Source organism: Diabrotica undecimpunctata, chromosome 4 (assembly GCF_040954645.1).
Source record: "Diabrotica undecimpunctata isolate CICGRU chromosome 4, icDiaUnde3, whole genome shotgun sequence".
Lineage (NCBI taxonomy): Eukaryota > Metazoa > Arthropoda > Insecta > Coleoptera > Chrysomelidae > Diabrotica > Diabrotica undecimpunctata.
In genome coordinates, this window is record NC_092806.1 from 37,753,996 (window position 1) to 37,898,174 (window position 144,179).

Genomic DNA, 144,179 nt, shown 5'->3' on the forward strand with positions numbered 1-144,179 from the left:
TTCCCCAACACTGTGATAAGCACGGTTTGGGCAATATGTGACACTGTATTAAGTATTGTTTGTCTAGATAATCTTTGTGTCGAAATTATATCAATCATTAAATGCATGGGGATCAAGCATCCTAATACCTACCTCAAAAAGGTAGACAAATCGGACCCGGAAAATAATTTAGGAGGAATTTATTCATTAAACATAACACTACAATTAATTACCAAAGTATTATCAAATGAACTGAATGAAATTATAACACTGGCGCTATATTTATACTAAGGTAAATGGCAGAGAAATTATGAGAATACAACAAATTGGCATATCAATGTTTCGTGCACCTTAAGAAAGCATTTAACCAGGTCGTCGTTAAAGGACGTTATCCACTTATTGTACACGAGAGAGATACCTTTAGGAATAATCAAAGCTATCAAACATATCTACCAAATCAACAATAAAAGTAAAGGTAGAAGAAGAATTAACTGACCCTATTAAAGCTGGCAATGGGATAAGACATGGAGATTCCCTGAGTGCTCTATTGTTTAACCTGATTATGGATTAAATATTAAAAAATGTAAGAATTAAAAAAGGATAATAAATGGGAGAAAAACAACTTAAAATAATCTGCTATGCAGACGAAGCAATATTATTCTCTCAAAGTAAAGATAATTTACAACGTATGCTGCACCATAATTTAGATATTGCTGCATTTACAAGAGTTATAAGGTTAGATAATAGAACAAGTAAAGGAGTTTAAAAATCTAGGCATCACATTATCTAGCTAGGGAAAGCTTGAAACAAACGTAAAAGATCAAGTGAATAGAGCAAACAGAACCGCAGATTGCACAAACAAAACTTTATAAAGAAATAAAAATACCGGGAAAGAAACAAAATTCAGAATTTACAAAACAGTCATCAGATCAATACTGACATACGCGGCAGAAACACGACCTGATACAGAGATGACAAAATGGATGTTAGAAACAGAAGAGATAAAACAGTTTAATGGTACAGTTGATGGTAAATCACTATGGGACAGAGCTATAAGTACAGATAACGACGTAGATGTAAGGTGGAGAATATCAAGGACTGGGTAAGTAATAGAAGAATTCAATGGAATGATCATATAAGCCAAATTACATTAAATATAGTAGAAAAGACGGCAAGAGACGGTTCCCCAATATGAAGACGATCAGTAGAAAGACTACGAAAACGATGGAACGACAACTTACTGGAGGCACATTGAAAAATAGACAGAGACATGTAAGGAACAAATATGATCATTTTCCAGAAAAGAAATAAATCCATCCGTCAAAGCTTTACTCAACAGTATGGATTGATATTGAATATCAATTAATGTGGCTTGATATAGATTGTCGCAACTTATTTTTAAAAAGAAATATCTAAAAAATTAAAACAAAGAATATCTTGGCTTTCTTTAAAACCTGAGAAATTGGTTCAATACATCTACAACCAAACTATTCGGAATAGTTGCAAGCAAAGATAGTAGTTGCTTATCAACAACATCTGGAGCAGAAAATCGTACTGTAAGAAGAAAAATAATGCATACGTTGAGAAATATGAATTTAAATTAAACACGTCTCAGTAACATAAATTGACTGGGAGAAAAATGCGCGGTAAACTGTTCTCTATCATCACACGCAATAGTATAACAACTACATACGGGGTACTTCAATATACCCGTTATATAAACGATAAATGCAAAAATTATTCTTAGAAGTAAAATAAAAGCTACAAACCATTTATTATGTAGCAGCCCTAATGAAAAACTATCCAGCCTACGAAAAATGTTAATGAGTTAAGACTATGCGTTAAAAGAAATTAAGAGTTAAATTAGATGTAATAAGCCCTCCGGAAATAAAACTGAAAGGAAAAGAATAGATGAGTTTTATTTGTTCATTTCTATAGTGAAGTAGAAAAAGACAGATGAGCAGCAGCAGGTGTAAGTATGGTGACAAAGAAAAGGTTGACTAGAAATACTAACAATATTGGTAACAAATAAATGAAAAAATATTAAACTTGCACTCGTGGTGCCCTGTACCGGAACGCCAGTAGTGGTACCAAGTCTGGCACATCTTAAATTCAATAATTTAAAATTAAAAAATAAAAACAATACTGGTATATTATCTAGGTTTACTTCTTTATAAACATCATTTAAACCACTGGTTCTCAACCTTTTTGAGTCAGGTATTTCTTTTTATTATTTTTGGTGCCACCTAACTGAAATACCTATCTAGCTATGAATCTAATTATCTAGATTATGTATGCTCTTACAGGACTGTATCTCGGCGGTCTTGAGGACTATCACGGGTTGTGTTCCTTTGCATGTGTTAGCAGTAGACAGGAGACATCTATATGAGAGTAGAGGATATTTGACAGCAGTTATAAAAATAGAAGAAAGAGAAAGATCAATAGAAAGATGGCAAGAGGAGTGAAATACCACCGAAGATGTTGCTCAATGGATCAATATGCTGATCCCGAGGTTAAGGGACTGGGTGGACTGTGGTCACAGGCGACTGGATTACTTCTTGACGCAAGTGCTCACAGGACATAAGTATTTTAGGACATATCTTCGTAGATTTGGAAAGACAGAGACAGATAAATACCTCTTCTTCTTCTTGATGTGCCTATCCGTTACGAATGTTGGTGATCATCATGGCAATCTTTTTCTTATCTGAAGCAGCGCGGGAAAGCCGCACAGATATTGTATTGAACCAGATTCTGAGGTTCTTTAACCAAGATGTTCTTCTTCTTCCTTGACCTCGGTTTCCAAATATTTTTCCTTGCAGGATGGCTTGAAGGAGAGCATATCTGGATTTATTTCGCATAATATGTCCGAAGAACTGTAACTTTCGAGATTTGATGGTGGTCAGTACCTCTCGGTTCTTATTAATTTTTCTGAAGTCAGTACCTCCTGATTTGTGACTCGGTCAGTCCACGGGATTTTAATCATTCTCCGAAATAGCCATATCTCAAATGATTCCAGTCTTCTGCACATATCTTCGTTAAAGGTCCACGATTCAACACCATAAAAATGGGCAGAGAAGACGTAGCATCGCAGCATTCTTATTTTTGTATCAAGAGAGAGGTTTTGATTCTTAAATAAGGCCCCCATCCGATTGAAGGTGGATCTAGCTTTTGCGATGCATGCTCTAATCTCCTGTTTGTTGGTCCATTCTTCATTTATTATGGTGCCGAGGTAGTTGTAGTGCGTCACTCTTTCTACAAGGGATTGGTTGACGTAGAGTTGACCTTCTATTATCCTTGAAGTAGACACAATATAAATGCCTGTTATCACACAATGCTAGAGTGTAATATATGGACAGTGGAGAGAAATAGAATGTGTAGACAAACAGGTATGAACCTTGTAACTGTGAGAGAGATGATTGTGAAGATGACGGGAAGTAAGGAGGGATGGAATATTGCACATAATTACATTCGAACAGTAATCAAGAAGAAAGAAGAAGAAGAAAAACACCAGCCGGACCAACGACAGAGATTAGATATAGATAAGAGAAGGTAGTGCTCCGAAAGTGTCGTCAGCCTTACAGCGGCCATCCCACTTTCGAAGTACGGTACGTGCAACAGTAAAATAAGCACCTGAAGGAGAGGGTGATTTTAGTTTAGAGTATCTGTTTGCAGGACCTCCTTCTTCTAAGGGGAAATGAGCTCGGATGTACTCTACCCGGAATTTAACACACGCTAGCCATTTCTAGAGATGAGTTAACCTGGTATGATGTTTGGAAATTTCAACCCTCAGAGAAAACAGAAGGTAATCAAATTATATGCGAGAATTTTAAGCAATCGATAAAATAAAATTTAACAATAGTAATATTAAAGACTATCAAATGTAAACACATGCCAAAAATAGATCACTTGAGAAAGGCACTCTGACGAAACAGCTGTAGTGATAAGATTTTATAATAAATTTTGTGGAAGGTTTGAAAAACAAAGTTTTTAGTGTTTTTTTTTGTTATATAAATAGTATAACCTTACAAAATAATTAACCGATTAAATAATAATCGGGGTACATCAGGAACCGCAGGAATAAATTTTCTCCTATACACATTTCTTCTTTAATATATTATATTCTTAAATATATTATATTCTTTAATATGTATTTAATTTTCATAAGTTCTCAATATCGCGTCTAATAATAAAACAAAGCCTTTTCACTTATTTTTCGTTTATGCTGAGACCTGTCGCGTGTTGGTTTTTTCTTACGACGAAAAAAGTGCGCTGGGGTTTCGCTGATACCCTACTGCGGTACAAAGGCATCGGCGTTTTAAATTTATAATAAGTATTTAATTAATGAGCTTTTTATCCATTTTGTGTTAGAAACATGAGCAAATTTGACAAGAAAAAACCATTAACGCAAAAGGAGTTAGAAAGTATTGTTCAAAATTGCAATGATGAAACAGATGATTTGGAAATGGATTATGATGAAGTTGCATAAAACGAAGATAATGAGGATCTTAGAAACGTAAATTCAGAAACATAAGACAATGTAGAAATTTAAAGTGAACTCAGACTCAGGCCAAGAACCAGAAGGTTCTTTCATTTATACTAACGCAAATAAAAGACCCGCTCTAAAAGAAAATGCTGCAATATGAGAATCCAATCGAGGACGAGGGATTATACACGATACACTTTGCTAACGACCAAGCCACTCTAGCTGAAGACAAGAGCGATATAGACTATATTGTTAAAAAACTAAAGGGGGAGTACATTAAGTGGGGCCTTACAATTAATATACAAAAAACCAAGTATTTAGTTACTTACAGTAAAAATATAAGAAAGCCCACAAATTAAAATGGGAACTATAAAATCAACTAAAACCTTCAAATACTTGGGAGTCCAAATAATATAAAAAGTAGTAAGTAACAAAGAAAAACATTCTAAGATTGGCCAAGCAAGATCAGCCATTAGACAGCTACAATGAACTATTGTCGAACTTTGGGAAATCAATCAAAAAAACAAATAAAAAATTAAGGCAATGGTAATGGACCAATGGAGACGATAATGCCGATAAACTAGACCTAATAGGGTGAGCAACGTAGACATTAGGAGAGAAATGAAAATTTACCTAGACATAATAGATACTATCGAAGCCAAAAGACTAAACTGGTATGGACAACTGCAGACAATGTCTGAAAATAGATGACCAAAAATAGAAAAATGGATTCCGCTCACTAAAAGAAAACGAGGTAGATCAAGACGGTCATGAGGAGAATATGTCTAAGATGCAATGACCGCCAAAGATTTAAAAACTGAAGATTGCTTCGACAGAAATGGAAATTGAAGAAATGGACTGTTTCATTGGTGTCCTTATGAAAAGAGGTGCCCTCAGTTTTAAAAAGAATCTACAAGAGAGATATGGTCTATTGACACATCTATACATCGATCATTTTTCACTGTGGCCATTTCCAGGAACACAATTAAACAAATTTGGGTGTTTTTAAGATTTGATACCAAGAGTACACAAAACAGGAAACAGGAAACATAAACAGGAAAGAAAACAGGTAAACTTTCTATATTTATTGATATTTTTTGGAATATATTTTTCAGCAACTGTCAAAAGGAATTGCTTAAGTCTACTTATAACCTAAGATTTATTAATTTCGTTAAAGGACATCAAGATCAATTAATTTGAAAATAAAAACATATTCAAAGATATATTTTTGCAAGTGTTTACTATTTATTTAGTAATATTTTATTTTTATTTATGTTTATGTGTGAAAAATTACATTATTCTGTATCTTCTTGTCTACATAGCCAAAACAAAACCGTTGTGACAAACTAATTATTGACCCCTATTTACTTCTGATATAAAGTCACTCTATTGACCCGTGAAACACATTTTATCAAAATCTTTTGTACTTTGTTTAATATACCTATTAATACAAAGATGGTAAGGACCTATCAGTCCACTAATTACTTTTTGGCTACCAGTAGCTTTAATAATTCCGTACAGTTGTAATGATTCCGAGAAAAAGTTTTTTAGTGTTAGTTGTAATAATTGTTATAAGTGATGTGGAATCATATAGAATCTTGGGAGTTTTTCCTCATACGAGCAACAGCCACTCTACCATATTTTTGTCGGTAATGAAAGGATTGGTCGAGAAAGGACATAACGTAACGGTGGTCAGTACTCGAACATTTGACACGGATCGTACCAACTACAGGCATATTGACTTAAGCAAGGATATTACAGTGACAATAGGTACAGTAAACATAAGTACTGTTAATAACGATCATGCTCTTACTAGATACCTTACAGCATATCATTTATTTAATAGAAATATAGATAAGTGTCATCAAGGTCTGTCTTCGCCCACTTTTCAAAAATTTCTTAAAATGAGAAAACAAAGATATGACGTAGTTATATTTGAATATTTTGCTGTAGATTGTTTTCTAGGAGTTGTATCAAAGATAAATGCACCCATTATAGGATTAAGCTCAAGCACATTAATGCCCTGGATTTCGGAACGTGTGGGTAATCCCAGTAATACAGCTTATGTTCCAAACAACCTACTAGCGTTTTCAGATAAAATGACATTCTGGGAAAGAGTGGAAAATACTTTGATATCTATTGTTCATAAATTATTGTTTCAATTCTATAAGCTACCTAAAGATAAGAAATTAGCAAGAAAATATATAGGAAAAAAAGGATCGAAGTTGGAGAAATTTTTATATAACTCTAGCTTAATACTTTCTAATACACATTTTAGTTTGAATCTTCCTCGTCCACTTGTACCTAATGTTATAGAAATTGGAGGTATTCATATTGATAAACCACATCCACTACCAGAAGTAAGTACCTAATTGAACTTTATTACTATTAATTATATACATACATAATAAACTTTTTTTGCTTTATTGGGAAATTGTCTGGCTATAAATATATCGCGTATTGTTTCTCTATTTGGTCGTAAGCCTTATTGCTTTTCACTATTTATGTATTTTTCATATATTGTTTTCGCGAATATACATCTTCTTCATGTGCCTTGTCCGTTCCGAACGTTGGCAATTAACATGGCTATTCTGACTTTGTTTACGGCAGCTCTGAATAGTTCAGCAGATGATAATGTCTTCTCCTCCCTGGACCCCTTCTGCTGTCTATTTTCCCTTGAACGATCAGTTGTAGTACTCTATATTTATTATGTCTCATAACGTGATCCAAGTATTCCAACTTTCTTTTCTTTATACTTATTCCTACCTCTCTCTCTTTACCTATCCGGCGTAGTACCTCTTCGTTGGTCACGTGCTCAGTCCAGGATATACGTAATATACGTCGGTAAGCCCACATTTCGAAGGCCTCTACTTTTTTCATCAATGTTGCGGTCATTGTCCACGCCTCCATTCCATATAACAAAACCGGGAATACATAACATTTCAGAAGTCGAATTTTGAGAGGTAGGGTGAGGCTTTTAGAGGTGAAAATTTGCTTCATGCTAGTGAACGATGCTTTTGCCTTTTCTACTCTTATACGTATTTCCTTCGCTTGATCCCAATTTGAGTTAACTGTTGTTCCCAAGTAGATGTACGAATCCACGTGTTCAATTCTTTCATTGTCTAATATCAGTTGCTGTGGTGGTTGTTGGGTTTTGCTTACTAACATCCATTTGGTTTTTGTGATATTTAGTCTGAGTCCGTATTGTGCACTTGTTTTTTGTATCTTACTCATTAGGCAACTCAGTTCCTCCATGCTACTTGCTAGAATCACAGTGTTATCAGCATACCTTATGTTATTAATTATTTCTCCATTTATCTTTATGCCTTCTGTGCTTTCCTCCAGCGCTGTCTTAAATACTTCTTCTGAGTATATATTAAAGAGAATAGGAGACAAGATACAGCCCTGTCGTACCCCTTTCTTGATCTCAATTTTATTGGTCAATGTAGATCCTACTTTCACTTTAGCTGTTTGACACCGAATATACATACCCTTGTTAATTTGAAAGTTAGATTAAGCAAGATGCCTATATTAGCTCGTAGGATTTTGACTAACTTTTCTATGCGTCAGTATTTATGAGTGGATTTGGATTCAGCAGAAGAGTCTATAAACCTCAGCTATATAAAAAACAAAATTTTCAAAAAAAAATTTATTGACCTGTGTCATCTAAAAAATATTTTAGTCTCTAAAAAGATGGATAGAAACCTCACGAAGTGGTGTGATCTACTTTAGTCTGGGCAGCCTGATTAATGGCCAGTCGTTAGGAGAAGAGAGAAAAAACATATTTTTAAAAACGTTTGAGAGATTTCCACAAAAGGTTATATGGAAATGGGAAAATGAATCAGTTCCACATAACCACGACAAAGTATTATTAGGAAAATGGATGCCCCAATTAGATATATTGTGTGAGTATTACTGCCTTTACTGTAAGTAACTGTAAGTTACTGTAAGTTATTTACAATAAAGGTTATTCAAATATTTCTATATTTATATTTATAATATTAAAAAGTATATATCGTTGCACAAACACAGTGTTAATTTTAACGTTAAAGAAAGTTATTTAAATTCCAAAAAACAATATTCTTCTTTTTCTTTCTCAGCTTGCTCCTTTTTCAGGGGTTGCTGTTCATTACTCTTCGTCCCCACTCATTTTTTTCCATCAGGTCTCCTTTACCCAAACTTTTTTCTCTCAAGTCCTCTGCCACACAGTACATCCATCTTCTCCTCGGATTTGTTCTAAGTTTTCTTTCATCAACTTCTAACAGCTCTATCCTTGGTCTCACATAGTTTTCATCTCTACGTCTAACAAATGACCAAACCATTGCAGTCTTTGTTCTTGAATTTTTTTTTAAACTGAAGTCACCCCGGCTCCTTCTCTAATCAAGTTGGTTCTGATCCTGTCCCTTCAGGTCTTACCCAACATCCACCGTAAAATTTTTATTTTAGCTACCTTCATCTTTTTTTTTTGTGGATTTTTTATACAGGTCACACTTCACCGCCGTAGCGCCTTCAACGCAAGTCTCACCATACTCTTCAATATCTTCCCTTTCAGCCCTTCCCCGATTTTTTTATCACGAAGTACATTGTTCATTCGCTTCCAGTTAAACCAACTAGCTTGTATCCTATGGGCCATTTCTCGATCCTGTGTACCATTATCCATTAGGTTAGAGCCAAGGTACTTAAATTCTCCTAGTCGTTCTGGCATTTCTCCAAACAATTCTACGTCCCCAAACATTTTTCTCTTTCCAGCCATATATACCCCGTTTTTGACCTTATAACCTTAAGTCCTCCCTCCTCAATAACCCTTTTTCATCATTTTAAATTCTCTTTCAACATTTCTTTTTTCTCCTCTACTGACACATCTTTAGCAAAGAGCATTTACCAAGAAGCGCCATACCTTACTTTTTTTATCAGTAGATCCATAACAAGAATAAACAGGTGAGGACTTAGTGCAGAGCTTTGATGCAAACCAACTGTCACCTGTCACTGGAAAACTTTTGGTCAATCCGACAGTAGTCCTTACATTGATGTACGCTCCCCCATACCTTTCCTTCACGAGCCTTACGTACTTCTTAGAAATCTACTTCTCTCTCACACGTCTCCGAAGTTCTTGTCTAAGAACTGTGTCGTACGCCTTCTTAAGATCTATAAATATCAAATACAGCTCTCTTTTTCTCGCCATCTTTCTCTATCAGCTTTCTCAACGCAAACAAGTCATCAGTTGTCCTCCTTCCTGGTATAAACCCAAACTGTTCTTCTCCTATCGATCTCTCTATCCTTAACATTTGCTCTACAGTTCTCTCCTAAATTTTCATTGTGTGCGACATTAACTTTATTCCTTTATAGTTCTTACAGTCCTAAATGTTTACTTTATTCGTATACAATAATACCATCACACTCTCTTTCTCTTCGTGCACTGGACATCCTTTCTTCTTCCTATATCCTACTTATTATTTGCAACAAAATATCAACCTCTTGCTCTCCTTTCCAAACCTCCACAGGGATTCCATTCTGTCCTACTACCTTAACGTTCTTAGCCTATTTAACGCCTTGACAACTTTTTCTCTCGCTATCCCCGGTATTACATTTTTATTTGGGATCCCGCGTCCTCTGTTTTTCCTGTGGTGTTCTTCATTTAGTAACTTACTAAAGTACTCATACCATCTGTACTTTATTTCAACATCGGTTCTTAACACTCTTCCATCCTCACTCTTAATCTGCCGTACGTAGGTCAAGTTCTTTGATGACTTGTCTCTTGTTTTAGCAATCCTGTATAACATTTTCATTCCCTCGTGTGTCTCTAACTCTTCATACAGCTGTGCAAGTGATCTTTCCTTAGCAGTACGTACAGTGTGCTTTGCTTTCTTATTTGCTTACTTGTATATATCCTCGTCTTTCTCTCTTTGGGACGTGTCGTACCTCTTTCTATCCTCTTTCTTCTCTTTAACCTTCTGTTACACCTGATTGTTTCACCACTAAGTTTCTTTGTCTCTAGGAGACCCTTTACCAGATGTTGTTCCTAGCGTTTTCTTTTCCACTCGCACCACAACTTTACTGTTAGCTTCCCACCAGCCATTTACCGGATCTTTTTCCTTAAGTTGTTTCAGCAGTCCATTTTTAAAGACTATTGCCAAGTATTTACTTTTTTTTAACTTCCACCACATTTCTTATTCCCATCTCCAAATCTCCATGAACTCTTTCTATTCCCACTCTTTCTGTACCAAGATGTATATTTAGATCACCTCCAATAAAATACTTTTCGTCTATAGGAATCTCGCAATCAGGGGCCCTCCAAAATTCTTCTTTTTCTTGTTCTTACATACACCCTACCTGTGGGTAGTAGCACCTGGGGCGTAGGCACATATGATGTTCACGTTGGTATTGCCAGTATTTAGTTGGACACTTATTGCTATATCACTTCTTCTGGTTACCCTTATAAGATGTTCCTTTCATTCTTTGTTCAAAATAATACTTACTCCATTTTTGCCACGACTGTTCGAACTACTATATATTAACTTGCACCCATCTCCAAGGTCTCTCGACGTATTACCTTTCCAACTAGTTTCCTGCATACAAAGTACACCAATCCTTCTACTCTGTATGATATCAGCTAGCTCTTATTCTTTACCTGTTATGCTTCTAACGTTAAGAGTTGCAACTCCCAGAAATATTTAACTCCTTTGATCCCTTCCGTCCTGTATGGGGTAGCCCTAGCTCACTTTTCGCAGTGGTCTGACGAAGTCCCAACTGCGTGTCACTTACGGGGCTAGCCTCTAAACTATTTTCCATATATCTTCTTTAGATGGTTTTAGCAAAGTTTTTACTGCCGGATGCCTTTCCTGACGCAAGCCCTCCTTCTTCATCCGAGCTTGGGACCGGCTCTGATAGTTACAGAGCTACTCAATTCACCCAGCAACTACCAGATGCCAAGTTATCAAAGAACAATATAGTACTTTATTTAAGTTTTTAGCATTTACATTTATCGTCTTCTTATGCTAACTTTTCACCAACTCGTTTACCAATATTTTTTATTTTATCATTTTTTTATTATTTTTACGATAATTTTTATTTATATCTTTTAATATTAATAATCAAATAAATGTTCTTTTTTCGTTAATTTTGTCCAGTAATGCAGCAACTATTATAATTTTAAAATGATTGTCTAAAATTCAGGTCATCCAAATACAAGACTATTCATTTCACATGGCGGTCTGCTAAGTGTTATGGAAGCTGTTCATTGTGGAGTGCCCATGGTTATAATTCCACAAATAGGAGAACAGTATACTAACGCAAAGGCATTGGAAGCTCAAGGGGCTGGCATTATTTTACTTTTAAGCGAGATATCAGAAGCAACGACATTTAACGCTGTACAAGAAGGATTAAGTTCAAAGTAGGTATTCGAAACATAAGAATTCTTGATATTATCTCTTAAAATTATAATCTCACCTAGTTTGCATATACTGAATGCTAAAACAACCTTATATTATGTAATGTAGAATAAAAATATAGATACTGCACCGAACAAATATAAAAAATAGTATTTAAGGGTAACTACGACAGCTGGGAAAAAATCTGACCTACCAACATCTGACGTTTCAATCATATTCTCTTCTTGAAACGATACGGTTGATGTATTTTTAATTCATTCTACAAATTGATCATTCAAATATCCTTACTCGGAAAATTTACTACTTCATCAGTGATTAATTTTTTCGCAAAATTGCTAAAATTATAGGTTACTGTAAGTGTGAGATAAGATTTATATACATTTAGATATACACTTATAATAAAAATGGAAAATGACGCTTAACAAATGTAAACGTTTAACCAAAATTAAATTTAAATAAAATTATATCATAGGTATTAAATTAAAAGTAAATCAAATTAAATCAAATTAAATCAAATTAAATCAAATTAAAGCAAATTAAATCAAATTAAATCAAATTATCTAATTAAATCAAATTAAATCAAATTAAATCAAATTAAATCAAATTAAATCAAATTAAATCAAATTAAATCAAATTAAATCAAATTAAATCAAATTAATTCAAATTCAATCAAACTAAATCAACTTAAATCAAATTATATAACATTAAATAGAATTAAATAAAAATAAATACAATTAAGTAAATAAAGTTACATAGAATTAAATAAAACTAAATAAAATTAATAAAACTAAATAAAATAAATAAATATAAATAAATTATATTATCTTAGTTAAAGATAAGTAAATAAAATTAAATAAAATTAAATAAAATTAAATAAAATAAATAAATTAAATAAAATTAAAAAAATTAAATAAACTTAAATAAAATAAATAAAATTTAATTAAATTTATTGAAATTTAATGAATTTAAATAAAATTAAATAAAACAAAATTAAATACAATTAACTAAATTAAACAAAATTAATTAAAATTAAACAAATAATAAAATTTAATAAAATTAAGTGAAATTAACTAAAATTACATAAAATTAAAAAAAAAAACTAAAATTAAATAAAATGAATAATATAAAAATTTAAAAAATTAAATAAAATTAGATTAAATGATAATTAAAATAAAATGATTAAACATAAATACAAGTTAATAATGAAAATTTAAATAATGAATAAATTATATATAATATATATTTAACAAATTTTAAAAATTACTAAAATCATTAAACAAAATTTTAGAAACAAAAAGAAAAATTAATTTTTTTTCAATTTTAAAGAACTTAAATGTGTGGTGTTACTATAAAAAAATATTACCAATTTAGTAATAAGCAGACGTAAAATTTCACTAACCCATACAGTCATAACGCGCTTAAAGAAGTATTTACTTCCGTCGGCACTCCCCAAGTACCACACGCCATTTTTTTTTTTTTTTTTAATTAATGAGTGACTGTAGATGGCATGTGACGGGAAAAATCACTGGTTTTAAACCTTTTAACCTTAATTGGGCTACTGGAGTACCCCAATCAAAGTTTTTTCTATTATGATTTCTGTAATTTTAACGATTCAGCGCCGGCCCTCCATCTACCTTCCTAACGAAGGACGGGTGGGCCCAGCCGTTCGTAATGGCGTCGGCTCTACTAGTCACGTTAGGTGGGGGTATGACATAGCAAAATACTTATGACGTTGATGTAAGTGCTGTTGCCATGGTTTCACTAGTTTTGAATATTTACCCAAATAATGATTATACTATACATGTTTTCCAAAAAAAAAAAATGTAGCAAATTCTACTAAAATTACCACTTAGTTAGTCAGTGGAATATTGTAATTCACGCATTTTCTGAAAGTTGCAAATGGCGCTATAAATACATAGTATCCCAAATTTTTATATATCTAATAACCACTGCTAAAAGAGAAGAAGGTACATTACCAAAATGGTATAGTATTTCCAATCAAAAGAATATTTTTTGTTGATGGGTGAAAGTTAAAGTTGAACAAATGGCTATTAAGCATTCTGAGGAGGATATTTTTACAAGCATCAGGTAAGAACAGCACCTAATGATACCAAACTTTTGTTAGTAAATACAAACTTGATACTAGTTTGTACATTTTGTTTTTGTACTTATATTACCTTTAAATCTTAACCAACAATCTTAATTTTGGACAGAGAGAATATATTTTTTGGCATAGAATAAGTTTTCATTTCTTATTTTATGACAATATTTACTTTCCATTAAAAGCATACTTTTTGAATTTTGGCGGCTAAAATTCAGAGCATAATTTTGAATTTGCTGCCTAAAATTCAGAACCTACGTTTTAAATTTGCCGCCAAATGAAGTTAGTTTCGGCCCGTCCGCATTTGGCGCTAGAAACTGCCTCCCAAAACTTTCTATGGGAGTTACCTTACTAGGGGGGTATATACTCTGGTTAAGTTGCTCCCGACATTCTACGCTACATAGACGTGTTGGGATACAGTAGTACTTCTGGGTACGGAAAGTGTAAGAAAGCCTGATCAATATTTAGACATTTAAATAAGTGTTTCCGGTAACTTCGATTATTCATAATCTTAGTTATATGTTGATAAAAATTATAATTTTAAACAAATTACTTAGACGTATTTTGTATTTTTATAGAATAAAGTTATGGGCGCTTTAGAAATTTGTCTAAGAAAGTAACCAAAAGCCTGAAGATAATTCAAAAAGTGAATAATATGAAGTGATAGAATCTTTTGATATAGATGAAAACAAAGATATTCAGAGCGAAAATAGTACAGAAACGAAAGATATCGATAAAGCGAGAAATGATGGTCAAAATAAAATTCGATTGAGAGATTCTGGCGACGATTTTTTACCGATGACATCATAAAACAGATGACGGATTGCACAAGCAAAGAAATAGGTAGACGTCCTCAGTATAAAAGTGACCGTGAGAGGGTAGAAGACCAAGCAGAGTTTGCGAATGCATCCTAAGACTCACTTTTACCAAACATACTACCATAATTGAATTGAAGGCACTATATGGCCTCTACATATTGCAAGCAATTCTGAACATGAATCATTTTACAGAAAAATGATTATTTGATAGGTATTCAGATAAAAGCTAATTTCGTTGTACCATACCTCAAGTCCGACTTGATTAGGTGACTAACTGCTTAAGTTATGACGATCGTAATATCAGCAAAGAAAGAAATAAATAAAATCACTTAGCCCCTATTAAAGCTTTGTTTGAACATATAGTACAAAGAAGACAGGATTTATACGTCTTATCTGAATATTGCACTGTAGATGAGCAGCTACTTGCAGTCTGAGGAAAATGTTTAATTAAGATGTACATTCCATTAAAGCCTGATAAACACGGCATTCAAATGTAATAATAAGTAACGCAAAAACGTTTTATATGAAAAATGCCAAGTTTTACACTGGAAAAGGTTCAACTCCTGGAGGCATACCCGTTGCAGAATATTATTCAGTTGAAATGACCAAGCACATCCACGGCACAAACAGAAACTATACATTTAATAACTGGTTTACTTCTATTCCGATGGCGGCCCAATAGTTGTTAACAGAACATCAGATAAAAATTGTAGGTACTATAAAAATGAATAAAGCTAAAATGTCCCCGAGCTTTATAAATAATAAAATATAAATAGAAATACCGCTATGTTTGCATTTAGCAAAGATCTAGTTCTCCTTTCTTATTGTCCTACAAAATCTGAAACTAAAAAGTTGTTACATTGCTATCCAACATGCATAATGAATCAGATAAAGATAACAGTGTTCAACTGTCCGAGATAATACAGTTCTACAATAGCACAAAAGGAGTTCATAGTATAGACAAGCTTTGTCACCAATACTCCGTATCAAGAAGAAGCCGTCGTTGGTCCCTGTGCATGTTTTATGGACTTCTTAATATTGTAGGAATTAATACGTTTGTTAAACTAAAGGGCTCAGAAGCAAGAGTAAAGAAGAGTGTATCGCACAGGCGGCTCTACTTAAAAACTTAGGCTTTGTTAAAGATAGTTCAATCACTCCTGACCATGAAGCTGCGCGAAGGCGGAGTCAAATTGACGTAAAGGCAGAAAGGTTATATTCTAAGTGGAATTATACAGTGCATCTGTATATTAAACAGAGATATTAAAATTCGTAAGTTAAATTTGTGTTAAAAAGTTGTTTTCAATAAATTTATTTAAACTTTTTATTAAAACTATTTATTTAAATTATTACTTCTTAACTTCTTTAATGGAGTTCTAGTGTACCCCAGTGTAGTGAAAGTGCAAGTTTAAATATTTTTTGTAGGGTTCCAAGGTTAATAATTAATAACTGCATGAATTGCTTTCGGGGGAATAACTGTTTTATCATCTTGATAACAAAAGATAAACTAGAAATTATGAAAACCGTAATCTCTTCTTCAAAAATAAAAAATGCCAAGGGAACAGGTCAATTACAGCGCCAAAATCATAATACTCCCAAGAAAATCCGAATGAAACTAACATGAAACATTCCTCGCTGCAATTCTAATTCTCCTAAACTTGAACCTTAAGCGGGATTGGCATGCAATATATATTTCGATTCTCACGGATTGTTCTGATTAAAAACACGTATTTTCACGCATTGTTTTTGTATTATATTAAAATTATGTAAGAGAAAGAGACAATTCAAAGAAATTGCGATTGATTTTACTTAGAAGCATTTGTCAGTGAAAATAAACAATCGGATTTTGTAAGAGAAATTTAAGATGCAATACAAAATGTAAAATAAAACTAAGGGAATTTTTCTGATATACAAAGTGAACAAAAGTATGATACACCATACAAATAAATGTAAACAATCATGCAAAAAATATAATACCGTAAACTAGTGTGCCATAGACAATTATTGTAAGACAATTATATTGGTGCTAACGACCGGATTAATCGTGAAATACAAACACAAATAAAGATTCAAAATTGGGTGCAACTTCCACTAGTTATCTATGTTAATAGAACAGGCTCATGATGCATATTATATACTGAACGTATAACTAACTAATGATGACCATTAGGAAAAATTTGTGACAATTAATTTAGCTTTAGATTTGGTAATTTAACATAATATACTCATAATAACAAAAACAAATAGTTAATTTTTTTTTTTTCAGGATAAAGGAAAATATGGAGCAACTTTCTAGTCGGTTTCGAGATCGACCATTGTCCCCCCTAGATACAGCAATCTATTGGGTGGAATATGTTATAAGACACAAAGGAGCTCCCCATATGAAGACGGCAGCTGTCGATATGCCATTTTATCAGTATTATTTACTGGACGTCTTTTTTATGTTGTTTTTAATATTCTTTGGTTTTTTGTATCTATTAGCATTTTCTACTAAATGTATTTGTAAATTTATTTTCTCATTAGGAAGAAATAAAAAAGAAGATAAGACTGAATAAAATGCGTTTATATTTATATTGTATTGCTGGTATTTTATTGTTTATGAATTAAATATGTCTTTAAACCATTTTTTTTATTTCTAAATATATATCGCATACCTACTTAAGAGAGGTTTAGTCTCATTGCCTCTATACAGTAGAACCTCGATTATCCGTCTCTATATTAACCGCCAGGGTCCATATAAGTTTTATTTGGGTTATTCAATCAACGGTTATATTGACTACATAAGTAAAAACTTAGTCATTTTGTTTGAGCATTGCGATAAGCCAAACGAAATTCGTTGAAATGTACACGTGCAGTTATGCCACCACCTCATTTTTCTATGTAAAGAATTTTTGTTCTTATGCAGGGTTCTGGATTAAATTTCAATTTAAATAGATAATGAGCTTTTGGAGTTCTATTTTTAGAATCTCAAGCCGAAAATAAAAACGCCCAGCACAACAATTATTAGTAGAGTCAATATCTGTGTGTCACCATAATCCAGTTTGATTTAAATTCGAACATTGATTGTTCGTCGTTTGATCAAAATTTTGAAAAATGGAGCCTTTCACATCTTGAGCATAAAAAAAAACGTGTTATTTTGTCAATTGAAAAAAAAAATAGAAATTATTGCAGAACTAAAGAAAGGTGTTTCTGTTGTTGCATTGAGCAAAAAGTATGATGTTCCGAGAACAACAATCAATGATTTTAAAAAAATGCTGAAGGAGTTGAAAAGTATGCTTCGCAAATAAAATCGTTAGATGGTCGGGTGAAACATCGTAATAAAATGAAAAAAGCCACAAATGAATCACTCGTCACGGCTCTGTATTTGTGGTTCGTTCAGAAAAGAAGCGAAGGTGTCCCTTTGTCTGAACCAATTGTTGCCGAAAAAGCGTTGTTTCTCAACATGAAATTGAATGGCGATCCTTCATTCAAAGGAAGCAGCGGTTGGTTGGAAAAGTTCAAAAATCGCCACGGTATACGGAAACTGAAAAACGAAGGCGTAAAATTGAGCGCCGCAAGTATTGAAGTCGTTGACGAATATAAAAGAAAGTTTCAAGCTATGATTGATGAATATGGTTTGACACGCGATCAAGTGTTCAATGCGGATGAAACTAGTTTAAACTACAAAGCATTGCCAACGAAAACACTCGCTGCACTGTCTGAAAAACATGCACCCGGATTTCAAAAAAAATCACAGGTTTGTGGAAAAACACTATTGATACAGCAAAAAAAACACGTTGTTTCAAGGGTATAAATATTAACGCGCTTTCCGTTAACTACTATGCACACAATGATGCATAGATATCCCAGGAAATATTCGCTGACTGGTTCAAAAAGGTATGTACTACAAACCAAAATTTGTTTATCTATTTTTCTTCTTTTTTTTAGATTTTTATATCGGGTGTTCGACAATACTTGCAAGCAAAAAATTTGCCACCAAAGGCTATTCTCATTTTGGACAATGCGCCTGCCCATCCTGAAGCCGGTATGCTACGAAGTGACGATGAAAATATCACGTGTTTTTCTGCCTGCGAATACAACATCATTGATACAGCCAATGGATCAATAGGTCATTGAAACATCTAAAAATAGGTACAGAAAAAAATTGATTCAAAACCTAGTTATGGAAGAGGAATATTCTGCGCCAGAATACTGCAAAGCATACAATTTAAAACACGTAGTCGACAATCTTGTGGATGCTTGGGCTGATGTTTCAGAAGTAACGCTGAAAAGAGCGTAGAATGAATTATGGCCTGACTCAACTCAAGATGAAAATGCCCCCGAGACAGCCGAGCCTGATGCGGTAACAAATGAAGTTATGGCTGAATCAATTGTAAAAACTGTAACAAATAATGTCTAACAAGCCCTTGACGGTATTTATTCTTCCAGTACAAGCGCGAGGATAGAGACAGTCCGCGTTTGATTAATTCTCGCTTACCTGCTACTATTTTCTGTAGCCGCTTTGTAAGTCTTCAGTCACTCGGCTACTGTATGTTAGTCTAGCTAGACTGAGAAGTTAGTATGTTCACTTGTTTCCAAATTATAAGCAAATGTGCATTGAGAGTCCGCGCGCATGTACTGGTATAACTGACATAGGTTTATATTTATCGGTGTATTAATTTAATTAACAAAAGGTAAGATCATATTTTTTTAACTTATGTTATTCTAGTTAATAGGGGAGCACATATTCCCATAATATTCATGAGTAAAGTTTTTTTTTCTGCATAATCTTACAATTAAAATCAATTCTTTTTATACACAAATAATCTTTGCAATGAATTAGAATGTAACGCTATATTTGACTAAGTTTATTTTTCCCAGTTGGCGTCTTACGAATCAGAACAGAACCGCCTTCAAAAGTTGATTAAGGAAGCATTATTAGATGATGAGGAAGAAGAATCTTTTTATGATGATGATGACCAAGAAGAAGACTATATAGAAGAAAAAAGTGATAATTCAGAGAGCAAACACGATATTTCTGATGTTGAAGTGGAAGCATCTCCGGTCACAGAAGCATTTTTTTTGGAAAAAACAAATCTACTAAGCAGAAAAAAGACGCACTATCAAATATTGTTAAAACCAGATCTGTAAATTTATTTAAATTCTCATCTGGTCCGAACACTTCAACTAAAATTGGATTTCAATTCACTTGCACTTCAATTCAGTGGATTTCAACTGAAATATTAAAAGATCGACTTGAAATATCAAAATACTTATAAGTATAACAATATATGTTAAAAATTACTGTCGAATATGCAAATCAGCATATTGCTTCAACTGCAGCAAATTATTCTCGTGAAAGAGATACATCACCTACGGACATGTGCGAGCTTTAAGCACTTTTTGGATTGTTGTACTTCTTAGTACTACAGGCATCCTATCTTAATATGTTTTACGATATCTGGTTCCTGGTATATTCTATAAAGTTCGAAGTTATATTAGATTCTCCACACTCTATTGACATTCACTGCTCCATATATAAGCCTTACTATTTATTTCTGGAAACTTCCCAACATGTTTTCATTATGTTTGTTGGGATGTTGGGTATGTTTGTTCTCGGGAAGGCACTTTCGGCACCCATTTTGGAACCTAAAAAAAAACATACTACAAAAAATATACACGTTGTACCTATTGTTGTAGTCACAAGTGTTTAATATTAAATTATGATTTTTACAGTGTTTGGAAAAGTAATTTGTAATTTAATTTTTAAAAAAATATTTTAAAAAATTTTTAATATCATTTACATAACCAAACGGAACAAAATTTGTTTATCAAAGGACTTTTTACATAGAGAAATTTCACCATTATGGCTATAATATCACTTTCGTAGGTTTTACTATTTGATTACAGTTCAACATGTAACTCATCCAATAACATTTTAGCTATCTCTGACGATGGTAATGGGTGTTTTTTTTTAGAGATATAAAACTTTAAATTGGAATAAAACAAAGACGATTTTTTAAATTTACGTGAAATTAACTTTACTTAAAAGATGATCTTTTGGCATGATAATTTAAATATGACATCTGGCGTATGACCCACGGCTGGCTCTGATGTAGTCTAATCTAGAGGTCCAATTTTTCAATGACTAACATCTGTGGATGTATATGGGCAATAACGCGGCGAATGTTATCCTTTAGGCGGTCAAACGTTTCAGGCTTATTGGCGTAGACTAGCGACTTCACATATCCCGACAGAAAATAGTCTGGCCCGAAACGTAAAACTATGTGGTTACCAAACGTTTCTTTCAATAAAACAATTGTGGCACGAGCTGTGTGACATATTGCGCTGTCTTGTTAAAGCCACAGCTCCTGCACATCATCCTGTTTAAACAAGGAATAAAAAAGTCAGTAATCATGGCTCTATAGCAGTCACCATTGACTGTAACCTTCTGATCAACATTGTTTTTAAAGAAGTACGGACCAATGATTCCACTAGCCCATAAAGCCCACCAAACAGTCAGTTTTTCTGGATGTATTGATGTCTCAATATAAACTTAGCCATTCAACTGAAAGTGAGTTTCATCGCTAAACAAAATTCGCTTACGAAAATCAGGATCAACAGCAATTTCGTTTTGGACCCATCCACAGAATCTACGTCTTGCTAGGTGATCGTGTAGCTTTAATTCTTTCACGAGTTGGATTTTAAAAGCAAGAAAACTAAGATCTTTTCGCAAAATCTTCCATAAAGTGGATGGACACATATTCAACTGCTGTTCACGATGACTCGGGTCTTCCCCTATACTACGCTCTACATCAGCAACAACTTCTTCTGTACGCAGTGTGCGACGTCTCTGCTGATGCGTATTATCATTTAGAGTACACGTGGTGTGAAAATGTTCCATGGTTAATCGAATTAATTGCTCTGATGGACGATTATGCTGACAACAAAATGGACGTTGATTTTGAACCATGATTTTTAAAATAAATTTGCACAATTTGAAAGCGTTGTTCAGTCGTTAGTCTATTTAAGCTGAAATGCCAAACCAAACTAACTAAACGTAAATCACTCGACAGCTGTCAGCCGCCAGTTAAAAAAGTGTTGTTAACTTACATTTCTATACCTCTAAAAAAACACCCTCATTTCTATACCTCTATATATATGTTTAACTGTTTTGGATGGGTTGGAGTCAATAAAAGGGCTATTGGTTAACTATTTTTTATCTCAAGCTTTCAATTGTGTTTACAATTATTATCAAGAGCTGCAAATAAAATTAGTTTAGTAAATAAAAATTGCTGCTAATACATCTTAAAAGTAATTAATATAAAAATGTCCTAATCTAATAAATGCTTCTCTGAAATTTTTAGTATAATTTTGAAAACATTTTTTTAATACGTATAAAATATTATATATTATATATATATATATATATATATATATATATATATATATATATATATATATATATATATATATATATATATACGTATATATAATATATAAATATATATTATATATACATTTAAAAATATATATTATATATATTAAAAAAAAAACGTTTTCAAAATTATACTAAAAATTATTTACGTCGATTCCGTAAAAGTTTTCCACTAAAAGCGTCCATACTAAAATCAATTCCATACATCTTTAGGTCAAGGTCAAATAATCATGTTTAAGTATTATACAGCGATTAATTTCATTCAAACGAGTTTTAAATCTTAGGTGTGATAATATTTAATGTTTTAAAATTTATTGGTTACACATTGTTAACCATAATCTGGTATACTATGATATTATGACCTATTTTTGGAACAGTGAAGTTAAATAAATTTTAAATTATTTGTTAATAAACATAAAAATAATCTCATATCTAAAAACAATATTTGTATTTTTCTGTGCTACGAGACTAAATACTAACAAACAATTTTATCTCAGTTTTACATTTTTTGTTTCTATATTGTTATATTTTTATTAAATAGTATGGTAGCAGACTCCAAATATAACAACCAAACCCATAATTTAAATACAGGCGCCTCACCTTTTCGAATGACATCCAACGAAGTAGAGGAGATATTTAAATCGTTAAAAAATAAAAAGGAACCTGGTATAGGAAACATACCTGCCAAACTAATAAAATGCGGCACAGCAAAAATTATATGAAAGCCTAGCCCAAATCCCAGAAGAATAGAAGACATCATTCATATCTACCATCATTTGCCAAGAAAGGCAAAAGAAACGACGGTGACAACTATAGCGGCATCGCTGTGACAAATTCAGTTTGTAGAATTTACAGAAAAGTGATTAAAGGTAGAAGAGAAAATTAATACGACGATATAGAAGCCGAAGAACAAGCGGGATTCAGGCGAGGTAGATCAACTATTAACCATTTATTCTGCCTTGCACAGATTATTAAAAAAAAACAATTACCATTAACCGGGACGTACATTTACTGTATGAAGACTTGAGAAAGGCATATGACAATATCCCACAAAATAAACTATGGGAAGCATTAGATAAAACAAATATAAACATAAGTTTAATACTAACAACGAAACAAATGTATGCCAATTCTAAGGCAAGGGTAAAAATTGAAAACAGCCAATAAAATCATTCCAAATCAGCAAGGGTCTTAAACAAGGCTGTTTTCTCTCAAAAAAAAACTCAACTGTAAGTGTTATTATTTGAGAAATTTGGGTAAAATACTTAGTATGCAACATCTTCTTCTTGTTTATTTTCTAGTATAAAGGACTTTTTCAAGGCCCAAAAGCGTATTGTGACATGTATTGCAGGTGTTCCGTACGGTTGGTGTTGTAAAAGCCTATTTAGGGATTTACATATATTAGCAGTGTATGGAATTTACATTTTGGAATTATTGATACTAATTCATAAGAATCAAAGAACTTTTTTATGTAACAGTGATATTCGGTCACACAAGACAAGAAATAAAAGACAGTGTAGTCGGTTTTTCGATTCCTGCACTTCTGGTTATGTGTTCCAGAGCATTGTTAAAGAGCTGTGGTAACCGTACGCCTCCCTCTGTTACTCCTTTGTCTATTTCAGATGGCTTCGAGTCTTTTGCACAACTATCACCTTACATTATAACTCTTTCAGACACATCCATATCAAATTGACTATTTTTTTTTTTTGAAAGCCAAGTTCTTGCGTCTCTCTCCACAGTCTAACCCTGCATACTCTATCATATGCCTACTTAAAATTTATGAACATCTGATAAAGCTCACGACTAAACCTCCAAAATTTTTTCATGATCTGTTTTATTGTGAATATCTATTCGCATTGATAATCCCAAACGATTTCTTCTGTGTATGTTTTGTTTTTTTCTAGCAAGATGTTTGCAAGGATTTTACGGTAATATTTAGGAGCGTTATTCTCCGGTTGTTATTACATTTTTTTTGTTTCCTAATGGCCACAGAAAGAAAAATACTGAGATTTTGCATGAGGAAGAGCAGAGATTATCCGTCAGCACTCATCCAACAAGCAGCTAACATAACATCAATTAAGAATAGAATCCTTACCCTTAGCAGGAGATATGTAGTCCAGTTCTATAACTGGCTCAAACAATCGTGCCAAACAAATACTTAAAACACCTTGCCATTGCCAAAAGATGTTCCATTCCCTCCTTCCTTCTTTATAATACTGCAAACGAACTTCCTGATAAGTATTTTAATATAGTAGAATCAATCCCCCTAAAATATCGCAGCTAACAGCTGCAAGCCAAAAACGCCAATTAAGAGCCGTTCCTAATATAGCTGGCAACACCTTGAAGTACCTCCCCTTGGTTTGTCTGGATTACAAAAAATTCTTCTTGTGTGCTCATCATCACAATACGCCACCTTCTGAACCCCAACTTTCTAGCACTCTATCACTAAAGTCACCATACGCATATTAAATAATAATAACCGCATAAAAAAAATGGAGCACCTTTCATTGAAGAGGCAAAAGCCCAGACAAGGTAAAAACATGGTCTATCTAAATCATCGCTCATTACTTCTTTGTATATCGGGTATTGGTCTTCTATTTTCGCTGTATGCAATTATGTTTGATAAATTTCTTCTAGATTTGTCGTTTAATAGGTAATAGAAGTATTCCTTCCAGGTTTTTAGAATATCTTTGTCATTATGAAATTAACTGTCCGCTGTCGTTTTTTCGTACAATTTTTTTCTGTTCACTATTTGTATCACAGTATTTTATTCGATACGCTTGTCAAGTTAATTTTATATTTTTCCAAGCAGAGTTTATGTTGTTATAATCTTCTGTCTGTATTAGCACTATTTTTATATCCCATAAAAACACATATCTCAATTAACAAAGAATTTTTAAAAGAATAAAAGACCCAAAAGACACTAAATTCAGATACCATAAATTACTATCGGATATGGCCAAACTGCCAAACATAAAAAAACAGAATAAGTCCCTGATAAACTTCTGAAAAATACAACACCAACGCTTGTTAATAATCTGACAAAACTTTTTAGTAGATCCTTAAACGGAAATAATATATCGATCCTTAAAAAAGAGACCACAGATAATACAGACTACAAGAACTACCGCGGCATCTCAGTTACCAGCACGCTCAGTAAATTACATGGAAAAGTTGTGAAAACCCTAGACCTCAATCGAAAACGAATATGGATCACTTGAGCTCGAATAGCAAGCATGATTTCAAGTTAAACTATCTTGACCACATTTACAGCTTAACCCAACTAAATAAAAAAAATAATGGCTAGGGATAGACCAACTTATTTATTATTTGTAGACTTGTTGAAACCTAATGATACAAGAACCCTATGTAGACTATGGCAAGTGATGGAAAGTTTATCTATTAATATTACACTTGTGAACGCAATACAACAATTCTACAATGATCTTCGATCATAAATAAAGATTAACAACCAGCTCGTCGAGAAGTTTAGGGGAAATAAGTGACTACGGTAGGGCTTCAGTCTTTCTCTAACACTCTTTAAAATCTACCTGAATAAAACATTGAAAAAATCAAAGAGAGCTTGCTCTGGAATTGGTAAACCAATAATCGACAAAAAAACATTTGCTTCATTTCGTGGACGATCAAGTAATCATCGCATAAGACTGGAAAGATCTGCAGTTTATCTTCTTTTTCTTCTTAGCGACATCCATCTCCGCCCATCTCATCTGTTGTCTTTCTCTTAGTCGTCTATCTTTGTAAGGTTTACAGGTGTGCAGTTTATCACAAAGTCAATAATACAGAAATAAAAGGAGGTGTTGGAAAAGATAAATTTTACCTTAGAAGATAGATAGGTAATTTCATCGTGTTCCAAATAGATAGAGAGATAGATATTTGGAGGTTAAGATGAAATAACATTTCAAAACAAAACAAAAACTTTTTTTAAACAGAAAAGATACAGCTATATTACAGTATTTTTAAAAGTGTTGAACTTTATGAATATAAAACCTTCAACTCACTAAAAGAACGAAACAAAAACTCCTTGTTCTGAAAATGGATTTTTGGCGCAGCTCAGCAGGTAGGTTAGGTTAGGTTAAATGATGCACGTAACAAATAATCACCACAAAAAAAAAATAGTGTGATCTTGATCACCCAAGTGATGCTTGCCAATGAAGATGCTTTAGGAAGCGAAAGTACTTTGGCAATATTTAATTAATAAACTGTGCTCGATATGTGCCTTTCATTTGATTCAAGTTAAAATATTAATTGACTTAAATATATTTTCACCTTCATATAGGTTACTGTAATTTAATCCACCATACTATCTATTCACGGTCAATAACAACAAGCGTTCACAAAAATCTTCAATCAGTTGTTTTGTATTCAGCTATTAACACGAAAGAAAATACTGGACCGATAATTTTAACTTCCTGACATAAATGTATTACATAAAGTTCATAGTTTTTATCTTAAGTTCATTTCTAATTATAACGAAATGTGGCGGTTTAAATGTGTTGTTTATGATCACATTTTTTGCACCAAGCCACTTTTTAGTATTTAAACCTTTGGCAGAAGAACTTTCTAGACGAGGTCATAATGTGACAGTGATAGTGAATAGTAAAATTTCCGAATCTGGTTATTATAGAACTATAAGTATAGCTCCAGATTCTCTTAAATCAGGAGACGTTATAACTATGACTTCATTTTCCGGAACGAGACTTGATCATTATAAAAGACCAATAGCTCAGGCTGGGTTTGCAAAAATGAATTGTTTAAGAATGGGTTCAAACAAATTTCAGACCTTTTTAAAAGAGAACAATACATTTGATGTTATTGTAGCTGAAGTGTTCAACACTAACTGTTTCTTTGGATTAATGAAAATATATGACGCTCCCATTGTTGGTAAGTACCAAACGGATGTTTATTGATTAGCTTTAGAGTAGGAGAATTTTAGTTGATATAGTCTGATACATGTTATTGTTTGTTTTTGCCAGCATCAAATCTGCTGTTAGTGTAAACATATTTTCGTAAACACCGCATAATTTTAATTTATTTGGGTGGTTCCCTACAGTTTTTCTGTTTTTATATTAACATTCTGACCTTATAATATCATCATATTATGCCAGCGAGAAGTCACTAAACTAACATTTTATTGTTATGGAGATATTTGAAGTTAAAGATAAAATCTGCACTATAAATCAGGTTTTTAAAATTTTATATCACAAACGGGTTTAAGGTGTATTTACTGCTTTTAGATTTTTTATTAATCTAAAGTTACTAATACTTTGAAGATACAATACTTTTGTACTATACACAATTTTGCATATACAATAATAATAGCTTTTGGTTATAATTATTTATTACAAATAATATACTTATTTCATATTATTATATTTAATACATAATATATCCTAATAAGTTATAATAAAAAAGAATATTAAAAAAGTTCCTCTTCTTCGTGATATTCAACGGCTGACTCGGTTATTGTCTCTAGTATATTCTGGGTTATTGGTAGAGAGAGAGGAACTGCATACCATCCATGCAGTTCCTCTGGTATAATTTCTTTTTTACATAACTTTATTACGTTCATCTTTTTCTGGTCACTAATAGGCAGTTGATTGTAAGATTTTTATAATTTCATTCACACAATTTTCCGACTTCCCCCGCGTACGTTCAGTACAATGTAGGGCTCTGTGTAACTGTACCGAAATTTTATTATGTCTGGATTGACTTTTCTTTATCGCAAAGACTTGATTTGTCAGAGTTAGATGGTGACACAGCCATCTGACTGTGTTACCATTCTCATCTTTCAGACGATTTTTAATTGTACCTTTTTAGAGATCTTTCAGATCCAACATATCAGAAAAATGCAGCTATTTGACATGGTTAAACACTCACTTCATAAAAGAATTAACAGAAACATGCCATTTTTCCCATTCAATGGTACTGTGCATGCTATTAACTTCCATGAAAGACTGTCCGGATTGTAGGTATTTCTGCTCTATGATTTCAGTATGAGTAGTTTGGGTCAAATACAGCAGAAGCGCAGAGATGTGCTGCTTGCGGTCTTGATCCCTACAAGTGTCTGAAAATAATTTAAACTCTTTAATATTCTTTGGAATTGCGCAGCATTAAAGTTGTACCAATGTTATTGCTGCCTCTTCTACCATTCACCTCAGACCACAGCATGTAATATGCTTTATTTGGAAACTGTTACTCATAAACAGTGAAATTATAAAGGCAGAGTTTACGACAGTAATATAAAGGGACTCTTTACCAGACAATATTTGAAGAACACTCTGTCAAGTGTTGCAGACATAAATGTGGGGTCATTTTCAAATCTGATCTTTTCTTTAGCAATTGTGGCCTGTCTTTTTCTTTCTAAGTGGGGTATATTTTTGTTCTAATCCAGTTGTTACAGAATCTTTTTGTTTTGCGACCCTAAGTTTATTACAGAGGATACACTGATCCTTGTTTGGAACGAAAAATGAAAAATTGTAACATTGGCAAAAATTTTTTCTGTACTTTAAATGACTCACAGGAATTTGATTAATATTATTACAGTGGAGAAAGATCTCATTAGAAATCTATATAAGAAAGTATGCTCTGCTCAACTTTCTTTTTTTATTAATTGAAACATTTGCCAAAGGTCTCGCCGGTTATTTTGTTTGTACCATTTTTAAAATCTTTCGGTCTCTTGTAATTAGGAGACCAGTACTTTTTAAAAATTCGGATCCTATCTATTTTAGTAAAATTTTGACCACATTTAAATTTACAAGATTTTTTGATCATTTAGAATAATTTAGAGGGATCAGCTTTTTTACATCCAGAGGAAACTTTCTTTAGAGGTGTATTCTCATCATTACTACCAACACACTTATAGATGTCGCCTGTTTCTTTTATATTAGGTAATTCTTCATACTGCATAGACTCATTACTACTTTCTTGAGATATCACTTTGAACTCGGTCCTTACCTTTAACGGATTCGTCTTCCAAACTCATCGGAACTCATCCAAACAATATTTTTTTATCGAAATAATACGTGTTCACTCACTAACTGCATATGAATAACTGAGAAATGTGAACTGTAAAATCAAACTCAGCAGTGGTTTATTATTCTGGAAAAGGTCACGTTTTTTTTTAGCCCTTTTTCTATCCGAATTGTCGAATAAAGGCCTCTCCCATTTCTCGCCATTCATCCCTGTTGTGTGCTAGGCGTTTCCACATTGGTCCTGCGACTCTTTTGATATCGTCGCTCCAGCGCATTTGAGGTCTTCCTCTTGGTCTCTTCGCATCGTACGGTCGCCAGTTTCCGACTTCTTTGTTCCATCTACCATCCTCGAGACGTTCGTTGTGTCCAGCCCATTTCCATTTTAATTTAGCTGCTTGTTTCGCGGCGTCCTTTATTTTTGTTTTGTTCCGGATTGCTTCGTTCGTTTGCCGATCTATTAGTGAGATACCAAGCATCTGTCGTTCCATGGCTCGCTGAGTTTTTCGAATCTTGTCCATGTTCTTTTTTGTGAATGTCCAGGTTTGAGCTCCGTAAGTGAGAACGGGAAGGATACAAGAATCGAACACTTTGGTTCGAAGGTTTTGGGGTATCTTTTTGTCTTTCAGTATGTGTGAGAGTTTTCCAAATGCGGCCCATCCCATTCTTACTCGTCTACTTATTTCGGTAGTTTGGTTTTCTTTGTTTACCTTGATATTCTGACCCAGATATATGTATTCTTCTACATGTTCCACTTTTGTTCCTTGGATGGTTATCGTCGGTTGATCATCTTTATTCGACATTAGCTTAGTTTTACTCAGATTTATTTTCAGTCCTTTTTTTATGGATTCCGTATGAAGCTCATCGATCATCGTCTTCAGTTCTTTCCAGCTGTCGGCTATTAGTACTACGTCATCTGCATATCTTAGATAGTTTAAATACTTTCCGTTTATCGACAGTCCCTTCGTTTCCCAATTTAGTGATTTAAAGATGTCTTTAAGTGCGGCAGTAAATAGTTTTGGAGATATGGTGTCTCCCTGTCTTACTCCTCGGTTGATTTTTATTGGCCTCGTTTTCATTTCGTTATCCATCGTGACTACCATTTCAGCGTGTTGGTATATATTATGTATTAATATCCTATATCTAGAATCTATTCTGCTGTTGACCAGTGCTTCCTCAATAGCCCATAATTCTATGCTGTCAAAAGCTTTCTCGTAGTCTATAACTGCTAAACAGATTGGTAAATTGTATTCGTTAACTTTTTCTATTAGGACCTTTAGTGTGTAAAGATGGTCACATGTACTGAACCCTTTTCTAAATCCGGTTTGCTCTACTGGTTGATATACATCGAACTTTGTTGTCAATCTATTTGTAAATATTTTTTTGAATGTTTTATATAGTTGTGATAGTAGTGATATTGGACGATAATTTTTCAGATCTGTATTGTCCCCTTTTTTGTGTAATAATATTGTGTTAGCAGTATTCCATTCCCTTGGTATGTTTCCTTCAAATAGGCATTTATTAAAAAGTATTTTTAGGTACCTGATGACTTCTTCTCCTTCTTTCAACATTTCTGCCAGAATTCCATCACTACCCGGTGCTTTATTTTTTTTCAATTCTTTAATTGCATTTTCTATTTCTACTTCGCTTATTTCGGGCATTACTTCAGAATTTACGTTTGTTATTTGTCTTTTCAGATTTTGCTTTGAAGAGTCGGGGGGATCGTTTCTTGAGCGGTATAATTCAGTATAGAAGTTTTCAACTATGTTTGATATCTGAGCTTTGCTTGTTTCTAGTTGGCCTTGTTGATTTTTCATAGTTATAATATTTTTCTTTCCTAATTTCGGTTTGGTATATTTCAGACTTTGATTTTTCTCTATCACTCTTTCTACATGTTCTTGTTGATGTTTTTTAATATCGTCTTTTATCTGTTTTCGTATGGCTCGATTAAGTTCTTTGTATTCTGTGGTATTTCTTTTGTTTAGTGACAGGAGCTCTTTTCGTTGTTTCAGCATATTCTTCGATTCTCCACTTATTTTGGATTTTTTGTTGTTATGAGGGGTTGCTACTTCTGAGCTAGCATTCAATAGTTCTTTTGTTATACCTGAGTTAATTTTATTAACGCTGAGTTGTTCTAGATTCAGTGCTTGGGCGGTTTTTAATTTGCTAGCATATTTTTCTTTATCTACTTTTAGCTTTTCTGTGTCTATTTGTATCGTGTTATTAAAGTTAATTCTACGTTTGCTATACTTAATCCTTAGTTTAGCTCTAACCATTCTGTGATCACTACCCAGAGAGACATTATTTATTACTGTTACATCTTCTACGATACCTTTCTTGTTACACATGATGTAATCGATTTCGTCCCTTGTTTTTCCGTCTGGTGATAACCACGTCCACTTTCTTTGCGGTTTTTTCTTATAAAATGTGTTCATTACGAAATATTTGTTGCTATGTAGGAAGTTAACCAGGGTTTCTCCTCTCTCATTTAGTCGTTGTCCAATCTTAGCGTTGAAATCTCCTATTATAAGTGTGTAAGTGCTGTGATAGTTCGTGTTGGTTTCTATTATTTTCTCGTAGAATTCATCTATCTCTTCATCGGGGTGTGTTGAAGTTGGGGCGTACACTTGAATGATTTTTAGGGTGATTTTCTCGTTTATATTCATCACAATCATTGCAATTCTTTCTGAGATTCCCACATATTGTTCTATTTTATTAGCATGTTTCTTAGAAACCAGAAATCTTACGCCGTTTATACTTTCTTCTTTGTGCCCTTTGTAATACAAGATGTTACCTGATTGCAATGTTATGCGCTCCTCACCTTTCCTTTTTACCTCTGCGAGACCAATTATGTCCCACTTTAGGTCCTTTATTTCTTTTTCTAGCTCATAGATTTTTTCATCTCTGTTTAAGGACCTTACATTGAGTGTTGCTATATTCAAGTTTGTTGTTTTTAGCGATTTCTTGCTTCCCCCAGATTCCATGAAGTTGTCCTTTTTTATAAAGGATTGGGACTTGCCAATACTGTATGATCTACCCACCTGGGGACTTATTCCTATCGTTTTAGAATTCGCCATCATTTTGGGGAGGTTATTAGCCTTAAAACACCGCGCTGGCCAGACGTGTTGGTGAGTGTGTATTCAGCCGTCCATTCTGGATCAGACGCTGTTCGTAGCCGTCCACTCTGGATCAGACGCTACAGTTTGTGATCTTATACTATCCCTAAAATCAAGGGTTGCCAGCTCCGCCATCTTCGCCGTATCGAAAGTATTCTTCGTCGCCTTGGATGCCGTTCTGGACTTCATCCGTGACCCTGGACAAGGGACCCTTAGCAGGTGCTAGCTTCCCGGGTCAAGAAGCTCCTGGAATCTGCGGAGGGCAGGGATTGATTCACTTTCCCTGATAGGACTATCCAATAGAATCCAAGGGACTCCAAAGGAGTTCCTACCCGCTACCCCCTAGCGGGGGTATTTAGCTGCTTAATATTTTCTATATTAACGGGTTAGTGATTTTTTAACACACAAAAATAGCCATTTAGTAAAACATTCAGCAAGTAGTGACTTTTAGAATAGAAATATATAGAATTTCATTCGATCAGCGAAGTTATTGGGTTTTTTCACAAAATCACAAAGTCAGTTAGTGACTTTTCGCTGGGATATGACGATATATACGTCTCGGGTTATTTTTTTTATATTTTATTGTTGTGACTACTTATATATTTTTACCAAGTAGGTATTTGTATAAAAAAGCTTAAAAGAAAGTACGAACACATTTTGTGTAATTGGTATACCTATTTATTATATAATCAAGATGTCCAAAATAAAAATTTTAAAATGTTTTATTAGTGATTCCAGTTTAATTTAAAACATATGAGTAAAATTTTGCCTGTTAAAATAGAAAAAACATGTGGTATAACTTTCTTAAACATTTGCAAAAGCTACGCACAATTTGGTTAAAAAACCTTTGTTTTACATGCAAAATATTAATTAAACTTAAAATCTAATGATATATTATCCATGATTAGGTATTTAAGTGAAAGGCAGCATAAAGAGCCATTAAATTTTTCCGTATGTTTAAATATAAATAATATGGGATTAGAGATTTAATATAAAAGTAAATTGTTTGAAAGATCTATAAAGGTAATAAATGAAGAGCTAGGGTAAAGTGTGCAAATCGCGGTCACCTAAGAAGAAAATTTAATATAAAAAAAGTAAAACTTTGTGAATCAAATTTAAGGCGTCAACCAGTCATTTGGTGTTTTGACTTATTGCAAGACACATTTAATTTAAACAATCAAAAATTTTTGTCTTTGACAGAGACAAAACATAAAAAAGTATCTTTGACCGGTATTGTCAGCATATATGAACAATACCGGTCATAAGTGTAGGTAATGCCAGTCAATTTGTTTGTGTTACTATTAAAATAAAAATTAATACCTATTTAACAATTTTTTTTATTATAAAACGATTAACGAATGTGCCTTAATGGGTAATAATTCAAGTAAATCAGTAAGAAAGGTGAAAAAATATTTTTTATTACAAAACAAAAAAAAAATAACAAAAATATGTGTTTTGTAAAAATGGTTGACAGTCATCGCAGGTATAACCCTGCACAATCCCATCCACTGCACTCTGAATGGGCCCATCTTAAGCAATGGGTACATCTAAACCACATTTCATTGTTTTTGCCAAACTCGCTGCAAACCAGGCATCTATCTTCGTCTGGATTGTCACTTGTTTTCCAGTCTCATTTCTATTTTATCCTTTCTGAGATTTTTGGGTTTTTAATTTAGTTTTTTTTTTTTCTGGAATTTTCTTTACCTCTACCTGTTTTTTTGTGTTCCTTTTCTTCTAACTCTTGTTTAAAAGGAGCAGGAGCAGGATTTTGGCATGCTGTTTTTTTCTGATGTGAAACTAGTAAAAGGTTCCGGAATAGGATCCATTGCTGTTGTTTCAACCTCATTTTTATTTATAGGTGGCAAAGTTTGAGAGAGGTTTGTATTGTAAATTTCGACTGGTATGGCTTTATTGTTATCTTGGACTTCAACAAGCGATTGGTTTTGTAATGTTGTAGCAACTAAGAAATCTTGATCTGTAAATTCTTTTGGGTTGAGTGGAAAAATGCCAGCGCATTTAAAGCCAGATTATCCCTTATTTATGGTCGCTACTGTAGAATATGCTTTATTAAACAGACCAGCAACATTATATCGCGTGATATTTGGCATAAAATGTGTTTTAATAAACAAATTACATTCATTTCAATATTCAGCTTTAAGAAGCCCATAAAAAACATTATCCAAAGATTGGATCTTGTGAGATGAATGCGGTGGAATTGAAAGCATTCTTCTTCTTTAAGTTCCATCTTCTATCGAAGGTTGGAAATCATCATGGCTATGCGAAATATGTTGACTGTCGCTCTAAAAAGTTCTACACTACTGCATTCAAACCATTTCCTTAAGTTTTTAAGCCAGGATATTCTTCGTCTTTCCACATTTCGCTTTCCCCGGATTTTGCCTTGCTTAATAAGTTGTAATAATGAGTATTTTTGCCGTCTCATCACATGTCCTAAGTACTCAAGTTTTCGTCTTTTGATAGTTAATTGATAGTTAATTGAAAGCATAGAAATATGTTTTGCTTTGCAATATTCATAAACTTTTATTAATATGTGGCTGGAATGGTTATCTGTAATTGGAAAAACTGGTGAGGTTTCACTGGGTTTTGAGTATTTGTGGAAGTGTTGCAACCATTCGTAAAATAAACCTACATCAATCCAACCCTTATTTGAACATTTATATAATGCCTCCGGAGGTCCATCTTTTCCTAAAAGAGGTATCAGTCGCTTTCGCTGAAAAATAAACATGGGTTAAATATATCCCCCAGCGGCATTCATGGCACACATAACTGTGATGTTTCTACCCCTCTCTCCACTGGTTGCAAAGCCCATCCTTTTCTGGCCTTTGGATACTAAAATTTTTCCAGGATCCTGAACTGTACTAATTCCCGTCTCATCAGCATTGTATATTTGTGTTGGACGAAATTGATATATTGTCATAAAACTTTCTAATAGCTTAAAAAACAGGTCCACTTCTTCTTTATTAAAAGCTGTTAATCTATTTAGACTCGTGCCTTCTGCTTTGCTTTTGGATACTGTTGGATTCTGCGAAGAAAAATTCGTAACCATTCGACACCAGCTAATCCTAAGCAGACGTTAAAATTATGTTTAATATTATTTCTTTCGGCAAACTCAAATGCTAATTTTCTCAGTTCTTTTGCTGTTACGCCATAAAAAATAGAAGCTAAATATTTTATTTGTGTGGCTATTTCAGCTTCTTGTTCGGCAGAAAATACTAATTTTCTATCTAATGACGCACCTTGAAGATTCTTTCTTGCAATGTCGAAAAAGGGATAGCATATACTTTTGCTGTTTTTCGCACGGTCATTTCACCATTTCGATAAGCTAAAATAGCTTTTTTTCTAAATCCTTTTGACTCCATTTTGCTTTACAAGTCGTTCTTTTTCGATTCCTTTTCATCTGAAATATAAAAACTCCCTAATTAATAGTCAGCATAAGGGTAATTACGGTCAAATGACCGGCATTGCCTCCTGTTGACATTTTTTTTCTTAGAAATTTTTTCTTAGGCGGCTAACATCATTATAATCAATTGTAACCAATTTTAGGATCTACAAGTGAATCAAAATGAATTAAGACCTTATATTACTCATCATAAAAATAAGATCGAAAACAGGTTAATAATATTTCTATAACAATGGTATGCGCCAACTCAACGCTCGTCGGCAATCTGAATACAGAGTAGTGTAGCGATACGTTGACAGATATAGTTGACATTTTATTTAGTTCAACCTACAGTTGCTACTAGTTGTATTTACAGTGCAGCTTAAGTACCGCATATGAAGAAACATAGAAATAATCTTATCTCTATTGTGTGCCTTACACCCTATAACCTACAACCCTTATAGTTGCACTTTTTATTGATTTCTGAGTCAAAATCAATGTGAACTATGTTCTTCTTTTTATTTTAGTGCCTATTCATTTCGAATATTGGCGTTCATTCTGGCTATAATTATTTTATTAACTGATGCTTTAAATAGATTAGTTGTTGTTGTGGAGAACTCAGCTTTTTTAACCATGATATTCTTCTTCTCCCAATTCCCCGCTTTTCGAATACTTTGCCTTAAAGGATTATATTCAGTAATCTGTATTTAGTGTCGTTTCTCATTAGATGTCCTAGATATTCTAACTTTCTTCTTTTAATGGTATACATCACCTTTCTTTCTTTTCCCATTCTTCGTAGTACAGTCTCGTTGGTTATCTTGACCGTCCATGATACCCTTAGGATTCTTCTGTATAGCCACATCCCGAAGGCTTTAAGTTTTTCCTCCATCACTTCAGTGAGTGTCCAGGGTTTAACTGCGTAGTATAATATCGAGAAGATATAACATCGTAAGAGCCTTACTTTTATCTCCAGATTAAGGTTGTGACTTTTGGCCATGTTGTTGAATACATTCCTAGCCTTGTCCATTCTACATTTTACTGCTTGTGAGTGATCCCATTGTTCGTTTACTATTGTTCCAACATAGGTAAACTGTTTTACTTGGTCCACTGATGTATTCTTGATAAGCAGTTGGGCGTCTCTAATTTTATTTTTGTTGATGACCATACATTTAGTTTTTCATATGTTTACTTGTAGTCCAAATCTTTGACTTACTTCATTAACTTTGTTTATGAGTTGCTGTAAACCGTTTAAACTGTCTGTAAAAATAACGATATCGTCTGCATAGCGGATGTTGTTTAGACGTTCTTCATTTAAAAGGATTTCATGTTCGCAATTTTCCAAGGCTTCACTAAATATTTCCTCTGAATATAGGTTGAATAATATAGGTAGTAAACAAAATAAGAGCAACAGAGATGAAATTCCTAAGGAGAAGCTGCAGAGTAACAAGAAGAGACAGAATAAATAACATGGAGATTAAGAGGAGTATGGGAATGAACTCCGACATAATAGACTACATCGAACAAAAGAGATTAACATGGTACGGACATGTCAGAAGAGCAGACCAAAATCACTGGATAAATAGAATAACAGAGTGGAGCCCGATAGGAAGAAGAAAGAGAGGCAGACCCCGAAGATCTTTCAGAGATGAGGTGGACGAAGCAATGAGTAGAAGAAACCTACAGGAAGGGGACTGGCTAAACAGGAAAAATTGAAGAAAACGGTTGAGTGAAGGAATACAGTGAAAACTGTGGAAATCCTTGTATATATATACTATAGGTGAAAGTATACATCCTTGTTTAACGCCTTGCAAAATCTGGATCGCTTCCGTCGCTTTATCTCCTAGATTTGTTCTTATTGTGGCTGATTGGTTCCAGTCAATTTTGTATTATACGCCGGTCTTTATTATCTATTTGGCCTTTTTTTAGAACATCCATCATTTTTCGGTATTGAACTGTGGCAAATGCTTTTTGGTAGTCCACAAAGCAGGTGTAGATATTGCAAGTCATATGTCTGCATCTTTGGAATAATACCTGTAGTCTAAACAGTGCATATCTCGTACCTACGCCTTTCATGCATCCGTGTGTCTTGTATTCTCTCTTCGCATATCTTGTATATTCTGTGAACTATGTATTGCAGCTATAAGGTCTAATTTAGATAGAAAAAAACTTTTATGTAATGATTATTATAAATTAAATTCCACATATTATTGCTACATATTAACTAGTTTTATAAAACGTTTCTGTAAAACAATAATAGTATTACAATAACATATAAATATAATTTGTATATTTACAACAGTACATCTGCATTTACAATTGCACAAAAAGTGAAGTTAGAATATTAGAATGTCAAAAAATTATTGTTGAAATAATTACTTAAACTAGTTTTTAGTACAGATAAACTCTGTGAATATATAAATTGGTGTAAGAAATATAAAATGTATAAATTGGGATTATATTATTGCTCAAAAAGTACATAATGAGCTAGTGAAATGTTTGTACTGTTCAACTTATGTGTTTGTAAAAATATTTAAAATTTGAACTGTTGAAAAATCTATTTGTATAATATATAAACCCTACGATAACGTTATTTATATAAATAATTAATATACAGACAGTATTTACGATTAATTCCAAGATTTTGATTTTATTACTGCAGTTTTATAACTGTTTTCAATGGTCTAAATCTTATGGTGATGATATAATAATCTATAGAGGGCAATACCTGTTCAATTGCACGAAACGAATAAGTTTTAAATCACACTACTTTTGTAAACCTATTTTACAATATTTAATATAAAATGGTTAATCATTAAATTATTTAATTGTACAACAAAATATATTTTTGTTGGAGCAGGAATTTGGGTTCTTATCATATAGTGATTTGATGATTCCCTTTTCAATATTTATATTTTGGTTTGAGTGACAATTTAAACATCTGTTAGTACGACTTGATTTTCTGTAAACTTTGGTTACATGTCCTATATCCTAATTTGTGATTAACCCTAATAACCCTGACGTTCTATATGTAGGACGCTAATTTCAATAATTTTTGAACACGGCCCTGTTTAAATTTGATAACGCCGTCTATCACAAAATGTTACTCAAGGACAAATCGTCCCATTGTTGTTTAGTTTGTTCCTATCGCTTGAAACGTCTACTTGTGGTGCGGTTGTAAAAAACGTAAAATATAGCTGAGCATGGAATCAGATTTGCAAGGTAAGAAATGAATATTAAACTTTTGATAAAATATACTTTTTTATGATGTTATTTGTATATAAGTGTTCATTTTTCCAAATCGTGAAATAATTTTATCCAAAATATTTGCCAGGTGGTGATAAATTTGACCGTCCTACATGTAGGATGTCAGGATTATGTACTATTATGGCATGAAAATTATAATTTTGAGTAATTATTGTAATCATTGGATTTCTTTGTTTATTTTACTTAGTATTTAGCCCAAAACAATTTGTTGATAGTGTTATGAACATACTGCTTTTATTGTTTCAGGGGTTTTTCTTTACATGAGGCCTTGGAGATGTTAGAAGAAGATGAATTTCCTCATTCTCAAGCTAATATAGTTCTCTTACCTCCGGAAGATGCCGCTGAAACAGATGAGGATTCTGGTGATGAAGAAAACGTGTCTCCGGATAATTTGCCTTCAAATATGTTGAGAACAGTAGCTGAAATCCATGTACCTCGTTCGGTTGACTCAGACTCGGATGATGATATTCCATTATCAAATTCTGTTAAATCTGAGAAAGTTTTGAAAATTCCACGGCAATACCACTGGTCTGAAGTAGCAACCACCTCAGAGGAAGCAGAAATACTTGATTGGTCAAAGGATAATGATCTCAATATTGATACAAAAGATACTCCCATAGACTGGTTCATGAAGTTGTTCGATGAAGAAATTTTTGATTTACTGGTTGTCGAATCCAATAGATATGCAAGTATGAAAAATAAGAAAAATAAGCCTATATGTATCGAAGAAATCAAAGCATTCGTAGGAATTCTTATTCTTAGTGGTTATGCTCAATACCCAAGGAAGAAGATGTATTGGGAAAAGGATAGAGACGTCTGTAATTCCTTAGTTTCTGGGGCACTTGCTAGGGATAGGTTTGATTTTATAATGAGCGTTCTGCATATAGCCGATAATAATAATTTGGATCATTATGATAAATTCAGTAAAGTTAGACCTCTCTTTAGGTTACTAAATCAAAATTTTTTAAAACATGCAGTTTTAGAAGAGAACCACAGTGTTGATGAAGCCATGGTTCCTTATTTCGGGCGTCACGGCTGTAAACAGTTTATAAAGGGTAAACCGATAAGATGGGGATATAAACTTTGGGTTGGATGTAACAAAAATGGGTACGTAACGTGGTTTGAGCCATACTAGGGAGCATCAACACACGTATCGCCTAAATACAAGGATTTTGGTGTCGGTGTAGGTGTGGTACTCAGTTATGTTGACATTCTTAGATCAAAGTGGGAGCTGAAAAAATTTCATTTATTTTTTGATAATTTTTTTAGTACAATGCCTTTATTTGAAATGCTGACAGAAAAAAATATTAGAGGAACAGGAACCATAAGAAGTAACAGAATACCAAAAAATCCGCTGAAATCGGCAAAGGAGTTACAAAAAGACAAAAGAGGTTCGTACGATGCTAAGTTTGACGGTAATAAGAAATTGACAATTGTCAGCTGGCACGATAATAGTGTTGTATCGCTCTGCTCGAACGCAGTTGGTACGAATCCTATTCATCAAGTAAAGCGATATTCGCGACAAGAAAAAAAAAACGATACTTGTTCCTCAACCATTTATGGTAAAATTATATAATCGAAATATGGGCGGCGTAGATCGATGCGATTAAAACGTAAGTTTATATAGAACTGGTATTAGAGGAAAAAAGTGGTACTTCTGTTTGTTTACTCACTGTATCGATTTGGCTATACAGAATGCTTGGCAACTACATCGAAGCAATCAGGGCACTTTGGATCAATTAGCTTTTCGACGACGCATTGCAACTTCACTTCTTCAGCTTTATACAAAAGCGACTTCATCTTCTTGTGGACGGCCAAGTCGAAGAGGAAAAACCGATTCTCGTTTCGATGGAATGCATCATTATGTGATTGATCAAGAAAAACAAACTAGATGTCGCTACTGCCATAAAAAAATAACTACAAGATGTCAAAAATGTGATGTTGGTATCCATGTACGCTACTTTGTGAGTTACCACACAAATGGTAGTGCTTGATCCTGACGTCCTAGATGTAGGACGCTAATTTCTTTTTGTGTACATTGCGATTTTTTGCAATATTATTACAGTAATGTATTCAAGTGTTCCAAATAAAACATATTAATAACAAAAAATTGCAGTTTTAATACTATTTCTTATGTCAGGATTATCTGGGTTAACACATCCGGAAAAGGTATTGAGTTGTTGATATATTTTTCCATGGTGAATTTGATTGACTCTTATTTAGAGTTGATGTCAGTCAAAAGTACATTCAGTGCTTCTGATGCATGGGACTAAATTTTGCTTGTACAGTTCCTGCTCCATTCATTAGACTCACTTAGCAAATTCTAGTTTTTTGTGTTTATAATCAATTATAAATATAACTGTGTTAGCTATAAGTAAGAAATATATCACAAATGATAGTAGAAACCTTTTTGCATATTTCTTGAACAAAAACAACGTAAATTATTACAATATTTCACTATAACAATATTTTTTTAAGCCACCCTTGGCTTTAAGCAGTGCAGCCACTTTCCTAGGCATGCTGTTTATGCATTTTCCTGCGATTTCTTTTAAATTTTCGGTATGACTCCAATGAAAAATAATTTTTTTTCCATCAACTAAAACTTGTTGGTAATTTTTTCTATGGGTAACTCGCTCTCTTTTTAGGCTTTTTCAATGTGGTTCATGTCTGATAAGCTACTGGGCCAGGGTAAGAGCAGAATTTCTTGTTCTAACAAAAATATTTTAATACTTTTAGCCATATGGCAAGGTGCTCCATTCTGCATAAATGACTATTAACAAACCCTTCGTTCGATTGGTGGAACCAATCGTGTCTGCAGAACACTTTTATATTGGTCTTGTTGTATGCTTACTTCTGCGACATACAAACGTCCCGTACCTTTGCCATTAATCACCAACCATATTATTATTGAGTTGAAATGTTTAATTGTATTAATTACATACCCCTTTTCATATTTTTCCCTGAACGTCTTCGGACAAACTGGGCCTTGTCATCCATAATTTGAAATGTGCCTTCATCGCTGAAGAAAACCTGTGAATGTGAATAATAATTATAAAGTGCGAAAATAAAATGATTTGTAATACTTTACCTTACGCCAATCATCAACAGACCAGTCTATATGGATCTTGGCCCAAGCTAAGCGTTTTTTGAGCGTTTGTGGTGTTAGTTTTGGCTTCTTAATAGGTCTGCAACATTTAAAGCCCATGCCATACAAATGTCGGTATACGGTGGCACCGATACTGAGCATCCTGCTTCTTCCAATCTATTTCTTAAATCTCTATGGGTGGCCCTTCTGTGTATTACAGCTAAATTTTTTAAAATTCGTTGCACCCTGAAGGTGACTGAAGCTTTTTTGCAACACCGGTTCTTCCGAACTGACGTCACAGGTCGCTTCTCTTTGAGTTTTTGACTCAATCTCCTCACTGACGACTGGGATATACCACATTTTCGTGCTATCACTCTCTCTGCCTGTGCGGTATTCTCTAATCGAGCATTAATGGACGAGATTTTCTCAACACAAAGATCTTTATATTTACCTATCTAAATCCAAGAATACCAACCAATCCAAGAATAATTGTCTTGTTTTATGTTTAGGAATTAACCAAAATCAAAAGTAACATTATTATATCACAATGCCAATACTTACTAATGCAAATTTTAAATAAACTGACCACAAATCTATGTTTTAAGTAAAAAAACTCAAAATGTAAAACAATTAGTTACTTCACACTTTGAACACATTCTACTGTCATCTGTAAATTTTTGACAATTCTAAGAAAAATTTATACCATTTTCTACGTAACTATGTATCCAATAGTTATGCAACCCATTTAACACCTTAGTATTCAAGTGAATATACTTTCAGTGCGATTGAAAACAAAAAAATATTTATGGTGAGTTTAATAAACTGAGCAAGGACTGTAGTTTGCTTTAACGAGAAACTTTGCCCCTGCAAATTGGTCTGTGGTAAATTTTTAAAACTCCATATAGTGTTCTGTATATTTTATTCTCCATTGAATTGGTTGGGTTCCTTTGTAGGTTGGTGTACTTAAACAAAAGAATTTAATGACCGGAAATTAACCAGGACATATTTTTAGACAAATACGTTGCCAAAATAAGTTTATTTATCATCGTTTGCGAGTTATAAATTTTTATTACTTTTCTTAAACCCAAAAGTGACTATGTCTAATCTATTGCAGTTTTTTCGACTGAAGACTAGGCAGATGGACGGACGCACAAAAAGGCAAATATGATCTATACAATTGAAATTTTATTTCTGCATTATTATTTCGATCCAATATGTTACGAAATATTTACCAGAAAGATAAAAGAAATAGGAAAAGATAATGTAGATAATGTATTGTTAATAGAGAAAGGAAACTATATAAATGGTTATGATATTTTCTAGAATTATAAAATTGAAATGCTCAATATTGGATTTATAGAAATGCAAACGAAAAAATAAATGGATGCGATAATGAAACGTCTGCAAAAATTTTGAAATAAGGTGAATCAACATTTTAGAACAGAATAGAGTATGTAATAAAACACATTATGGAGAGAAGTACTATGAATGTTCGAAGAGAATTTCACTTATAATTTTTATACACAAAAAAGCACAATCCTCTCACAATTCACAAACGAACACAATAATAGGTTCGTAATAGGCATCTCTCTCTACGTCCAAAAGGGTTTCGATCCATACACAAAAAAGCACAATTATCTCACAATCCATAAAAAAACACAATAGGTTCGCCATATGTATCTTTATATACGTTGAAAAGGCTTTCGATAAAGTCTGACATGCCGAACTGGTCAAAAGACTTCACCGCATTTGACTGCCTATGTCATTCATCGAAATCATCAATTCCTATCTCTCCAATGAGTAATCCACTAACTGGAGTCCAACAGTGCTCAATTTTAGCTCCTACATTATACACAATATTTAATAGTGACATCCCGCACCTCATGCACAGGTCAGAAACAATTTTTCTATGCCGATGACAATGCAATACTTACTGCAGGTACCCTTAGGGGGCGCAGAGATACACAAATTCAACTAAACAAAATAGTGGGATCGTGCAACAAATAGAGGGTCACTCTAAACCCCACTAAAACTCAAGTAATCCTATTTAGATCTCCATAGAGATGAACGAATGAGAGGAACAGGATAACTCTCTTAAGAGAAAATCTCGAATACAGGCCGTGGGTGTCCTACTTACGAGTTTTTTTTTTTTAGTTTGATCGCGTTGGCCGAGCCAGTTAGCCAGACAAATACTTAAGAGTTCATTTTTAATAATTTCCTCAATTGAGACACTGCTTATTACTATTTAACTGGGAATAAGCCACAATTAAAGGTTAAAATACGTTTATTGACGTTTCAATTTCCACTTCGGAAATCGTTCTCAAAATACAAACATTATATACAATATATTATATACGTTCTCAAAATACAATGTTTGTATTTTGAGAACGATTTCCGAAGTGGAAATTGAAACGTCAATAAACGTATTTTAACCTTTAATTGTGGCTTATTCCCAGTTAAATAGTAATTAATTTAAAATGCCACAAGAAAAGAGAACAATATTATGAGACACTGCTATTTAGCAGCACACTATAGCACAGAGTAAGGAAAAGAGACAATCTCTTAAGCGCATTGTCTGGTAAAAGAGCTGGCACCAGCTTCAAAACCCTCTTACATACCTACAAAACATTTGTTAGAACTATTAACAAGAACAAGGCGTGTGTCTATGTATCACTAAACAAACGACAGTCCAAAAAATCTACTGAGAGAAAGATCCTGCGGAAATGTATGAAAAAACGTGCTGACTATCCATTGGCACTAATCCATCCACTTTCCAACATGCATACTAATGAGAATAGAACCCATTCTCTCAACAAGAGATACGTACTACACACTATAAATAGCCTTAACAACCGACCTAAATTGACCCTCCAAACTCCTTGTCATCTCCTAGGTCACATACTCACCAGGAAACCCACAATAAAATTTCCATTCCCTCCAGTCAAACTTCTACACTTGACTGGTAATAAACTTCATGATGAGTATCACGACGTACTAGAAGCAACTTTCATTAAATATGACAGATACAAAATAAACCGCAAGCCAAAAATGCTGATCCCAGAGCCGTTCCCACCGTGTATCTGGTAACGGCGGAGGTGAATCCTCCTCGAGGCGTGCTTATCAAACATACAAAAAAAAACAGGGCAACCATACCAATAGGAAAGTGAATGATGGCCCAGATTTTTACATTAAAGCAAAAACAGAAGAAAAGTGAAGAATTGAGAACACAAAAAGTTATGAATAAAAATGTCCACTATCCCTCCTAAACGAGCCGCTTATAAATGCAATTCAAAAAGGCACGTCAAACGATTCAGTATATTTAAATAAAAAAATAGACAGAATTCTATTCTTAAAAGACAACTGTTTTGAGAATATTTAAAATAAACCGATGTTAGGGCGCCATCCTTAGAGAGCTCTAGCTCAATTAGAACGCATTTTTTAATAAGGTGGTTTACGTCAAACCGGCATAAAAGGAACTCCAAAATTAGTGGTCTTCTCTTGCGAAGAGCATTTGTGGACAACCTGTATACCATATATAGTGTATGTATGTATAATGGGTTATCTAACTACTGGTTGTACAAAACGCAATAAAAAAAATTTATAATTTAGTTTGTGAATTAATTTTAAGAATATATCGTTAATATTGTTGAATGTATTGTAAAAAAGCAATTACGATAATGTCACAATTAGGTTCTCTTAGTAATTTCACTAAACAAATGATAGTTATATAATCTGAAATAGTAAAATGTGATAGCAAACAGGTAAATCGAAATACAAAACCAGTATATGGGAAATGAGTCGATACTCACAGTCCTAAGTAGTTTTTATTCTTTACTGAGGGTAGCTTTTGGGCTACCGGCTCATCCTCAGGCCTCAGTACGTTGGTCTTAGATATATATATATATATATATATATATAATTATATTATGTAGTATAGTGTAGTATATTATGCACCATAATATATGAAGAATGGACCAACAACCAGGAGATTAGAGCACGCATCGGAAAAGCTAGATCCACCTTCAATCGGATGAGGGCCTTCGTCAAGAGTCACAACCTTTCTCTCTTGATACAAAAGTAAGAATGCTGCGATGCTACGTATCCTCTGTCTTTTTTTATGGTGTTGAATCGTGGTCCTTGAACGAAGATATGTGCACAAAACTGGAAGCATTTGAGATGTGGCTATATCGGAGAATGCTTAAGATCCCGTGGACTGACCGAGTCACAAATGAGGAGGTCCTCAGAAGAATGAATAAAAACGGAGAGGTACTGACCACCATCAAATCTCGAAAGTTACAGTTCTTCGGACATATTATGCGAAATGAATCCAGATATGCTCTCCTTTAAGCCATCCTTCAAGGAAAAATATTTGGAAAACGAGGTCCAGGAAGAAGAAGAACATCTTGGTTAAACAAACTCAGAATCTGGTTCAATACAACATCTGTGCAGCTGTTCCGCGCTGTTGCAGATAAGATAAAGATTGCCATGATGATCGCCAACATTCGTAACGGATAGGCACATCAAGAAGAAGAATTAGATAAAGAAAAGCTTCTGCTCAATTAAAAACTGTTTCATTTGTCTGCTTAGTCTTCCGCAGTATTCTTAGTGTTCGCCCACATAAATATATTTTAAAAGCCTGTAAGCGGTTAATAGTAAATAGTTTTAAAGTCCATGCTTCGACACCCAATAAGATAAATAACTATATGTAACATTTAATAATTCGTTTTTGAAGTATAAATTTCAATTTATTGTATAGAAGAGTTACATTTTTCAAAAAGTAGCACGAGCCATCTCAATTCTACATTTTATCGCTTTATCTTGTTTTAAGTTTTAGTAATAAACAACCTAGATATTCAAAGCTATATTCTACCAAATTAACAGTACTTAACTAACTATGGATCCAACACTACAGTTATATTTGCCCAACAGATAATCTCGCTAAGTTTTTTATCAAGTATAACTACGAGATACCTGTGCTCTTATTAAATATCTTCGAGAATTACGGTATTGCTCCATTTGTGGTAAGTGTTAAATTGTTAATTACCTTTATTATCAAGCGCACAAAGTATTTTTTTATTAGAATTTAACAAGTTCGTATATCTTTTCCTATTACAGCATTAATACTCTAATTAATTATTATCAAATTCTCCCTATATTCTACTTTTTTTAAAGTGATCGCTTTTTTAAGAGTTTTGACAAAATAGTGGAAACTATCTGTTGTGGATTTGCCTGGTTGATGGGCAAATTGTTTCTTTTCAAGAGGTTAACATAATTTTAATTCTTTTTACAAAAAATTTTAGGTTAATGGATCAATATAACTTTAATTTTGGAGGACGTGTGCCCCCGCTAGGGAAACTTAAGACAAAATTCTTTTTACAGTTTTTGCTCAGAACTCTTATTTTCGTTTTACAAATATCTACGATGCACGTACCGTTAGTATGAATAAAATTATGGTTTCTTTCAATCATTAAAGCAATTTCGTATTTAAATCTAGAACAGTCATAAAAATTGAGTTCTAATTTTTATTTTATTTATTCACATTGTAAAATATATTTGCATATTACTTAGTAAACACAAATTAAGCCGTATTTTTTATTTGTATATATACTATAAAATATAATTTGGATTGTCTTATCTCTCATTTAAAAGTCAAAATATAATGTTTATTTCCTTTAAAGGGATTGGTTTTGGTTTAGTAAATAGATATTCTCGAAAATCGTGTAAATTTGGTTAATAAGACTGGATCTATGCTTATATTCTGTTAGATTTATTGTGTACAAAAACGATCAGGGATCTCTAACTTAAAAAAAAATTAATCATGTATTTACAAAACGGGAAAAAAAACTAGTGACTTTTTTAACTTTATAAAAATATTTACTACTATCGGAAAATAAGTCACTGACTAAAAGAGAATAAGGGATCTTCTTACCGCTAAAGAAAATACGAGGACAGTTAAATTTATTAGACTATTTATAAGACTTTAATTAATATATTACACACTTCGTGAATTGCGTAATAGTGATTGATATAACTGATAGTAATCTATAGTGATATAGATATAAAAAAGAGAACTAAATCGTAGACTCAGATCTAAATCTTCCACTTAGTTTTTGAGGTTTTTAGAATTTTCCGAGTTGAGACGGGTACTATTGACTATATTAATAATACATTAATCATAATACTACTACACTCACTCAAGCGGGACGACCGAGGCAGCACATGAAATGGACTGTGTCTATGAATGAAAACATTTTGCACATATATTATAAGGTGACTAACAGCGGTCGAGAAACAATCGGCTATCAACAATATCTGTATGCCGAATTTTGCAGGGAATACCCAGAGATTCAAGTATCTGAACATCGAATATCAGATCAATACCGGGTAATTATAAGAAATAATCTTATCACAAAAACTAGACGCGATACCATCAAAAGCGAAGTCGAACGGATGATTCAAAACCAACTGATAGTCCCTTATAAAATCCCTAATGAGCAGATTCCTGCGCTCATTTACAAGAAACTCAACCTGTTAATAAACAGCAGGAGAATAACGAGTTGCACGATAGCCTGGTAAGTGAAATGGCACGTTCTGTACAAGAGTTTAATCTGGAAAACATACTTAGCAGACCACCGCTACCAAAAATAAACTCCTGTAAGAAACTAGGTGCGCTATTACAAATTGTGAAAATAGAAGTATAATATAAGAATTATATCGTGGAAGTCCATACATTGGAATATTTGCATATGCTGATTTACTATGCAGCAACATCAAATGTTAATGTCATGGGCATTAAGATCAGAATATAACTGAGTAATAATATCGGAAGGATAGAAAACAAAATTGCACCCTGGGAAAAACGACTGCTGAGGAAAATTAAATTATTGAGTAGAGATATTGGAAAAATTACGAAATACGTTCGAGGAATAGGACATCCAAAAGTATTTAAAAGAGCTGAAGAAATAATTCTAAACACTCCAGGACACTCATAACATGATTCAGAAAATAACACAGCTCAACACTGCTTGGAGACGTTAAAACAAATAATCTCCGTTTATTTACGTCGCCTAAGAGATTAGTAACAAAGTTAGTAACAACCAGAAAAACTTTTCTATGGAAAACTGAATTCTACTCTAGAGAATAAAAATAAATACTACCCAAGCCAAGAAGAAATCATGAGCTTTGGGGAAACCAATTTTCGACGGCAACTAGTCATAACAACAATATTGTATGGATTGATGACACGGCGAATAACTTTCAGCACTACAGTAATATTTCTAATTAACCCTTTAAAAGTCTCAAACAATGTCAAAGAGCTTCATACCTGGAAATCTTGTGGACCAGATGGAATTCAAAACTTCTGGCTAATAAAGTTTTGCAGTTTTTATGAGCTTTTAATAATACTAGTTAATCATGTTCTTTCTAATCCACAGGAAATACCATAATTTCTTACTCAAGAAACCACTTAATAATACCAAAAGATCAAAATAACACCCAAAATTTAGCCAAGTACTACCCAATTACTTATCCTGTGTAGCTTAGCGTATCTATTAACACTCTTCTCTAAACAATGTCATGAAGCCTCAACAGAAAGGATGCGCTAAGGGTTCAATAGGCTGCAAAGAACAACTTATAATCAACTCATCCATTTCTAACTAGGCGTACACCACAGAATGCCTTTGATTCAGTACTGCATGAATGAAGTATATAGATATATTGAAAATATATAAAGTCGATTATAATACAGTGGCCTTTTTAAAGTATATTATGATGGATTAAAAAAGCAAAATACACTTTTAAATACCGGGTAAAAACAATATCGAAATTTAAGATTTCCAAATTAGCAGGGGCATTTTTCGTCGTCCTTAGTTCTGTCTAGAGATAAACTGACTATCTCAGCTATTAAATTTTACTGTCTTGGGTTTTACCATCAAAAATAACAATACTGTTATATCGCTGTTATATATACATCAGCTGTATTTGGATTATTCAAATTTAATGGCTCCACTCAAAATTACCTGGACCAGAAGCTAAAGATTTCCGTGGTTAGTACAATTAAACCTAGAATTAAGATAAATACTATTACAAGAATGAATATTTAACTCATCAGTCTTCCTGGTTGATCTGCGTTAATACTTATTACGCTGAGCTTTCGACATCCTCTCTGATGTCTTCTTCGGGGCTTCCGAGGTCTCAGTCTCCCGAGCACCCAGACGTGGTGGTGGTGGTTAGCGCGGGGATTGGCGCGGGGATTAAAGCAGGGGTTGGTGAGAACATTTCTGACATTGATTTTGATACACGGATAAAGCGGACAATATTTTCTTTATGAGAGGTCTCTGTGTCGAAGGTAACCATATGCCGCCATCTCTTTTATTGAGGCAATTTGGCAATCTTTAATTTCTCGTTAAAAGTCTTCCAGAACACCACGAATATATGGCATACTTAAAATTCACAAACCCGATATTCCTCTACGTCCCATTGTCAATGTATACAACTGCCATACATAACCATTGGCCAAGTACTTGGCCAAAACTCTACAACCTTTCACCAAAAATGCTTTATCCATCGTCAAAAATTCTGTTCATTTTATTGAACTTCTTAAACAGTACCCTATCTCACCGTCAGATATTCTAGTAAGTTTCGATATCGTTTCACTTTTAACGAACATTCCTATAGACGAAACTAAACATTCTGAAAACGAAATACAGTATCCGGCAAGAATATTTATGTCTTAATAAACATTGTATGTCCAACACTTATTTGATCTTTAAAAATCAATTCTACAAACAAATAAATGGGGCCTCAATGGGCTCACCACCATCTCCAGTAATTGCCAATATCTTTGTGGAAGATTTTGAGACCCTAGCATTATCCACTTCAATGCTCAAACATACATGTTGGCTACGATATGTTGACGATACAGTCGTCATTTGGCTCCATGGCAGGGATGCTTTGGTGTCTTTTTAGACCCATCTGAATGGTATACATCCTAGCATTCAGTTTACGATGGAGGTGGAAACTGATTCATCCCTACCATTTCTGGACGTTATCATAAAGAAAAACCAATCCCAAGGTTTTCATCACTCTGTTTATCGAGTCACCAAAAACGATGCGTTTATGTAAAACATATCCATACCAATCGTTACTTGCATGCCAACTCTCATCATCCACCTTGAAAAATTAATTCAGTAATTAATACCCTTTTCTCCAGATCAATACGCCTTTGCGATGATGCAAGTAGACCCGCTAAGCTCTCTTGTTTAAAACAAGCCCTCATCTAAAACGGTAACCACGAAAATCACATCAATAGGAGTATCCACAGACATCAATCTCCCACTCAATCTCAATCCAAAGACTCAGGCCCTCATTATACGTGAGCTTTTCTTCCTTATATCAAAGGTGTCACTGGAAAATTGACAAAATTCTTAAATCAAGAGAAATATTTACCCCCCAACTTTCATCTCTTGTCCGATCAATCAAAAATAACATTCCAAATGAACAATACGGCGTTGATGAAATTCCTTTTGCAGGCTGCCCTCGATCCTAGATAGACCAATCAAATCGTAGAATCCAAAATAGGATTTATGAATATTTTATGTCTGTGCGCAATTCCGATTAAATTTTAGCTCTAGGTCAACACCATCTTCATACAGGTCACAAAATTGATTTTGAAAACTCCAGAACCATAGCCCCCATCTGCTTCTATAAACAAAGAAATATTTGAGAAGCAATAGAAATTGAAAAAAGGCCAATTTGTTTTAATAAAAGAGATATACTTTTTCCAATGTCAGTTTGTCAAGCGTCGGCTTTTGAGATTCTTTGATGCCAATGCCGACCATTGGCGTGGAAATTAACAAAAGGGATCAGCTCATCAAACGCATATTTCAAGAAAAATCATATAATTTTTATTAATTTTTACATAATTATATTCAGGAAATTTCTCAATTTTTGGGCAGAAATTGTTTAATTTTATGGCTTTGCGCTTCGCTGTTGCCATAATGCATGAGTTTAAAATTAGTGATTATAACTTTAATACCATATTAATATATCTGAAGTTTTTCATGTTTCCAGGTAAGGTATAAAATCAATGAAATTTGGAAAAAAAAATAATACAATTCTTGAAACCGTTTTTGAGAACTTGGATTCTTAAAAGTTGTCTGATTTCTTAAAAGTCGATCATTATATCTATAAAAGTATTACCACTAAATTCACCAACATGGCAACGTCGATATAGACGGAACGTTCAAATTCTCTCCAGACTACAATGTTGCCGATATTCGAAAATTACTTAGAGTATAAGTAATATATACAAAGTTCACGGTTGCTTTAATTCATTAGTGAAGAGTCCATGGAAATATTAGTACCTAGTTAATTAATTTATAGATATATTTTTTGAGAATATGTTCATATTATTTTTTAAGAGTGTCGTTCGTTGACTAGCAATTGAATAATAACGAATAGAGAATATTTTTTAAATATAACCTTAGGAATTTTAGGAAATATGTCTGACAACCTTGATTTGAAAGGCGGTCTCTTTGATACCACAATGAGGCATGTTTATGTTGGAAAATTATTAGTGGATATACTATACCTTCGACATGGAGACCTCCCATAAATAAATCAGTTCATATCTGTAAGAAAAAAGCTGCTCTTAAAATGAAAAATGTTTTTTAGCTTAAAAAGAAAATCTCAAATAAAAAATGACATGTCATAGTAGATTAAAAAAAAAATTAATCTAAAAAGTGACTTGCATGTGAAGTGATACTATTCCGATGGTAAACTATGCAACCCAGTTTTACAAAAAATTGAAATAAAATAAATTGATTTGACATTTCGATTTAAACTTAGAAAATCGTTCTCAAAATACAAAACAAGAATAAATTAAAAGTTTAATTTATTATTGTTTTATATTTTGAGAACAATTTCCGACGTGGCAATCGAAACGTCAAATAAACTTATTTTAAAGTAAAATTGTGGCGTATTCCCAACAAATATAGTAAATTATCGATCATAAAGCATAAAAAAATTAAATAAGATCGAAACATACACCTGTATGTAGTATGTACAAAAAAGGAGAAATTGAAATTTTTCTTTTATTTTAAAACTTCGGTGATTTCTTTTAATTTTTTTTGTTTGTATCGACGAACTCTTAAGTTATGATAAGTTATGAACTGATAAGTTATTCAGTGACTGTTAACAACTGTGACCAAAAATAAATTTATTCAAATTTATCGCAGTTTGTATTATCATTTCTGTTATCATTTTAAGTAAGTAAAACATAATAATACAGTATATTTTAAACCAGTGTACCTATCAGCAGTTTTAAAGTTAATTTCTCATTGTTAACAACTCTAAACAATGTTACCAAAATTTGGTGCTTTATTAATTTTTCTTTCTGTTTTTTGTTGTGTGGCCAGTTTAAACATTTTAGTGTTATTTCCAACTATAGCAAAAAGTCATTATTTGGTTTTTAAACCAATGTTTGAAGAACTTGCCAATAGGGGACATACAGTTAATATTATAAGTGGTACGAGTTTGAAACAAAAAACATCCAATAAAAATGTAAAATATATTCATTATATTGATACTACAGACACATCCGACAAAACATTATCTATGGACTTGTTCAGTCAAAGCAGAACACAAACATACATGGAAGCGTTTGTGGGTGCAATTTTGAGCAAGATTCAATGCGAAAAGTTTATGAACAGTACTACTATCAAGACATTTTCACAAGGATCGGATAAATATGACATAATTTTATCAGAAATATTTGTAACCAACTGCTACTTTGCTCTCGCAAAGATCTACGATGCACCTATTATTGGTAAGGAAAATTAGTAAATAATTTATTCTCTAAATGGGTGAAAACTCCGAAAATAAAAGCATCATTCGTACATATTTTGATAGACTTATAGTTGAAAATATGTGTTAATTATTTTATAATATACTGCTCTCGAAAATTATCCACCTCAAATGTATCATGATTTTGATACCTCAAATGTATCATGATTTTGAAGCTTTTTTTCTTTTGAACCGTTTGTTGGATTTTGATGATTTTTTTTAAATTGTAGGTATATTTCTAACTAATTACTGTATTAATGTTTTCTAAGAAATGTCAACTTTTTACTTCTATACTGCCCTCCTAAGCAAAAAGAGCGTATCTCAATTTTTTTGAAAATGAGATTTTGGTGGCATGGTATTCTTAAACAACTTCCTCATCTATATACCAAGCAAAAAAGCCATATCTTAAGTCAAAGTACTTCAAAATCACTTATTAAAAAAGACGTATCTAAAAAAAGTCATGAAATCCTAAGTAAATTTACCATATCTCATTTTACTTAGCATAAACGTCGTACTCTGAGATGCGGCCATTTCGCTACCTGATGCACAAACTGAATGGTCAGCTGTGATAAGGAAACTAGACATATCTAAACATATTTATACGTCCAAGCCGCTAAGTAAATCAGTTGAATAGAGTATACTTACGGAGTGAATGAATGTGCACGTTTTTAATAGTTGATTTAAAATTTGTTTATAAACCTATAATACACTCGCGATCATAAAATCCGGGTCATCTTGAACATTTCAAGTTTCTTCAATATTTTTGCCTCTGGTGCAGTAATAATCTTTTTTTTGGCTAATGTATTTTTTATTTGTCATCAATGTTTGTTTTGAAAGAAAAAAATGGTTTTTTATTGTTTTTATTGAAAAAAACAGAAAACAAATCAAATTGTTGATAAAACAGACATACGAAAAAATATGGAAAATACAGAACGTGGTAAAAAATCAGTGAAATTTCAATGACCAATATCGTGTATTGCCTCCCCTTGATCTAATAACCTCTTGCAGACGACGGGGCATACTTTAAATTTTTCTTCGGATTACATGTTGTGGTATGTTATTCCACTCACTCACTAACAGATCCTTAATCTCCTGTGCGTTGTTAGGAGGAGGTGTATGGGTTTGAATACGTTTTTTTCAAATCGTCCCAGAGATGTTCGATGGGATTCAGGTCCGGAGACCTAGCTGGCCAGGCTACCCTCGTAATTCCAACTTCGTCCAAGCATTACATACTGATCCTGGCAACGTGCAATCGCACGTTGTCCTGCATAAAAACGGCGTTTTCTCCAAGCCCTGCCATGTTGGGCATAACATGTTCTTCCAGAATCTCCGTAATGTACCTTCCTGCAGTTAGGGGCCCATTTTCGATGAAGGGTAATTCTGTGTGGAAGTCGGAAGATATACCTCCCCAAGCCATGACCGAGCCTCCACCAAATGGCATTCTTGGAGCAATTAAAGCTTGTGAAAATCATTCACCGGTTCTCCTCCAAACTCTTACACGTCCATCGGATCCAGTTAGGTAGAAACGGGATTCATCTGAGAATAACACTTTGCTACAATCGTTAATTCCCCAACGCGCGTATTGTCGAGCAAAAGCTAGTCGTGCAACTCGAGGCACCCGGCGACGTGGCGGTCCTCTAGCCATTACCTGAGAAGATAGTCAAGAAGAACGAAGTCTTCTTCTGACTGTTACAACACTAAAATTGCGATTTCGTATTTCCTCTAGACGATTTTGATGCATAACCGCTGTTGAGGTCCGGTTTCGTAAAGACTTAAACACAAGGAAACGGTCATCTAGTGCCGTGGTCGTTGTTCTTCGTCCAGAGCCAGGTCGCCTGGTTAGCAAACTTGCCTACTGAAAGCGTTGAAGCACTCGTTAAACCGTAGAAAGGCTTACGCCAACAGTTCTTGCGACTTGCCGTTGAGTGTGACCGTCTTCCACAAGTGCAACAATTTGTGCCGTTTCAACAGTCAAAGGCATTTTTGTCAAAAAATAAACACTAATAATGGCACTAATAAAAACACTAATGGTGGCAATTATAAACGTTTGTCCGTTGCATTTGAACAGAAAGTCGTAGCACAAACGAGACATTTAAAACAAGTGGAGTTACAGGTAGCGTTCATTTTGGGAAGTGTGCACTTTACCGCGAAATTGGCACTATTGGAATTCTTTGTTACAAAGGAAAGCGCAACAATTCTCAGAAACATGCATTAGTTTGTATTTGTGTTCTTATTATTTACGATAAAGCTCGTTAAAAATGAAATATCGGTGATTTTCAAGGTTACCCGGATTTTATGATCGCGAGTGTAATTAAGTGCATTGTTGAAGAATTAGTTCCTTGGCTCCGGATTTGTTTTAACTACTCTCTTATAGACACTCTTATATACACTTTTCAGGTAAATATTATTCACTTATTAAATAAACTTATTTAATGCTTTAGCCCAAAAACATGCTGTTAAAGTTGGTTGTGAAGAATCCACAGAATTGACAAATCTGAGAGACAATCCTTTATACTCCATAACGTTTCTGAGATACCCATTTAACGAAGAACTGTACAAAAACTGAAGAAACAGTTCTTCTTTATAACCACTCTTGCGTATGAAAAGAATAATGACAAGGTTTTAAGAAATGTTCTAAAAAGTGCTAAGAACTCAGTGGTCCCAGCTAAAGACAAAATGTGTCTGAAGAAACCTAGAAATAAAATAAATGATGAACCTATTAAAACTCATATTAATTCTTTTAAACCTACCATTTCACATTATAAAAGAGAACATGCCCCTAATAGGTTGTATCTAGCAAGCGATTTATCATTTGTTTCCATGTATAATGATATTATACTTAAGTGTGGTGATATATGTTCATACGAAAAGTATCGAGTCATTGCAAAGACAATGAATGTTTCTATAGTTAAGTTGGGACATGAAGAGTGCGAGTTGTGTAAAGAATTTTTATTCCATGACAGTTTACACACAAAAGAAAATATAGATGTGTTAAATGTGTAAAAAGTGTAAAACGCATAAAGATAGAGCTGACAAATCCTGTTTACTTAATCATTTGTAAATAAAAACATGAAATTAACACCAGAAAGAGTTTAATTATGGTTTACTTTAATTTAAAATGCAAAATAATAAGATTAAATAAAATAAATCAGTCAACATAATCTCAAAATGGGATGTATTTGATTTTAATTAAATATTTGATTACAATCAAATTTTGATTAGCGTTTGAACAATCGGCCCTTAGATTAAATAGTATGTTGCGCGGATATGGAAAAAATTATAAAGTTGCCACGTTTGGAAATGTTCAAAGCTGCAGTATTTACGTATAGAATTGTTGTGTGCAATGAAAGTTTTGTTCCAATTGGCAAAAAACAAAAGCAGTGTAAATCCATTGCTGCCTTGTGGTTTGGAAGAAGCAAGAATGAGCTCATCAGCACTTTTAATCAATTTTTGCTGTCAAAAAGAGGTACTAAACGTGTTACTATCTAGCTTGATAACTGCACTGCGGAGAATAAAAATTAGACTTTCTTTTCCTTTTTTTGCACATATTTACCTCAGAGGAAATTGTTACTTCCGAAATTGTTCTAAGGTATTTTGAACTAGGACATACATTCATGGCAGCAGATTCTTTTCATCATAGAGTAGAACAATCAATGCAACAAATGGGAAACAAACTCTACGATATCCAAGATTTTGTCTCTGTTGTGAATAACGTGTCATCAAAAACTGACGCATATCAAAGGGAGATGAGGAACTTGTATCAGTGGCAAGATTATTCTTCAACCTACAAGTTAAGTAACACAAAGCCTAGACCAAATCTACATGATATATTTCAATAAAAAGAGGAATAAATTCGTTATTTCATCATGCATCTAAATAAATGTGTTTGATGTATTTTAAATCTTGAGAATTGTTATTACCTTGTTGTTTTAGTCAATAAAAAGACAAGAAACAATATTTTTAATAAATTAGGAGCATTATTTTATAAAACTACAATATTAAAAAGTTTTAGATTAGTTTCTAATTGGTAGATGTATTTTTTAAGAAAACATTTAAGAAAGATAGTCTTACATTTTTAAGATAGACAAGTCTTGGCTGATCCTTAGCCAAATAGGCGTATCTCATTAAAATAAATAATTACAAATAATTTTCAAACTATTACAATATAATTATAAAATATACACATAAACTTGATTATAACGACTTTTTTTAAATGTAACATCCTGTGTTTTAGGACATTTTTAGATCGATAAAATAAGCTGATTCCAAAAAAAAGTATAATACTGGGGGTCTAATTGATATACTTTGAAAGATATGCGCTTAAAAATTAATTTTTTATTGATTTATAATATTATTAAATTATAAACAAATTATAGTAAATAATTTGAAAATAATTCCGTAATTAATAGATGACTTAATCTTAAATATTCGAATTGTAGCCCTTGTTGTATTTGACAGTAACCCAAACGTTGTACAAATTCTTATAGAACCTTGTTTATACTTTCTTGAGAAATATTGTTTATTTTTTTACGAATTCTTGTTTCTAAGTCTCCAATATTTGCAGATTTCGTTTTATAAAAAACATTCTTTAAATGGCCACACATAAAGTAATCCAAAGGATTGAGGTCTGGCGACCTGGCTGGCCATTCAATATGTTTACGTTTTCCAATCCACCTGTTCATCTACCTTCGAACATCTAAAGCATAATAAGGAGGCGCACCATCCTGTTACCATAAACTTTTATCAAAATCTCCAAGATTAATTGTACTGTGAAATAAATTAACTAAAGTAGGTACGAGATACCCACTTAAAAACTGAAGTTATGCTGGCTTGTTTAAATTACCTTAGAAATAGTAGGGTTCAACGATTTTATTTCTTACAATGCCAGCCCATACGTTTACATATTGCGGGTATTATGTATGATGTTCTCATATCCAGTAGAAGCATTATTTTGCCCACTATCTACAATTCTGACGGTTGACCTCGCCATTTAATTTAAATGTAGCCTCATTAGAAAAAATAATATTTTGAACCAAGAGAGGGTCTCGGTGGCTGTTACCCATCATTATTTCTCAAAATTGTATTCTTTTCTATACAACTGTGCATTTTACTTACTTTACTTACTTTTACGTATTTTGTGTACCGTTGTTTTGCAAACATCGAGATCACTACTAACCTTACGAACAGAAGTGTGCGCATGTTCTTCAAAAGCAAGTAGAACATCCAATGTTGTAACATAATTTACAGAGAGACGACCTGATTTACGTGCATTTTTAACCGTACCAGTTTCTCGAAATTTATTTTTTAACTTACTTACTGTTGACTGCGTGATGGGTATTTCTGGATATTTATCATTAAATAAATTACACACTGTCATCTGAGCTCGCAATTTGTCTGCATACCCAATCATCATGAGTATTTCAATTCTTTGCTTTACACTCAAATTCATTTCTACTTAATTAATTCTGAGCAATAATACAGAACATTCACTAATTAATACAATTATTGTACTACTTAATTGTTATTGAACGTTACTAAAAATAATAACAGTTTACCAAAAACTAATAGTGAGCTACTTTTTTGCAATTGATAATAAATAATTTATTTTCAAAGCGCATATCTTATTATATCCATTAGACCCGAGTATTATACTTTTTTGAAATCAGCTCATTTTTATCGATCTAAAAATGTCCTAAAATACAGGATGTTACATTTAAAAAAAGAGCCGATGACGTCATCACTGTAATGTGTATCACCTTGTATAATGAAATTTTATTGTAAAATGTAGAACATTAAATTTAATTTATTCCATACTTTAAGGACACACTGTATATAAAAATAAAGTTGTGTTTTTTATATAATTTTTCAACACCCTCTGGAATTTATTAGAAACAACACTTTTGTCAAAAAAATCATCTTGATATTTATATGAACAAAAAAGAAACGTACGTTCAAACATTACATGATTTTCTACTCTCCACAATTAACGAACCACCTTAACTGTATCATAATTTTCAATCTATTTTTTTTTCTGAATCCTTAATTAGATTTCGGTGACTTTTTTTACATTGAAAGTCTATTTCTAAGTAACTACTACAATAATACTTTATGAGAAATATTTACGTATTACCCATAGACGTGGTGTAAAAATAAAGCTGTGTTTTTTTACCTTATTTTGCAAGATCCTGTGGAATTTATTGAAAACAAATGCTCCATCTTATTAATATTGCGAGCATCATTTTTTTAAGATTTTTTAAGATCTTCATTATTAAAAAAGAAAAATACGTTCAAAGCACAATGTAATTTTATTGAATTATAGTATGTACTAATTAATGTAAAAAGTTATTTGTGTATGAAAAAACAATTTGACAGGATAGTTTTTGGACTGTCAATATTATTTTCAATTCAATAAATTGGTTTGCTGCTTTGCGTATTTTGTTTATTTAACATGAATCGTATTTAAAGACATCTGAGCCGAGATAAGTATGTGCACGTAATTACGTTAGCTGATGTAGGGTTAAGTTATTGTGAAATAAGCTTGAGGTTAAGAGTATCTTATACTACAATATAACGAGTCATTTAGGCTTCAGAATTTCTCTCTCTCTCTTCAATTCTTGCAGTTACTTAGATCTTGGTCTTCCCCTTCTCTTTTTTCCTCCTGGATTCCATTCTGGCATTGCGTATGTCACTACTTCATCTCCTGCTCGCCAAATGTGACCTAACCATCTAACTCTGCATTGCTTTATTTTAGTCATGATGTCTGCCTTAAGTTCTTTCTTAATCTCAGCATTTGTTCTACTTCTATATTTATTTTGCTATGTTCTGATTGGTCCCAGTGTGTTTCTCATTATCTTTCTCCTCGCTATTCTTAAGTCCTCTTCATCTTTTTTGACCATCGTCATTGTTGCTTCTATATATAATAATATTGGTCTAATTATGCTGTTCTTGATGTTCATCTTAGTTTTCTTAGTCAGTATTTTGCTTTAAAGTAATTTTTTGTTTGCAAAATTAGCTTTATTTGCTGCTATTATTTTTCTTTTATCTCGGACGTTCATTCTCCGGTTTTGCTTATTGTAACTCCTAGGTATTTGAAGTATTCTACTTCTTTAAACTCAGAACTTCTTATTTTGATTTTTTCTTTTATTGGCTTTTTACCTAATCTTAATATTTTTGTCTTTTCTTGATTTAATCTTAGTCCAATTACCTTCCTTTTCTCCTTTATTTATTCTAGCATTTCTTTTATTATTTCCCTGTTCTTTTTAATAATGACAATATCGTCTGTATATGCGATTATTTGACCACCTCTTGTTCTTAGATTTACTTTATTAATATTTCGTAGTACATATTCTAAGGCTAGATTAAATAGCGTTATTGATAAGGCATCTCCTTGTTTTATCCCTTTATTTATGCTGAAATCCTCTGTCTCTCCTCTTTGTATCTTTATGCTAATTTTTGTAGTTCTCATTGTCATTTCTATTATATTTCTGAGTTTATGTAAAATTTTTAATTTTTTAAGTGCTATCATTAATCTTTTCCTTTTAATTGAATCAAATGCCTGTTTGAAGTCTATATGCCAGTATTTTTCCTCTCAGGAAAATCCTGAGACCTCTTCTTTTGAAATTTCGATGTTTACTTTATCTACTTCGTCTGCTTATTCTTTGTGCATCGTTTCCTTCTAGTTATTCATTTCTTCTTCTGCTATTTCCTCCATCAAGAGGTCTATGTAGTAAACCCTATTCTGTTTGTTTTGCCTTTGTATTTTTTGTTTTGTTCTTTAATCTTTTTGTAAAATTTTTTTGTATTTCTGTTTGTTCTTTTCTGCTGTATTTCCTGCATTTTTTCGTCTACCCATTTTCTTTTATTTTGCGTTATCTTTTCTTATCATTTTTTCTCAATTATTCATATTCTTCACTATCTTCCTCTTTATCTGTTCTTAGCCATTTAATTCTGGCTTGCACTTTTTTTCTGTTGTTTCTCTATATTCTTGGTTATACCATCCTTTTTTTGTTTTATTTTGACTTTTACCTACCAGCATATTTGCACCTTCGTCTATTGATTTTTTGATCGTCTCTCATTCTGTCTTTATATTTCTCTTTTATTTGAACTGTTACTGCCTCTTCATATTTTTTTCTTAATTCTTTTGTTACGTCCCTCCACATATATTCTCAGTTTTATTAATAATTTTTATTATTTTATTTTTTATATTTAATTCTTTACTTAACGTGTGTGTATGTCTTGTCATCGTAAATTAATACGGACCTGTACAGTCCCCCTCCGAGTCTTAAGGGAGCAAGCTACGGGACGAGACGCATTTCAATCTTAGTTTAGAGATAGGCCTGTATAAATCGGCGCGTTAAACACTCCAGTATTTGTGTAACTAGTACCCTGACCACGTGACATTGTGAGAAGATTTTGTTCCCGAATCAGTGCACTGAGGAAGAAGAAGAAGTATACATCAACATCACAGCATCACAGGTACCGTAATTTGATTGCATACACACATAGTATTTATATTAAGCGATAAATTTACCTATAACTTATTTTCATATTAAAATTATACCAGCACCTAAATAAACAATTATGAGTGAGTATTTCTCTTATAGAATTTAAAGCTTCATTCATCTTTATTACTCGTTTTATTTACACTCTACTTTTTATGTTGGTTTATCTGTTTTGTTTTAATTTTCTTTTAGTCTTTTTCTGTCTTTTTTTGTCTTTTAGTGGCTGTGACCACGTAGTGGTCTGAATCTGCACACACACCTCTAAATGTTCTTACTTCTTTTATTTATAGAAATGGAGCTTAACTTAAATTACTGATGAATAAGTCTATGAAGGAAAATATGCCAATATATGTATTAAATCTATTAGGGGTTTCTGTAAATGTTACTCTATTTGATTGAACATAACTTATGTTCATTATACCGAGATATATGTATCATTATTAGGGTTAAGTTTATATGCATAACTTATTTTGACCATATGCTGACTTATACTTTTTCCCAAGCAGCCTAGCATTATAAAAATATATGATTTGTTGCTAAAAATATCGTTTTTTTATCTAGTTTATAGCCGACCGTACTCTCATGTGATTTTTATTGAAAAGTCAATGTAGTTTATTTATATAAATTTATATAATTGATATGTATCTAAATCCCCCACACTATACAATTATGAGTTAATTATAGAAATAAATGCTTTATTGCTCTCAATGTATTTTTATTTTTTAAGTAGTTGATAGCCGATCTTAGTCTGTCGCGATTTTAATTAAAAAGTTAAGATGATCGTGGACTTAAATTATTTAGTGATTTTGTTTTCGTTTGTGATACGTGCAAATAGTTTAAATATTTTAGTGCTATTTCCAACAACAGCTACCAGTCACTTTCTAGTTTTTGAACCAATGTTTCAAGAGCTTGCAAAAAGAGGACATAATCTTACAATTTTAACATCCAGGCATAGACTGTATACTCACGAGAACAAAACACTTGTATACTCGACAAAGGATGAAAAAACCTACAGGGTGAAACCAATTTTACCAATGGATTTCTTTAAAGGACGAAGAACAGAGATGTATAACGAACAGTTTTTAGTAGCTTCAATAAGTGACAGCACGTGTGAAACTTTTCTTAGTAGTGAATATTTGAAAAACTTTTTAAAAGAATCCAACAGCTATGACGTAGTCATTGCAGAAGTATTTGTGTCTAACTGTTATTTTGGTCTTGCTAAGAAACACAACGCACCTCTTATTGGTAAGATCATGTAGATTTAAACGAAACGAGATATTTTACCTGTGTACAGTCAATACATTTTCTTGTCGTGTCGTAAAGTCGTTATCTGTGTTTCTTTATAAATAATTGCTTTATTTACATTACTATATGGATAAGTAAAAGTAGAATATATGTTTGCATAACTTTTTTATTAACCCTTTAAAAGTGCATTTTTGTACAAAAATATGTACATAAAGCAGTAAAAAATTTTTTTTGTATTTTCTAGATGGTTGATTTTTCTGGAAAAATGTGGTAAACCATTGTACCAGGGAGCATTAAAGGAAAAAAAATCATGAAAGTTCTCTGGTATACATCGTATAACGAAACCATTCAATATTATTTATTATAAAAATACACTAAAAATACAAACAGTATCAAATCAAAACATTATCTTAATAAAACAAATGGTATGGCCCAAAACACTCCACACATAAAGCTACATCACAAACATCGTATTTATAATTACTACGCTTCTGGATTCCCCATTTTGAACATTCTTGACACATCCTTTTGGTTGTTTTAACTGGAACGTGCGTAATGTTCCCAAAATAATTTCTGTTTATAGTTGTAGGTCCTGGCCGTTTTCTGGCCTTATAATTTCCTAAGAGCAGATCCGCTAATTTGCTTCTAAAGTTCAGGTGGCTACAAGACTTTTCTCGTGGATTCGTTTTTTTTAGATCCTCTCTATAAAGTATATATAAATATTCACGATACATGTATCTATAAAGTATTATAGCAGCTTCACCCACTATCTACTTTTCCAAAAAATGGAATATGCTGCCATTCTTTGATCAAAGCGGTCAACAGCGCCCATATATTTGTTGTAATCAACTATAGAAGATGGACACTCAACAACTTCTCCCTCTCCTTCTTTATTCGTGCGAAGAACCTGGCAAATTTCAGCAGCATTGTGCATATTACTACACACAGTAACTGCTTTTACCTCTCTATCTTTCCATTTGGTGATAGATATCTCATCAGATACTGCAAAGGCTATTTGCCCTATCGCCATTTTTATCTTCTTTCAATTTCTCTTTTGGTACATATTTTCTAGATTGTCTGATTGCTTCACAACTAAAATGAGATCTCTCTTTTAGTTTTTCCATAAAGGGTATACTGGTATAGAAATTGTCGAAATAAATACAATATCCCTGACCAAAGAAATCTTTAACTAAATTTAAAACAAGACGTTCTTCTAAAGTACCATTTGTCGTCGTTTCTTCTTTACCTAGGTATATTATAAATAAAAATGAATAGCCAGTTTCTAAACAAGCCAAAGCCCAAATCTTTATCGGCTTCATGGGCATATATTGTTTTAGACTGGTACGCCCTTTAAAAGTAACCATGCTTTCGTCTACTGCAACATTTTGCCTTGGTTTAAACGTTCGGCAAAATGTACTAGAGTAGTGTTCAATGGGTGGATGCACTTTGTACAGTTTATCATAAGCTGTGGATCCACGAAGCGACATTTTGTGATTGTCATTGAGGTGCAAAAGCCTGAGTATTTTTCAAAATCTTTTGAGAGGAAATATTTCTGCTATTCTGTTATTGTGAAAATTAGGATAACGTGACCAATATTTGCGCAGGGTTGGTAATGTATTAATTTCCATTATAATTAAAACACCAATAAATGCTTTAAGCTCCTCCACTGTTAAATCTAATTGTTTCCAATTTTATTCAGCATATAGATTTGATTGTTAAACAAAAAAATTTATAAACTCAGGTGTTAAAAGTTTTCCAAAAAATGTATTTGGCTCCTCGGACTCAACCACAACCTATATTCCTACATTGGCAGTAAAATTAAATTCATTGAACATCTTAGGCAGGACCGCAGTCTTAGTCTAAGAAGAAAATGGTTTAGTAGTATTTTCTACCTCTTCATCCTCTTCCTCACTTTCATGGGAAATCAGTGAAAGCTGTGAAGGAGGCATGAAATTAGGATCGTCCACTAAATCATCGAATCCAAGTCACCTTCTATATTATCCTCTGATAAATTCAAGTTAATCTTTCGTTTTCGAGATAGCTGTGGTGAAGAAGTACCTGAGGATGTAGGTGTACATAAAAATGATCTATTATAAGTTCTATCAAATACTTCGTCTAAATTATCATCAGCATCGGAATCTCCATTAACATCGGAGTTCTCGGCTTGCTCATCAGTAATTCCCTCCAATTATTCTATCAGTTCCGCTGGCGTTAAAGGCTTTTTTCAAAACAATGTTGAAAAACTACGTTTTTCTTCCATATTTTTTAACAATCCTGGAAAATAAATGCAAATATAAAAAAATTATTTATATTATTTTACCTATACATATTTTTGTGAACCCTCTTTTAATCACGTTAGGACAGCACTGACAACTAATTAGTATTGAAGCTTTGTCATTTTATAGAAAAAAGTAACAGAAAGTATAAATACTTCAATTTGATTACCAATTTGACAAAATAAACGAACATATTTCATTACACGAAGTAGGTACATATTTCTTTAAAATCTTACATAAAAACTGTTTTTAAATTTTTTGAAAAGAAAAATTATATTTTGTATAATTTTTTCGTAAAAGAAAATTTCATTTGAATACCTCGTTTTTTTTTAATAATAAAATTTTTTTAAATATGGTTTCAAAAAAGGTATAGTTTAAACATATTTTAAATGAACCTACCTGTGATTAGGGAAAAACTTCAGCTAAATTTAGAAATAACATCCCGAAATAAACAACAAACACAAAAAAGTGTTAAAAACCGTTGTCTGAATGTTCACTGGTACACCAGTAATACCACTTAAAAGCACGTGGCAAGTTTTACCGCCAACTATGAAACTTCTAAGCCAACTGACGAAATCCACCGGTAGACACAATGACACAAAAACCGTCCCCACTCTAATTTAAATATCAGCAGCATTTAGGTTCATTGATCCATCTGGCAACGCTTGGTACTACAGGTATACCAGTGAGCGTTAAAGGGTTAATATAGAAATTAAAGTTACATTTACTTTTAGTCCAGTCGTTACAGATTTTATCTCTAAAATCGAGACCAACAAGGTAAATTTTACTGATAATGTCAATTTTGGAACCCTAACAAGAAGCAAAAAAAAAACTTACCACTTCTATCCCCTGGATTTCCACTAAAACCGCCTCGTAGGGAGAAAAACGGAAAAAATCTATTTACCAACAATCTGTACGCCGTAGAAAAAAATATTTCAAATAAAAAAATGTAGCTGAGATCATTTTGAACAAAAATGTTTATTTGCACTCTTTGTTTAGAATGAACTAATTTAAAATAAAATTTGTATCAACTGGACGGTAAAAAAAACCAAAATCTTTTGATTAGAGTGTCCTATCGACAAAAATCACAATGTGATTTAAAGGCGAAAAGCTTTTGTTTAAAATTTTTGTATTTTGTCGCAAATAATGTCAGTTAATATAAATCTGTTAAATAAATAAACGATTTTTTACGATTCTTCTTCAATTCTTATTACGGGCAACAAATATGAGCCATTTTAAATGTTTGTATTTTGAGAACGATTTCCGAAGTGGAAATTGAAACTTCAATAAACGTATTTTAACCTTTAATTGTGGCTTATTCCCATTTAAATATAAATGCCCAAAAAACGCTGAATTTAAACTTTCATATTAGAAAAAAATCGTACGTCACGGTAAATGCTTCCACAAAAACGTTATTAGGTGAAATTTTTAGCTGAATATATTTAGTTTCAAAAAACGTACTTGTTTATTCGAAAAGAAGTAGTTTTAAATGGTTTAGATCGTTTGTAATGTGAAAATTTACCGTTTTTATGCATAATTTAAATAATAAAACACTGAAAACATTTGTTGTTTAAACACTTCTACAAAATTTATTATAAATAATTATCACTACAGCTGTTTCGGTAGAGAGAAACATAGTAGAGGTAGAGTGCCTTACTCTACCTCTACTCTGGTAGATCTGAACGAGTATGGTATCAACATAAATGAGGAGAAGATCAGTCATTTGAGATTCGCAGATAACATAGTAATTATAGACGATCGTATGGATGATGCAATATTACTGTTGGAAAAATTATATCATACTTTCTTTGAGGTTGGACTAAAGATTAACAAGAGCGAGACATAAATAATAACTGATCTGGTGCTAAATCGTAATATTGCTAATAATGGAAAGAATATTGAGCAGATTGCGTCGTCTAAATACTTTAAGCATGAAATTCGGTTGGGCAGAGATACCAGACATATGAGCTCCCACGTCGCATAGGATTAACCTAAGCCGCTTTAGGTAAAGTAAACTCTGAATTTTTATCGAACCTACCCATATACCTCAGACGTTCGTTTGACTCAAAGGGCTATGGAGCGTCAGGTATTGGGTATCTCTCTGAGAGACCGAATCCCAAATAAAGAAATACGTGATAGAACAAAAACAACAAACGCTTTTGAAAAACGCACGTCGCTTAACTAGAATTTAATAAGACGGGTCACAAGATTATCGGACGATCGATGGACAAAATGTATTGTCGAGTGGACGCCAAAACAAGAAGCACTATAAGCAAAGGCTGCCCATCAACAAGACAGAGAGAAATAGAAACAGCTGAGGAAGAACTATAACCAGCAGTTGAAGAAGAAGAGATGAAGAAATCGCTGCTCTTTTAACATTTTCTGAAATACAAGCAAACTCTCCAAGTGACAATAGTTATAATAATTAATAGACCAATAAACGTGAAATAAAAATTTAGAATATAATAAAGTATTTACATACTTGCAATTCCTGCAATGACAATGAAAACAGCGCCCTTCAAAATATTTACACCTTATTGATGACTATTTTGCTGTCGAAGATCGTGTACAGATGCAATATTCGTTATAAAACAAATTACTGAGAAATCATTAGAGTATAGTAGAATAGCATTTCTGTGTCTGATTGACCTAAAAAAAGCGTTTGATAGAGTAAGACTCAAAGATGAAATCAAATTTCTGTATAATAAAGAAGATATAATAAAGAATAAATTATGTTTTAACCCTAGACCCACACGGTGATAATTGGGACATATCTAGTACTGTGACGTCGGATACGACATCATTCTAATTTTAATGCTATTTTATATCGAAAACTTACTTTAATGTACAAAACAGACAATTGTAAACTAAATAACCACACACACACTTTTATTACAATGGCCACAACTGTGACGCCTCTTTCTCCGATCACAGAAGGCACACAATCCTGGTCTTTTTGACCTTCCTTGTTGAGCGTCAGCAGCTATATTTGTAGCAGAAGGGACATGTTTAACCAACAATATAGCTATTTGCGTCTTTAGGGCAACTGGAATTCTCGAATTTTGAATTCTTCGCTCCATGTGAGCAGTCCATAAGGCGAGCGATAAGTTTTTTTAAAAATTGAGGTCTCGAAAGAGGTGTATCTACATTCAGTTTGTAAATTACAAAAGCATTCACAGCAGCAGCGTCAAAAACTCCAAAAAAGTACCTCATAGGCCATCGGTTGAATTTTTTTTTTTGGGGTCTTTGAGTGACAGAGCTGATCAAAGACGTCGACTCGCCCCTTCGTCATATTGTAGAATTCTATTATATCAGGCCTCCAGTAGAATGCACTGACGAGATCAGAACTACATTTTTATTTTTCTTAGGTACATAGGATACCAGCATTTTATCTGGACTGTACAAAAATCGTGATGACTCCTACTAAATAGGGTGCCTACTAAAGTTAGATTATTCTCCCTAAGTTCCTCAGACAGTTGACAAGACGAAAACCAGTTGTCGATGGTAACGTTTCTTTTTAAGTTCTTGATGGGTTCTACCAGCTTGAGAACATATTGAGTTGGTAACAGCGGGTCACTTTGTGGTCTGTTCTCTTTGCTCACGTAAGGAATTCCTCCATAGAAATAGAATGTTCTTGCATCACACAGAGAAATAATTTTGAGTCCATATTTATCTGGTTTACTTGATATATACATTTTAAACGGGCATCTTCCCCTAAAGCTTAACAAAGTCTCATCCACGGTTATATACTCACATGGAGTGTAATTTTTTCTGCAGTTAATCTCGAATAAACTCCAGAATTCTCTGGAGTTCAATCATCTCATCTGTTATAAAAGATTAAAAATATTTATTTCCTCAGTAAGACCTTTGGCTTTACCCTTTGCTCCTGGAAGGTGGGTAATAATATTTCCCGAAGAAGTTCGAGAGTGTATACTACTCAATGGAATGTCAGTCCAAATTTTTTCATTGTCTGTACCCAAAAAAAAAACATTTCTCTCATCTAGTGGTTCATTTGTTCATTGTCCTCAATTTCACTTACACTGCCATCTATGGATAAATCGCTTTCTTTATCTTCTATTTCTTCCAAAATCTCCTTTTTAGATGAATATTAAAAAATTAATATATTACATAAAATTCCATTTAAAAAAAAATATTACGTAAACCACACGGTAACGTCGTATCCGACATCAACGCGTAATAAAATCCGAACGAAAAACGTTTGAACCACCTTACTTCGTGGGCATCAAGAGAACGACTACTTAGAAGGGTACTAGACGGCAGTAGACGCTAACCCCACCCCACTACCTATACTCATAAAATGTCAGACTCAATGTCGGATCCGACGTAACCGTGTGGTTCTAGGGTTAAAATGATGAACTAGGATTGTATAAAAAATAATGTAAAAGATATTATTTTTATTTTGACATATACAAAATAACTGCCAAATGATCAAATTCGTATTTGTATATTATAACTGTAACTTTCGTAATATCATTTTTTAAATTGCAGGCCTTTCCTCCACCGATTTACTACCATGGATGTACCAGTGGTACGGTAGTCCTGAGAATCCATCTTATATACCAGTTCTTTTCATGGACTACTCTGACAAAATGAGCTTTTTCCAGCGAGTAGAAAATACATTAATGCTATTATTTACCAAACTAGTTCACCTGTATTATATAGCTCCTACAGGAAATGAATACTCGAAAAAGTATCTTGGTGTAGATCTTTTCGAAGGAGGAGATATTTTATACAACATGAGTTTATTACTAACCAATAGGCACTATACGTACCAAACTCCAAAACCTTTATCTCCAAATATAATTGAAGTGGGAGGAATTCACTTGGGAAAACCAAAGAAGTTACCAGAGGTAAGTCATAAGACAATAATTAACCTTTCCAGAACCGTGCTACAAAAGCTTACGCTTCATGCCGTGTGGGGTAACTATTTTACCCCACTAAAATACTTTAATAATTCATTTATATTATACATTATTGTCGGGGAAGTTCTACAATAAAGCACTAGTAACTAAAATAATTTGTTTTTAATATTAAAAAAATATAAGTACATTGTTTTATTTTTACCTTCAACTAAAATCAATAAATTCATTATTTTTACAGTCAGGGCATACAAATTTTTCACTTTCTTCTCGATGTATGTTGCAAATGGGTTTTCTGCATATACTACATGATATTTTAGTCTTTTTATCCCGTGATGCAGCACAAAAGCTGCATCTTCGATTTGTATAATGTTGAGTTCCTCTAGCAGGGTTTTCTGATATTGTAGCATTACTGTTAGAAAGAAATACATCTATCGCGGTTTCTACAGTTTTGTGAAAATTATTGCTATTCTGTTTAGGTTTAGAACATTTGCGAGTGCAAGTTCTTGTGCTAAGTTTTGTAAAAAAATCTTTTGCCTACTTCGGTCATTACTTTTCCAGTCGGGAAACTTTTTAGTAAATATTATATATCATTGAGTGCAGACATATCAATAAATTTCATAAAAATCCTAAATGGCCATCTCCTACTTAAACGAACACATGTATATTCTCTGGTCATTTTATCTCCGGTGTCAACGGACCCTTTGGTGTAAAATAATTTCAGGCTTACGTTTTGCTTTTTAATCAGAGGATATTTCGTTGCTGTGAAACTGTGTCGATAAAAGAATAACTGCTTTCTTTTTTGTGGGTACATACGAAACTAATGTGAGATCATTAGAAAATCCAAAAATAGAGGAATGTTCTTCGCGCGAAGAATTCGGAACAAATTCGCTAGGAACTTTTTTTGTTAGCCCTTAGAGTTCCCGTAATTGTAAGTTGATACCTTAGCAGTTCTTCGGCTAGGAGAATCGAAGTAAAAAAATTGTCTGTAGTTACTCCACGCCCCGATCCAAAATAGGGTCTAATTATATCTAAAACTACCCTAAAACCTTGATTCACTTATCGTTGTCTTTTATCGTTCCAGTGTATATCTGACTGTTCAAAATATAAGCATTATCAGAGTCCGAACAAACCCCAAATTTTTATTCCATATCGACCAGGTTTACTTTATATATAAACTCTAAATGAATATTTTTCTCTGAATGTAGTTAACCTCATATCGACTGTGATATTTTCACCAGGTGAATAATTATCAATGCTATTTTTTACAAATTGATCATATGTATTGCGAATTGCTTGTAGTTTATATTTTGTTTCTATTATTCTATTTGTTCTTGTGAAGGGGTCATCAAATCTTTTGTGTCTGTAGATTATCCTGAATCTATTTCGAGACATTACAGCAGTAAAAAATGGTTATACAAATAGTTTATTTTTGGCCCATATTTCCGCGAAGTGAAGTTTTCTTCTGTGATTCCTTCCACTGGTTATAAGTACTGCAATGAAAACGTATAATTCAGTAGTAGTAACATTTTTCCAAACCATTTGATCAGCAGGATGATATTCATTAAATTTTTTAGTATATACTTCTTCGTGTCGATTGGTGTGCGTGCATATGTCAGCTAGCATATTCTCATTTATATAGCATTAGAATGTTTCTTTTATTGAAGTAAGAGCCATGCTAAAACAAATTGCGAATTTATCAAAACGTTTGTTTATTTTTAAAATGTATACTCACCTATTATTTTGTAAACCTTTACGACAATTTACTATTTATTATGAGCCCTGCGCCTTGTAGGTGCAGGTCGTTGTGTTTTCCATTCATATCCAGATTTCGATTTTAGTATTTCGGCAACTGGCTCAAAAGTAGATTTTTCGCTTTCGTTTTCAAGGACGGTAATTTCATCTAAAACTATTTCTTGGTCTTCCACATTGTCCGTACTTTCTGATTCACTATCACTAAGCTCGCATTCATTGTCACTATTGCCATTTTCTTCTAAAATTATACGTAATTCCTCTTCAGTATAATATTTACGTCGCGCCATTTTCTCCGAAATACGTGAAGCAAAGCAAAGTAAAGACTAACAGTAATCTAAAAATAGAATATTATTGTTTATGTATTTAGCTGGTACCCCAAGTAATTAATTTCAATTTTAGTAGAAAATTGAAATTAAATTTAATAATTTGTATAACAAAAAGGATTAAGTAATGTATTTTCTAAGATTACCTGGAGGAACAAAAAAAATAAAAATATTTTAAAAAGTTATAATAACAAAACCGCATCTGGGGTACTTAAATACCCCGCACGGTCACGGGAAGGCTTAAAAGGCTAACAAATTTATCTATTATGTAAGACTAATGCTAGTGTTCACCAGTATTAAATAAATTATTATTAGAAGAGTGAACTGAATTTGTATTTAATGTTTAATAATAATATCATTAAGCTTGTCCATTAGTGGTAATATTTTAAAATATATAATGTTTGTTAAAGATGATTAATCTTTAAAACACAATTTTAGGCTTTATAATATATTCAATTATATTTAATTCTAGACTTTATATTTATTAGATTGCAATTATGAATTTGTTATTCATTATAATGCCAAATTGAGATTGAGACTTGTACATTGCTTTCGGTATATAAACTTACTTGTGTAAGATTATCTTATAAAAATTTGGAAAACAATCTTTATCAAATGAACAGCTTCTTTAAAAAGAAAAAACACAGAAGATGGACATGGGAAAGTCCTGATGGAAAAACAAGGAACGAAATCGACTATTTCTTAACAAACAAAAAAAAATTATTTAAAGACGTAAATGTGCTAAACCAGTTCAGTACAAGCAGTGATCATAGGTTAGTAAGAGCTAAAATAACGATATCAATCGAAAAAGAAAGACTCAAAATGATAAATAAGAAACAACCAAAGAAATGGACAAAACCAACTAACATTCAGGAGTTCGAAAAATATATTGGTAATTCATTGAAAGATACCACAACAGCAGAGATCAATACATTGAACAAACAAATAGTCAACACAATACAACAGGCTCAAACTAAATATTGTCCGACAAGCAAAAAAGATGAAAAACTGAGTCAACCCACGAAAACCCTTATAGAACTAAGGCGACAAATGAAAGGAGATAACACTACAAGAAAAGAAGCGATAAATCAAATAAATAAGACGATCACAAAGGCAATAAGAAAAGACATAAGAAACTACAATGTAGAAAAAACAAAACAGGCAATAGAGCAAAATAAGAACATGAAAGTTTTGAAGAGGAGCGTACAAAAGGGGAAAATAGAAATTAACAAACTGAGAAACAGCACTGGAGAAGAAACAACGAACAGAGATGAAATATTAAGAATAGATCAAGAAAAAAAGATAACAATACGGAACCTCCAATTACACTAAAAACTGGGGTATTAAACCAAGGATCAGATTTAATGCCCGATATAACAAAATCAGAAATCAAAGAAGCCCTGAAAAAAATGAAAAATAATCGAACCCCGGGTGAAGATGGAATAGTATCAGAAGCACTAAAAATTGGAGGGGATGTATTACTTGAAAAAATTAAACAACTTTTCAATATCTGCCTTCACAAAGACAATATTCCAACAGACTGGAACAACGCTACTATGATTCTATTACACAAAGCAGGAGATAAAGCAAATTTAGAGAATTACAGACCGATTAGCCTCCTCAGCCATATATATAAGTTGTTTACGCGAATACTAGTTAAGAGAATGGAAAGAAAATTGGAGAATTATCAACCAAGGGAACAGGCAGGATTCCGAAAAAGTTACGGAACAAATGACCATTTACAAAGTATAAAAACCCTAATAGAGAAAGCAGTGGAATACAATAAACCTCTAGTTCTAATATTTATCGATTTTCACAAAGCCTTTGACACAGTTGAGCTAAGCAAAATATTACAGGCGCTTAAAGAATGCAGGCTAGATTATAGATATACTAAATTATTATACAAAATATACCTGCAGGCAACAACCACTGTCAGATTACATACTAACAGTAATCGCATAAAAATAGAACGGGGGGTTAGACAAGGAGATCCAATGTCACCTAAACTTTTTAATACGGTGCTAGAACATGCTTTTAAGAATTTGGATTGGATGACAAAGGGAATAAAAATAGATGGAGAATATCTAAACAACTTACGTTTCGCCGATGATATACTTATAATAGCTGAAGATCTAGGTATGGCAAGAGAGATGGTATAGGAACTCGTTGTGGCTACAGAAAGTGTAGGTTTAAATATAAATATCTCGAAAACAAAAATCATGACCAATTTGGTACCCAACCAGAACATCAGTATTGGTGGAAAAGAAATAGAACTCGTAGATAGATATAAATACCTGGGACATGAAATTATGATTGGCAGGGATAACCAGACTCATGAACTGAAGAGAAGAATCGGCCTTGGGTGGGCAGCATTTGGAAAACTGAAACTTTTAAAAGTGAGCTGCCCACATGCCTAAAGAGAAAGGTATTTGATCAGTGCGTCCTCCCAGTTCTGACGTACGAAGCAGAAACACTTACCTTAACAAAAGCAGCAGCTAACGCAAACTGAGAGTCACGCAGAAAAGAATGGAGCGGTCCATATTAGGAATAACTCTACGAGACAGAATAACCAACGAAGACATCAGGAGAAGAACCGGAGTGACTGACATCATCGAGAAGATAGCCAGACTAAAATGGAGATGGGCAGGACACATAGCCAGAATGACAGATGGGCGATGGACAAAGAGGTTATTGGAATGGAGGCCAAGGGAAGACAAGAGAAGCGTCGGTCGACCACCTACAAGATGGACTGACGATTTAAGAAGACTCAATAAAAACTGGATGAGAGCGGCGCAAGATAGACGGGGTTGGAAACATGAGGAAGAGGCCTATGTTCAGCAGTGGACTCTTGAGGCTGGATGATGATGATGTGTAAGATTATTTTATAAAAAGATTTAAAGGTAAGAGGTGGATATAGTACGTAATGAAAAAATTCAATTATTTCTAATCCGATAATGGATGGAATAGGTGATTATGATCAAACGAGAGCCGTAATCGGAGAAGTATCCGATTTTCTTCTGCAGAGTCCAAAGCTTTAGTCTCGGTCCAACAGCCCCGTTGAATGCAGGTGTCCCATGACTGGTGAATATCTAGTAAGAAAGCGTGTTATCACTCAGAGCTGATTCTTGCTGGTTTTAGGCAATATTTCAGCCCTAGTAACGCATGTCCTTGTACAGCACCATATCTAATATAGTCGTCATTTCAAAAGAATAGCTTAAGTCTACGTTGGTAACATTATCAAAGAAAGCTAACGCTAGAGAATGCTGTAACCACCGAACGATCAGCTTAATATACCACACTCTAAAGATATTCTTAAGAATTATACGTCAAAGGATTTTCAGAAAAGTGTAGCATATAATATATATTTGTTACACTTAGTTTGGCTTAAGGAACGAAATGGGCATAAAAAGGCCTTGATTGCCCTTAACGTATTGGCATAAAGATGTATCAATGTTAACCAACCTCTTTATATCTTTTTCCTTAATTACAACAAGGCATTTAACAAAGTCCTACATAATCGACTCCTACAGCAAATTTAAGATAACAATCTGGATTTGAAAGAAATTAAAATATTATATCTTTACTTTAATCAAGTTGCATATGTAAAGGCTGGCAACGAACTATCAAAATAAATAGAAATACAACGAGAAGTTAGGCAGGATGCATACTTTCTCCGCTGCTCTTCAACATATATTCAGAAGAGATAGTCCAGAAAACACTTAAGGAAACATAAAGTGGAATTCATGTCGACTAGGAGCCTATAAATAACATCAGATATGCATCTGTTAGGGTCAGTGTTGGAGTTATTTGCTTATTGAAGAATTTTAGAAATAACTTGGGTCGATAAGGTTAAGAACAATGACGTTTAAAAATATTGCACACGAACGAGGAGATACTATATACAATTAAAATAAAAAAATTGCAATATCTGGATTATGTCATGAGAGGTGAGAGAAATACGTTCCTGCAGATCAGGAAAATGTATATATATACAGGGAAAGATACTTGGCAGACGAAGCATAGGCCCACGACGTGACGTATTACCTGGCTAAATAATTTAATACAATGGTACAATTTTAACTTTGTTGAGCTGTTTAGATCAGCATTATCAAAAGAAAAGATAGCAGTAATGATAGCCAAACTTCTAAAAGGGGACGGTACTTAAAGAAGAAGAACTCATTTCCGTCAAATATAAATTGTGTTATGTGGTCGACCGGATATGCTTTTCTAAGTTGTGTTCCGATCTAAGCTTTTTCTAGTTGCGGACGGGGCATTTTTGTACTTTTGCGTCCGGTTCTGAACCGATGTCCATCTCAGAGCTTCTAAGAGTCTTTACAGCCGCTTTACTATCTGTGCTAATATTAATCTGCTTTATCGATGAACTGATACTCTGAAAAAATATATTGTATAAGTAGTTCTCAATGCTTTGTAAGAGACCTCATCAAAAAGACTATGATTGGTAAATCCTCCTTCGTTTTTCGATTTTTCAATAATAATTTTTTTCTATCAAGTCTTAATATTTTTTTCTTAGATAGTATCTTTCTTACCCGTGGTCACCCGGACTTGAGTCCAGACATGGGTCAGGACCATTAAACACCTATGCATATTATTGCAGTAAACTACATTCAAGTCGGCTCCCTTTCTTACATCCTGTATAGCCCCCACGATATCAATAGACTGTTTTTGAGTAAACTCGTAAGCAGCGATTATCCATAAGTTCCCTTCACTAAACGTTGATTCATTGATCTGTGGTATTTTCTAACTTCTGATAAGAACCTTATCCACTGCTTGTTCTAATTTTTTGGAGATTAGTTCTACTTAAGCCTAATTTAGGTAATTATCAGGATGGTAACAGTGTTGTATGTATGACAGCGTCTTAGATTGGATTCCACTTCTGTTGTAGCCATCTTGATGTAGTTTTCTATGGATCAGTTGTTGTCAGATCAGTTGAGTGAGTGGGTACGCGAAGTCTTTTCCACGAGAAATTATTCTGTTTAAAATGTTCATTGCCTATTTAAAAAATCCTAAGAATCGTATAGCTATGTGTTCTGTTATGACATCCTGTTGAAACTTTGCCTGTGCATCTGAAGATTTCGTGTGCGTTGAAAATTTAACTAATCTCTAACAAAAGATGTAATATTGTTCTCTTTGTAACGCTCTTGGTTAAGAGTAACTGGATGCTTGTTCTCATCTGAAAAAAAATAAGGACCAATAGTTTTATAAAATCCACAAGGAAAATAATTGCTGCAGCTGGCTGTATTCCTTTTTTTTTTTCTCCTTTTTTCAATAGTTTTATGTCCAAAGTGCACAGCACATTAATGTAGAGTGATTTTTGTATAATGATATTTGGGCGTTTAAATCCAAGAAATCGAGTTGTTAATATATTGATATAACAGCTACGGTAAATGTACTTTTTACTTCTTCTTAAGGTGCCTTCTCCATTACTGAAGGTTGGCTATAACTACAGCAAATTGCTTTCTATCTTGAGCTGTTCTTAGTATCGAATGTGTGTCCATGCCTGTCCAGTCTCTTACATTCTTCAACCAGGAGCATTTTTTTCTTCCTGGACCTCTTCTTTCGTCCACTTTCCCTTCCATTATAAGTCGTAGGAAGTTGTATTTTTCTCCTCTGTAAATATGTCCTAGATAACTCGTTTTTCTGTTTTTTACAATACTTAGGAGTTCTCTCTCAGTACCCATTCTTCTTAGCACCTCGTTGTTGGTCACGTGCTCTGTCCAAGAGATCTTCAGCATCCTTCGAAAAACCCACATCTCAAAGGCTTCTATACGCCTCATACTTGTAATTCCGAGAGTACATGTTTCCAGTCCGTATAGCAATATGAAATAAATAAACGTTTTTACAAATTGGTATCGGATATCCAACGATAATGTAGAGTTTATTAGAAATTTTTTCATTCGTTGAAATGCGGACCTAGCATATTCTATACGAGCACGTATTTCGACCTCGTGGTCAAGGTCGTTTGTTATCCAGCAACCAAGATACTGGAATCTTTGTACTGGTTCTATATGTTTGTTATAGATACAAATATTAATGTCGACATTTAGTACACGTGCAACAGCCATTACTTTTGTTTTATTTGTGTTTATATTTAGTCCCAAGCTATCTTCCTCTCTGGTTATGACATTCAAAAGTCGTTGTAAACCCTCAGCACTGTCCGCAATAATGACGGTGTCGTCTGGGTATCTTAAGTTGTTTACGTATTCTCCGTTAATTTTTATTCCTTCTTCAATATTTTCGATGGCATTTTGAAAGATCTTTTCGGAATATATATTGAATAACAGTGGAGAAAGTACACAGCCTTGACGAACTCCTCTTTTTATTGGCAATTCTGCTGTCAGACGATTGTCTATTTTGATCGACGCCATTTGATCCCAATATAGTTTTTTAATAAGTGCTACAGTGTTATGGTCTATACCATGTTGTGTTAGGGTTTCTATGAGTTCTGTGTGTTTTACTCGATCAAACGCTTTTTCGTAGTCGATAAAACAGAGAAACACGTCTTTTCGCTGATCTCGGCATTTTTGTAGTAATATCTGGAGGCCAAATAATGCCTCCCTTGTACCAAGCCCGATACGAAATCCAAATTGATTGTCGCTCAGGTTTCTTTCGCATTCTCTGTATATTCGTTGATGTACAATTTTGAGTAAAATTTTCAGAAAATGGCTCATTAGGCTAACTAATCTAAACTGTGAGCATCTATTTGCTTTATTTTTCTTGGGTACAGGTATAAATGTCGATCTAAGCCAGTCTTCTGGGAAGATTCCAGTGGTATATATTTTGTTAAATAATAGTGTTAACGTCTGAAAATTTTCTTCATTGATAAGCTTTATCATCTCTACATATATTTCATCTGGACTTGAGGCTTTTCGTGGCTTTGCCGTATTGATTGTTTTTGTAACTTCCGATGTTGATATATCAAGTATTCTTTGTTATACTATATTCATTTGCGGTTCTGTTCTCTCGTCATCAAACAGATCTTTGATGTATTTTTCTCAGATATCTTCTACATTTTCTGGACTAGATACTATTTTGTTGTTATCATCTACTAAAGTTGCTGTAGTGATTTTTTTCTTCATATTTGTAACTTCCTTAATCTTTTTGTATGCATTAAAGTAGTCATGCTTTTTTAGTAAATCTCCGAGTTTCTCACAGTTGCTGCTTATTCATTCTTCTTTAGCTTTCCTGATTTTGTTTCGGATAATTTTCTGGGTTTCTTTATATTTTTCTTCATTGCGATTTTTGTAAGATCTTCTTATGACCATCAGTTCTAGGACTTCTTCTGTCATCCATGTGTTCTTTGTTTTTCTGATGTTGTCTTGAAGTTGTTCTCTTTGTATAGTTGTGATTGTTGTTTTGAAGGTGAGCCAAATACTTTCTATTGTTTCTTCTGCTTCCGCGGGTGCTTCATTGAACTTTTCTTTGAGTGTATCATTGAGTGTTTTCTCTATTTCTGCCTGTACTATTGGATTGTTAAATTTTTCGAGGCTAGGTTTTATCTTCTCTCTGTATTTGATTTTCTTTAGTTTATTTCAAATTTTACCAACAACAGGATTGTGGTCGGAACCGATGTCCGCCCCGGGATATGTTTTAACTCCCCTGATTCCAATTCTATAACATTTGTCAATTAATATATAATTAATGTGGTTTCTTATTATGTTGTCTTATTTGTTTTGTTTACAACGTTTAGTCTTTATCTAAATTTAATGCAGTACATTTCTGTTTTGTACGTGTTACATACTGTATTTTTTTTACTCTACCTACGGCTCTACTCTTTTTTAGTGACTACACAGTTAGTGCCACTTTATTTTTGGATATTTTATTTTCTCAATATGCTATAATAATATGTGGTTGTTTTATACAATAGTAAAATTTTTCATTTTTGTAATCGACCCAGCTCATCACAATGTTTGAGTATTGGACCAATATTTGTTCTTATAAATTTGTGGAATTTTACTTCTCTTTTATCTTTTTGTAAACTTTTGTATTTTTTATAAATTTTTGAGTTTCCTTAATATTTTTTCAGCAAATACAGCTATCCCAGATATCAACTGTTGTATAGTTTTTGTGGTTAAATATTTCTTTGTGTTTATATTTCTACTGACATCATTTTCGGTGTTGTATCTCATTTTTTTAATTGTTTGTTTTTAGACACTGGATAAGCTTGTGAGCGGTGCACCAAGTGGAGTCATACTAATTAGCATGGGCTCAACACTTAAGGGAAGTACATTCCCAGAAGAGCAGAGAAAAATGTTCCTCAAAGTTTTTTCGCAGTTAAAATACACTGTTATATGGAAATGGGAAAATGATACTATGGAGGGATTACCGTCCAATGTAAAAACACACAAATGGTTGCCACAGTTTGATTTATTGTGTAAGATTAAATACGCTATACGAAGCGACGATATTTTTTGTTTAATACTTATTTTTAATCAGTATTACTTTACTACTATCATATTTTGTTTGAACAATACTTTAAAATCACTTATATAACGCCAAGTGCCGTTTGGATGTTATACTACAAAACTTAAGTAATTTTTGGTTCACTGTTAGGCTCCTTTTCTTTTATCTGTTTTAATCACAACTTTTACCCTGCTTTGACTTAAAATTACATATCATCTCTTTTACTTAAAGACGTTATTCTTCGATATATCGACGTTATGGCCGCAGATCCAACACATTTCTCACAAGTTATAGTAAAATATCACTTTTAAATATTATATATTGCTGTTATTAATGTAACATCCAATAATTGTCTTCATTATAACACCCATAATGGCAACAAAGTAATAGTTCCATAGACACAAGTTTTATATTTCATCAACGATAAACTCGATTTCTCAGAGTTGCAATAAATAATTTATTGTAAAAAGTCAGTGACCAAAACGTGTCCATAAATTAAGGAAAGTGATAAGCAAAATAAAAATAAAATGAGTAAAATATTGTTGGAATGCTGATAAGGCCCAATCAAAAGCCAACAAGTTAATTGATAAAAGTGGAATGTACCTATCTGGGCGATTGAACTGCAACATTGCCGTTGTGAGCAGACTTTCGGGGCAACCATAGAGAAACAACAACAGATAGTGCGTGTACAAAACAAATACGGTAAATGCTGTTTTTCTGAACCGCGATTGAGGCGAAAAGAAATGTTTGGCTTAAAATGGAAAAATGTTTGTAAAGTGACAGATGAATCGATATTGATTCAGAGATAAGTATGCAAAGATGTGGAGAAAAATTACATATTAAGGCATAAAAAAAAATTCAACAAGCAGAAAGACGAAGTAAAAACCAGGAAAGAAAAAACTTTTTAAGCCGTAATAATTTTCTTGCAGACAACAGTTATTGTAATTCTTTATAAGCAAAAAGTTTATATGTTTTTGCAAAATGAGTTTGCAATATTTTTAATCATTTTTCTTTATGTTTTTAAGTTGGTAGAATGATCTTTTTTTTTCATAAGCTATCCGTAGAATTGCCGTAACTTTAAAATTTTTGACTTACATTGTTGCAAATAAAATTAATTTGGTATAAACAAATAAAATAACTTCTAAACAACTTAAACGATTGCTTTAAAATTTTAGTAATATTTTAAGCAGTACAATATCCAATATTCTAAGTACGATGGAGGTTCTTATAAGTTAATTTTTTAAAAAGGTATATTTATAAAAAAATGAAATCTCTGACCCATTTTGTATCTTTCTAAGCAACAGATAAGTGTTATTATATAACTGATAAGTGTATTAATCTTAAATTTGTTTCAAATGCTTCACTTCTTGCTGATAGACAAAAAAAGTGAAAATATACCGTTTTGTGACCTTAATTTGTTATCAACTAATTAACTTAAAAAAATCGCGGTCTATAATATCCAAAACAACTGTGTCGTTTACCTGGGCGGTTCAGTGTCACAAACAGAGCTTTTTGGTTATTTTCCTGCCCTATGAGGCCTGTCCTTTTTGACAGTCAGTCCATTTAGAGGTCTATATTGAATGTATATAATTTTTTTTTCAATAATATATATATATATATATATATATATATATATATATATATATATATATATATATATATATATATATATATATATATATACAGATTCTTAATCTTGACAGGTACCTAGATTATCGCAAAATTTTAGCGAATAGTTGCAGAGTTAATGCAATATCACACAATTTTAGCAAATAGTTGTAAACTTAATGCAAAAAAAAAGAGTTTTCCCTGTACTGACAGGTCTTGCCCATGAAACGGGTTGTTAATAGAGTACAAAGATATGACAAATAATAGGCATTTCAAATTATGCTATAGTTTTTACATTGTGTTTGCCTTTTATATTCTTTTATATGGCTATTAATTAATAAACTAAAGAAATAAAATAAAAAAAAAAGCCGTTGGATGGATATATCAGATGTAAAAATTCTAATCAAAGTCGTCGCCTTTCCATTCAGTATTTTTTTATACAGTGTGTCCGTAAAGTATGGAATTAATTCGATATTTCCTAAGCCTTTTTAAAAAAATCACGTCGATTTTTAAATTTAATGTTCTACATTTTACAATAAAATTTTATTATACAAGGTGATACACATTACAGTGATGACCTCATCAACTCTTTTTTTATATGTAACACCCTGTATTTTAGGACATATTTAGATCGATAAAAATTAGCTGATTCCAAAAAAGTATAATACTGGGGGTCTAACGAATATAATTTGAAAGATATGCGCTTAGAAAATTAATTTTTATTGATTTATAATATTCTAAATTATAAATAAATTATAATAAATACTTGAAAGTAATCCAGTAAGTAATACATGACTTAATCTTAAATGTTCGAATTGTATCCCTTGTTATGTTTGTAACCCAAACGTTGTACAAATTCTTGTAGAACCTTGTTTATGCTTTCTTGAGAAATTTTGTTTATTTCTTCACGAAATCTTGTTTTTAAGTCTCCATTATTTGCAGGTTTCGTTTTATAAACAACATTCTTTAAATGCTCCCACATAAAATAATCCAAAGGATTGAGGTCTGGTGACCTCGCCGACCATTCATTATGCCCACGTCTGCCAATCCACCTGTTCGGAAAAATTTCGTTTAGGTACCTTCGAACATCTAAAGCATAATGCGGAGGCGCACCATCCTGTTGAAACCATAAAATGTTATCAAAACTTCGAAGATTAATTGTACTGGGGAATAAATTAACTAAAGTAGGTACAAGATACCCACTCAAAAACTGAAGGTATTTCTTTTATTTTCTTCCTTCGATTACTTAGGAATTACCTTCGAAACAGTAGGGTCCAATGATTTTATTTCTTACAATGCCAGCCCATACGTTGAACTTTTACGGGTATTGTGTATGATGTTCCCGCATCGAGTTAGAGTTTTCTTCTGCCCAGTATCTACAATTCTGACGGTTGACCTCACCATTTAATTTGAATTTAGCCTCATCAGAAAAAATAATATTTTGAACCAAGAGAGGGTAGCTATTATCTATCATTATTTCGCAAAATTGTATTCTTTTATCTGGATCATTCTCTGGGCATTTTACTTACTTTTACGTACTTTGTGTACTGTTGTTTTGCAAACATCGAGATCATTACTAACCTTACGAATAGAAGTGTGCGCATCTTCTTCAAAAGCAAGTAGAACATTTAATGTTGTAACATAATTTACAGAGGGACGACCTGATTTGCGTGCATTTTCAACCGAAAGTTTGAAATTTCTCGAAGTTTCTCGAAATTTTTTTTCAATCTTACTTACTGTTGACTGCGTGATGGGTATTTCTGGACATTTATCATTAAATAAATTACAAACTTCAATCTTAGTTCGCGATTAGTCTCCATACCCAATCATCATGAGTATTTCAATTCTTTGTTTTACACTCAAATTCATTTCTACTTAAAATTAATTCTAAGCAATACTACAGAACATTTACCAATTAATACAATTATTGTACTACTTAATAGTTATTGAACGTTACTAAAAATAATTACAGTTTACCAAAAACTAGAAGTAGGCTACTTTTTTGCGATTGATAATAAATAATTTATTTTCTAAGCGCATATCATTCAAATTATATCCATTAGACTCAAGTGTTATACTTGTTTGAAATCAGCTCATTTTTATCTATCTAAAAATGTCCTAAAATACAGTGTGGTACATTTAAAAAAAAGAGCTGATGAGGTCATCACTGTAATGTGTGTCACTTTGTATAATGAAATTTTATTGTAAAATGTAGAACATTAAATTTAAAAATCGACGAGTTTCAAATTTTTTTAAAAAGGCTTTTCATTTGAGAAATATCGAATTTATTCCATAGTTTACGGACATACTGTATAGTCTTCTATTGATAATATTACCGTTATTTCTCCATAGTCTATTTATTTTACTAAAAATTAATGCTACATTATGTTTGTGTACATTCCTTTGGAATTGTGTTAGATCATCCTAATTAGGTCATTATTACAATTTTTAGGTCATCCTAATCTAAAACTCTTTATTACCCATGGAGGACTTTTGGGAGGACAGGAAGCAGTCTATTGCGGTGTACCAATGTTAATTCTTCCACAGTTTGCCGATCAACACTTGAACGCAGCTGCTTTAGAGAAAACCGGAGCTTCTTTACATATTAAACTAAGATCTGCAACAGAAAAATCTTTGACAGAAGCTATTAATAAAGTACTAACACCAGAGTAAGTAGTATTAGTTAATTAATCATATTTTTTGAACGCTAATTACCTTCTGTATAATTCGGTGTATAAAAGTACGTGTTAACCAACAGCTGTCAGAAGAAATTGAAATTAGATGTGGAGTAAGACAGGGATGCGTATTGTCGCCAATTCTTTTCAATGCCTACTCCGAAGAGGTCCTATAAAATGCTCTTGAGGGTGAAACAGCTGGAATTAAGGTAAATGGAGTTCCCATTAACAACATTAGATATGCGGACGACACTGTGATCTTAGCCAAAAATATTGAAGATCTTTAGAGACTGGTGACCAGAATAGCGTAGTATGGAACAGAGTATGGTCTAACGATGAATGTCAAGAAGACGAAATTTATGAGAATATCGAAAACTTAAAGAAATAACGAGAATCTTCTAATAGACGGAACCAATGTCGAACAAGTAGACAAATATGCATATTTGGGAACAATGAATTACTCCACAAATGATTACATTCAGGAGATCAAAATCAGAATAGAAAAGGCTAGAGCAAATTTCAACCAGATGAGAAGAGTGCTATGTACAAGGGATTTAAAATTGGAACTAAGAGTTAGGTTGGCGAGGTGCTATGTTTTTCGACTTTATTTTATGGAATGGAATCTTGGACCTTGAATGCGACATCAATGAAAAAACTGGAATCATTCGAGCTGTGGGTGTATATGTGTATAATGAATAGTTTTATTCATCGTTTAGAAACCATCCCATTATCCAACATTAACTACAACCAAGAACTCAACACAATCAAACAGATTGCTTTCAATAATGGCTATAACCCTGATATCATCCATAAACTCATTTATAAGAAGAAACATAAATTGCTTCAACAATCAGCTTACCCTAACATTACTTTAGATTCCCCATCTTACTTCTCATTACCATTTCACTGTCCAACACTCTCCGAATCAATCAAAAACACTATCCAGAATTCTGTTGAAAATGTTAAGATTTTCTTTAAAGTAAACAATAAAGTGAGTAGATCAATATGCAATAGTAAAGACTCTATTGACTTCAGCAAACGAAGTGGAGTTTATAAACTTCAATGTTCTGACTGTGATGCCACTTATATTGGTAGAACTTGTAGATCTCTGGTAACCAGGGCCAATGAACATTCTAAATTAGAGAATACTTCTTTTTTTTTCCCATCATCTTAAATATCACAATCACACAATCAATATACCAGATGATATTTCTCTTCTTCATAACATCCCAGGTAGAGATTATTTTTAACTTGACCTTTTTGAGAATTTGGAGATCGACAAGGAAAAGAAAAATAGTCCCAATTGTGCTAATCATCACACCAGCCTCAATAGAGACTTCATCTCACTACATCGACAATTATTCTCCTGATCCAACTTTCTTTCTTTCAACTACACATCCAGTTTTACTTACTTCTACATTGCTTTTCCTTTTCCCATAGCTTAATTATCGCCTTATATATTCTGTCATACTTAACACTATTCTTGTCACTATTAATACATTAACATCCTTATTCCAATATCCAATTTCCCATCCTCTCAAATAATCTCCATCCTAACTAATCACACAGGTTTTCTTATAAATACTCACTTTACATCTATCATTTACTTATCACAGTCAATTTTAGTATCCCCAGCTTACATCTTCACGTTCATATCTCCTATTTATTTTTCCTTGATTCATCTTCCATAATTTTCAAATTAACTTTTATCACTATTTACTTCATACAATGAAATAATTAGGTAATAACATCCTTTTTTCACTTTTGATAATGATCTAATTTTCAATTACCTAACTTAAATTTTGTCTTACCCTGGTACACCAAATTTGATTTTCATCACAGTCACTCATTGTTTGATATTCTTCCCCCTTTTTAAAATACCAAAAATTGATATTGATTCTACTATACATTAAACACAATTCTTCACTAAAAACGGCCTATTTATAAACGGAAGCACAATGACTTTTGCTCCTACTACATCATTCCACTTGACGTTGACGGGTACTGACTGATTTTTCATACCATCTTTCTATCAGTTAACCCTAGACTTCAGCACAGATCAGAGGTAATGTAAGTCGACAAAATCTCACCAGCTCCGGGGGGTCATGTTAGATGCCCCCTTTTTTAGTTTTTATTAATTAGCGAAGTTAACGGTCTATTGCATTTACCTTTGTAAATTCCATGAGGATTGTTTTTGTTACTGATGTCCTTCCAGTGTTTTTCTGTGGCCAAACAATGTTTTTTAACAACTTTTTATTAAACTGATGATGGAATGAATCAATTCCCAAAAGATCTTCTTTAAAATAAAAGTTTTAAGCTTTTAATAAGAATTTTTTATACCTTGATACACACGAACATCACATGTTTAGAAATTTTAAATATAATTAAAACAAGAAAATTGGAATATCTCGGACATATTACACATGGAGAGAAATACACCTTGCTCCAACTGAATATGCAGGGAAAGATCCAAGAAAAGAGAAGCATAGGGATGCGTAGAATGCCATGGCTGCCCAACCTGAGAGAGTGGTACGGATGTACATCAAATGAACTTTTCAGAGCAGCCGGCTCAAAAGTCCCAATAGCTATGATGATTGCCGACCTCCGCCGCGGAGATAGCACTTGAAGAAGAAGAAGATAATTCGGTGAATTAGGTTGAATTTAATGCTATAACAGAAAGGATTAGAAAATATTACTTTTATATTATCATTAGCACTAATTCTCATACTTCAACAAGAGTCGAATTTTACAATTTAAGAGAAATTGGGGAGGGTGACTCATAGTAGAAACATGATATTAAATATTTTACAAGGTGCAAATCAAATATGGCGGTTACTAATAAGAAATTCAAAATAATATCAGTTCGCAATATTCTAAGAACTCTATGTGCATTTTAATGGGTTATATGCGATGATATCCAATAAAGTGAGCCAGCTGTAATAACAGACGTATTTAAGATACGTTTAAGCAAATTAAAATTTTGTCAGTAGAATTTATCTAAATCTTTAATTATAATATATCGCTGGCGTTTCATGCAGGCGTCTTTGTAATATTTTCTACATTGAAATTTGAATTTATTTACTACATTTATTTTCAATAATTATATTTTAAATTAAATGTTGTATTAAAACACAACCATCATAATAATATTAAACACATATTACATAGGTTAACTGTTTAATAAAAATATTAAGGTTCCGTAATTACTACTCTCTTGACAAAGGACACTTTGCTCATCCATGGTATGGATGTAATGTTTGGAGGAAGTAATAATAACATAACCTCCAAAAAATGACAAGTTATTATAATAACATCTCGAGCAAATATGTTATTTTAATTTTTATAAATTGTGTTTCTGTATTCCATGAATGTGATGTTCTTAAATTTTAAATTTTAAAACTGTAACCAGACAAACACTAACATACTGTGGCCTAATGATAGGACATAATATATAGTAAGCTTTGAAACCAGTAACTCAAATTTATCATAAATGAAAACGACTTAAAATTGTGAGTATTATCTCATTTCCCTTATAATTATATTATGGACTCACATTGGCAACCTTTTCATCATTTGAATATTACTTTGTAATCTCTAATTATTTAAAATTATCGTTGTGGTTATTAAAATCTCTAAGACAAATATAGTAATTTCGTTCTTAATTGTTAAACTGGATAAAAAATATATTACAACGCTAAAATTATTTTTATACTTGTGTATTTACCACAATGCCTTTTTTAGTTACAGCTTAGTTTATAAATCATCGAAATCCTGGGAATCCACTGAGTCTTCTGACTCATTAGTGCCGACCCTTACTTAGCCCTATCAAGAAAGATATCAATATTTTCTTCAAATTGCATTTAAGCTTAAATTAATTAAATTGGTTTTAACTCGCAATGGTAAAGTGTAAGTCTTAAAGCAAGTGTACATGAAATCTAGTCATTGAATCAACAGCTGTTTTTGACTAAATATATTCACTATATACTACGATGCCCCTTGATTATTATCAATGATTCTCCATTAACCATATGCTTTGTAAATTAACTACGTTTTCCAAAATGACGGATTTTCTATAATTTATTGTTGGAATGTGCTTAACAAGGCGTTTGTGATAAGATGCATTATCCGATAATATGACAGAGTTACTTTCTTACATTAGTTTACTTAGTTTTTATGACATTCCCGGTTTTTTTTTTTGATATAAAAACAAGGATATCATTTTGCAGAAGAGCAGTATCTCTGTCAATATGGGATATAATTAGACTCTGGCTCTTGTCTGATGGAGCTTGCAATATTGTCTAAAAACCTTTAACAACAAGAGGTTGCCGTGCATTTGTTACTGCCAAATTTTTGCACTGTATATCTGACGTTAACCTAAGTCTCGTCAAGGTAATAAATATTTGTTTGGCCGTACGATAGTCTCGAATTCCATTACGATATAGAATATCCAAAAAACTTGAGACTCGAGGGTGTCCTATTTAAAAAATGTATGTTTGTTATACCACGTACTTATTAATCAACCTGTAGAATTCCATATATTTTCCAAGTATCGAGAATATCATTGCCTACATTTTTTCTAAATAAGCGCTTTGGATATCTTGTACCATAGTGGAATTATCGACCGATGCAGCACTAAAAACTCACCCTATATGTATATATATATATATATATATATATATATATATATATATTATAGTCACGCGAATTAAAACATACATACATACATAAAACATACGCGAAGTAAAATTGGTAATAAAAACACTTCTAGAATGCAAGGAGTCAAGGGGATCCCCATTCGGTTTAATGAACACTTGAAATACATTGCATTTCGTGTTGACTAGTTTTGGGCACTTGCAGCTGTATATTGTATAATTGCAAATTTTTTCCGTTCTGTCCTCTCTCCCATAAAGTTAAAACATTTAGAATTATATTTGTTATTATTATTATTACCCAATTTCTCGTTCAATCTGTTAGTTAAATTAATATAATGAAATTCACTTGTTTATTCCACTTTTATTTTTAATTATATTCCTTGTTCAAAGTTAAGTAATAATTATGATATGATAATTATCAATTATCATAATTTTAATTTATTTAAATGTACACATCGAAAACTATGCTAACTAATAAACTTATACGATAAATATACTATGTTTTATGATAAGTACTATAACCTCATTTTTGTTCCAATATCGCTTATATTGTTCAGAACATTTGTAAAAAATATGCATGTCTAAGTTTTGTAAAAAAAATATATGATTACTTCAATAAAACTTATACAGTATGACATAATATATACAAATCGTCCGTTCGGATGAAAACTGTACAATCTCAAAATTTGCAAACTTTTCAGGAGAGCATTTTTAAGATTTATCGCTAAATAAAATTTTCCAAAATAAACATTACCAGGTTTTTGTTTTAGTTTGTATTAGTTGTATCTTTTCTATGTCGAAAAAACATAAAAATATTTCAACCATATAAATAAATATAATAAGAAAACATTTAAAATAAGATGTTTTGAATTTTGCTACTTTTTCAGAGAATTTTCAGAAAATATTATTAATTTCCATTATAAAATAGATGTTTAAAAGGTACTATTATGATAAAATAGGTTTGTCCAATGAAAAATTAGGATTATAAGCAAATTTTTATTCTCAAAAATATTATAACAAAGAGTAATATGGCACAAACGTAAGAATTTACAACGTACAAAAAAAATTTAGATAGATAGATAATAACCAGGAATGGTTTTCTTTTGCAGTAAACCCAATAAACCATTTTTCCTCTGCTGTGAAATTTTAATAGGTACATGGTATATTGATTTAAATAAATAGTTTTCTCTTAGAGCTTTTGAATTACCAGATGCAACTTTTACCATTTTAAAATGTTCTTGACTGTATGAAGTCTTATAAAAAAACTGCCACGATTAGCTTTTGTAACTTGTAAATTTATTTATGTATAATTTATATCATTCATTTTAACAGTTTAATTTTCTGTGTTTTTAGAAAAGTTACGCCATAGATCATTAGCAAGAGTCTTAAAATCTTTAAATTGATCGTATGTAAATTCATTTACTTTGTAAGGATTTCCTGGCTGTCCTTATTGATCAGGAGTATATATATATATAGGTCTAGATTTAAGGGCTTTTTTGATGTTTCTCTCAATTACGGAATGAGTAGAATCATTTTCATTTTTCGTATGCCCTTTAATGAGAAATTTGTAAGTAATTGAATTAAGGGTAGCAATTACTGCCACAGCCTGAATGTACATACTTATTAAAAACTTGTTTTTTTTCTGACCTGTGTAGTTATCACTGTAAAAAATGATGTCTTTATCTTCAGTTGCATTTGCAGATAACTCCTGGATATGTTTAAAAACGCATGTGGCTATCTCGTTAGCTCTTCTGTTGCCTTGCCCTTCATGCCAGAAAAAACACTCAACATCTTTTGTTTTTAAATCAAAGACGGTAAAATTGTAAGCATTTAATTTCGAGATGTAATAAAAAGTTGAAATTTCGCATTTTGGACAAGGCAATGAAGCTTGAAGATTATAAACAGCAACAATTATCGATGATCTACACTGAGCTTCGTTTTTGTCTTTTTCTTTTTCTAACCGTGATAATTCTTTTTCGTTTATGTGGTCTTCGTATACCTTTCTCATTACTTCTTTTTCACTTTAAACAGCATTACTGTAGGCAGTACAATCTTCACACGCGTCTTTCTTTGGAATGAAAAAACTAATATTAAATTCCGTATTAAAGATTTTATAAACCATAACATAGTTAATATACTTTTTTTTTTGTCAGTGCACATTTTAACATAGTCCCTATAAATATCACTAAGATTTCTACCTTTTGAGATGTATTCTCTGCTAGAATTAGCTCGAATATAATGGCTCTCGACACGAGAAATCGATTAAATAAACTTTCTAGCAATATTTTTTAATGGCTCGTCAACAGATTGATGATGTTCATGTTTAACTCTCCTGTCTTCGAGTAAAGGCATCGGATTATTCATATCAAATACCTTATTTCGCACTGTTCGTATTATTGAGAGAGATACATCAAGAGTATTTAGGAAAAATTTTTGACATACACGAACTTTTTGGTTATTGCAATCTTTAAATTAAAATTTCAAATTGTTTTTTCTTGGTGTGTTGCTAGATTTGTATACATATTTTGGCTTTATTTCCTCGATGCTATAAGCAATGAAGGTACGCCTATGCAATGCGTCAGGTAAAGCATAGTATGCATCAAAATCTTGTGTCCGTTGCTCTTCCGTAAATTTAGTTGTGCATTTTTGTCTACATTTATCTCCACAAGTAAACTTAATAGATTTAGCATTCACGACTTTAGTTTTTGTAGCATAATTTTTACCTGAATGTCGCAACCGTTTTAAGACATTTGTTTTCCATGTATTTGGGTTAGCTTTGCGTTTATGTGTCTTTTTGGGTGGTGAATTTGTTTGCGTTGTTTGAGACTGCAGCGGTAGTGATTGCTCTTCTGCAGTAGGCTGCGAATCCCAATTGTTTGAAGCTTTTTCTGTCGTTGGATTAAAATCTGGATCTGCTACACTATCATCTGAGTCATAATCGTTTGAAGAATTAGTTGTGTCAGAATCACTTCAGTTGACGATGAATCTAAAAAATAAAAATATTTATTAACGAAAATCGACAATAATAAAAACATAACAGAAAACTAACGTTAAATAATACGTCGAAAAGAATACAATATCATAATTAAACACAGTCCGATGTAAAGTTTGTGATTAAAACAATACAATTAAGAATTTAAATCAATTTTTTTGTTCAACTTTATCTGAAACAGTATACAATTACGGAAATATTCTATTACACTGATAAAGATTGCATCATATACCAGTAAATTTTTTCGTACCAGTAAAAGAGACGAAATGTCATAAAAGCTGTACTATCAATAATTTTTAAACACAATGTAGATAAATATTTGTATTTATTTTAGGTTTGCCCAGAATGCCAAACTATTATCAGAAAGATTCAAAGATAGACCAATGTCCCCAATGGACACCGCCATTTATTGGATCGAATATGTTGCCAAGTATAAAGGAGCTCCTTTTATGAGGACTGCTGTAACAGACATGCCTTTTTATCAGTATTTACTTCTAGATGTGATTGGCTTTTTGATTTTACTATCCGCAATTTTTATTTATGTATTTTATTTCTCTATAAAACGAATAATAAGACTGGTTATTAAGACGTCACCACAATCAAAGATAAAAAAACATTAAATATTTAGAAAATTTTAGTATAATTAAAAAAATTATATTTAATTTTTGGTTTTATTTATGCTAAAATTCGCTACTGGGCGTGAAAAGGGGGACAAGTCATAAAAGGGGAAAATGAGAAAAACAACATTTAAAATTTTACAAAAAAAATTAACTTGTTTTACCTACAGATATTTAAAAAAATAATAGTCTACTTGAAATTTTTTTTACATGTACTTTTCCTCAATGGATTAAAATTTTGATGTTAATTATTTGTTAAAAAAAATATAACTATGTCTAACTGCAAACTAATATAAGTGTCGCCTGCAGTTTTGTTAAGTTGATCGAGTAGCTCGACAGAACTGTTGTCGGTCCCAAGCCCAGATAAAGGAGGAGGGTGTCTACAGCCAAGTTAGCATCCTACTGATAGGCATTAAAACCATACAGCTCAGAAACAGGATTATTCCTTGGAACGGGAATAATTTCATTAAAACGACTAATGCGAGAAAGAGGACAACAAATTTATGGAAAACGAGAAATATACTTCGCATCGGTAAATACCGTAAAGTCTCTAAACACAAGAGAGCAGGAAATTACAAAAGAGCTTGTAGAAAAAGATATAGACATATGCTACAAGAGACAAAGAATAAAGGAAAGAGTCAAATTATGCTAGATGACTATCTGGTGATTAACAGTGGTGTTGCTAAAGAAACCAGAGCCAAAGAAAAAGTCACCCTGTTAGTACACAGAAAATTTTTACACCAAGTACACGAATGTAAATATACCTCTGACATAATAGTTAGTGTAAAAGTTAAACTGGATGTCAAACCTCTAAGTGTGATAGCAATCTATGCACCAGAGAACAACAGAGATACCACCACAAGGGAAAACTTTTACGAACAGCTTCAGACTGTAATGAACAAGACCTCAAATGATAAATATATAATCATCATTATTGATTTTAACACCCTTATTGGCAATGCTTTATTTCTAGGAATAAAAAAGCTATGTAATAAAAATATCAGAAATGAAACCGGAGACCTTCTGGCGGACCTCTGCAATACAAATTATTATTACATTTTTCCCTTACAAAGCACAATAAAAATACACTTTTGAAAACAGTAGAGGACAAAGGCCTAGGATAGACTATATTCTGTCAAATAGAGAGTTACCCCCCCCCCCCCCCCACGTTAACTCTTAGATGCAGAAGCACTAACATCAGCAGAAATAGGAAGCGATCATAAATTGGTATTGTACAAAATCAGAATTTTAACCCATAAATGTGATAACAAATCACCAGAATACACCACAAAGATAAAAGTAACAAATAAATAAAAAATGATCACTGAGAACGCTTTTCGAAAGAAACAGAACATGATTTTCACGGTCTGCAAAAGGTGCAAATGGCGCTTCCTAAGAGGTCAAAAAAAGGAGGTAAAGAAACTAATAGAACTAAAACACATAGAAAGGGATACGTGGATTGACGACCTAAAAAAGCTCTATGCAGAGGAAGAACAATCAACGCTAGAACCGAAAAAACCAGAAATTACCACAAATAAAGATCTTAATATAAATGTACGGGAATTTGGGAAAATATTTAAAAAGCTGATTAGAACTGAACAGAAAAGCAGCAGGTAAAGAAGGGATACCAAACAAATTATTGAAATATTGTGGGGCAGCAAAGACAGAGCGATTAACAATAGTAATAACAAAATTATAAAACACAATAAAACACCGAAAGAATGGAAAAAGAACGACCTAATTCTACTATTCAAAAAAGGAAATAAAAACTTTTTAAATACTACCCTAAAACTTACAACTAAAAAAAGTACTACTAAATCAGAGGATATGTTTAGCAGAGGAACAACAGGGTTTACGTAGTAAAAGATCGTGTACAAATGCAATATTCGTTATAAAGCAAATTACTGAGAAATCACTAGAGAATAATAAACCAGCATTTGTGTTTCTAGTTGACCTCAAGAAAGCGTTCCACAAAGTAAGACTTAAAGATGTCATCCATCTTCTGTATATTAAAGAAGTTCCCCTAAACACCATTATCGGAAACATCTAACAAAACAACAAAATGGCAGTCAGAATAGATGGACAACTTACAGAACCTATAGGACAGGACGTAGACGTATATCCTGGCTGGATAATCTTAGGAAGTGGACTGGTATAACGTCAACTGATCTATTTCGAGCTTGTAACGAGTCCGTCACTTCAATAATTCTTTATTCACTTTACATAAAATTTTTAAATCCATATCCTCTTAATAATTTTCTTAATTTTTAATTCTAAGTTGGTATTAAACAGCGACACCTGCGGCGCTGTAGCGAGACATGATTATCTGGCTAGCAATTAGCGCTCATTCTAGTTTTAACTTTTGCAAAGACAAGTTCGGTTAACTAAGAAGGGTAGGCGGCAAGAGAAGGCTAAATTTGTTTTAAAAATATTCATTTTTGTTGTAAAAAAAGAATATGGAGAGTTTTTAGTTGTTTTATGTTGTATACTATTTGATTTATAGCCACTCTTAGCCGTTAAGTTGATTCAATTATAAATAAAAGTGTAAAAACCATCAGCCATTTTAACTGTTATAATATCGTCATTTTTCCTTCGTTATAGTAATGTTATAAAATCATATCAATTTTCTATTTTACTTCCCGGCCTTAAAAACATATAGTTATCCATATTTAAAACTATTTATTATCTATTAAGACTATCTGTAAAAATATTCTGCATCATACCTTTCTTTTATATTCAAAAATATATTCGTAGCAAGCTTTTCGTTAAAAATTATCTACCTATTTGATCAATCTATTTTACATAAAATATTGTCAAACCATGCGAAGGTCATATTATCTACAAAATCATTAGAGCTTCTTGTTTTGATACGAGCTTCCCAGCAACTTTTTGTAATATCTTTCAAGTTATTTTATTTGTTAATAAACCTTGTGTTTTTCCCTTCTTTTTATTAAGCGCAAGGAGGAACTATACCACAATTGTTCTTTTTAGCCTACTTAAGAAGTTAAATTCAGAGTCAAGGATTTTTTTTCATTTATTTTTTTTTGGGATTTATTAAGAGGAAAAACAAGAACTACGTTTTCAATTTACACATTTGCCCGTCACCCTTAGCTGATCCATCAGAGGTCCAGATCTCTCTAAGACTATTCCCGGACCACTTGAGGGAACCAGCCGGAAAGACCTCCCTTATTTAGAGTGTGGAACATTGTTCATTTTTATATTGTTTTATTCATTAATTGTTAATAATTTTTTTTTGTATTTCTTTTTCAATCTTAAATAATACTATTTCATTTATTAATAAAGACCCGTCATTTTTTTTAAATAATTCTAAATAACATAAACACTAATTGTCAACTACAGGTCGAGGTTTTAAATCCTCCCTTTTAACTCAGTTGTACGGTTTTATATGTACACATTTAATCAGAGAGTTTTTTATTGATATTTTATTATTATTATATATTTAAGCCTTTGGATATCTATCCCGTCAGGATACTGTCCTCATTACTTTATTATAATATTTAATTGAAAGCCAAAGTACAGGGCTACATCCCTAGTAAGCAAGTAAATTACCTTTTTAAATCAAATCATTAAAATTTTCTTATATTCTATTATTTATAAATTCAGATTATCAGGGATCAATTGTGTATAATTAGGGATTTTTTTGTAATAAGTAACTAGATTGACTGTACATAATTGGTGGTGGATAGCTATAAAAAATTATATTGTATATATTTGATAGGGATTAAAATTTGTGGTGAAACTAAATATTTTAATTAATACCTGTTTCCTTTTTTATTTCAGCAAACAGCTTTACAATATACCTTGGAAAGTTCATGTTAATACTTTCCTGGCGCCCACTCACATTTTGGAGCAACTTCTATAATCACTTTTATTTACATTAGTTATATACCTATAGATTGTTTATTACCTTGTCATTCATTTTCTTATTCTACGGTCTCTGTAGGGCATGCAAATTGGCCGAATCCTCTTTTATCAAGTAGTCACTCTCCGGCAACTTCTGCTAGCCAGCTTTAATTTATTTGTTATCTATTACATTACCTACTCCAATACTTGTGTTACACACATACACACTTTTATTACATTGGCGTCCTAAACCTCGCAGTCCACACATGTTTTTGTTACAAGCTGCTGTGATTAGAATAATGTGGGTCAATGTGGTCGCCAACATCTCTAGAAGATAGCCACATTAAGAGAAGTATAAAGTATTAGGAAATGTTTCTCACGAAGGGATTTCTATCTAGACAAATTGGAATGACGTAAATACAAATGATAAATCCATGTGCCAGTGCATTTTGGTGCATTCGTTGTTGTTTTGCAACGTTAGAAAATATAGATTTTGTTCAAATCCTGAATTCGATATCCGATTTATATTCTTCTCTTTTCTAAACGATATACAAAGTGTAAAAATCAATATTAATAAAAACGCTTATAAGGTTTATAAAATGCCACTTGTTACATTTTTTCACTACCTTGTATATGACATGCTTCGTATATATGTTTATAAATTGGGTACTTTTAATACAGCCTCTCTTTTTTTTTAAATAAATACGGAATTTTCGTTGCGCATTAAAGATTAATATCCTTCCTTTGATCCCTTAGCTTCTTTTTTCTTTCAGATGTATAATCCGAACATTTTCTAAACATGAGACATGTATTTTGTTTTATTTATTTTAGGTTTGCTAAAAATGCCAAAACTTTATCGGAAAGGTTCAAAGATATCCCGCTGTCTCCAATGGACACAGCCATTTATTGGATTGAATATGTAGCCAGGAATAACAGCTCCCTTTATGAAAACTCCAGTTACAAACGTGATCCTTTATCATTATTTTCTTCTTGATATAATTGGTTTTTGACTTTATAAGCTTTCTTTGTGTGTGTTCTTAATTTTTATGCACTTTTCGTTATTTTAAGAAATAATTTTGAAAAGGATTTTATAAAATTGTTAGTCTATTAATAACAATAATTCATATTTAGCGTATTTGAACATTAATTTCAAATTATTTTAATAAAAAGCTAATAAGGTGCCTGTATGCGAGTGAAAAGTTGGATCAACATTAGTTTTCTTAGAAAATCAAATTAACTTAAATATTTTTTATGAAGTTACACTTTTGTTAATATTATAAATTATTTTTCAATACATCATCGCCGAGATTAAAATTTATTCTCTTTGTTTTTATTATATTCAGTGTTCTTCTTCTTGAAAGTGTAATTCCTTTTTATATCGGAGATCCGGTACCATCATGCGGTACTCCCGCCTTGATTTGCTTTATCTCTGTATAGTCCTGCTTTATTCTAAAGTATCTTTCTGTTAAGTACGACTTTGATAATTGTGAATACTGCCTCGGTAGTGCTCTATTCAATTTATGAATAAGGCCTTCTTGCCATATCTTACCAAAGACTTGTGCGACTGTCAGGAAGATAGCTAAACAGATTTGTTTTTCGTCTAGCGCCTTTTCAATGAAGTTGGTGATTCTGGTACCTGATCTATCGTTGAATGACTCTCTCTAAAGCCAAACTGATGTGATGGGATTAATCTCTTTTCTTCGATGATGATCTTTAGTCTTTCCATTAGAATCTTTTCATATAATTTTGAAAGTACAGGCAATAATGAAATAGGTTTGTAGGATGAAACCTTATTTGACGGCTTTCCTGGTTTGTCAATTAGTACCTCTGCGACTTTTCTCATTTTGGGAACACACTTTAGTCTAAATGATGCACTAAATAGGTAGGTTAGCTTAGGGATGGCTTTTTTTGGTAATTGTTTTATTATGTTACCTGTTATTAAATCGAAATCTGGAGCATTTTGGGATCGATATTATCTTTTATCTCTTTCGCAATTTTTTTGGTATGTAGGTTTCATTTACAAGAGATCTAGTTCAAAAACCATTTACGTTGACTAAGTCATTTCCTTTGTTTGGTTGGAACGTGTTTTCGAGATGCTGTGCAAAGCGGCTGGCTTTTTGAGCATTGGTTCGAGCCCAGCGTCCATCAGTGTTTCTGATTGGTGGGTTGTGTAGTATAGGTCTTTTGAGCCATTTGGTGACATTACAGAAAAAATATTAACTACTTTTTTTAGCTGTTAACTTGCTAAGGTATGTCGCAGTCAATTAATTCTTGATGCGTTGTATTTCTCGCTTTAGAATTTGTGACGCATTGTTTAAACTTGTCTTGTCCTTGGGAGATCTGGTTTTTTGAAATTTACGACGTAATTGTTTTTTCAGAAATCAGAGTTCTAATTTCTTTCGAATAATTTTTTTCCTTTTGTCCTAATAGGGATGATTGGAATACTGTTTAATGCTGCTTGCTAGATCTGTTTGGTAAGCAGTCTTTTGCATCTTACTGATTTTTAGTTTTCAAAAGGACCGAAAGATTAACTGAGTCTTCTAGTTCATTTTTTTTAAGTTCTGCCAATCTGCTCTTGCTTTTATCAGTCTAGGAGGTCTCTTTTCGTATTATTTCTACACTAAGTAGAGTGTAGTGTAGAGGCAATATTTTTAATTATGAAAAAGTCAATTAGATCAAGGATTTTATTTTGATCCGTTGGCCAATAGGTCGGCTTTTTAGTCGATACTACTTCTCAGTTCAATTGTCTGCAGGCTTTTGCAAGCTCTCTTCCTTTAGTGGTGGGATATCTTGATACCCATTTAGTATGTATCGTGTTATAATCACATCCGATGATAAATCTACTTTCTTGGAAGTTTAAAAATATTGCGTACAAATCTGACTGTATTTTATGTTGTTGGCAATATATATATGCTTCACTAGCATAAAGCAAATTTTCACCTCTAAAAGCCTCACCCTACCTCTTAAAATTCGACTTCTGAAATGTTATGTATTCCCGGTTTTGTTATATGGAATGGAGGCGTGGACAATGACCGCAACATTGATGAAAAAAGTAGAGGCCTTCGAAATGTGGGCTTACCGACGTATATTACGTATATCCTGGACTAAGCACGTGACCAACGAAGAGATACTACGCCGGATAGGTAAAGAGAGAGAGAGGTAGGAATAAGTATAAAGAAAAGAAAGTTGGAATACTTGGGTCACGTTATGAGACATAATAAATATAGAGTACTACAACTGATCGTTCAAGGGAAAATAGACAGCAGAAGGGGTCCAGAGAGGAGAAGACACTCGTGGCTCCAAAACTTGCGGCAATGGTTCGGATTATCATCTGCTGAACTATTCAGATCTGCCGTAAACAAAGTCAAAATAGCCATGTTGATTGCCAACGTTCGGAACGGACAAGGCACATGAAGAAGAAGGCAATATATAGCTAAGAGTACGGACTACTTAAATATTTTTTATGAAGTTACACTTTTGTTAATATTATAAATTATTTTTCAATACATCATCGCCGAGATTCAAATTTATTCTCTTTGTTTTTATTATATTCAGTGTTCTTCTTCTTGAAAGTGTAATTCCTTTTTATATCGGAGGTCCGTTACCATCATAACTAATCTTATTTTGGACTTGATTTTCTATGGTTTGTCTCGAGGGGATCTTCAAGTATGCAGCTTTTAAGGTGATAACTGGAAAAATGTGTCAGTAACAACTAGTTCTAACTCATTTGCGAAATTTTTAGGACGTCTCCTCTCACGTTTTTGATTTCAAGTCCGTGGTATCAGATGTGCTGTGTCTTGTCTCGAGTTCCAAGATAGGCATTAAAATTTTTCATATTGGTAAGTAGTTTCTGTCCTTAAATCTTCTGTATAATTCTGTTAATTTCCTAATAAATGTCGATTATTTTTTCCTATTTCATGTCTACAGTGAAAGTATAAACTTAGATGATGTATCTATTGATGAACTTGGCTAGTACTTAATGTAACATCACTCTTTCTGATATTGGTGTACAGTTAGTAATGCTTTTGGCAACCTTGGGTGATACGATTACTTTGACTACATATTCATGAGATCTATTATTCTTTCCCGTGTAGTATACCTTGTGATCTTCTACTTATGCTTCTATTATATCTAGCCATCTTACATCTGCTATTCTCATGATTTCAATATCATTTTCTTCATGTCCTATATTACATGGTGGATTATTTCCTTCTATTCTCATTTTGTTTAGACCACCGATTAAGGCAGTTGCCAAGGGGGTTTCTCTTAGAGTTAGCCATAAAAGAGAGTTTAGGTGTCTTATGATAAATGTGCTATCGATAATTCATTTAACGTTTTTTAATGATAACTGCAGGTTATGTCCATAGAAAGATCTTTAGCATTCCTCGGAATACCAATATTGCGAAAGTTTCTTAATATTAACGATCTTTAGCATTCCTCGGAATACCAACATTGCGAAAGTTTCTTAATATTTCATACTATTTATTGCTAGATTCAGAGTCCCAGATAGTAAATTTAAGTTTTACTGACAAAGAATAAACATCTTATGATAAGATGGATTTTGTGAGCAGTTTTACCATTCATTGAAATGTCGATCAGTATATGTGATCCAATTTTACTAACGAGACATTTAATTGGTTACTTAGTAGCTAAGGTACTTAAACTTATATTTAAACTGTATAAGTTAAAAAATGTTTGTATTTTGAGAACGATTTTACGAACGTACCAATTTGTTCAGAATATGATAAGGTTCTCTTAATTAAAGGACCTTCAGTTCTTCAGCGAAGGACCTTCTTTACCCAATAAGTAGGTCTCTTCAGGTTACAGAATTTTTAGTAGAATCGTATTGTGATTAGTTTATTGTCCTCTTAATTAAGACTTCATAATTCTTTTCTATATGAACTTCTTGACCCAGATCTCTATTATCTTCCGTATTTTTTTCAACGACAAAAAATGTGAATATCATCCCCTAATAACCACCTTAATTAAAAATAATCGTTGCTTCTTTACAATTCACTTTAATAAGGTACTTATAGTTTAGCTGGTGTAGAAGTCACGATTATTTTTAACTAGGGGTGATTTTCATGTTTTTTGTCGATGAAAAAAATACGAACCAACCTTATTTTTGGGATAACTTACTTAGAAATAGTGCTATAGTTCATATTTCACTTTAGAACCATCAACCTAGACGTTTCGGCATCCATCGTGGAGCCATTTTCAAAAAGATTACAGTACCGTTCGACAGTGTTGAGTGACCAAATGCTATTATACTCTCAGTATGCGCGGGAACGGTAGGCGCTTACGTGGTCTGACCGGTGTGAGTTAGGGCGGAGGGTCGCTGAAGCAGCGGTCGTCATGTTGGCTTCACGAATGATTCTCGATTTTAATGAGCGTATGAGTGCGATGGATTTTGCTTTTTCGAAATTTATTTCGTGGCCTGTCTGAATATGATATTGGTACTAGTATCGGAATGTTTGACTTATATACAATGTTCCTAAATACGGTTACGGATTCGTCAGTTTGTTTGTCCCATGTATTTTCGTGGACAACTGAAACAAGATATCTCGTAGACATCATAGTCTTCATTGAAGATTCGGTCTTTTACGGATCTGACGAGATTGGACAACTTGAAGTGAGTAGTGAAGATGGTTTTGATGTTTAGAGGAATAAGAGTTTTACTGATCTTGTCAGTGACACTTTTAATGAAAGGTAAAAAGATTTTGGGTTCATCCGGCGGCAAGATTTCTTATTTGGATGGAATGGGGTTTAGATGTTTTTGAATGTCAGTATTGATTTGGGTTTTGTGGTAGCCGTTTTGTAAGAGTGTTGCCTTATTGAATTATTTTCGGATGACCTGTGATTATTGTTGCTAATTCTTATGGAATGGGTAATAATAATGTTGATAACTGAATTTAATTGGACGGGGTAAAGATGTGACTGGGCACTGAGATAACGATTTATATGAGTGGGTTTTCGGTACACGGAACAGGAAAAACTGTGAGGTGAGTTTTTCTAAATAAGAACATCAAGAAATGGCAAGGACGTTTCAGACTCAACTTCTATCGTGAATTAAATACTGGGATGTATTTTATTTAGGTGGGAGAGAAAGAGATCTAATGTTTCTTTACCACGGGGTAAACTGACAAAGGTGTCATCAACGTACCGTAATCAGCATGTGGCGATTTGATGAGGACAGAACTGCTGTTTCGAAATTTTCCCTGTAGATATCACCTATTACAGGAGAGAAGGGGATCCCATTGGGGTACCTTTGATTTGACGATAAAAATGATTTTAGAATGAAAAGTATGTATTAGACATGCAGTATTTTATAAGAGATAATGTGTCATGAAAGATTTGATGTTTAGAGTCCAAGATTCAAAGATTAAAAAAAAAGAAACAATGTCACAACTAACTAGTATATCTGAGGATGAAATAGAAATGTTTTTCAGAAAATAAATGAAATGAAAAGAGTTTTTGACAAAGGACGAGGCGTTTAAGGCTAATGGTTGTAAGGATAAAGCGAGATTTTGCCAATTTCTGAGTGGGACAGTTGTACGCACTGACGATGGTTTTAGGGAAACATTGGTAATATGTATTTTTTGAAGGCCGAATATCTTTGGAATCTGAGATGATTTTTCTCTGGGTGTAAGAGGATTTTTGGTGTCTGGAGGTAGAGTAGACTTATTTATGATGGATTTGGTAATTTTTTTAATGGCCAATCAAGATCGGTGGTAGGATAATTTTTTGATATTTTGTATAAATATTTGATCTGTTATTTAGATAACTTGTTCATTCAATATACTCTACGTTTTGTTTTCTAGTATTTTTTCTTTTACACTCGTGGTGATCTAAAGTCTTCTAGAATGACTTTTAAAATATTCTGAGTGGTCATTATTATCTCGTTGTTAAATAATCTTAACACTACATAGCATCTACTACTAGAAATTACTTATTTATTTTTGTAGAAGAAACACTCAGTGCATTTTACAAAATGACAGAGCGTAGTAACTAAAAGCTAAAATTATTATTTCTAAACATATAAAAGCAACTCTTAATGAAAATGAAAAGCTCTATGACGGACTGTATACAGACTTTCTTACTTTGTTACTTTGTGAAACATACTTGTTTGGTGTTTTCCCCTTTATGTTCTTTTTTGAATACTTACAAAAAACATCCCTCTGCTGCGCCATCTATAAGTCATCACATTATCAGGTTTTCTTTTCATATTATTTTCCCACTTCCATATCACTCTCCGAGGTAAACGAGAAAATGCTTTCAACAAGGTCTTTTTCTTTTCTTTCGGGATGATATGACCCTTTATTGTGGGTCCCGTGTTCTTGTAAATAACTTTAACGCATAGTTTGAGAACTACTGCTTACGGGGTGTGGTTGTTAGATTGTTGGGTTTGTGCTATCTGAATATAAGATTATACTTTACTCATCGTAGCGTTTGTAAATAGATATTAAAAATATTACAAATTTTTGTAAACTCCAAATTTTGTAATAATTATTTGTAGTAAATATTTGTAATAATAATAATTTTGTAAATTTCAAGTATGGTTTAATCTACTTGAACCCAATCACTGTTTGGTTTTTAGGTTATTTTGCAAGTACTTTGCAATTTTTACTGACGATGGTCATTTATGGTTTAAAATTATAATACTTTCTATTCAAAATTATGTAAAATATTTAAAAAATGAAAAAGCTTTATGTTTTATTAGACTAGGGCCGACGCCTTTGAAAATGGTAAAAAGTGAAAATACTAGTAACAGTATGGAATCGATTGTAAAAAAGACAATATACAAGGTTAAAAAACTAATACAAATAGTTCCATAGTTTCCGTTCCTCTGGCTAGGTAATCGAAGTAATTCAGGTGTGTTTTTTTATGGCCCCCCTTTTATACAAAGCTGTTCCAAAATTGACAGGTCGATTCTATAATCTATCTAGGTTACATCCATATTTCAGCTGCAGATGTAGCAATGGAAAAAATACCGTAATTGGCTAACCTGAGCTTAGTATTTCTTGTTATTGTTCGATCTTTCTATTTTTTAATTAATTTAGCTAATGTGGTTTGGCAATTGCTAATCTACGCTTGATTTCTGAGAAGCTAGCGCTATTGTTATTTATCAGAGAGCCCAACGCATACAAATATGTCTTTTACTTCGAAATTGTGTACTTAGTTTATGCACGCCAAAATATTATTTGATATATGAATACTCTAACACCAAACATAATTTATTACCAAATGGGAACTTTTAAGTATATATACTTATACCATTGATTATAAACCACCCATGCTTATACGTATTCAAAGCGGTAAAGTTAATAATCTCTAGACAGAGTTAAGTGAAATACAGTCGCGTCAAAACTTTTAAATTTAAGAGAAATTAACATGCCACATTGTAAATATATAATAGATGGTGGGATTTCTAAACACTTAAACATTTCAAGGTGAGCATAAAACCCGTTAATATTCCATTAAAACAGGCAGTCCATCTCTACTAATGCTTCTTATTTTTATGACGATTTTAAAGAGGTGTCAAAATCTACTTCTAGTGATATGTCTAATTGTTTAATTAATTTTTGGTATATTCTGGTACTTCTGTTTTTTATGCAGCTGTCGGTATAGGTTGGTATGCATTTTTGACAATATTCCTCAGAAGCCATCGTTTGTATACATTTTACCCAAGCTAATAAGCTCTTTATGTTCATATGATTTTTTGAAATTACAATAACAAGACAATTAGAAACGAAACATGCACTTGTAAGAAAAATAAAAATTGATCAGTGGAAACGCTTTTCGAAAGAAATGGAACATGATTTCTACGGTCTACAAAAGGAAATATGGCGCTTCATAAGAGGTCAAAGAACGGAGGTAAAAAGCTCTATGCAGAAGAAGAACAAACGACGCTAGAACCGGAAACATCAGAAATTACCACAAATGAAAAACTTAATACAAATATATAGAAAGTTCGGAAAATACTTGAAAAACTGAAGAACAGAAAAACAGCAGGTAAAGACGGGATGCCAAACGAATTACTAAAATATTGTGGAGCAGCAATAACAGAACAATTAACAACAATAATTAATAAAATTATAAAACACAATCAAATACCGGAAGAATGAAGAACGAGCGATCTAATTCTACTATTTAAAAAATGAGATAACAAACAGCCAGAAAACTACAGAGGTATAAACTTGTTAACTACTACGCTAATAGCAGATAAACAACAGTGTTTTCGTAGTGTATGATCGTGTACAGAAGCAATACTCGTTATAAAGCAAATTACTGAGAAATCACTAGAGTATAATAGATCAGCATTTATGTGTCTAATTGACCTAAAAAAAAGCGTTTGACAGAGTAAGACCTAAATGTGTAAGACCAGTAAGACCAATAATAACATATGCCTCAGAAACAAGACCCGACACAGCCACAATACAAAGGCTACTGAAAACGGCCGAGATAGGAGTACTGAGAAGAATTACAGGAAATATGCTGAGAGATCGAAACAGAAGTGAAGACATTAAAAGAAAATGTAACGTACAGTATATAATAAATAGACACAAAATAAAAAAAAAAGAATGGAATAACCATTTAAGTATAATAGAGAATACACGTGTCATCACAATAGCAAGATATAAGTCATCAATCGGCAGAAGAAGTATCGGTATATCAAGAGCCGCTACTGATTTTTGACAGTTAATTTGACTTATCGGCGTTTTTAAGAAATAAAAAGAGGTTTTTTATTTATATCAATGCGATATGCTTGAAATTATTTATACAGGGTGTGTCATAACTATTGGGACATAGACTAAGGACAGGTTATCTGGACCAAAATATGGCTATTGGGCCAAATATGCTTTAATAAAATGTTGCTAAGAAAAAAGATACAGGGTGTTAAAGTTAATTTTTGTTTTTCGTTTTTTGCTAATAGTTTCCCTGTATATTTATAAATTGCTATCAAAATTGGCACAGAGGCATAATCTTAGACAAGAAATAGTATTTTATTTACAATTCCACTATCAAATACGAAACTAATAAACAAAGTTGCAACTAACGTAAGGTTTCCGTTTTGACAATAAATCAAAACTAAACACACTTTAACTTAAAAGAACTCACAAAAACTCAAACCAAATGTTCTACATGGTCTCCTCCGATTTCTATGCCTTTTCTAATTTTTTTTATAAAGGAATTTCCGACGTTAAAAAAAATATTATTCTGTCCCCTTATAAGATTAGCTGCATTTTGAATGTCTCTCCAAAGTTCGTCTCGTGTAATAATTTCATTGGCATAAACTAAGGACTTCATTATGTCCCCAAAAATAAAAATCTAGCGGGTTGTACTCAGGACTTCTTGGTGGCCATTGAAAATCACTGCCTCTGCCAATCCATCGTTGAGGAAATACGTCATTAAGATGATTTCTTACAGCTAATGAAAAATGAAATAGCGCTCCATCCTGCATAAACCACATTTTTCTTCTTACATCCAGTGACAGATCATCTAAAATATCACTAAAAGTATTTTCCAAAAAGAATAAATAAGAATCTCCATTTAAATTCGGAGGAAGAACATAAGACCCTAGTATTTGGTCGCCTATAATGCCACACCAAATATTCAATTTAAACTCATGCTGAAAATGTCTAGCTTTAATAGCATGCGGGTTTTCTTCTTCCCAATAATGACTATTTCGCCAATTAAAAACCCCTCGTATGGTAAAAGTTGCTTCGTCGGTGAACATAATATTCTTAATAAAGTGTCTGTCATTGCGATGTTTATTCAGAATACGTTGGCAAAACTGTAACCGTCGTGGAAGATCTGTTAGAAGTAAATTTTGAACAGGAGTGAAGTGATAAGGATGGAGGTTTTCTTTTTTTAGAATTCTAACAATAGACGACTGACTTACTCCTGTTGCTGCTGATAGATGTCGTGAACTTATTTCAGGATTTTCATCTACTCGAACCAAAAGTTCATCTTCTTGATTAGGTGTGATTTGTTTCGGTCGACCACCTCGATTTTTAGTGTGAAATGACCCAGTTTCACCTAAACTACGATATAATCTTGCAAAAGTTTTGTGATTTGGTTGCCTTCTGTTTGCGTATAATATTCCATACCTTCTGGCTGCCGAGCGACCGCAAAAATTTTCTTGTGCGAATACGCAAATCATATCTCGCATTTCTTCATTAGTAAAATGATTGTGACGAGGCATTTTAATCAAAAAAAGTAATGATTACTTTTAAAAAATGCAACATTACACTACACTGTCACATCAAAAATAATTTACTCTGAACAAATGACATTTACCAACAACAATTATCTGACAGTCCACAGCATACTTTTCATAAATGAAATAATATTTGAAATCCTTTTTTAAGACTCTAAGCAGTTCGACTGCGTTTTTATCGAAAACGGTTAAAATTATCATGTTTAAACAGGAGTACCAATTTTACGTAAAAATGATGTTTACATCATATTTTCTAATAAAATTTACCAAAAAGTTTCATCAGAAAAAGTTTAGACTCAATTTGATCATTAGGAATGATCCACGTGGCGCCCTCTATGACAAAACGTAAAATTGTAAATAAAATACTATTTCTTGTCTAAGATTATGCCTCTGTGCCAATTTTGATAGCAATTTATAAATATACAGAGAAACTATTAGCAAAAAACGAAAAACAAAAATTAACTTTAACTCCCTGTATCTTTTTTCTCAGCAACATTTTATTAAGGCATATTTAGGCCAATAGCCATATTTTGGTCCAAATAACCTGTCCTTAGTCTATATCCCAATAGTTTTGACTCACCCTGTATATGTATAAAATAAAAACTGTTCTTATAACTTTTCTTCTCTAGAAAGAAAATCACTAGTCAGAAAACCACTTTAATTTTACTCTTAGTAACAAACCTGATTTTAATAGTTGGTATAAACCAACAAAAAACACTTTTTATTCGGATCTGAAATTATTGACAGTTTTCCCAATAAAATACTTCGACCAATTCATATTACTGAATTCAATTAATTAATTTGTATTCAGTAGTTTGTTGTTTCAGCTATAGAATAATATTAGATTGTTTAGTTTAAAAATACTCGTAGGTATATGGTTAAATCTAAAAGGAAATAAAAATAAATTGTCTGTTATTTCTGTAGAAAATCGCTCTGTGTACATTCATTACCTACTATTTCCCATTTCCATTTTGTTCAGTGTTTCGTTTTGGTGCGTGCGTGCCAAGCTTTTGACTAATTCGTTTTTCCTTTGAGATGGCCATCGCTTGACCCTGGTTGCTGGGTGGGTGGTCGGCTATTCTCAAATTTAATTATATAAAGATTTGTGGTTTAAGAATTAGGGTCAATTCAATCTTTGAAAACACTTTGAGGACTTTGAGGTATTATGCTAGAGCGGCCTTACTCTTAACGGAATAAACCGAGCCGTTTTCTTGGATTAGTGGACTTTGACTCGTTGACGCAGCCGTTAAAATGGGATTTTTTTATCGGCCGTGGCATTGTTAGCAGACTTAATTACTTTTGTTAAGGTCAGTTGAGATAAAAAAAGAGGTTTTTTGGGTGAGAAAATTGGAAAAATCAGCTTTTAGAAAAAAGAAATACTGTAGTTATTTTATTTATTTCTTTCTCTCGCAGCTTACCGAAAAAAATAATATCCAGGACCAATTTGACGCTTTACCTTCTTTTATATTAAAGAAGTTATAGTAAAGCATATATAACGAAAGAAATTTTTTCAAATCGGTTATACTGTTATGTTTTTATTATTCTAATTTATTGTTTTTATTTATTTATTAAAGGTTCTATTTATAACACTCACAAATTTATTAAAGTCTTTATTACTAATTTATCTTAAACGAACAATTATACAACTTATTATAATACGGGCGTTACATTTTAACCGCGGCGCGATCTTCAAAAATTAACTATCTCCTCCTTCAAATAAAATGTCCCATTTATATATAAAATGCCGTTATCTAAAAAGATCTGGCGATGAGTCGATGACCTTCTACCCATTAGACGACAAGGTGACTCATATACTGGTATTTTGGCGAAGGGACTAGAAGTTTCTACCGGCAGGTAAACAAGTCTCGCCGAAATGACTAGAACAGAAAGGATATTAGCAATAAATATGTTTACAGTTTTGAGTCATATGACACGTCATTATTTATCGTAACAATACAAAATCGTTTGTAAAATAAAACGATGAAATTCATTTATATTTTAAAACTATCCGGGGCAGTGAAACTCGCAACATACCACAAAAAACTTTAATAAAATGCTAAGTGGTATCCATTTTAAACCGCATCTTAAAATTTTTTAGTAAACTGGGGAGAGGTATAAAATACATATCATTGCAATAGTAGACGTTCGTAAGTATTTCCTCTTGCGTAGAGATGGCACTCGTGATGTAGCTGTCTAGAATTTGAGTTGTTATATACGAGGTCTATCTATTAAATAACGAGACTGCGTATGAAAAAGAGTTTTATTTTAAAAATTATTTTACAATCGAGTGCTCTCCTTCAATATATTTTCCTTCCCTCGCCACACACCGTTCAATCCGTTTTTTCCATTGGTCAAAGCAATCCTGGAAGTCTTCTTTTATTAGAGCTTATAGGAGCTCCGCCGTTGTTCGCTTCACCTCTTTCATCGACTCGAACCGGATTTCTTTTAAAGCAGACTTGATCTAAGAAAACAGGAAAAAGTCACAGGGTGTTAAATCAGGCGAGTATGGCGGCTGTTCGAGAACTGGAAGGCCCCTAGCATCTAAATAACGCTTCACAGACAGAGCGTTATGGGCAGATGCGTTGTCCTGGTGCAAGATCCACGGCTTGTTTTTCCACAACTCCGGCCGTTTCTTACGAACTCGCTCTCGCAACGTTGCCAAAACTTTCAAATAGTAATTTTGGTTTACAGTTTGACCCTATGGAACCCATTCAGTGCCGTTAATGTCGAAAAAAATAATTAGCATGGCGTTAAATTTTTATTTCGACATCCTTGCTTTTTTCATTCTTGGCCTTGCAGGAGTTTTCCAGTGCATGGATTGTAGCTTAGTTTCAACATCGTGTTTGATGACCACCATCTAGGTAAGGCCGTATATTCCTTACTGCAAAACAGACGTTTTTTCGTTATGCTGGAGGGTAAAGTAAGTAGGTGGAGAGTTCAAAAAAATGGCCTTCCATAGGGAAGTGTTTTAGCACCAATGCTCTTCAATATATACACAAACGACCAACCTACGCCGACCGAAACCAAGCACTTCCTCTATGCTGACGATCTTGCAATATGTGCTCAAGGAAATAGTTTTAAAGAAGTGGAGAAGAAACTCGAAACTGCCTTAAAAACAATGGCAGCGTACTACCTGCAGAATTCCCTGAGACCCAATCCCTCTAAAACCCAAGTCTGCGCTTTTCACCTTCGCGCAAAGGAAGCCAAGCGAAAACTCCAAATTGTGTGGAATGGTAATACATTAGAACACACAAACCAACTTATATATCTTGGAGTAACTCTGGACCGGTCCCTCACCTACAGACAACATTGTATAAAAACGAAAGGGAAAGTAACAACTAGGAACAGCATACTCAGAAAGCTAACGGGAAGTAAATGGGGCGCACGTCCTGGCGTTTTAAGAACAACGGTACAGGCACTGTGTTTCTCAACTGCTGAATATGAGTGCCCCGTTTGGGGCAGATCTGCCCACACCAAACAAGTTGATACTGCGCTAAATGAGACATGCAGGATAGTAACTGGGTGCATAAAACCAACGTCACTCTCAAATCTATATAAAGGTTTGCGGTTTTGCAGAACCCTCAACACGCAGAGGCGTTGCAAAGCACATAGAGAAAACTAAACAGATCGCGGACGAGCGGCATGCCCTATACAAAGCTCGAACACCACGAAAGCGACTAAAGTCTAGGAAAAGCTTCCTTGGAACAATGCAGGATGAACCGCCTGAGTATATTCCTCTTCCCCAGGTTCAATGGACCGGCCAGTCCCTAGACTTTAAAACGTGGAAAACTATGAATCGGATAAGAACGGGGGTCGCTCCAGTAAAATCAAACATGGCAAAATGGGGAAAAATCGACAAAGATGATGTGAACTGTGACTGTGGAGAAACACAGAATATGGAACATCTTCTTACATGCAGAAACTGTCCTCATCGATGTACCCTCGAAGATTTGTGGCTCTCCAACAAAGATGGAACCGACGTAGCTCGATACTGAGCCGAAATTTTATGAATGACATGTCCGGACACGATAAAGTAAAGTAAGTAACATCGTATTTGAATATCCAGGTTTCATCGCAAGTGATGTTTTTCATTAATTCGGGCTCTTCATGTAACCTCTTAAGGAAATAAGGAAATCTGACCAGATCTGTTGACGGACAAGCTTTTGGTCAGGGGTCAAATTTTTTGAGACATACTTCGCACAAACTTTCTTCAGGTTCAATTCGTCATGTAAATTTTTTCTGACAGTTTCTTTATCGGCATTTACAGTCTCAGCAATTATCCGAATACGCATACAATGATCTCCGTGCACAATTTCATTTATTATGGTCACTGTTTGCGGAGTTGAAACACAGACAGGTCGACTAAACGTTGATCATCTTCGAGGCTCTCTCGGGCTTTAGAAAACCGTTTATACCATTTGAAAACACGCGCACGAGATGGGGAATTCTCACCATAGGCCTCTTTCAACAAACTATGACACTCAGTCGGAGTTTTTTTTTAATTTAACGAAAAATTTCACACTAATCCGTTGCTCATGTTTTTCGTCACACATTGTTATCGGCACGAGAAAAAAACACGTTCTTTTCTAACCTCTATAGAAAAAAATACTACTACAGCGACAAAAACGCGTTTTCGTACTGAAAGAGTAGACACTTCCAGCTATCTAATGCTGCATTCCCACTCTTTCCCTCTGGGACGCCTTCTGCGCGCGCAGTCTCGTTATTCAATATATTTAATAGCCAGCCCTCGTACATTTGAATATTGGTACATGATAATAATCTTGTGCAATCATATGAATTTGTTTTTAAGCAACTTTTCTGTCGACTCTGTAATAATTTTGTTTTTTGTTTGTAGTTATACTAGGTAAGTACAACTACATAATGTACTAAATAATATACTTAATCTGATAATATTATTTGTTGTTCGGAATTGGATGGCATTTTATTAATAAACTTTGATAAAATAAAGGCAGATATCGAGCACAGTTTTATTAATTAAATCTTGTCCAAGTACTTTCGCTGACTAGAGCATCTTCAGGGCCATTTCGTCAATTTTGGGCTATCCAATAATCCTAGAATGTCATAGACATGAAATTAAACATACAGTTGAACATAAAACTACACTAAACAAGGACAAACAGTTTAAAATTATTTACACCTAAGTCCCTGAAATTTCAAAAAAAGGGAAAATTTCTACGAAAAGTCGATTTCGCTAAAAATATAATAGATGTGTTTGTCGTGGAAACTTCGGAAATAAATAACAATCACATGATGCGAAATATCGACACAAAGCAAGTTATTAATATTTGGAAATTTTCGACTATCGAAAATGTCTGAAAATAAAAAGTCGTTGAGACCTATGAAAAATGTAAAAATTGTTCAATTATTCAAATAATTCAAATTATTCTGAGTTATTTTATACCTAAAAATATTTCAAAGTCCCTAAGGAAATAAAATATTAGAAAAAATATTCTAAATCCGCTTGGAACTTAGATACCTGAAAAGAAATAATTGTCAAAATTATTTCCCTGAAAAGAAAAGATTTTATAATATTATACAATATTATAGAAATTCGTCCCTTCAGGAACTTAGAGAAACTGAAAGAGAAATAAAAATATAAATAATTTTTAAATAAAAGAAATAAAGAAATAAAATTCATAGAAAAATACCAAATAAATAAAATATGAAAAAGTCAGTTTATGGACTAAGAAAAATTCTGAAAGAAATAACAAAAATACCTAATTCAAATTATTCTAAGTTAAAAAGGTGAATTAATTCTCGAAACCTCTCGAATTAAAGTCGAAAAATACCTAGAAAAATAGAAATAAAATACGAAATTGTACTAAGTCAAAACTTAAATTAAATCGAAATAAAATATTTCACGAGAAATATTCTAAGTCGAAAATGCCTGAAATAAATATAATTAAATATAAATTATTCTAAGTTCAGCTAGGGATTTTAAGGCAATAAAAAGGATAGCGGTTAAGTACAATAAAAGTCAGAGTTTCTGGAAACTAAATCAACCAAAAGGTCTCTAATGCCAAGAAGGCTGGTTCTGAATTCCTGTCCAGACCAGAACGAATTTTTGGCCGTTGTGCGCCCATATTTTACAGAAATAATTTAAGTCAAATGCTCCATGGCGCTCTGCCATTGGAGTTTGCACAACAGTTAATACTCAATTTCGGACAATACCATTGGCTGCAATTATGGTTGCAATTTGAACAATCGTAAAGCCGGAATTGAGCTATTGGTTACATTAAGATGTCGTATCTTTCCTATACTGTTGTACGGAGTTAAGTAGTGGAAAATTGAGGTTTTTCAAAGGTGGTTTTATCGTCGAATCCTGAAGATATCCTTTACCAACGACGTTACTAACCAGGACGCTTTATTAGAAATGCAAAAAGGAAAATAGTTAATAACTACGATAAAAACAGCCAAAATCTAATACCTCGGTCATATTATGAGGAATAGCGAAGATATGGGTTTCTGCAATTAATTCTACAAGAAAAAGTAAAAGGAAAACGCGGACCAGGAAGGCGAAGGATTTCCTGGCTGAAACATCTACGTACGTGGTTTAACCCCATAACCACAAATCTTTTCAGAGCAGCAGTTTGCAAAATACAGATTGCTATGATGGTCTCCAACATCCGAAACTGATAGGCAGTACAAGAAGAAGAAGAAGATATCGGAAACTATTAACCTTAGTTAAAGGTATTTTATACTAAAATTCAGAAGTATTGATGTTTTTGGCCATTTTTTCCTCGTTACCTGGAGAAGTTGCGTTAAATCATTGTTATGCAGCAATTATCTCAAAAACTGTTTTTTTACGTAATTTTTTTTTTGTTAAAATAATGTATCTTTAATTTTTTTTTATATAAATAGCTCTAACTTGAAGAGCAAAAAAGTTAAAGAAAATTTGTGCATGCATCAAGTATGCATCAAATTATAATAATTCCTAATACTCAAAAAAGCCCAGTTATAAAGTTTTATACATAAACGTCCACAAACATGAAAGTTATAGAGAAAAATAAAATTTTAAAATTTTAAATTTAACACCTTGTACCTCTCTTACACTCTCACTTTTATAAAAGAAAGTTGACTTAAATTGTAATATTTTGAAGTGTAGAATCTACCGTTTATTTTAGTACAATTATTTAAGAACCACCCTGTACAGCAATTACATAATAAAAAATTAATAAACAACTGTTCTAATATTTTTCACAGGTGACTCCGTTTCCATCCATTTCCAGCTAAAGATATAGTAGGTATTGTAATTTAAAAATGAAACTTCTATAAGTACAGTAGACTCGCGATTATCGGAGTCTGAGTTATCCGAGCCCCTTGGTTAACCGAGGCAAAAGTCGTAGCTGGTAAGTCACAGCAAAGACGGTTGTTTTAGATTTGACGGATGTGTTGGAGAAGTAAATGTTAGAGATTGAAAGCGTAAGCGGAATGAAATCAAATAGTGGGTTAACCCAACTGTGAGTGGTGGGAGTAGATTGGCGACAAAGATTATGAAAAAAAGAGACCATACACAAACTTCTGATAATTGCCAAGCCCGAAAGTGGTCGAATACTCCAAGCAAAAGCTATTAACTTACACAAGAAGTTTATAACTTACACAAGAAACTGGAACATTTTTTTTAAATTTCAAGACATTATCCTTAGAAATGGGCTGACTTCAAACCAAATATTTAACGATGATAAGACAGGCCTTAATTTTAAAGTGCTACTTTCGAAAACACTAGTTGTTAAAAATAAAGGAACTGCACCAAGTTACAAGAAATGCAAAGAAAGAGTTCCAGTCATGATCTGTAATAATGCTTCTGATTCATTAAAATTAAGATCTCTTTTAACAGGAAAATCCAAAAATCCAAGAGCATTTATAAAATATGCAAGTGAATTTCTTACTTCCAGCCTATAAAAACCAATGCAATGCATAGATGAACTGTAATATTTTTAAGATTTGGTTTATTAATGACTTTGTACCAATCATTGATGCCTACTTAAAAAACAAAAATCTGTTTTCAAAAGCTTTGAACAGGCTGGATGAAGGGCTGATTGCAATTGACCATTGAAAAAGATCACGGTTAAAGAGATTTGCTATTGGATTGTATTAGCATGGGACGGAGTAAAAGTGACCAATATTCAAAAATTAGGGAAAAAATTATTTCAGATAGAAAATAAAATACTGGGCTTCCAAAATAAACTGACGACATTGAAGTTGATACTATAGAAAACCTAGCCAATCAGTAATCAAGACGTCATTGATTGGATGAATGGAAATAAAGAAATGAAACTGACATATGACGCAATTGTCGATATAGTTCTAAACACCAACCATGAAGAAGAAGAAGATACAGATGAGGTAACTCTAAAGATTTCTCCTTTTGATAGGTAAAAGGCCCTTGAAGCAGCTCTCGTATACATCGAGCAGCTAGAGGAATCCACATAAGAGCTGTGTTCCTTTCAACCAATGTGACGTCTTTCATCGAACTCCTAGACAGGGCGTTATAGAAGCAATGAGAAGGAATTATTGGTGAAGGCTTCTTCAGGTACTGCTAAACAGGATGGGTGAAGAGCTGATTGTAATTGACGCATTGAAGAAGATCACGGTTAAAGACGTTTGTTTTTGTGTTGTTTTGTATTGTTTGTAAAAGTGTCTACTATTCAAAAATCATGGAAAAAAATATTTCAGATAAAAAACAAACATTGGACCTCTTAAACAAATGGATGACTGTAAAGTTGATACTATAGATAATCAGAAACCAAGACGTCATCGATGGGATGAATGAAGATGAAGAAATGGAACTGACAGATGACGCAATTGCCGATTTAGTTTTAAATCTCAACCATAATAAAAGAAGGTACAGATAAGATAACTCAAAATATTTCTCTTTTCGATGGATTAGAGATCCTTGTAGCAGCTATGGCATACATCGGACAGAAAGAGGAATCGACGCCAGTAGACCTTTTTTATTTTCGTAGTTCGTTGGCGCAACATCGGCGCCTTAAAAAGAGAAATTAAGCTTACACAAAAATCAGTAAAATACTTTTTTAAACAGTGATATTGATAAGGTAAATGTTTTTATCTTTATATATATAGTACAGTATTAGTTTTTAGTCAAGAAAATAACCCATCTCGGTATTAACCCAGTTTTTCCGTATCCGAGGTAGTCACGGTTCCAATTATCTCAAATAATCGCGACTCTACTGTATAATGAATACCAATACTGACGAAGTAACAGTCTTTTTCTTCTTCAAGTACCCTCTCCTCTACGGAGTTTGGCTAAAACCGTATCATCTGCATATCTAATATTATTAATTGGTTGGTCGTTAACTTTTATCCCAATCTCTTCTTCCTCCAATGTTTTCTTCATAATTTCTTCCGAATAGAGATTAAATAGCATTGGTGACAGCACACATTCTTGTCTAACTCCTTTTTTAATTTGAATATCATTTATTGTGCTATTTTCGATGCGTGCGACTTTTGTAGATATTATTCTTATATCGCGAGTGTCTAACTGTTTAGCTTCCAAGATCTCTAAAAGTTGGTCATGCTTGACGTTATCAAACGCTTTGTTGTAATTAATGAAACAATCAAATACATCTTGATTCACATCCAAACACTTCTGTGTCAAGATCTTGAAGGCAAATAATGCTTCGAGAGTTCCATATCCCTCCCGGAATCCAAACTGAGTTTCTACGATATCTTCTTCCAATTTTCTGTAAATTCTATTGTGAATTATTTTGAGGAATGTTTTTAAGGTGTGGCTCATCAGACTGATCGTGCGATGATCACTGCACTGCTTAGCATGTGCCTTCTTGGGTAGAGGGACAAACGCTGATCTTAGTCATTCTTCAGGAATTATACTGTTTTCATAAATCTTGTTAAATAAGTCTACTAACAAGTGGATTCGATCTTCGTCTATTAACTTTAGTATATCCGCTGGTAGCTCGTCTGGTCCTGGAGCTTTGCTATTCTTTGATGACTTCACCGCTTGCATTACTTCTTCTTTGCTTATTTCTGGACCTGTCTCCTCTGGAAAATTATCAGAAGGAGGCTGCCTTTGATCGTCAAATAGTTCTTCTATGTATTTCTGCCAATGTTTTAGTTTCTCCTCTGTTTTCATTATCATGTTCCCTTGTTAGTCTATAAGTACTGTCTGCTTCCTGTTTCTATTGTTGATCATTTCTTTAACTTTCTTGTGAAGATAGAACGAATCATATTTGGTTTCCAAGTTTTCAATCTCCTTACATTTGTCTTGTAACCATTGTTTTTTAGCATCGCGGATTTTTCTTTTGATCTCTTTGTTAATTTGCTTATACTGTTCTTCATTTTTGCCTTTCAATAGTCTTCGAGAATTCATCAATAACAAAATTTCGTTACTCATCCATTCTTTCTGTTTCTTTGGTTTTTCTCTCTTCACAATATTTTTAGCGGGCTCCATCACGTTCTTTTTAATAATGGCCCAGTGTTTATTAGTGTCTAGTTCTGGTATCTTCTCTGTCTTTTCAAGTTTTTCAAGATTTGCCTGAATGCTTGTTTATACCTGATGTTTAATTGTTTCATCATTTAAACGATTGATATCTATTACTTGTTTGGGCTTAGGTGTTTGTACTCTTTTAAGTTTTATTCGGAATTGTGCCACTACTGGATTGTGGTCTGACCCTATATCTGCTCCTGGATACGTTTTCACAGATTCGATTGTGTTTTTATAACTGTTGTTTGTGGTTATATAATCTATTTAATTTCGTATAATATGGTCTTTAGTGTCTCCAGGAGATTTACACGTGTATACTCGTCTTCTTGGTAGTTGATAAAATGTGTTTTTAATTATAAAATTATTTTCCTGGGAAAATTGCAACAGCCGATCGCCTCTTTCATTTCTTTTACCGAGACCATATTTTCCAACCCATTAGTAACAGTAACAATAGTTATTTTATTCCTGTTTTTACATATAATTATTTTTGTCCTTTCATTTCATAACATATTGTTAACCTTTTAGAACATATATTTTTATTGTATTTTCACATGAAACTCGTATGTCAAAACTTTATATTTTGATTTCGAAACAATATCTCCAAGCATGGAGACATATATGAGAAAAATTGGAACTAGACTTTAAAACAAAGAATTTTGTAATATTCCATTAAACTTTCTCAACAAATATATCAAACATTTTCTCTCAATTCTCAGAGCTTAAATCAGAAATGTATTGGCGTTTGGCAGCTTAAACCGTTCAAATTCCCTGAGGCTAAGCAGCGATTGCTTGGTACCCCGCCATCGAAGTTGACCTCTGTTCCCTGTCACTTTCAATACCTAACTTGACATTTTTCTAGAGAATCTCTCCTTCAGACAGTGTTTGTGTGACCGTGGAATGGAATTCACATGCACTGTATTCCCAGAAGACGTTAAACCCATTTGCTCTTCATTTACTTCAATCAGAGCACCGGGAAGTTTATGCCCTGGAGATATTACGTTGACGTGCACGGTGTACCTGTGCCCGAGTGAAAAATTACGTTGAATATATTTCAAGAAAGTTTCGTCTAAAAGTATATTCTAGTAAAGTTGAGGATCAAGTTATGTTAATCTAATATATTACACGCTGAGAGTTTTGATCGAATTTATCAGTTTTTTTTAAACATATGCGAAATATCAAATTTATGGAATACATCAGTATTCCATAGATTTTTTTAAATAATTGTATGCGTAAGCTTGTAACATGTTATATACAGTGACGGGCAAACTTATGGAATAAATTATTTATTTCGAGAATAGGCGATTTTGGAAACTTGTAGTTATTTACCTGGGCATGATGGTGTAATCGATGATTTTTTGTTTAAAGAAGAAGAGGTTTCGTGTTTTATTATTTATACAGGATAGACAAAATATATTTAATTTTTGAATTACATTATTATACTCAATAAGAAGTACCTATGTATGTGATTTATTTTATACAAAATTCAGTTAACTGCTGTTTGTGCTAAATTGCTTTTTTGTTTAAAATAAATATCCAAATTTTTAATAATATAATTCTATTTTTTTAAATCTTTTAAATTTAATAGAAATAGATTTGGTTTTAAAAATGCTATGGGAACCAGGGAGGCATTTTTGCGCTTAACATCCTATTACAAAAATGCTGTGACCAAAGAAAAGATGTATTTGCATATTTCTTGGACTTCGAAAAGGAATCTGATAAAGTACAGCACGTAAAATTATTGCAAATACAGACAAATATCGGAACAGATGACAAGGATATTCGTGTAATTAAAAATTTGTACTGGAATCAAATTGCTATACTATAATGATGAAATCTTCATATAACAAGGGGTCAGACAAGGCTGCATTTTGTCGCCAACATTGTTAAATATTTACTCGGACCAGTTATTTAAAAAGGCACTTGAGAGACAACCATATGGAATAAAAATCAACGGGGAACTACTTAATGTGATTAGATATGCAGACGATACAGTAATTCTGTCAGATAATGTTGAAGGTCTCCAAATTCTGCTTGATCGTATTCAAGAGGTAGGAGAGGAAATGAGCATTAAAATAAACTCAAACAAAATCAAATTTTTAGTGTTTAGTCGTAACCCACATCCCGATGCAAAGCTTCAATTAAACGGAGTCCAAGTTGAGAAAGTTGACAAAATGACATATTTGGGAACTGTGATAACGGACCAACTAGATCCAGACATAGAAATAAAACGTAGAATAGCAATGACTAAAACTCTTTTTATAAAAATGAACTCATTCCTTTACATTAATCATCTCAGTTAAGAACTATGACAAAGAATGGTTAAGTGCTATGTTTGGTCCGTACTTTTGTATAGTGCAGAAGTGTGGACGCTAAAAGTATCGATCATGAACAAAATTGAAGCATTGTGGGAAATGTGGGTTTATAGACGAATGCTGAAGATACCTTGGAAAGCAAGGAAAACTAATAAGGAAGTACTAAGGGGCGTCAACAAAGATAGAGAACTGCTAAAGACTGTTAACACATCGAAAAATGTCTTATCTGGGACATATAGTAAGGGGAAGTCGATATAAAATATTACAACTGATCCTTTAAGCAAAATAGAGGGCCGTAGAGGTGTAGGAAGAAAACAAGTTTCTTTGTTAAAAAACATTGTGAATGGACTCAGATATGAAATGCAGGACAATTATTCCATATTGCAGAAGATCGAGAAGCCTTCGCAGAAGAAATAGATACAATGGAAAAAATCAAGTGGTGTAAGATCTGGAAATCCTTATGGCCACGCTAGTGCGCCTCGTCTAAAACTTTTGTTAAAAAAAATCACGCGAAGTGCAAAGTGGGGACGTGTGTAGCAATTATATTTGCTTATTGGAGTTAAAAGGGGGGACTGAACAATCACTGGACTTGGAGATAGGGTAAGCAAATAAACTAGAACGTTTGTAAATTGCTGCTCGTGTTTTAGTGGGAGAGCAAGGTCGTGGATAAGGATTCCTTTTTTTAATTTATTATTTTATTTTATAAAACTATTTTAAATTAAGACGCCGTTTAAAAAAATTCCCTTGCTACATAGAAAGAAAGGTTTAGGTTTTTCTTGCTAAAAATGTTAAAGGGTAAAGATCTTTTTGAAAGAAATAATTTTATAAACTACTAGTTTAAACAGAAAAAATTACATATTCATTTTTATATTACATAAAAAGTTATTACAAACACAATATTTTAAATCTTTCAAAAAACATGACGTTGAACCCTCTAACGACATAATAAAATTAAAAACTATGCTTGTGTACCAAACGGCAGAAAAAAATGCACGAACTGTCATATGTCGAAATGAACTTCAAAACTTTTCTGAATTAGTAATTTAATACCAAAGGTTAATTGTATTTAAAAGAAACTAAAATATGACCTTAGCTGGAACACAAAACTTATACTTAATTATAAACATTTTAAATTGTTATGAGAGCAAATCTTATTGTAATAACGAATAAAAGTTTATTTAGAAGAATTTAACAAAAACTACTCACTTCACTGGTTAGATTCTTTCTAAATAATCAACAAAGTTTGTTACCTTAGATTTGAATACAAAAACACTTTCCCACAGACTTCAAACAATCAAAATCTGACTCTGGAGACTGAACAAATTCTGGGAGAAATCAAATTAAATACCAAAACTGGACTTCAGGTTATTCTGGATGATAACAATATATGATTCTTCAAACTCTGTTGCTTAATATCTACTTAAATTATGTCGGCTTACTTAGCCCTCACACTCTGTAAACAAATCCCTCGTCATAGTATACAGCCTACAATAAAACTGTGATTAACTCACTTTAAAAAGATTGACATATAGCATATTGAGCGCAAATCACCTTTTTCTCAGCAAAACTCATGGAATTAAGCGAATACTTTGCCGTTTTTTTAAACTTTGACTGCTACGCGATAGAAGTCCCGATGACCAAATTTGGACTTAAATATTAAACAAATTTGAACTTACAATAAAAGTGTCTTACGTCGCTTCTCCGCGAAGTGACTATAATCCTCAAAAATCATTCTCTTGTCGCCTCAGCAGAAAGATTGTTGTTCATTTACTGCGTAAATATCTAAGCGGAACCAAGATTAATTGAAAGAGCAATTTGTTTATTATAAACAGACTAAAAAATTATCAATCTTAGAGACGCAAAAAGATTATTTTATAAAGAATCTTTTTCGGTGTTTTATGATATACGGGGTGAAACAAAAATGCTAGAGATATACCGTCTTGCTATAACCATATGTTTTCATTAGAAAAATTAAGATCATTTGATTTTGGAAAAATACCCATTAGGGCCGGTATTAAGTTATTTTGTAAGAAATCAGAATATCTTTGCACATTGTACCATTAAAAAAGGAGGTATAATTCTATCCATAACAACTATAGTTGAAGGTGCTTGTGAGTTTGTGCCCTAATTATCCAATGAGTATTCTCTTTACTCCAACATCTGCAGTTTTGCCGATTTACTGTTTCATTTAAACAAAAGGTGGCTTCATCAGAAAAAACTGTGTAACCGAAAAAGCTCTGATTTTGGTTTTATAAATCTTAAATTACTTCGTAAAATTATATTCAGCGATCTAAATCATGCTTAATGATATTCCCGACACTTTTATACGGAAGTTATTTCTCTTTTTTAGTGCACGTTAAATAGACATTTTAGAAATGTTTGTCATTTGAAAAATGCAAGAAATACAATATGATAACATAAACAGAAAAAACCAATGTATGACAACATCTAAATACTCAATACGATCTAAAAGCGAAATTGATGGGAAAATAATGAAGCAGGAAGCAAGGTGTAGATATCTGGGAATAGATATAACTAATTACGGAGGTGTTAAAGAAGATGTACAACAAAGCATAAGCTTTTAAGCAAGTAAAGCAGCGGAATCTTTTAATGGTACAATCTAGAAGAACAAAACTGGAATATCTGAACCACCTAATGAGAGGAAAAAAGTAGTCTCTGCTTAGACTCATAATCCAAGGAAAAATCTCGGGAAAGAGAAATGTGGGACGTAGGAGGATTTCCTGGTTGCGAAATTTAAGGGAGTGGTATGGGTGCAGTTCAATACAGTTGTTCAGAGCTGCAGCCAACAAAGTAAAGATTGCTGTGATGGTAGCCAACCTCCGATAGGAGACGGTACTGCAAGAAGAAGAACAAACACCTAAGAAAAGACACAAAAACAAAAATCTATAAAGCAGCAATTAGACTTATACTAATATACACGGCGAAGACAAGACCTGACACATCTAAAACGAAACGACTACTAGAAATAACAGAGATGAAAATACTACGACAAATATCAGGACAAAGTCTGTTGGATAGGGAGAGAAGCGAAAACATAAGAAGATCATGCAATATAGAAGATATGTGATAAAACGCAAACAGGAGTGGAACTAAAGCATTAGTAGAATGGCAGAGGATAGGATAGTATGAATAGCACGAGATAAGTCACCAGTATTGGCAGACCAAGAAAAAATGGTGCGATAATTTAAACTATTTATTTATATATTATATATTAAACTAAATTTAGGACGCTAATATTAAAGAAGAAAGAGGGTTTAAAGCCTACATACAAGAAGGAAGAAGAAGAAGAAATGTTTGTGTTAGCTGCAGTTTATCTTAAAATCATTTAGGGATTCTCTTCCGCACTTAGTACTAAATCAAGTTTTACATTATCGTTTATTGGTGGAAGACCAAGATTTGTTTTACATGTCTAGTTTTTCTAAATTTCTTCTTAATTTTACGTGATTTTACTAAGAGTGGATTGTGACATAGAAGTATTAGGATATTGTACATTCAATAAATTATATACTTCTTGTTTTGTTCTGGTTTTATCTCCATATCTAGCCATAAAAATACTTCGATTCTTTGTTTCCGTTAATGGAGTCAATATTAATTTCTACATTTCATGTAGTAAACTAGACCGTATAAGAAAATGACTGACTTAAATTTGAACCAAGCCAACTCTATTTTTAAAACAGTTTGATATAATTCTTTTTAGTTCTCGTTATTTATTTGCCTAATATGGGAATTTGTTTTTGTTTTTATATGATAGTAGAAACAACAGCAGTACTAAACATTTATTAAACTGCTTTAAGTATGTTAATAGTGGAAAAAATTAGGGATTAATAATTTACCTCCCATTTAATTGAATCATCATCATCATCATCCAGCCCCATTTTCACATCCATTGTTGGATATAGGCCTCCTCCAAACGTCTCCAGTTCTCTCTATCTCTAGCTGCTGCAATCCAGTTTGTTTCTATTCTCCTTAGGTCGTCGGTCCATCGGGTGGCTGGTCTGCCTCGACTTCGCTTGTCGGCTCTTGGTCTCCACTCCAATAATCTCTTCGTCCATCTTCCGTCTTCCATTCTAGCAACATATCCAGCCCACCTCCACTTTTGTTTATTGATTCGCAGTATAATATCGTCTACGCCAGTTCGTCGGCGTATCTCCTCATTTCTCACGCGATCTTTCAAGGTCAGGCCCAGCATTGATCTCTCCATTCGCCTTTGTGTTACCCTCAGTTTTTCGGTAGTAGCTTTCGTTAAAGTTAGGGTCTCTGCTCCGTAGGTCAAGACTGGTAAGATGCATTGGTTAAATGCCTTCCTTTTCAGGTGAATTGGGGTATTTGTTTTAAAAATGTCTCTCATCCTTCCATATGCCGCCCATCCCAACGTGATTCGTCTATTTAGCTCGCAGGTTTGGTTGTCTCTGGTTATTCTGATTTCATGACCCAAGTATGTGTATTTATCGATTAATTCTACCATATTTAATTGAATATATCTTACTAAAATACAAACATTATTAATGTTTGTAGTTTGAGAACGATTCCCGAAGTGGAGATTGAAACGTCAATAATTTTATTTTAACCTTCAATTGTGGCTTATTCCCATTAAAATAGTAATTACTAGAATAAGTGATGGAGTTTAAATATTGAGGCATCGCACTATTTAGCTTCGAAACGCTCGAAACAGAAGTAAAAAATCAAGTCAATAGAGCAAAGAGAGACCCAGGTTGCCTGAACGAAACTATTTAGAAATAAAAAATCAACATCAAAAGAAATACCCATCTGTGCTATATAAACAAACTAAAAATATTTATATTATCGGTCCATCTTACTTAAATATTTTTCGGTGTTTAAACATATACGAAAATCGAAATGCTACAGAGTAGAGATAAAAACACTTTAAAAAATCGATGGTAAGACACTATAGAACAGAGGTAAAAGTACAAATATACGATGAAGATGCAAAGTGGAGAACATCAGGGGCTGAGAAGAAATAAAAGAAGAATGGAATGATCGTATAAGCTAAATGACAACAGATAGAGTAGTAAAGACGATCAGTGGAAAGACCATCAAAACAATGGAACGATAACTTACTGGAGGTACACTGAAAAACAGACAAGGTCATATCTACACAAAAAAAAAGAAGAAGAAGAAAAAGGGTGTATCACAAAATTTGTAATTAATGTAATAATTTCACTCCTCACACATCTTTATATAAAGATTTTAATAAATTTAATTACTTTATTTATTTCGGGAATATTTTATGCATAATTTGCCTTTTTGTTAGTTCATATAATTCGATATCGATATTATTCAGCTGCATTATGGCACATTTCACATATTTGTTTAGAAATTTCTTAGCGCTGGAGAGAGTCTTAGGAAATATTAACTGTAAAAATTGTTCAATACAAGTAGGGCTACCTCTCGATCTTACAAAATGTTTGGTTGGCTTCTGGAAGACCAAGAATAACTTGGTCATCACCATTTTCTGGAATTTAGTGTCTACAATTTCGAAACTATAGTATAGCACTTAAAATCATAATTTCTGTAGGATATTGGGACGGAATGAGTTTATGATTAATAATTAAATATTAAGATTAATAATAGTTTTATAGTTGGGCGAGGAAATACATTGTTTGGACTTTTCACAAAAAAAAATGGTTGAAAGTTTTTAAAGTTCTGCTTGCTTATTATCTTCTTATAGATATTGACAATGTGTGTCTGTTTTCAATCTGAAGATACCTTTTCTTTTTTGTATGCCTTCATTCTTCATTGAACAGTGATTGTTGTTATGTAGTAATTTACCTTTAATTTTTTTATTCTGTGAAAAACTTAGTTTAATTTTCTTACTTTTGCTGTTTTCTATTTTAGTTTAATAATGACAAACCATTCAGTTATTAATATTCTTCGTAACTGTGGACGTTTTTTTGTTGCAAAGTAAATTGAAAAGATTTAAGTTCAAGTGTTCATAGTCTTTATAGATTTCTTGCTGATTGTTAATTTAATTGCATATTCTAGACGAGAATAATAATTTACTTTTCGTGATTGCCATTAATAATTTGTATGCAATTGGTCAATAAACTTCTATTTTCTCCTGCCTATGCAATACTGTCGAAGCTTATGTAAATTCAGGGACTCCTTCGAAACAAGAAGGTTGGAAAGTACAAGCTCCGTCACTGATATTGAGGCTACACTTTTGAAAACTCATGTAACAATAAAGGTCGCTTTTTTCGGACTTATAAATTTAAAATGTTTTCTTTGGAATTTTCTCTCGGGAGCGACCAGTGATTAATGTTTCTTTCAGGAAAAGTTGTCAGAAATTGGAGTTAAGTTTTCGCTTCGTCAAACGCGAAGGAAAATTTATTTTCTTTGTGAGTGAGAGTAATGTTTGCTTATTTTCTGGCGATGGTCGTAAATACATAATGTACAGCCTTCTTTATTATTCATCTGCTGAATATCCTTAATAGTGATATATTGAACCGCAGTTTAATTGGAAAGAATGTGAGAGGACTTTTAGTTAAATATGCTTTTAGTTTAAAATTAGCAATACTTAAAATATATGGTAAAATTATATAGATGAAGATTGGACAAAACTAAAATTTGGAAATAATTATTTTTTGACATTGGATAACCTTCGAATATTAGTTATTTAACCCAGCGTCACACAGGTGAAAAATGTGTGTATAATACCGCAAGTGGGGTATTACTGACCCCATTTAAAATTGATTGAAAAAACTCAACAAACATTTCGAACACGAATTTATTTTTTTAAATATCTTATTTGAATGTCTAAATGTTCACAAATAACAGCAGTTTTTACCACTGGATTAAATTTGACCACGTATTAGGTAAAATTTACAAAATAATAAAATTCCTACAAACAAAAAACACTAGATACATAAAAAATTCTACTCACTATTTACATACAAAAGATAATAATTCAAAATGAGAGATTTTTCAAAAAAGTTTTTTCAAAAGGTTCAAGTAAAAATATAAAAAAGCAGGACATTGGATATCCAAGCTTGAAAAAAGTTACTAGTCCCGGAACTGGATACATTCGTCGCAAATGCGATGAAGGAGATCTAAACAATAAAAATTTCGGCTTTGATCGCACGTTTATTTAGTTTTCCGATCAGATTTTCTGGAACACTTTTGACATCGTCCACGTCCCGTACGTTGCTTTTTCGGTGGAGCTTGGTCACTTTCTCCCAAAACTTGAACTATTTTGGATCGGAAATGTTTTGTAAGTCGCGGATTACTTTTTCGTTCTTCCATAATTGGCGTAACTAATGCTTATAGATCTTCCAGAAATATACGACGTTTCTTTAAATAGTCACTAGTGTTTGTTCTATAAATTACCTGGCTGTTGATTATCCATTATCGAAAAAAAAAAATTTTTTAGTGGCCACTTTCTACAATTACGAGCTACACTGTAACTTCCTGTTAACTTATCCACCGTATCAATCCCTCCTTTTGTAAAGTTATAGTAACTTATTATTTCTGGTAAAAGTTTCTCGCCGGTAGATATATCTATTTTATTATCATGATGAAGTGATGATAATAAAATCACGTTTTTCCCTTTTTTTGGTAGAATGTTGTACAATGTGGTATATGTTCTTGAAATCCAAATACCGAGGACTGTACTTGTCTGTTCCTAATCTGTATAAATTCTGGGGAAATCTCTGGCTGGTTTTTCCTCAGAATTCCTACTGAAGTTAAAATATGTCGTTTACGCTAAATTTTTACAAAATATTCTAACCTATCGTCAATAGTCAAGTACTGTCCTGGTGAGTAAGCTTGTTGGCAATTTGCGACAAATTTTTCAAAAACTGCCCTAATAGGAGCCAACTTTGTAACCGTTTCAAAAGATTTAAAAGAAACTCATTATATATTTCGATTATATTTTATTTTAATAAAACTAATAGCCCCATCTATCTGTCAAGTACCTACCTGTAGCCGACTCAAGGATTCTTCTGTAATTCCCAAATATATCCGGTAGATGAGCATATTTTTCAACTTGTCACTCACGCCCTATTTCCAGATTCAGGCGCCATGATAGCGCTTCGCTCTTTTCTGTTAAGACCGTCCAACCGTTAAGACGTGTTTCCAAAGTGGGTCTCAATTCAGAGGTGAGCTAATAAATCCTTTTCTTGTCCATATTTCAGATAGATATTTATTTTTTTAGACCCTTATTGGAGAGGCTATAATGCTGATATTATATTTCTAATACTCGTCGCAAGATAGTATTGCTATGGAGTTATTCCAGATCATGGCCCAGTAGAGGTATCTTTTTATGGAATCCCTAACCCCTCTTATCTAGGATGGTGGTGATTTGATATAGTACGTAGCTGAATCAATGGTTTATTTGGTGACTGATTAAATAAGAAGAGAAACAGAGCAGATTAAGGTTGTACCAATTTTTATTATACCTACTTTCAAGACAACAGAAATGATTATGAACTCAAAAAAAAAATGAAAATATAGTGAAGTGTTCTAATTTAATTTAAAGGTTTATTTTCTTCATTGTTCCTAGTTGATAAATAACTATATTATTTTCAATGGAAACAAATTTCGAAATTTGGGGTTAATATATATATATATATATATATATATATATATATATATATATATATATATATATATATATATATATATATATATATATATATATATATACATTCATTTTCTTTATAACCAATTCTTAATTTAATACGATACAAAGATTTTTTGTTTGTGATAATGTTAACATAAAATAATATTTTGGAATCCCTTTGGGATGACGTAACTTTTAATGTTTTCTTTTTGTTCATTACTAAGAAATAATAAAGAATAGTTTTCTTGTAAACTTTCAATAAATCTTAATTTTTTTTTGCTCTTCCCCTTCGAGGATAAACCAGGGGTGGCGTCCAATAATAAATAATAATTTCATATTATCTAATTGTGCTTGAATTTAAAATACGATATAGTTTCTATAACCCCGCCCTATTCTCTTCGACAACGAGCGATTCTGGCCTTGTAATATTATTGTAGCACGGCAGTGTTACATAAATGGCGCCCAACGTGGGGCATGTATTAGATTTGCTCCATTTGTACCTTTGTTACAAAATGTCGCCCAGCGTGTGGGGCTTTTGAATAGTCCTGTATCTTCAGAGTTTTTTTCAATATTATTAGTTGTTTTGTACCCCCCTGTATATGTGGTTAATTAAGTCTGTATGTTTTGAACCATTTTTTTGGTTAAATTGTGTATTTGTTTTATCCAATTTTTCATTAAATCAACACTGCTACTATTTTAGAATTTTTTGCAAAGTATTTATATGTATTCGTTTTTAGTCTTCGTAAAATTACGTAGAAATATTTCCGTCTACTTTCTGAGATCAAAATAAAACGTATTTGGAATGATGTGATGTAAACATTCACTGCTTAATTTCTTTTTGTCGGTATTCTTAATGCGAACGATATTAATTTGTGTATTTACAGACTCGTCTAAAATAAACATTCCATGTTAGAGAAATGAATTTTGTTTATGTCCATGTTTCGAAATGTTTAGATTGATTGAAACCTTGAATTTATTCCGGCTAATATGTTCAAGCATTTTATATTATAGTCCTCAATTCTTTCTCATAATATATTCCTCAATGTGTTTATTTTATTGTGTTTATTTTAAATAAACGAAAGGCTCTTGTTATTTGAAAAATCAATTAAGCAAATTCTATTTATGGTTTAATTTGCAGCAAACAACTGGGAATTATATCTATGTACAGGCTGTCCCGACCTACCTAATTCTAAAATATGTTATCTGGATTCGTGTAGAATACTTACGCCAAATATTCTTTTTTCGAGGATATGAAGTTGAGTTCTTTGATCTTGGATGTTTTTAATATGTTTAGTCTGTCATCTGTTAAATTTTCTTTTTAATTTGTTTTTCGTTTATTTTAAAAATTTATTTTTTCATAGTTTAACTTTTTCGTACTTTGAAAAGAAAATTTTATTTCCTGAAAAGGAAAATGCTTTCTATATTTTACAGTCCATGGTTCTTTTGTTTTGAATGTATAAGGAAGTAATGATATAACTTTGTTTCTCTCTGCCTAAGGCGTCTTTGTTGAGAATATAGAGCGGAAATATTGTTACTCTCCTTCTGTTATGTTAATTTTATGTCTTTGTGTGGTCAGATGTAGTAGAAGTATGTTTTTGGTACTGGAATTTATTGTTATTTGTGGTTTTACCTTTTTCTTTTTCTCGAGATGTCCTGTAGGACGTACAGGCACGTGACCTGTATTATTGTATCTTAAGTTATTTGTGTAATGTCAGACTACTGGTATATCCAGCAGCTTTCTTTTTTTGTCGTTGACATTTTTGCGGTGTTCTAATAGTTTATTAGACCACATATACCTTTTTGCTTTGAGACTTTTGGCTAAGGCTCAAAAGCTTTCATTTATTATCTTGTGTTCATGATATGGCACAAGTAAAGGTTGAAGTAGTTTGCTGTTGTCTATTGTGACTCTTTGTATAAACAGAGGTGAAACAACCCGCTGCCGCCTATTGTGAATTTACCTTTTATCTTTATGTCGACGTTAAGACCACGTTTGTTTAACAATTGAATTAGTCCTGGTACTACCGTTAAATGACCCACTGAGAATTAAAAGTCTATATTATTTTGACTCTATTGGAGTTCTGCTAAAGAATGGTAAACATTTCTTTGTGATTTGTATGACGACCATATTGGATTCAATTAAGTGTCAAAAATGTTTTACTGTTCAACTTTTTTTATTGTTGTGGTGTGTTACATCCAACATCATGATTTTTTATTATTGACGAAGGACTGTAATATTTTTCTATTTCTTTGGAAGATTGTAATGATTCTTCCGTTCCTTTTAAGTCTTATCGTAAGTTTTTGTTTCGTGAAAGACTCTTACGATTCTTTTTTTGTTTCTTTTGGAAACATCAGTCTTAGACTGAACTGTTTGTGTAGCGATTGTGGCTTGTATGCCATATACCCATTTTTCTTTCTTCTTCTCCAAGATTGTGTATTAACGGTTTGGATTTATTTTCTTCTTTTGTCCTTTTGAAAGTTTCCTTGCTTGGAAATTTTCTGCTGTGATCAATCCCAGAAGATATTCCTATGGAACTATTGGTTATCCTGTCTTTCTTCTTTTGCGTTAGTTCAATTTTCAACCAGTCAGTGTTTCGTCGGATAATTCAGATTTGTCTGAAACCGAATAAATCGGTTTTCTTAAATTTTTAATACCTTTCTTCTAAAATGTTCAGTCCATTCTTAATTTTTAATTTTTTGGTTGATTCCCTTTACGCCTTTGCGTACTTAATCTTTGCTACCTTCTCCAGCGACTATTCAACCCCTCCGTGGCCCGTGTACAGGAAGAGTTGCGCTAACGCGAACTTTATCCTGGAGAGGATTCGTTTCCTTTCCAAATTTTTTTGGCGTGGGGTCAGTACAGCACTGATACCCTAGTACTTAGTACATTGAATACCACTTTGCTTCGGCAAATCTGTCCTTTAGTGCTTCTTTCCCTTCAGGAAGTTGACACGTTTCAATTTTTTTTTTGAGTCTCGACAACCCTTGTTTTATGTCGGTGGTGTTGACTATTAGTCAGGGAGCATCCTGCTATAGTCAAGTGGATTAGTGGACCTATCCCTATTCCAATTAATAATTTTGTGTATCTCAGATGTTGTCGCAAAGAGACGAGCCTCTGGAAGTAGTGTAGGAGACTCCGCACGTCGATCTCCAGAGCAACTCAGTTTGGCTCGCACCCCAGTTCGTTGAACTGTTTTACTTTTTATTATTATAATATTGATCATTTATTGTGTTCAATATGTCTATATATATATGTATATATGTCGTATTTCTTTTCGACATAAATTTTATTTTTATCTTATCTTATTCTACTTCGGTATTATTCTCTCTCTATTTTGTATTGATCGAGATCTTGAGTTTGTGCTACCCCGACCAAGAACCTATATTGATTTTAAGGGTGTTTGCAAAATTTAATCTCATTTTATTTTTAGAATGCCTTGGTAGAATGTGATATTTTTATGCTTATGTTAGTTTATATTACAATAAATTGTACATACCTTTAGTTGTCTTCAAGTGGATACAAAATTCAATTTATCTTATTTTACGGATTTATACATCCAAGTAATTTTTTTGGTATCTATACCAAAGATATCAAGATTCCTCTGTCTAGTTACCAATGATAGTTCATTATAGTATCTGTTCATTTTGCCTAAGTTTTACTCTTAGTGTGAAGACCTTCGAATTTCGACTCTCTATTCGAAACCCCCCAAAATAATGTTTGAAAAGATTATTGCTGTCTAACATCCTATATTCTGAATGGCCAGACACTGAGGAAGGCTAGGGATGAAGTAAGCGGATTCCCGATAGTTGACTCGTCGGAATGATAAGCCATTCATAATTGTATTTCAGTAATAAATCTAGAATAACAGCCTCCCGCGTCAGGAAACTTTTTTTAGTTCTCCAATACCTGTTTAGTTATGTAATCTAGGATTATTTAGACCCTACCCGAAGTTGACCCTACCCGAAGTTGACCCTACCCGAAGTTGACCTACCAATGTTGTCCCTATTATAGGCGGATGATACACGTTAGTTATCACAAATTCTAGTTGTCATACTAATAACTAAACATCAGCTTTTTTTGTTTCTAAATATAGATGTGTCTTACAGAAATTCTGATGTCTACCTTTCCCAGTAAACTTATTAAGGCTTGTCTTTGTAGAACTTTAATGTACCCAATTTTGAACTATTAGTAACTCTTTCCTTTTATTTGTGTATTTCTAAATGTGTCTATAATGACGCGCTGCGTTATTACCTTATGTTATTCGTGGATTAAGTCATAGATGAAAGACTCTATGCTTCCGAACAAACGATGACACATTTGTATTTTGTATCTTATGGCGTTAATGATACGATTGTATTATTATTCTTATGTTATTCGTGGATTAAGTCATAGATGAAAGACTCTACGCTTCCGATCAAACGATAACATTATTTTTTTTTTGTGTTTTATTGTGTTAGGTCTCATAACGACTACGCAGTAAATTATCTGTTTTGTATCTTGGTGACAACACTAGTATGTTTTGCTTTATATTACTTATGAAATTTCAAATAATAATATCTTAATTATATTGTTTCGATTGAATGCGAGCATTTGGTCTCAAATAATGATTTGTAGATATGTTTGTTTTATTCCGCTTTGTTCATGATATTGGTTATAGGTGAAATACCCTATGCATTTTGAGAGTGAGAATGCAATTTTTTTTTGTTTACATTTTTATAGTTGAGTCATTTCTATGCGTTCTGTTTCGCTTTGTTCTGAAATTTTTGAGTTGTTCCCACGTGAGTTGTGAAAGAAGGATTCTGTGAGTCCAGATTGTAGCTACATTTGTCCATTCTGTTTGTCTTACCTCTCCGTATATCTATTCCCACTTTTGAAAAGGTTAGTATGGTGTGCCACCATGCCTAGTCCGATTCCACGCTGGTACCCAGTTGAAATCGTGGGGAGGGCTGTGTAACCATTTCAAAAGATTTAAAAGAAACTCATTATATATTTCGATTATATTTTTTTTTAATAAAACTAATAGCCCCATCTATCTGTCAAGTACCTACCTGTAGCCGACTCAAGGATTCTTCTGTAATTCCCAAATATATCCGGTAGATGAGCATATTTTTCAACTTGTCACTCACGCCCAATTTCCAGATTCAGGCGCCATGATAGCGCTTCGCTCTTTTCTGTTAAGACCGTCCAACCGTTAAGACGTGTTTCCAAAGTGGGTCTCAATACAGAGGTGAGCTAATAAATCCTTTTCTTGTCCATATTTCAGATAGATATTTATTTTTTTAGACCCTTATTGGAGAGGCTATAATGCTGATATTATATTTCTAATACTCGTCGCAAGATAGTATTGCTATGGAGTTATTCCAGATCATGGCCCAGTAGCGGTATCTTTTTATGGAATCCCTAACCCCTCTTATCTAGGATGGTGGTGATTTGATATAGTACGTAGCTGAATCAATGGTTTATTTGGTGACTGATTAAATAAGAAGAGAAACAGAGCAGATTAAGGTTGTACCAATTTTTATTATACCTACTTTCAAGACAACAGAAATGATTATGAACTCAAAAAAAAATGAAAATATAGTGAAGTGTTCTAATTTAATTTAAAGGTTTATTTTCTTCATTGTTCCTAGTTGATAAATAACTATATTATTTTCAATGTAAACAAATTTCGAAATTTGGGGTTAATATATATATATATATATATATATATATATATATATATATATATATACATTCATTTTCTTTATAACCAATTCTTAATTTAATACGATACAAAGATTTTTTGTTTATGATAATGTTAACATAAAATAATATTTTGGAATCCCTTTGGGATGACGTAACTTTTAATGTTTTCTTTTTGTTCATTACTAAGAAATAATAAAGAATAGTTTTCTTGTAAACTTTCAATAAATCTTAATTTTTTTTTGCTCTTCCCCTTCGAGGATAAACCAGGGGTGGCGTCCAATAATAAATAATAATTTCATATTATCTAATTGTGCTTGAATTTAAAATACGATATAGTGTCTATAACCCCGCCCTATTCTCTTCGACAACGAGCGATTCTGGCCTTGTAATATTATTGTAGCACGGCAGTTTTACAACTTATCAGACTGTTGCCTTCCTTGTCGATTGTCTACATTATCAAAACGTAAGCACTGCAGTAAAAATGTAAATCTATTGAGTGCCATCACTGAACGAAATATATCGATTCCTGTACCCTTTGTTCGCCAAAGGTCTTTTAGATTATGATGACCATTTCTATATACACCCTCTAGGTAGAAGAGGCTTAATAATGCCTTTATTTCAACAATATTGGTCCTGCTACAATATGCTTTATCTTTGTAGGCTAACCCTTTTTTTTCTATCAATACATTGGTGCAGACCGTGATACCTTCAAGCATTTCTTCATCAGAAAAAAGAAGCCAGCAATATAAAAGAGTCTTGGCGTTTTTAGCATATGGTTTGGATCCTGGAAAGCTCGAAATTATGTTTCCTGCCCTGATTCTAACTGCTTTATTACTATGGTGTTTTCTCCATTTTGTTTTGGAATCCCTACCTAAATAATTAGGATATTTTTTAACTTCTTTTCGCTTATTTTCAGATTTCAATACTTCTAGTTCCTCAATTTTTTTATTTTGTTCACCATCAGACTGATTACTTATGTGATCAATTCCGTTTTCATCATCGGAGTCCATAATTTCGTACTCATCAGCTTCGAGTTCGTGCTAAAGTGACGTAGTAAAGTAAAGTGAAGTAATCGTTTGGCTTGTTCTTTTTCGTAATTCATTCTAGAGAAAAAAGTTTATATGTACAACAAATAACGCCACAAATTAAAATTGTGTTAGTTACGTTGCGAATTAAAATTGTGTCTTCGTCACCCAGGTGGGGTCTAATCGGATTGCAGAACACTGTGCTCACTTTGACGATCAACTTACAACTGAAATTTGTTCAGAATACCCAACGGCAACATGTTTTAGGAAGCTCTAGGCAACCAATAAAACATCCGTCTATTAACCATAGAATTATGCTAGTTCTAAGTGTGTTGGAGGTACCATTAGACCCCACCTGGGTGACGCTGGGTTAAAGTTCAGTCGTATCATTCTTGAGTCAAGCTGCTATTGAGCCAAACTTTTTTAAGCCGTTTTAAGAAACATTGTTGAAAACTATGTTAGAAGTTTTAGACCTAAACTGTTGTTGATGATTGAAGTATAAATAGTGGAGTATATTATTCCGATATATTATAATAAATTATAAAGTGCATTCTTTTTAAGCTCGCGAGAGTATATCAAACTTAAGCTCTTTTAGCAGCAGTTTACAAAATACAAATTACCATGATGGTCGCCAACATCTGAAAAGGATAGACACTACAAGAAGAAGAAGAAGTTGTTTTGAGGGTACAAAAAACTAACTGTGGATGGCATAAAAGGGGCATGGGCCGGAAATGGTACTTTCATGATAGACCACGCAGGAGTCTTTAATGTTCTTTGCAGTAAGCCATAAGGCATTTGGGACCCAACCATTTTCTGATCCTGCATGTAAAATTGTTATTCTTTTCCCTTTGTTTAATGGAGCTTTTGTTTGACACCTGTTGGAAGAATCGGATCCAAAGGATGGTGTTTCATGAGTGTCAAACCATGTCTCGTCCAGATAAATTATTGGTCGATCTTCTGTATGGTACTTTCTTGTGGAAGTTATATATTCAGTACGCCACTTTTGTAAACGATGGGACTCCATAAGCACTTGCCTTTTGTCAATTGTACGATATCTGAAGCCCATTTTAGACAAAATCCTCCAAAGACTAATGCGGCTACAGTTTATTTGTGTATCATCATTAGTAAGCCATTGTTTTAAAGCATCTAATATAGGTATCCGTTGCTCTTCGTACATTGTGTAAATTTTTCGTCTTATTAAGTCCTTATCACTTTCGTCAATACATTTGGTAGAACCAGCATCTTTACGCTTCCTTCTTGACTTAATGGGATTTGATGTAATTCTTTTCACTGTGGTTAGAGGTATTTTCGTTAAATCAGTTATTTCACTGGCAGCAGTATTAGCAGTAAGTCCTCTTGTAAGTAAATAACTATATATTGTTTTTACGATTTCTCTAGCGTCAGCAGATAAATGCTTTTTCTTTGCTGGAACACTGGAAGAAGCACCATCAATGTTTTTCCACGGACGTCACATAATGCTGTTTTATAGGTATAAATAGGTATAACACTGGTAACACTTGTAACACTTTCAACTAAATGAAACAAAATGTATATTTAAAAATTTCTCATCGGTTTAATATACTTTTACAAATTATACAGAATAGAGGGAACCTGTATAATTATTCCAGGAAATACGTAATGATCAACAAATTTATTGTGGTGATTAAAAGATCAACCATTGATAGTGAAACCCACTGTTAAAATGTTTACAACTTTATAAAATAAAATGTATTCTAATCGTTTTTATAATTTTATACGATTTTTTAATCGTTTTTATTAGCAGGAATTTATTATACAAACAAGATAACGACACTCCACAGTAGCTTCAATTGTACCTGAATACTTACCTGCTCAACTAATGTTGACTAAGCTGGGGTACTTGCGGTCGGGTTTTATTGCAATCATTAAGCACTCAACCATTTTTCGTGAAACAAACTATACCTAAATATTTGCGACATAAAATGTACGAGATTTATACGAGGAGGGAGCATTAAACCTGATAGAACTTAAGAAATATAAAATACACATCATAGCAATAAAAGAAACAAATTTGACCAAAAACAACATTGAAAAGATTAGTCTATACACGTTTAATACAGGTGGGGGCGATAATAGGAATAGATAATAGGAAAGAAACATATGAGTACAAATAATAATGGTCAAAGATTGATTACCTCCGCAATTAAAAATATAATGAAAATAATGAGTACGAGTATTCACACAGACTAATGTAAAAATTGAAGCAGTTCGATCAAGAACCAAATCAAATAACCATTTCCAACTTACACTAGCAACATCAATATTGATAAGCTAAAGGCATTCATTGGTGTCTTATCCTTATTAGGAGTGATAAAATCTAATTATGAAAATGTAACTTCTCTTTTTGCAAGCACTGAAACAGGTCGCTATATTTTTTGTGCTACAATAAACGTGAGTCGTTTTTTGTTTTTTTCGTGTTGTTTGCGTTTCGATGAGAGAAAAAAAAAGCCGAAGATAAGCAGCGATTAGGAGCATTTGGTACATATTTATACATAACTGCCAATCTTTCCTGGAGAATATTTGACTGCTGACGAAATTCTTGTACCGTTCCTGAGCAGATTTTCAAAAAAACCAGCTAAATATGGATTGAAAATTATATGTTTATGTGATTCGTGTACATTTTACATGTGTAATGCTTTTGTTTATACCGTCAAGGGAAGCAGAGCCAGAGTTGATGCGTCAGTCCCTACTATCGACGTTCTGACTCCCCTCACCCCTTTACAGATAACAACCCGCAACATTACTACAAACAACTGGTTCTCTTTAATCGAATTGTGTAAAAAACTGAGGAAGCAAGTACTGACTCTTCCTAGAACTATGAGTATTACTAAGCCGCAGTGACTACTTGAATTTAAACCAATTAGACACCGACAAGTAGGATCATCATTATTTGGTCATAATAATGGAATGATAATATACTCTTATGTGCCAGAAAAAATCGGACCGTCACACTTATTTCAACAATGCATGATGATCAATAAATTAAAGATGAAAGTAGTAAGTCAGAAATAATCCACGATTACAATCGAGTTAAGGCCGGAGTGGATGCACTACATCAATTGTGCGCTAATTATTCTGTTGGACGGCGAACAAGGCGTTGGACCATGGTGATTTTTTACCAAATTTTAAATATTGCTACCGTTAATAGCCAGACATTACTAAAATGTCAAACTGATGAAAGAGAGACGATAAAAAATCGTCTTCTTACACTAGAACAATCACTGGTGATATGTGACAAAGGAAACTGGACAGGTTACCACGTAAACTCTAAGGCATCATTAGAAAACAACTGAGCCAGATAATACCCATGACCTTTTGTAATGAGGAACCAATCCGAAAATCTCGTTGTTCGTTCTGTCCTAGAAGTAAGGATAGGAAAGTTAACACAGTGTGTAGATAATGCAAGAAATATATTTGCCCAGATCACACTGCCAATATATGTGAAAATTGTTTATAATTATTGTTTTCATATAATAATTGTTTCACCATGTATATATTAAAACACCGAAAAAGATTCTTCATCTTTTGGCGTCTCTGAGATTGATAATATAAGCATTTTTATTCTGTTCATAATAACACAAATTGCTTTTTCTTTTAATCTTTGCTTTCTGCTTATGTTTATACTGATTTGGAAGAATCAGTCCTCGATTAATTCAGAAAAGTAAAGTATTTTCCTTTCGACATATGACAATGATTGCACCTCTTCTGTCATTTGGTACATAACCATATTTTTAAAGTTTTTTTGTTAGAAGGTTCAATTCAATGTAAGGATTATTGATAAATTTGGATATTGTTATTTATAATACCTGTTTATGCTAAATAAAATTAAATATTTAACGTTGTCTTTGAACCAGGAGTCTAAAATTATTTCTCGTAAAAAGATATTGAACCCATGAAATTTTTTAGGAGAGAAAAATCTTTTAAAAAAAAAAATTTAGGAGAGGAATATTTTAAACGATGTCCTATTTTGAAAATTTTATGAATCTTCGTGTGTAATGTAGCCCAGGATATCACTGTAAGTATTTTTTTGATTTCTTTTTCGTAGTTAGTCCTCCCAATCCCCCCAAATAAAGAAATCCTAATCCACGACTCAGCTCTCCAACCAAAACATGAGTAGCCATTCGCAAACGTTTTAATTTATTTGCTTACCCTATCTCCAAGTCCAGTAATTGTTTAGTCACCCCTTTCAACCCGGTATAAGCAAATAAATAATTGTTACAACTTATCAATTACATTTTAATTTTTGAAGAACTTTATTGTTACTAATAAAAAAAATTGGGGTCTTCGAGAATCGCACCAGAAACTATGTGCAAAATTATTTTACCAGCACAGTTAAGGGTTAATTCAAAGAGGGAAAACAAGCGTATTCATCATATGTTTTATAGAGGTCATTGTTTGCTCAAGAAGCAGCACAGTAGACATAAATTATATTAAAAGGATCTACTGTTACTATTACTAACTGCTACTACTAATAACTCTCACTTATGGCTCCACGTGCCACACCCCGGGTAATTGCATTGGCAGTGTTACGTCCCTCCACATATATTCTCAGTTTTATTAATAATTTTATTATTTTATTTTTTATATTTAATTCTTTACTTAACGTGTGTGTATGTCTTGTCATCGTAAATTAATACGGACCTGTACAGTCCCCTCCTAGTCTTAAGGGAGCAAGCTGCGGGACGACACGCATTTTTTCAATCTTAGTTTAGAGATAGTCTTGTATAAATCGGCGCGACAAACACTTCAGTATTTTAACCTGACCACGTGACCTTGTGAGATTTTGTTCCCGAACCAGCCCAGTGCACTGAGGAAGAAGAAGAAGTATACATCAACATCACAGGTACCGTAATTTGATTGCATACACACATAGTATTTATATTAATTGATAAATTTACCTATAACTTATTTTCATATTAAAATTAAGACAGCACCTAAATAAACAATTATGAGTGAGTGCTTCTCTTATAGAACTTAACTTCATTCATTGGTCCTTCAGATGCCAAATTAAAATTAGTTTAAAGTAATTTATTCAATTAAAAACGTGATCAAATTATATAAAATTTTAAATATTTGGGCAAAGCTTTTCTCAAAATTCGTTTAAAATCATTGAAAAAATTCCACAGCGGTACACATCTGGCAACGGATGCGATAATTCCAAGCGAGGTCTCTACCTGAACTATTGTTAAATCTAGGTACAGCCTTCAAAACTCTCAAAATCACGTCCAATTTTCTGTTACAATCTACAATTTAGAATTCTTTAAATACAAGGGGTTTATATGATTATATATTTATTTTATATAACTTAGGAAATTAAAAAAAACGCAATATTAATTGAACCTGGTTTTAAAAATATTTTATGCGTATATTTCTAGTTACAATTAAATAAATATATATTGATTTTGTTTAAATAATACTTGGAGTGTTTTTTTGTTTGCTCGATTATACATACTCATATATAATAAATATTTATTTTTACTGATACTTATTGAGTTTCATAACTTTAAAAGTATTACATATATTACATATACGAGAACATACTGAATTTATTGAGATCATTCTTTAAAGGTTCTTTGTGTTACATAAATTTCTCTTTATACAATAATGTCTGCCAGAAATTCAAATAGAATTGTTCGTTTGCGTGCATTGAGAAACGTTGACATTTGTAAAATTAAACAAATGAAAAAGCTGGCAGATGAAGTGTTAATTGATGCTTCATTAATTCCAGGGTTTCTCTTTGCTGCAAAAGATTACGAAGCGATCAATAATAGTTTCAATAACCAGCATACTGAATTAATTAATTTAATTGCTGTCGAGGAAGACGCAAATTTGGATACGGAAGAAATAATTAGGTTTGAATTTGCCAATAGTATTAATAATATAGCTTCTCTTTATTTTAAACATAATTCTTTATTAAATAATACTACTAGTGGAACTCAAAATGTGTCCGCTGATCCACAAATCAAATCAAAACGTAACGTAAATCTTCCTAAACTAAATTTAAGTATATTTGTGGGCGAGACTACAGATTTCCCCACATTTATCGATTTATATAATGCTCTTGTACATAATAATTCTGATCTTACTAATATAGAAAAGTTTAGTTATCTTCTGCAATCACTTAAGGGAGTACCTTACAATTTAGTTAAAAGCATTAAGCTGCAAGATTCTAATTATATAATTGCTTACAACACCTTAATTGATCGGTATGAAGGTAAACGAGACTTATCTAGAGCATTATGGAAAAATATTCAAAATGCCAGTGTGGTTAAAACTGATGATCCTGTTTCACTTAGAAAATTATTAGATAGTTTCAATGAAAACTTAGCCTCTTTAGAAAAATTACTTTTTTCTCCCTCTCAATGGGACTTTATTCTAATGAATTTACTGATGGACAAATTGGATGTAGAAACAGTTAGAGCTTTTGAATTACACTTTGCTTCAAAAAATGTACCTTCCTATGAGGAAGTTTATAAGTTCGCATTGCAGTGTTGCACTTCATTGGAGTCATATAAAAGACAAGTTAGCAAAAATGTTAAATCTATTAATTCCGATACTTCTAATAACGTAAGGTATTCATCTCGTCAAACTTCTACATTTTTGACCAGTTCTGTCAAAAATAAGTGTCTATTTTGTGGTTCGGATCATGCTTTATTTAAATGCAATCAATTTCTTGCTGAATCACCTCAAAAACGTTTTGACTTTGCTAAACAGAATAAATGTTGTATAAACTGCTTGTCTAAAACTCATGTTACGATCAAATGCCTTCCATCCAAAAGATGTACACATTGTAATAAAAAACATCATACTGCTCTTCATTTTAAAATCTCAATGCGAATGATCATTCTTCTTCTTCTTCTCACAACGAGGTTGCTAGTTCATCTAACGATCCTATGCCTTCTGTATCCGCCTTATCAAATACTTTGACAAATAATGTCTTGCTAGCTACAGCTACAATCTATGTTCTCGATCGTTTTGGTAAAGCCTTGGAAGTTAGAGCCTTATTAGATAGTGCGTCTCAAGCTAACTTCATTAGTAAAGAATGTGCAGACAAATTAAGTCTCCCTAAATTCAATGCGGCTTTATCGATACAAGGTCTTGATAGAATGTGCACCCCAGCCAAATCAGGC

The 144,179-nt window shown here is 32.8% G+C and overlaps 1 protein-coding gene across 1 annotated transcript; it reads left to right on the forward strand.

Annotated features, from left to right (window-relative positions):
- Positions 1–5,927: 5,927 nt before the first annotated feature.
- LOC140438617 (uncharacterized) lies at positions 5,928–93,868 on the forward strand. The gene is made up of 14 exons (XM_072528278.1): positions 5,928–6,822; positions 8,145–8,367; positions 11,636–11,852; positions 17,033–17,318; positions 18,146–18,502; positions 19,627–19,892; positions 32,130–32,300; positions 39,196–40,056; positions 40,219–40,453; positions 53,393–53,861; positions 70,410–70,771; positions 81,028–81,250; positions 85,340–85,556; positions 93,541–93,868. The coding sequence occupies exons 1-14, from the start codon at positions 5,989–5,991 to the stop codon at positions 93,824–93,826; spliced, it is 5,007 nt and encodes a 1,668-aa protein (XP_072384379.1). The 5' UTR covers positions 5,928–5,988; the 3' UTR covers positions 93,827–93,868.
- Positions 93,869–144,179: the final 50,311 nt, after the last annotated feature.

Bases quoted from the DNA above. Each gene is read 5' to 3' on its own strand.
- LOC140438617 (XM_072528278.1), top strand. From the start codon at position 5,989: ATGATTCCGAGAAAAAGTTTTTTAGTGTTAGTTGTAATAATTGTTATA. The intron at 17,319-18,145 runs TAAAATGCGTTT...TGGTTCGTTCAG, and splicing joins AAAAAGAAGATAAGACTGAA to AAAAGAAGCGAAGGTGTCCC. The intron at 40,057-40,218 runs GTACGTAACGTG...TAATTTTTTTAG, and splicing joins GTTGGATGTAACAAAAATGG to TACAATGCCTTTATTTGAAA.